This window comes from Marmota monax, unplaced genomic scaffold (assembly GCF_021218885.2).
Source record: "Marmota monax isolate L192 unplaced genomic scaffold, Marmota_monax_Labrador192_F-V1.1 WCK01_AAM20220418_F8-fsc00024, whole genome shotgun sequence".
NCBI lineage: Eukaryota > Metazoa > Chordata > Mammalia > Rodentia > Sciuridae > Marmota > Marmota monax.
This window is the reverse complement of record NW_026695224.1, coordinates 31,318,377-31,462,555: the sequence shown is the minus strand read 5'-3', so window position 1 is coordinate 31,462,555 and position 144,179 is coordinate 31,318,377. Positions and strand designations below refer to the sequence as shown.

Genomic DNA, 144,179 nt, shown 5'->3' with positions numbered 1-144,179 from the left:
TCTCAGGGAGTGATGTCTCCTCGACAGGGCGAGTGTTTCCCATTCTCTGGGCTCAGAGCAATCCCAGAGGCAGAAGCAGCTAGTGCATGGGTGTGGTCACCAGTGCTCCCAGAGCACGCACCCTGCAAACAGCCTCACAAACACACACAGACTCCGTGAGCCTATGTTTCACTCAAAACTGATTTTACTTCGAACTAAGGCTGAGCCCCATTATCATTACTTAATGTCAGCGTAACGGCAGTGTGATACCCGGGCTTTCACACGATATATCATCTCTGCAGACTTGGATGCTAGCAGGACACAGCAGAAATACAGCCTCCCAACTTCGCAGTGTGCTCTCAGCCATCAATATTGATGGTGTGCCATCAATCAAATTCAGCAGGCTTTTCCGTGCTCTCATTTTTAACCAAGCCTCACCATGCATTACAATGGAATATTTAAAGCCATGTACACATTTTATCAAGCCTTCATGACCACTAAATGCTTTCTGGTTTGCAGCTCCAAATATTATTCATTATATTTAGAAAGGTGGCATGCAGAAGAAGGAAACCACACAGGAACTGAGTGTGATTTGGGACAGGGAGGGATAAAGCCCATCAACATCCACAGCCCAGACCAGGAGTGTCGAGTACAAACCCACCCCCTCCAGCTTCCTTCTCAGCTGCTGGTCTTGGAGTCAGGTGCCCGTTCTACTCAGATGTGAGCTTGGGCAGGCTCTTCCCCTCCACCAGCCTCACTGTCCCTGTCTGCAAAGTGGAGATGGTTCTGCTCACCTTGGGAGTTTCTGAGGACTTCAATCGAGTCTTGCACATCTCTAGGTTCTTGCTCAAGAATCACCTTTTCAGGGAAGGCTTCTCTGACCGTCCCCTTTTAATGTTTATTTGCTGCCTCACCCCACCCTAGGCAAGGCCCATCCTCCTTCACAGGCACATTTTGCACAGCACTCAGCACCTGCTCTCAGACTCTAAAGTATAAGTTCGACAAAGGCAGGTGCGCCTGTGATGTTCCCTGACTTACCCCCAGGACCCAGGATAGTACCTGGCACCTGGCTCCACAGATAGCTGGCTCTTGAGTAAAGGACAATGTGCACAACAGGACTTCACAATGTTTCCCCCTGGATGGCTAGGGACAGTCTCTGAGAAAGCACAGATGAGCACTCTGTGTTCAGCTTGTCTCGTTGGTAGGTACCGTCCCCCACGTCATATACAAGGACCCCGTGTTCTTGCTGTGAGAGCACTATCGTCACATGTGCCTGAAACAGGACCCCACACCCAGGCCGCCTTCTCCTCTATGGTTCCTTCCCATGCCTCCCACAGGACTCCGTCCTTGTCCCAATATGAAAGACCACACTCCACCACAAATATTCTGAACCACTTGATCTCCATGCAGATGGAGACCATGACTTACCCAGCTCTGTCTCCATCACCTCATGAATGTGGGATGAATAAATTAATAAAGGTAAAATAAAGAACTGAGCCACAGAGGCCCATTCACAAGCACTAAATAATGACTCTCTATTTGGCACTGTGCACTCTGAGGTAGTGTCATAGATGCTAGCTTTATCTTACCTAATTCACTTGGGCTACTTATCTTATTTTTTCAAAATCTCTCTTGTAGCTCCAGATTCCTAAAATTCATAAACTTTTTATTTGTCATGTAAGTGGCCAATAGGCACTTTCTAATAGCTTAATGAGGCATGCGCACTTGGGGCTGTATTGATATATTATAGGCTACTATGTGCTCAGCAAGCACAACTTTTAGCTCTGGGAAATACTTAAAGAATTGCAAGATGCAATTTCTATTTTCAAACACAGGTCATCTTCTTGGGAAAATAAGACATGAGCATGGAAATTGTCAGGCAGGCCAAAGTACTGTGGAGAAATGAAGCAAGAAATGACATGATCAATAGGAAGTAAGAAAACTACAGCATTACCCATGCGCCTCAGGCAAATTACCTCACCTTCCACCTAAACCCTGGAGCTCCGTTTCCTCTTCCAGGACACTCACTCAACCATTGTACCACCTCATTGGCCTAAGTGTGCTTGAAGCAAATACAAGAACGTATGGCAGTCAGTGGCCCAAAGTAAGTGTTCAATAATGTCATTTCCCATTTTTGACAGAAAGATAGGTAGGTTAGCTCTGGGCTAGCACGCAGAGCTCAGTGTGGCTAAGAGAGGGTGTGCTGGAGGAAGGGTCAGAGCAGGAAGGCATGTGTTTCGTCCAGGGGATCAGCAAGGACATGAGTCTGGACATGTGACAGAGATCTCAAAGAAAGGGACGATGTTTTAACTAGGACAAGATCTGAAGGTCCCTAAATTCTAGAATGAGAAATGAGAACTTTAACCTCTGTTTTAGAAAAGTGCATGATAAAGGAGAGAGAGTTAGGTGGATAAATAGATAGAGGAAGGAAAGGAAGTGAAAGGAGGGCAGGGAGGGACGTGGCAGTGGGATAGAAAGAACCCGTGTTTTAGAAAAGGAAAGACCTGGTAGAAATTCCAGCTCTGCTTCCAGTTATTATAATGCAATTTTGAATTAATTGTCTTTTCTCAGTAAGCCTCAGTTTCCTACTATCAAATGAAGGTCACAATCCCCATATCACAGCTGCTTAATGAGAATTAAATGAGGTAAACTCTGTGGAGCCTGGCCCAGCGTCTAACCGCAGGGTAAGCCCTGTCAACCAGCCAGTCATTGGCTCAAGATCATGTGGCACTCCAGGGGCCCTGCCATCGGGATGAAGTTCTGTTCAGCAAATATTAGCCTTGCCCTCCTCATGCCATTTAGTTAGTAAAAGCCATGCTGGTCGCTACAACAGCAGTGAAAGGTGCTTCCCAGCCTAAGTCTGGCTAGGACCCAAACTGGCAGTCAGGAAGATCAAGGATAAAAGCCCAGAAAATGCCACCCTTCCACACTCCTGAGCAATGCTTCCAGCCTCCTTACATCTGTATTGGGCTGGAGGTCTGGAAGGCAGGTGGGTACAGCGAGGGTTCCCCTCTCTCTGCCCAGCAGAAACCACCGGTCTCAGAACGTTCCACTCCAGATTCGCCTTCCTACTCATGGCTCCCCACCTGTCTTCCCAGTAAGAGCAACCTACTTCTCACAGAATCCCAGTCACATTGAAATTTCTGCCCTGCGCTCTCTGCCTTTAAAGGCATGGGGAGGGAAGAGCCTGCCTAGCGGAGTGTGGAGTGACATTACAGATCCTCCCAGATCCTCCCCCGAGAACCCCTGTGGGCTGTTTGTGGTGTTTTCATCAAACAATTGGCTTGGCTGCCCACAAAGGAGGAGGCTTCTGAGACAAAGAGCTGTTTGGGCCACTTCCTCAAACACAGCAGAAAACATGTCCTGGTGGGTCCCAGCAGCCCCAGCTGGCGAGCTGCAGTGGTGACTGACTCACAGCATGTGCCCGAGGCCACCAGTGGTAGCTTCTTGATGGATTTGTTTATATCCCTGAAATGCCAGAAGTGTGAGAAAAACAACAGTGGGAGAGGAGAGGGCAGAAGGGGAAGAGCAGAGTGCTTTTTAGAATCACCAGAAAAACAGTAACTGGGTGGGAAAGAAAAACGTGAAGAAGCCCTTCATGCCACCGAAGTGAAGCTAGAGACACGTCACAGCCCAGCAGAGGATCCGAGAGGTGGCACCCTGGGAGGACTTGTGGGGTCCTGCCCAGCATCTGTCTTTTCAGGGTCACCCACACAGCATGCAGGACCCAGTGCACACAAAATGAAAGATGGGGCTACTGATTCCAAACACAGAAAAACATGCTGTCGAAGATAAAATGTAGTGCTTTTTCCTTTCTCCCATGGTCTTCCTTTCAGTCTGTCATAATGCTTTTTATTTGCTATTTAGTACCATTCTAAGCAATGAAAAATCAACATTTTAAATGAACATGATTTTACCACTTATCTTTGTATTGTGCAGAGCCAGTTTTAAAGGCAAATACAGAAGCATGAAGCTAATATGCAGAATCCCAGAAACCACAGGATTCGTGTTCAGTAGCTGGCACATGCCCATGTACTTCATCCTCGTCAGAACAGAGGCAAAGCCATGCCACACGAGCTCCCTGCTCTGCACCACAACTCTCCACCAACACGTCCCTGACATAGGGAAAATGTCCCCTTCATTCTCCGCCCCCTCCTTCAGCCTCAGCACGGCCTAATGGGAGACAAGCAAGGTCCACAGGGCTCCTCCTGGTCACCGTGTTTCTTAGAGCACCATCTTCTTCCTTCTGGGCTTGTTTTGTTACCAGCTCTGGTCTGAAGGAACCGTGGCTCTCGGGCCTCTCGGGCCTCAGCTTACTCATCTTGGACATAACACGCTTACCTTGTACCTGCTTTGAGTCTCACCAGCCTCCCATGTGGTGGGGGCCCACTGGAAACATGTTCCTGGGGCACTGGAAATGCCATAAGCCAGCTAGGTGGCAAGGACCTGTGACACGCACACTTTGAGCAAGTCCTCTGCTCACATGCATTTCCATGGTCTCTTACAAAACACACACTCAGGGACAGAATGACCAAGCATGTCAAGACAGTGGCCAAAGAGCTCTAACACAAGTGTGGGGTCCTCCTGGGTGCAGCCCAATGTGACTGCTTACCTCTGGGTTTAAGAGCTTTCCAGGCTGTCTGTCAACCCAACAAAACTAGTTCCTCCTGATGACAAATCTAGCAGCCCACAGGCTCCCAGCCTTTCTTACTTGACTCAGTGCCTCCCAAAAGATAGATCGGAGTACTACCCTAATACCTGTGAATGTGACCTTATTTGGAAAAAGGATCTTTTCAAATTGGTTGAGAATCATTCTAGATTTAGGGGAGATCCTAAATTCAATGACTAGTGTCCATAAAAGAAAGGAGGGGGAAATTTGAGACAGAGGAGAGACACAGGGAAAAGGCTATGTAAAGACAAAGGCAGAGTTTAGAGTGAGGCAGCCACCATCCAAAGACTGTCACAATTCACCTAAAGCTAGAAGGGGCACGGAGGCTTCTCTCCAGGGTCTGGGAGGAAGCAGAGCCCTGCTGACCCCTGTTTTTAGACTTCTGAAATCCAGTACTATGAGAAAATAAATTTCTATATTTTAAGTCACTAAAATTGTGGTAGTTTATTATAGTAGCCCTAGGAAATTAATATGCTGTGACTATCCTTCTGCTGGGGTTGCCTTCCACACCCCACCCAACCCATCCATTCCTCACACTATTATACTAAAGCACTTAGACAGTATGGCCCAGTTTTTATTCAAAGGTAGCAAAAACATTAGCTCCCAAAGCAAGGACCTTGTCTGCCATGACCTGTCTATGTACTTAATCCTAATGTGTACAAGGAGCTTAATAAGCAGCTTTCAAATAAGCAAATGCATGAATGAGTGGTGTTTCCTTGAAGAGTCAACATAGGTTTGGCCTTCACCCAGCAAGTTCTCCCAACACTGGAAGACCTCAACAAATTTCTATATATCTCAAACCATGCTGTTGGAGTCTATTCAGTCCTCCATTCAAGAGCTATTCGAGGGCTCCCAAACCCTGGCCCCCACCATGGTTTTGTAGCTGCAGTGCAAACAAGTCAGGTAAAGCCTCTGCTCTTGTGGAGCTTACACTCAAGTGGAAAGACACAATACACAAGGAAACGAAGAATCCTCGAGTAATAAGGTTTCAAGTACCAGTGATGACCATGGGGAATGATGGGGTGACACAGCGAGCATGCTGGGAAGGCAGGGGCGCTTTTGGATACGTGGTCAGGAAAAGGGCCTCTGAAGACATGATGCTTTAGCTGAGACCTGAGTGAAGTGTGGGGATGTGCTATATACTACAGGCAGAGGGAGGCAGAAGCCCAGAGTGCAGCAACGGAAAGGCCCTGAGGCCCAGAGGTTGGAAGATGAACAAGAGTGTCTTGAGGTAACAGTACAGGGATGAAGGGACCCTAACCAAATAGGGTCAAAAGAGAAAGCAGGACCCTGCACAGATAGGGTCTCATAGGAAAAAAAATACAAACTTCTTGCTCATGCCAAAGACAAGACCCTGCAAGCGTTGAACAGGCAGCGACTTATCTAGGTTCCTCTAGCCCAGCATCAAGAACAGACTGAAGGGAGTATGGGGCAAGAGTAGAATCAGGAGACCTAAGTAGCTTTGCAACCCCCAGTCAAGAGGGTAGGACAGCATGACAGGTCTTGGTGAATGAATTTTAAGGAGCAGTTCTGCACACAGGCATTTTCCACATGAATAAAACCGTGCTTATTTAACCTGCTGGGTGCTGTGGTTTGGATCTAGGAATGTTCCCCCAAAAGCTCATGCATTAGGCGATGTAGCAATGTTTAGAGGTAAAACAATTGGATGATGACAGCTCTAAACCTCATCAGTGAATTGATTATTTGAAGGACTAATAATTTGAATGGACTACAGTGTGGAAAAATGGTGAGATCGTGATAGGACATAACTACATATAGTAGGTCACTGGGAGTGTGCCCTGGCCCCTTTCTCTCCCTCTGCTTCCCAGCAGTCATGACTGAGCAGCTTTCCTCTGTCACACACTCTCACCATGATGTTCTGCTCACCTCAGGACCACAGCAATGGAGTCAGTTGACCATAGACTGAGGCCAAAATAAGCCATTCTTCAAGTTGTCTTCATCCTGTATTTTGGTCACAGTGATGAAAAGCTAACACAGAGACTGGGTCTTATTATTAATCAGGAGTATTCAATAAATGCTTGTAGAAGGACAGTCCCAATACCCAACTCACCAGCAGCCAGGCTGACTCAAGGTTTGCCAAAGCCTGGTTCTGCCAGATGCATCAAACCCCATAGCAAGGTGAAGGGCCATCACGTAAGTCAGTGATTTCTTCATTTGCCACCTGATATGTAGTGAGATAAAGGTGGCACCTGAGCTCCCAGCAGTGCCTGTCGATCATTCACCCGTATTCAAGCCAAGTTATTCCAGCTGGCTATCACTAACCACAGCTGTCAGAAAGACGGGTGCCATAAAAGCTCCTTGTATACAGTATACTGAAGATGTTGGATTCTCCCTTCTCAATTGTGATCCCACCTGCTGGAAAACAGCCAGCAGCAAGGTTATCCTTTCAAAGTGCTGTCACTCATGAGGCACGCGACCTGCCACCTGTGTCCCCTGGACTGGTTCAGAAGACATATTTTGTAATGGACTTGAGAGTTGTATAGCTTAGCAAGCAGACTGGACTCTGCTCAAAAGTTTCTTCTCTAACAGGTTGAGTGAAACAATGCTCATGGAAGCCTCTTTCTGTAGGATGTGGTAAGCCATGACTTGTGCCTCACCCTCTTGCCTCTTGTGTTTTTAAGTTGTTTTTTTCCAAAGTTTGTTCCACAATCTTCAGGCCAATGAAGGACCCACCCAGGACTAAGCAACACTTCATTCTGACACCTTATCGAGATGAGAGAGTCATTCTATAATAGCAGGACACAATTTAACATCACCAGGAAGAAATATATTTCTCACAACAACCCAGCAGCCTCCCCCTGGCTGACAATAATAGAAATTAACAAGGAATGTGTGAATGAATGAGGGAATGAGGGAGTGAGTGAATGAATGAGTGAATGAGCTTGAATAAATGAGAATGAGTGAATGAATGAAAAAATGAGTGAGTGAATGAATGGTTGAGTGAGTGCGTGAACAACTGTGTGAATGAGTGAGTGTTGCTAGTTCACAGCTTCTGAGACCAAAGGGAAGCCTGAGGTCCTCTCTGCTGCTTATGTTCCCAGCATCTGAACATACACGCTATGGGCAGGTAAGTGATCATGGGATTAACAGGAGCTCGTCTATGACTTGGATTCCCATGTAGTCTCAAGAAGTCAAAAACTGGAATTAAATGAAGCTGTTTGTGGGAATGATAGTCATGTGTAATAGTGTACTCTCATTCCCTGCTCCTGAGTTAATTGACCATGTTTATAGCACATGGTTCTATCCCGCTTTGCCATGCTAAAGGGGTTGAAGATGCCACCTGATTCAAAGATAGTCCCATACAGACCAAGTTGAGCCAACAAGTTCCTCTCTTGGAAATCTGATTAAAAGGCACAGTCTGTTATTAGTTGGCAGCAGATGCTTGAGGTCATGATGTGGAGCAGAGGTTGGAAAAGTTGGCCCATTGACCAAATCTGGCCTATCTCCTGTTTCTATTAATAAAATTTCACTGGAATATCGTCAATGGCCTTGTTTACATAGTGTCTCTGGCGGCTTTCACACTATGATGACAAAGCCTAGTTGTTACAACATAGACTATATGGTCCACAAAGTAAAAAACAAAAAAAAAAAATACTACCTGCCCCTTTGCCCCTTTAGAGTAAAATCTTGCTGTCCTCTAATGTAGATGTGTGTCTGGATGCTATATTAGGACATATAAGATTTAAGAGAGCAGAGAGATAATAAGTCTGTGGAGCCCTGGGTGATGGAGAAAGACCCTATTTATAAGATATAACTGTATTTTTGTTCTTTTGAGTATGACACATATTCTTAATAGCAGGGCTTTTTTTTTTTTTTCTCTGAGCTACCTCAAGTGAGTTTCTCTTAGCCAAAGACCTGGACTGATAGGTCACTGCAGATCCATCTGCATGTGCTAGAAATTTAAGGAAGCCCATCAGGTCATATCTTGCCCCCTGAGCTGGGATGCCAGCCCACTGGCCACCCCAAAGACGAATAAGTGACTTTGGAATATAAGTCACAAACAGCTTCCAGGGTGTCCTAGAGTGAAGGCTGTAGGAAGGTGTTTATACTTGTCCTTGGGAAAACCTAAGGAACTATGAGTCATTTCTCTTAGCCTTTCAAGCACCTGGATCAGAGGATGACAGGGAGGAAGAGACCACAGGTGAACCTCTGGAGATGCTAACCCTGTTCATGATTATTGGAGGGACCGCAGCTGAGCCACTCTTTCTTTCTTCCAGGGCTCATGGGGAAAACCTCAAGAAGACCATGACTTATGCACTCAATCACCTTTTATTGGGCACCAATTTTTTTACCAACTGCTACAATTTGGGGATTCTCAAGATTCCCCTTAAGATCAACAATTTACTAGGAGAACCTACAAAACTCAGGAATGGCTTTGTACTCAACAGTTTTAATTTACTGTAGCAAAAGAATAATAAATTAAAACCAGGAGGTGGGGGCGGAGACAACAAAACAGAAAACTAGACCAATTCCAGTAGCGATTAACCTATTACCCATTAAAATAGCCTAATGTGAGAGAAAATGCTACAGAACTACGTCTTTGAAGAGGTAAAATATAGCTGGGGAAAGTGAACAATTAGAAGGAATGAGCCCTCCTAGCAGTAAGAACAAGTATTAAGAGCAAAAGCCTGAGACAAGGATAAGACAGGGCTTCAGTGAGAACAGAGCAGGAGATGCGATGGCTGAGGAGCTGGAGCTAGACTGACTACTGTGAAGCTTAATCCCAGGTCCCGACTCCTTCCCATTTCTCTAATCACCATGATGTACAGAGCATTGGGGCATTTATCACACAGTGCAGAAATGACACAATCATCTGTGTCTCAGACTGTGAGCTCTGTCACTGAGGACTGTGCTACTCATCTCTGCATCTACCTGGCACAGGTAGGTGCTCTAAAACACTGAAAAAGGTGGATGAATTTAGTTTACTTGTAAGCAGCCCTACTGTACACCAGCTGACATAGGGTCTCTGTCACTTAGCTGGAGAAAACCCTCAGTCTTGAGTCACATCAGAAATGCCTGCCTTCCCCTGACTCAGCATGTCCAGGAAATCTTCACAGGCCTTTGGAGACACTCAATCTGGGTAGAAAAAAAGGATGTGGCATTTGAATTTGAAACTGAAGACCCTGGGGAATAAGCAGTGGTGAGGACAACCTCAGCTGCTCTCTCACCTGACACTTTAAGAAAGTGAGCCAACAAGTTTCTCATCTTAAGAGATTGACAACTCTTAATCAACAGAGTTAACTTACTGTCCTCAACCTGGAGAATGACCTGGCAAAAAAGCCATGAGCCCACCCTTTCTGAGCCCTTCAGGGAGGTTTTGTTTAAGCATACAGGAGGATTTGCCACTGGCTCACTGTGTATGCTTCTGGGTTCCAAAGGGTGCTCAATGTCACAGAAGTAAAACTGCCCAAAATCATCATCTAGGAGCCTGGTCCCTTGGCTGCAGTACTGGTGATGCTCAAGGGGAACAACAGGTCCCCTCCTAGTTCTACTTTTTCCATGTCTCTAGCCTTTGAATGTAAGATCCTTAGATCAGACATCATCTGTGTTCACAAATATATCCAGAGTCTGACACTGGTGAGCATTCAAACATTTGTCTACTATGTAATGCTAACATGCCTGAAGAACGGCTACCAAATGTAGAACAGTATTGGTTGGTCGTTGCTGTGTGACCAACCATTCTAAAATCTAGTATTTAAATTTCTAAGCATCTGTCATTGTTCATGATTCTCTAGATCAGCTTGGTGGTTCTGATGATCCAGGATAGGCTTGATTAAGCTCAGCAGACATGGCTCATGCATTTGCTAGAAGCTGGCAGGTTGATCAGTGACTGGCTGGTCTAGGATGGCCTCACTCACAAATCTGGTGGTTGGCCATTTGTCACCGGAATTGCAGAAGTAACTGGGTCAGAGGTCTCTTATCATCCATCTGGCCACCATGGCAGTAACAAAGTTCCAAGAGTCCAAAGCCCAGACTCAGAATTGATCCACCATGACTTCCACAATATTGGATAGGCCAAAGTATGTTAGAGATCATCCCAGATTCCCAGATTTCCTAGCCAGGGAAAAGCAGATTCCATATCCTATTAGGAAAAATTGCAAATCTTGCAAAGTGCACTGTGGCCATTTTTGTAACCTACCTCATATTTCAAAATTCACAGCTAAAAGCCCAGGTTGTGTGGCAAATAGGCAATGCATTGTTGGAAATCCTTTGGGGAACACTTCAAGGAGATGGGCGGTTAACTGCCAGAGTTGATACAAAATTTCATTTCTCATCATTTGGGTGATCAGATTCTAAGAGTACCAGGAGCAAAGATTCAATTATTCTCCCTCTTCTTGTGGGGGTAAGAACTAGAAATAATTAGAATTACAGTGATCATAATTTTTAAATAATACCAAATGAAAGGAAAAGAGCAATGTCCATCATACAAGTACCAACCACAAGCAGGCCAAACATGGGATTGGATCTTTTGTATACACACATCCTCCCAAATTCCAAAGAGGTCTTTTTAAACCATTTCCCTGATGTGGAAATGAGTCTCCTGCCAGAGCAGCAGTGGCACAATGCAGGCTTGGGCCTGCTGGTTTCCAAGAGAGTGCTTGTTTCATTATGCCAAGCTCATGTCTGACTATTCCAGGAAGAGAACACAGAGTGGGGAAGTAATTCACTTTACATGGCTTGACCTCCTGGTACTTAAGAACACTCCCAGCCCTGAGCACCATCTTGCCTCTGCTAGAAATGCCTTCTGGTCAATGCAGGGTCAGAGTTTTAGTAGCCATGAGGGCAGCTGTGTTATTGAGGCTTCTATTGTCTGTTACTTAGGGAAACAGGATAGCTTAATTTTATTAATTCCTATTGATTTATATAGCTTGGCTCATTCCATAAAGGATTTGAGGAAACTTAACACAAAAAAACAATACAACTGAATATAAAATCCTGGAAATCAAATGCTGGTAGAAAGATATTCCCAGAACCACTTTTTCCATACCATCTTTTACTATATTGTGTGGACAAAATTCCTCAAACTGTCGTGTGAGAAATCAGCATCACATAATCTCAGCCTTGGAAGAGGTCACAGCAAGTTTCCTACTAGAGAATGTAAAAATCACTGGGGAATGTATTTAAAATGCAGATTACTAGATCCACTCCCAGATTCATTCAAGTGGTCTACAAGAGGCTTTGAAACATGTTTTAAGTTCCCCCAGGCAATTCTGTTGGAAGTGGCATGTAGATCATACTTTGAGGAAACCTGATAAAATCCAAACTACTTAACAATGAGGGAATTGCCTTACCAGCATTCATTCAAATTAACAGAGTCCCCTGTGTACTGAGCGAAGTGGTTGGCCCTAGCACTTGATGGTAAGTAGAAGAACCCCTGCCTTTAAAAACTCCAAGTCTGACCACAGTGACCTTGAATTACACCACCAAAGGTGACACAGCCCATAGCCACAACTTAAAAGTATTCCCCTTTGAGGATTGTGGGTAAGTTTCATCTATGGGCTGCTTCATCTGGCACAATGGTTGAGAGCTTGGGCTCTGCAGGTGAACTGTCTGCAGTGGAAAGATCCTGGCTCTGAACTTGCTAACAGAGAAGAGTCAGCTTCTATGGGACTGGTTTTGTCATCTTTGGTTGTGACAAGGGTGGACATCCTCCTACCCTTGTTAGGTGGTAGAAATTCAACGAGGAAATAAACTGGCAGCAAGTCATATCTCTGGGTTGTAAGGTTTGAGTCGTCTATGTGTTCTCCTGTTCCAGGTACTGCCAAAGATGTTTTGGTAGCATGGTGGTAGCGGCAAAAGAAATGGTGGTGGTGATGGTAAAGATGGTGGCAGGGTTGGTAGAGAGGGTGAAGGTGGTGGTAGTAAAAGCGGTGGTAGTGGAGAGAGAGCAGGTGGTGGAGAGGGTCTGGGTGGTAGAGGAAGTGGTGGTGGTGGTGAGGGCATATAGTGGAGGTGGGAGGGCTGATGATAGCAGCGGTGGTGTTTAACCTCTCCCCAGTCTGTTGGGAAACAAAAAGACTAGAGGAAGCTGCAGCCCACAGGCAAGAAAAGAAAGATCCTAATGCCCATTTGAAGAGTGAACTCTTCCTTTCCCAGTTCCCAAAAATAGCTAAGACTGTGATCTGGGTGAGGAGTAGGAGACACAGCAAGCTCTGCTTTGGTCAGTGAGTTGGCAATAAATACAACTTTCAGCTAGAAAAGTGGCTTTGTAGCTAGAGAGAAAGAATAAAGCAGGAAGTGTGGGTTTGAGAAGTATCACACATGGAGCAATAGGGAAGAAATGTGTAGGGAAAAATCTACAGAGAAAAAAGAGGAGAGGGAAGGCACAGGGAAAAAAATTAGAAGTGAGAACAAGGCTAAGACACTTTCCTGTAAAGTGGGATACTCCTTAGGTATAGCATTTTAATCATTTCTATCCTGTCTAAAAATTATACCATAGGAAATATTACCTAATGCCTTACTGAAACCAAAGTATGGCATGTGTAATTTTGAACATGAATTTCCCATCTAATAACTTTATTGGAAGATGAAATAATATTAGTTCTACATGTTTGGTTCTCAGCAAACTTATGCTACGTCCAAGGCTCTAGAGATTCTTCTTCTTCTTTTTTTTTTCTTTGTATCAGTGTAATTCCATTTCATTACTGGTTTGCAAAAGAAATTAAACCTTAAGAGCAAAACATAAAAATGTAGGTTTTACTCTATGGGAAGGTTTTGTTGTTGTTTTTGTTCTCTTACTTTTAACTGGTAAATAATAATTCAATATATTTATGAATGCAATGTGAAATTTTGATATAGGTTTGCAGTATGGGATGATTTTTTTTCCATATAATCACAACTACCTCTTCACAAAGCCTTGTATCATTTTTCCAGGTGAGGAAGTGTTTTACTTCAATGTTAAACTTGCAGATTCAGGAAGATAGTCCCACTCATTTTTGAGGCCTATAGCCCCAAACCACATTTATTCTAATATTCCAGTTTGAAGACCAGTTTCCCCTCTCAAGAGAGGAGAAGCATACTATTTTGAATCTGAATATTAATTTACCAAACACAATTCATGGACAGTTCATAGAAGACCGTGTCTTTATACCCAGAACATTCCCTCTATGGTACCTGCTTTGCTTCAATATCTGCCCCATAGACCATGCCCACTACTCCTCCAGGCCCACCTACCTCTATGCTACACCTCACACCTCTGAGCCTACTCTTGTTCACCAAAGAGGCCAGGCTAGGATTCTCATGACCAACAAGAAGGCAAAGCCCTTGGACAGAGAAAATTCAAAATCTATCTTATAGTCCTGATATTAAATAGAAATATTTGGCCACCCAAAGACCCTGGGAGGTCTCCAAAGTTACTTGTTTATTTTACCATTATTTGTTGATTTCCTATTAGGCACTGGTAACAACAGCAGCACTGGAATGCCTATGGCAAGCAAAATGATGTGTAACCACTGCCCTCATGCAACTTAGAGTCCACTGAGGAGGAAAGAAATTAATCCAGTCCCCACCCAGTAGAGGTAATGTTGAGTAGTGTAAGGAATGGTGGAAGATCCTCTAATCCTATAAAGGAGAAACAGTCCATCCTAGCCAGGGATATCAGAGAAAGCTTCCCTAAAGAAGGGGTGACTGAACTGAACTCTGAAGACAGCTAGGAATTACCAGTATAGGGTTAGAGGTAAGTTAGAATCCCCTGTGCAACCCCAAGGTACTGCTCTCCAGGCCTCTCTCCACCAGTCTAACTCAAATCTTTGGAGGTGAGCCAAGCACTGGTATTGGGGGGATCCCCCCACCTCCATTTATCCTACAGTTCATGGGCAGTTCATAGAAGGCAGTGTCTGAACTCAAGAGAAGAGACTGGGGATGTAGGGAAGGAAGGACCACTGAAGGAAAAGGACAGGCCACTGGTGGAGCCTACAGAAGGCCAGTGAGGCTTGAGCATGAAGAGAGAAACACGGTGCTTGATCTGACTGAGGCAGATAGGAAGGGAGGCGGGGCCCAGCAGGGCTGGCAAGACTCTGCATGCTGTATTCAGAATTTTGTTTTTTATTTTAAGATCAAAAGGAATCTGTTGGAGAAATTTTTATTTTAATTTTTATTATTGTTTATGTGGTCACAATCAGCTTTGCGTTCTAAAATGATCACTCTGATTCCCTGATGAAGAACAGATTGGAAGGAGCAGGAGGGTCTGGCATTGGCTGTGTGTGCAGAGTGGGAGGGTGCCCTCAAGCCCTGCAGGTGAGAATGGAAAGACAAGCATGGGGTGAGGGTAGAAGGAGATTTGTCCATCAGGGTGGCCTCCCCCAGAGAGGCCACAGGCTGGCAGACCGTTTTGGCCTCACTGAGCACACTAATCAACAAGTCCTCAGAAGGACCTGGCATGGCAGCTTCTAAAGCTGCTTGGCACCAGGTTGGGCAAGGCCACCATGATACAGGCAGCCTGCCTGAAGCCATATGCCCTGCTTAATTCTTCCACAAACCTACTGCTTGCAGCCATGCAGACATATGCAGCCTTAATATGGTTACAGCTTCTTAAACTCCCAAGGAGAGAGGGTGGAGGGATGTTCCTGCCCAAGCACAGTGATGGAGAGGAAAATTGTCAGAAGTGATTCTTGGCTGAGATTGGCACCATACACTGTCACTTGAACCTATCAATAGACTGGGCTGATGATGTTTTTCACTTAACACCTAGCGACAAGACTGTCAGAAACTGGCAGGAGATCCCTGCATGCCCTGCCAAGAAAGAGGAACATGAAAATCTGTCGAAATCCATGCTTGTTAGTAAGTACACCCCTGGATTTCTTTTTAAGGAATCAGAGTTTTCAGATGTCTAGGCAGGCTTTGCCAGGGATTCAGAAGCCCCATCAAGCCAGGGGGCTTCTCTCCTGCACCAGAGTTCCCATGTCTTGAGCTTGTGGCAAAAGGAAATAAGTGGGGAGGCAGAGGCAGAGTGAAGGACAGACCCCAAAGATACTAATCTCTGTAAAGTCTAGTGTGCGGTGGGTATAGGGCAAAGGGAGCAGGCACTTGACATTGCCCGTAGGCTCCAATGGTATGCTCTAGGTCACTGGGTCAGGACCCCATGGCACCTGAATCAGGACAGTGTCTGTGGTTCTTTGGAGTGTTGGGATAGAAGATGCAACAAGCTGAAGCCAAGCCTGTCTGGCCACTGCGCAGACTTTGATGCTGCTCTTCAATGAATATTCCCAGTAGGACTGCTCTTCCAGCCCCACTGGAGCTCAACAAGGCCCTGTGACTTGTTTGGGCCAATGGAAGCTATGCATATCACATCAGAGAATAAAGGGGAAGAGCCAAGTATGGTTTGACTCTGGCACTTTTCTCCCCTCTAAAGATGAACACTAGATGCTCTAGTAGCTGGGTCACAGAGCTAGCACAGGGAGCACTCCACATAATCTGCTTAAGTGAAAAGTAACCAGTTGTTACCAATCTTCAGTGCTGTGGGGATTGATACAGTGTAGCTCCGCCTACATGCTGCCTGTCAGAGTGACTTTGAAGAATTCCTTCTCTCTTGAAAGTTTTAATTGCATAGTAGTTATAGCCTAGCAAGTCTGAATTCAAATCTACCAGTGATGATCTTGGGTGAGTGACGTCTTAAACTCGCTGATCCTCAGTTCCTTCATACCTACATTGTGAATAATAATACTATCCGCCCTGTAAGGTTCTTAACGTAATTTCTAGAAATGATTAACATTTACTGCACTCTCTATGGAAAGGACTTAACATAGCCAGCCTGACACTGCCACCCTAAGAAGGCCTGCTTGCAGGGTCGGGCCTCGGGTATGTCCGGGAACTTGAACATTAGGAAGTTTCTTTCTTTCTTGACTATGAGGTGGCTACACATATCATTTGGGTTCACAATCTAGTTTATGTTGAACATTGCTTTCCCCATGGGAGTCTGGAATTTGGGTACATGTCAGGTCTCAGCTGCCTACATGACTAGCCCCCAACACAAACTTTGGGCCCTGGGTCTCTAGCAAGCATTCCTATTGGCAACATTTCACATGTGTTGTCACAATTTACTTCTGGGGAACTTAAGTGAGCCCCATGTGACTCTACCAGAAGAGGACTCTGGAAGCCTGTGCCTGGTTCCCTCCAGAATTCGATCCAGTGGCTGTTCCCTCTATTAATATTGCTTGGTGTCCTTCCATTGTGACAAATATTAGCCTTGAGTCTCAAGTATATCCTAAGTACTATGAGACCTCTAAGTGTATCACCAAATCTGAGAGTGACCTGAGGTAATCAAAAGTATGGCTAACTCTAAGTCAACAAAAGGTATAAATGTATAAATTAACAGCAAGTATCAGGATCATTAACATTAAAAATAAAATAGGGGAGACTGGGGAAATAGCTCAGTTGGTAGAGTGTTTGTCTTGCATGCACAAGGCCCTGGGTTTAATCCCCAGCACCACAAAAACAAAAAACAAAAAAATTTAAAAGGGAGATACACAGAACAAAGTGAAAGTACCTAACTCACAGGTAACCACAAAACAAAACCACCAATAGACTGACTCATGTTTCCATGGTACTTACTCTTGCTACCAATTCTCCAGAATGATGACTATTCTAGCCTAAGATTCCAGGACACGTATGATCTTTTCTGAGCAAAACCTGCACATAGTAGCTGTTCCTAAAGCCATTCAACAATCCCAGGTACAGTAAGAGCTAACAATTGGTGAGCTTTCTTCTCCATCTTCTATGAAAATTATCTCATTTAATCCACTCTGGGGAGGCATAGAGCTAGTCCCATGTACAGGTGCAGAAACAAGTAACGAGATACAGCTCTGTGCCCACCAGAGTGTGTTACAGTTAAAGGTGGTGCAGACTTGAGATGCACATCATCCAGAATCCCATGATAGCACTATTTAAGTGTCATGTGTCTGCTGGAACAAATTGCCACACACCAAGGGGCTTGAAATGATGGAACTTTGTTCTCTCACAATTCTATAGGCCAGGAATCTGACATGGAGGTGTCACGCTCCCTCCAAAGTCCCTAGGGGAGGATTCTTCCTTACCCCTTTCACCCCTTTCACCAGTCTCTGCCTCTGTCCTTATATCGGCTTCTCCTCTCTGTTTCTCTTTCCTCTTCTATCTCTCTTAAGGACACTTGTCAGGGTGGGATTGACGGCCCATCCCAAGATTTGGGGCTGATCTCATTTTAAGACAGTTAACTTACACATGTGAAGTCTCTTGTTCTACCCAAGACCACATTCATAGGTTCTGGGGATAAGAACTTGAATATAGTTTCAGGGACCAACATCTAGCCCACTATAAACACCAATACTTAGTTCCAAGTCATCTCGAACCAGTTATTCAACTTTTAGCACGTCACAGGATCGTTCTGAAGGCTAAGTAAGACCATGCATCGAAAACATCTGGCCTCTGATCTGGAAGATCTTAAGAGCCCAATATATATTCATTATTGTTCTTGTGTATCATCACACAATTGTTCAGAAGAGGAAATGGGATTTGAACTGGTCCATATCACCCTATGTAGTCTATCTTCAATGGGAGAAATCTTGTAGACTTAATGGTCAACCACCCATCAATTGCAGTCATTCTGACCAGACCCTTCTAAACACTCTTTGGTCCCAAAATTTGTGAAGGAGCTGAGCCCCACACCCCATCCCAGAACCCCTTCTGCGGCCCTCAAAGAATAATTCTGGAGAATCTCGTCTCCTCTGTTTCAGGATCTCAAAAACCCGACAGTAATTACAGCTGCCACACTAGAGTGCTTTGAGGGTTATCCAGTTAATGACTATAAAGTCTGTGGCGCTCTTCAGAGGAAAGAAGCCATAAAAATCAGATAAATAAAACAGTCAATCAGCACGTGTTTATTGCGTCCACAGGGTGCATAGCACTGCACTCGGAAATAAAGATTAAAAGGGAAAAAAGAGGAAAAGTTAGTTTAACCAAAGTCTTTACAAGCCAGAATGCAGGGACAACTTTAAAAATGGAAGGAGGGAACAACACATCAGTAAGAAAAAGAAAGAACTTGATGGGGGGAGGAAGAGAAGAGTCAAGTAGGCAGCTCAGAGAACAATAAATACAACTAGACAATAAGCACAGAAAAAGCACCTGGCTGTCCTCTCAATGAACCAAAACAATAAGGAAACACCACTTCTCACATAGGAACTTTTGTCTTTTGGTTTTTCTGGTATATGGTGTGTGAAGGGTCAGAAGAAACAGGTTCCCTGCATCCAGTAGGGGGACAATATTAATTGCAGGAACCACTTCAGAGAAGCATTAGTCATGAGCATCACAATTAAAAAATATATGTACGCCCCATCTCCTAAGTCCCACTGTGACACACCCCACCAACTAATATGGCCCCAAGGGGAAAAGAAGAAAGGAAGGAAAAGGTGCCTTTTACGGATTCAATGGGCCACTCTACACGATGAAGTAATCTTGAAAAGGATAATTAGGCCTCCAATTGGTTTTCATTTTATTTCATTTTCTTGCCTGCAGTTGGCAAGCAGGGAGATTGTGTTACTTCCACAGCCGCCAACAGCAAAGCTACCCAGTGTCCCCTATTTCTATAGCAAACTCGTGAAAGAGAGAAGCCTGCTGGTGCAAACTGCTTTGATAGGAGGAAGCATCTAAAATGCATTTTAATTTCAATTTGTGTGAAGCTTTTGTATCAAATTACGGATCTGGGGCAGGATGCGGCTCAGTGAAGAATCCTATTTTCCATCAGTTTGGATGTATTCCTTGTGCTGTCAAGGGGTGAAATAATTAAGGCTGAAATCCTGTCTCCATTGGTGACTGCCTGATGATGTCCCACTTCCCATGTTGATCAGGTCAGGCATCCAAAGATTAATATTCAGAGACCAGCACTTCCCATTTGGAGGCCCAGACCAGACAAAAATCTCCAAGCAAGTGGGTAAGTCCAAGGGACTTCTTGCTTGAATGTGATCATATTTGTGGTCTGATGCTAACTGATCAGCTATTCAGCCAAGGTTGCTTGATCTAACTAAACCTAAGATGAAAAAAATCAGTCATCAGCTGAGTTATGCAAACCATCAAGTATTCAGGCAGGTGAATCCACCCAGTTGTCTTTGCACAAGTGAGACCTCACAGGAGGCCAATGAAATCATGTTTAAAAAGCCACCAGTGCTTAAACATTTATTGGTCTGGTCTGGCACACTGGGGTGGACTCCTTAGAGTATATGGGTTCTATCCTGCACAAGGGTGACTGGCACTGGCACCCTTTTTCCTGCACTGTGAATGGTGGCTGCTAACAGCTCACAGAGAGCTGCTCTGTGCTGACAGAAACTGCATCATCCAGAAAAGACCTTCCTTCCTCCCCCAACCCAGGGTCTGCCAGTGAAGGCCTCAAACTGGAATCAAAGCATAACTGCAGTGTGATTTATGTCTGGAACACCAACCTAAATGATCACAACAAGGCCAGGTAACTTGAGCCTTAATGGGGACTTGGCCCTTCCCTTTCATCCTCTGTTCCTCACTCTCTTGCAGGATTCTCTTGAGGACATGCCTAAGTGAATCACATGGACCCAAATAGTTATCACAGGCTCTACTTCCAGAAACCCAACTGCCGTCCTTTTCTTTCACTGATGGAACAAATAACCACAAATTTAGTAGCTTAAACAATGCAAATGCGTTTCTTCTGGCTCTGGAGGTCAGAAGTGCAACCCTGGGCTAAATCTGAGTATCAGCAGAGCAGCAGTCATTCTAGAAGCACCAGGAAACAATCCACTTCTTCCCTTTTCAACTCTAGAAACTTCCTCCATTCCTAGACTCAGGGCCTACCTCACTGACCTCTGCTTCCACCAGCACAGAGCCTTCTCTGACTTCGATCTTCCTGCATCCCTCATCAAACATTGCTGTGATCACACTGAATGATCTGGATGATGCAGGATAATCTCTCTGGGTCAAGGTAATAAACCCACTGGTTCCAGGAATTGAGATGTGGATGACCATTTTTCTGCCTGTCAAGCTAACCTAAGGGAGTTGGTACAGGAGTGGTCCTAAGAACCCAACTCACAGGAAGGGACACTCCAGCTGGATCACCAATTGGCTGCCTGGCAATGAAGATCCCATCACTAGTGGGACATGAAGCATCTACCCCTGGCATTAGAAAACAGTGTGATTGCTAACACCTCCACCTGTGCAAAATTGGAACCAGCTGTTCTGATAGGCTTATGCCACATCTCTGTGTTGGAGAGGAGAGACACAATGATTATAAAGACTGTGAAATTGGGCAGCTTTGCTGAACACCACGAATGCCTCCAAGAGAAAAAATGAGAGCCTCAGGCAATCACTCAACAATTTAGAGCAAATTATGTCAGAGAGCCTTCTGGGTAGTATTTAGAGAAACCCTGATCTTCCTCAGCACAAAAGCAGAGCTGAAGAACAGACTCAGGACTTAACTGTAAGAGGGCAGAAACTCTGAGCCTCAACACACCTCCTCCGCCAAGGTCAAGGTCCTTAGGGAAAGAAGGAACTGAGACTTGGGAGGGAGATACCTTGAAATACTCTCTTGAGCTCATTCAACCTAACATCCCCCTGAGCCCTCTGGGCCTGAAAAGTGCCCCCTTCTCTTATTGGAGCACAGGTTTCCATCCCTTGTTTGAAAAATAAGCAAAGTCTTCAATGAATAGGAGCCTAACCAGGCACTGCCCCACACATGCCTAGTCAGGTTAGGCTGAGGACATGCCTAAGTGAGTCACATGACTGAGGTGGGTCTTGAGGACTATCACGATATTCCATGAAAAAGAGATAAACATGGTCTTCTTTATGCATCTTTATGTGTGCTCCTGAGGGTGAGAATCTTTGATCATGAAGGAAATGCCCAGAGTTCAAAAGGTAAGCAGTTTCTTTCCTACCCTATAGGTACTTGGTCCCATGTGTACCCAACCATTAAAGTATTTTATCTTCTTTAAAATGTAAGGAATTTGGCTTCATACCTAGAGATTTGTGTTTTTATCTCAAAAACTAGAATTTTCCAGAATTTCTTGCAGGGACCCTTTTCCACTCTTGAAGCATCATTACTCTTTTATTTCACTACCCCAACAGATCTCTGAAGTGTTTGAAGTTTTAATGTTCACTCCCCAACCACATTTTCTAAACTAACATCTTGCACTGATAAGAGACCAATCCTACTGGAGAGAGTTCATGTTCTGGCACTGGAAAAACGGAGAAACTGGGAGCCCAGAGGGCATTTCCATTAGGGGATACATAAGGTTCCTGAGCCTCTCAGTTGATTTTAAAGGAAGACTAAGAATATTGGTGAATGAGTTAGAAAAAGTGACCAAAACATGAGAAGGGACAGAAGTAAGAAGTGGTTGAGGCCACTCTAGCAACCTGCAAGGAGTCAAATCCTGGAGTGAATGGTAGGGAGATGGCATACCTAGAAGGTACCCCACTGAAGGACCTAAGGAAAGGGGAGGGATACTCTAGTCATAAAGGCATCTATGAACATGAACTTTGTGTGCATGGCCAACCCCACAAATCATCTTGCCCATTGCCCTTCAAAATGCTATGGAGTAATAACTTGATCAGAATGTTATCCTCTCCCCTCTCTTTGGGGTGTCCAGTCCCTGCAACTTCCCTCACCATTTCCTCTGGTTCCATTTCCTGGCCGAATGTCTCTGCCTTCAGTTTCCCTATTCTCTGGTCCTGTTGCATTAGACACAAGATGCTGATGCCACGATTTATGCTTAGTCACCCTGTGATCAGCACTAACCCTGGGATTTGCCCCGCTCAGCCCTCTCATAGCTCAATGCCAAGGGACAGGAGGTGCCTCGTGGCTCTGCTAGTCAGGGTCACAACAGGAAACAGAAGGAGGTCAAGAATTGATAAGGTCTGTTGACAAAGATGTGGGAAAAATGGGGGGAACCAAAAGGAGATGAGGCCCCCACCCAGGGCTATCAAAAGTGGGAAGCTGTCACTGCCCACAAGATTGAAGGGACATACAGGGGGCTGTTCCCAGAACTCAACAAGTTCTATAGCAAGAGCCACCCAAATGGAGCTATGACCATCACAGAAAACACACCTCTACCAACCTGAGTCCCAGGAAGGGAAGCAGGGATTCAAATGTGCTCAACTCCATTTCTTCTTTCTTCCAGTCTCCTGCTAGTGCCTCCCATTGACCAAAACACAGTGAGAAACCACAGATCCAGAGAGCTCACTGATGAGCCCAGAGGTGCACATGAAAGATGTTGGCTTAATGGATGAGTACACAAATCAAGACACACAAACAGAAATAGAACTCAAGGTACATCCCAGAAGGCTTTATTTCTATGAAATAGACAACAGACACCAGGGTAATTTAAAAACTTATTTGGAAATGCAATTTTGCACTTCAATAGCACATACCTTGGTAGACAGCCAGCTATTAACATACTCAGGTGTCTGGAGAGGCCCTCTCTCTAGATGGCTGATAAAAGATGCCACTTTAGAATAGGATGGGAGCATTTGGGGACAGAGCTGGCTCTTCAATACCTCTCTGGGGCAGCAGGTACAATAGAGATTGTGTTGCCTGTCCACCCCCACAGCACTTTCCAGCAATCCTGTCTCATATGATCAATTTCACTTTTCTGCAGTTACCACATCTCAGTTACCAGTTACCCAGCAGACACCTTGCTCCCTGCCTCACTCGTCCACCTCAGGGTCTTATTTCAAAAAGTGCTATCTGTGATCAATTTCACATTTCCACCGTCAACAGGTATTAATCCTAATGAAAGCCACTTACTGTGGGTTCTTTCTGACAAGTGGTAGGAAATCCGTGCAAGAAATGAAGACTCAGGTGTTTGTGCAGCTTCCTGCTTGGATATGCTGCCTAGGAGTTTCTCTGTCTTTGAAACCACCAGTCCCCCAGGGCCAGGGGCTCAGAGGTGGTAGGAGACTGAAGGGGTGGCCACAAGAGCAGGAAACGGGGAAGGCTGGGAGAGTAAATGTCCTATGCCTTTCTCATGCCAGTGATGTCTGCTGGACAGGTGAACAGCAAGTACCCCCAGAGGCTGTGCCCACTTCCCTTTTGTGGAGCATGCCCATTTAGCTCAACAGATGATAGGTAGCTTGGTGGCTTTGCCATGGGGTCGCATTCTTGCAGCAAGACAGTTTTCTTCCCATTAACTATCAGCTGAGGTAGGAAACTGAAGGACTCATTCCTTGCTACATGGGGAGGTACCGTCCCCCTTGGGGCAGTAGAGAGGCAGGGAAGGCCTCAGGCTCAGGAATCAGTCAGTCCTGGGATTAAAACTCAACTCTACCGCTTCTTAGCTGTTTGAACGTGGGAAAGCCACTTAACTTTGCAGGCCTCAGTTTTCTTACCTGTAATTTCTTATCTGAGAGAGGTAATTAGAGCTATTCCTCACTGAACTAGTAAGAAGATTAGAGAACTCAGATAGAGCTCAGCAAAGCCTCAAAAATTAAACATACATCACTATATGAGCCAGAAATTTTACTCCTAAGCATATGCCCCAAGGAATTAAAAGCAAGCATTCAAATACTTGAACATGAGTGTTCAGAGCAACAATATTCTGAAAACCCAAGGGTAGAAAAAGCCCAAATATCCACCAGCTGAAGAATAAACAAATAAATCATGTCTGTCCATACAACAATAGATCATTTGGCCATTATAAAGGAATGGTACATGCCACCACATAAATAAACCTTGAAAACATTATGTTAAGTGAAAGAAACCTGACACAAACAGCCACATAATATATGATTCCATTAATGTGAAATATCTAGAATTGACAAATCAGTAGAGGGAGAAGCAAACTAGTGAGGCAGGGGAGAGAAGAGGATGAGGAAAGACAGTTTAATGGGCATGGGGTTTCCTTTTGGGGTGCTTAAAACATTTGGAATTCAATAAACACGGTGGCCGTGCGACATTATGAATATACTGAAGGCCACAGTTTGAAATGGTTAATTTTCTGTTACATGAATTTCATCTTAAACTTTTGAAAGTTCAGCACAGTATGAGGAACATACATGGTAGCAATAACAATATCCCATGTGTAGCTTAAATCACCCCCTGGGTTGCATGCAAAAACTCCCCATCACCTATAAGACCAAGAATCTTTAGCTGGGAGGCCAAGGCCCTCTACAGCTGATCCTCAAATTGCTACTCTAAAATTATCTCCCAAATCTCTTATACCAGTCATTCTCACACTGATGAGGAGGAATAGTATTCATGACAATTGGGGGCTCATGAACTCTTTTAAGACTCCACCAGAAGCATAGAACCCTATCTGTGGCGGCTAGTATGGAACCAAACACATTTTTCGCTCAACTTTGCAAATTTCTCAGCATTTGTGAGCAGGATTCTACCTAGTCTTTGTGAATCTGGGGTCAGGGAAATACACACTCTACAGTGCCCTCCTTAGGGTCACCTGAGTCTCCACCCATATACTACCTCTGGCCCTTCTCCATTCTCCCCACCCCCTTGCCCAGCAACACTTGCCACCCTTGAAGGCCCAGCTAGTTTGCAACATGACAATTGGGTGGCCCCAGACTTCAAGACCCTTTCCTTCCTCAGAACTCTACTGGAAGTCCACAGGATATCACCCACTTTGTATATCACACATTGCTTTGTGCTGCAGTCTGGCTGGGCACAATACAGGAGCCACTTGTCAAAAGAAACGAACTTTATTTTTAGAACCACACACGCCAAACAAAACAGCTCCTCAGGAAAAACCCTCAGAGCCCAACTGCCACCACCGGCTTCCCACAAGCCTCTCAACCTCCCCCACTCCTCCTGCTCTTGAGGCTGATTGGCTGGGTCGTGTGGGCGGAGCCAAAAAAGTCCCCCAATGAGTAGCTCCTTGGTCTGAAAGGTCAGGGAAACAGCCCAATGAGCATCACCTCAGAGGAGCCAATCAGCTAGAAGTTGCTGGGGCCGCTGTGAGCCAATCATCAGCTGGCAGTCTGAAAGTTTGTTGGGGCCCCTTCGGCTGTGGCTCTCAACAGCTTTGTATTTTGGGCTACCTTTTTTTTTTCTTTTTAAATAGATTCACTTTTATTTCCAATCATATTGTCAACTAGGGGATGCAAATTGAAACATCTCTAGGAACAAAAGAGTCAGCAATTATGGTGAGCTGGCAAGAGCCTGCCTCTTCTAGAAAGCCCAGAATCACTGGGTCATCCATCTGTCAAGGGAAGTCAAAAATCTGGATACCTCCCAATAGAAGCACATAGGAAAGGGACACATTTTGTTGAATTTATGAATGCCCTGGTCAGACAAAAGGCGGGGTCAGAATAGACACCCTGTAGGGCCATCTTAGCCCTACACTGCTAGGACACAACTTGGATGAATTCTAGGGCATTCGGAGGTCTCTGACCTCACATTTCTAGGAGAACCACCTGTTAGAAAAAGTGACTGGGGTCTGTCTTCTTCTATAAAAGACTTAAAATTCTGTGTGAAAGTTCAGTTCTGGGACAGAGATTTCAGACTGTGTCTTGATTGGTGCATAAAGCTAGGGCAGAGCCATACTTAGGTAAAAGGTTTTGAAGACTTGTCAGTCATTTCACAAGTGTTTGCCCAGTTATTTCATGGCACACACTGTGAGGGGCACGAGAGATATGGCTGAGAATGTTCTCTCTGATATGCAGACACTAACAAACAATGGCAGGCAGAATAGAAGTTCATTAGATTAGAAAACATACCTTTCCTGTGTTCATGTATGAATACATGACCAATATAGCTCCACATCATGTACAACCACAAGATTGGGATCCTAATTAGAATAAGTTATATTCCATGTATGTATGACATGTCAAAATATACTCTACTGTCAAATATATCTGAAAAGAACAAATAAAATAATAATAAAAGTAAAATTGAAAAAACAGAGCTACGTCTGAAGACAAGAGAGACCCTCCCTATTCTAGGATTATAGAAATGAAATACACAAGGATACTGATGAGGAAGAATAGGAACAGGGTACACATAAAAGAAGAACACAGATAGCCAGGCAATGCAGAGAAAGGTGACCATCACCACCGGTGTTCAGTGACATGCAAATTTAAAGCCCTTTGCCTAGGAAAAATTAAGAGGTATGCTAATATTGATGTGGGGAAATGGTTACTCTCAAAACCACAGGCAAGAGTATCATTTGGTACAGGCACTTTTGAGGGTAATTTGCCAGTACCATTAATGTGTAAATGTGCACCCCCAATGACTCAGCAATTCACTTCTTCACAGCCATCCTAAAGAAACACTCAGAGCATGCAGAGACACAGCTGAAGATACTCATTGGAACCTTTTTTTGCAAAGGCAAAAACAGTCTAGGTGTATCAGCAGGAGACGGTCAGAACACTCTGTTGGAGATGGTCATCTAATAACATGCTAAGAAGTCCATAAACCAGTGACATAGGCCAGTACATCCCAATCCTGGAAGTGTGTCTAAGACATGGTACTGAAGGAAACACACACACTAAATAACACTACACATTTTCTATGACACAAATATATGAGTAAAAAAGTTTTTTTAGTTCAAAAGAATCTGCACCAAGCTCTTAAGAGTAGCTGCTTCTTACCTGGAGCAATACCCCAGGTATAGCTGAACATAGTCAAGACAACTTGAGACCTATTTGTAATATTCAACTTTCAGGAAAAAACACATTTATATGTTACCTGCATGGTCAAAAAGTAAAAGCATTTGGACGATTGCTTGGTGGATCTATGTTCCTCAAGGATATCCTATGATGTTCTACTTCCGCACAAGCCAAACCCCTCATGGTTTTTACCACAACGTTATTGAGCCTTTTTGTTCTGTTTTTTGGTTTTGGGTTGATTTACATCAGATCAGGTACGTGTGTTCTGAGGCAACGTGGGTCCAGTCAGGATCAACAAGAACCCTGAAATCACTCTGAGCTCAATGCCTGGCTGCCTGCTGAGTTTCCTCCAGGAGCCTTCAGAAAGAGAATGTAAAAGAGGTTTCATGGCTAAACCAACCCGGCACCACACCCAGGTTCCAGCTGCCCAATATGGGATCCTCAGTGCATCTGTCATTCATTCCTATGGCAGCCAGCGAGGCATATGTTGGAATCCCTTCTCAGCTTCCCTTTGCATGAAGGTGTAGACACTTGACTGAGTCTCCCCCAATCAGGGTCCCACTCACGCTTAGAGAGGGGCACACATGGGCCAAAGCAGGGAGCCTCCAGCAGCTGATCTGACAGAGGCCGTGGCGCCTGGTCTCCTGTCTTCTCCGGGCTGCAGTGACTTAGGCTCACTGTCTGGTTTGTTTTGAGCCATTCGTGCCACAGTATTTGGACCTATGGTGACAGCAGTGGGGTCTTGGGTGCTATTAGTTATTCCCAACTGTACAACCCCAAGACCCCTATCTCCAGCCCTCCCCAAGATCCTGTGAACTGCCCAATACTACTTTAATAAATCAACAGTCTGCTTAAATTAATCAGGGTTGGTTTCTATTACTTGTATTTGAGAACCCTGACTGACCCGGTGATCTTAGGAAAATTACCCAATTTCTTCTGTTTCTGCATCTATAAAAATAAGGATGATAATATCTATCTAGCAAAGTTGCAAGAAGATGAGTGCCATATATTAAAAATACATATTGCATACATGAAATATATTTTTAAATGCATATATATATATAGTAATATATCCACTGAATAGATTTTGTGCACATACATGAATTTATGAATATTATATATCTATATATAAAAAGTTAAAATACATTAAGCCACCTGACCCCATACTTTTCTCCCCAGGGTTGGGGCAATGGGCTAGGATGGGTTCTCAGGATTTATGGTAGATTGCAGCTGATTTCAACCCCTAATATTTCATAGATAAATGGGAAGGCAAATGATGTACAGCTTTTCAAGGAGGCAGGAAAAATAAATAAAAAGATGGCATTTGTGGACCTAAGCCTGAGTACAAATAATCACTCCAAACCTCTGGTGGCTCACTTATTTTGTGTCTAATCTGCAGTGACCTTTTCATTGAAGGCCAATTTTCCGATACCAAATAACTTCCAACCATAGGCCAGCTGGCTTGACAGCACGCACAGAACTCACACATTCTAATATCAGTCACAGGAAACATCATTAGGATTGAAAATTTTCTGCAAAATAATGTTCAGCCCTAGAGTGAAGTTCACAGCCAAGCAGGTGACGCTAAGATTAACCACTTAGTTGGGTGCCCACACCGGCTTCCCTTGTCAGCACAGGTAATCGAGAGGCTTGGGGATCCAGTGTGCAAATTAATCTGAGCATCAGATTCTCTAGAGCTAGGAATTCGTCCTCCCTCTCTTCCCAAGGGGTATATGACCCCCATGAGAGAAGTGAGGCTGAAGGTTCCTGTTTCACAGCTCTGAGGGAACCTCCAAAATGACCAGCCCCGACCAGTGGAGACAGAAATAGAGCTGAGCCTGAAATGAGCAGGTCGCTTTTGGGCACTGCCTGGAGCAGAGCAGATGCTTCCTCCCAGGCTGTGGGGCATGAGCACTGCATTTCTCATTTCGCTCATCCATCTAAGGACCTCGGGACTTCCCCAAGACATCCCTTGGACACTGAAGAGAGGTGGAAAGCACAAACCCCACAATCAAACAGGGGAAAAAGGCAGAAGCAAATCTCAGCCTGAAACCAAAGCAGTCCTCTGCGTCAGTCCTAAAACAATTATTGACCGAAGGAATCACAGCCAGTCTTCCTCCCTTCACTGCAGAGCTGATTAATGCAGGAGAGAAAGGGGCTCCCTCCATCTTCTTTCCTGTCTTTCTTCCTACCCATAATCCAGCTGTTTTCCCAGGAAAAGTGTAGTTTATAAATATCTCTTTTTTGTCTCCCAGGCCTACTTCCCCCACTTCTCTCATTATAGAACCTTGTTCTTTCCTGTGGAAACTCATGCACTACTACCACCACAGCAGTGGACACTACCAGCCCAACATGCCAGGTCAAGAGTGACCATATGACCTAAGTCTCATGAATACCAGGATAAAGTCTGTCTCCAAAACCTCAGGTCATAAGGACAACACAATCTTGAGCAGCTTCTGGTCACTTCCCACAGAAATATGGAAGCAGCTTTCTGCATAGGAGAGAATGGCGCTGATACCCAAAGAGCTAAAGAATAGGAGTAGATGTGGAGCCCTGAAACTATCAAATGGGCTTTAAAAGAGAGCCGAACAAAATAAGAAAATCAAAACAAGTCCACTTACTTGTAGCAGAGGTTTGGGGTTTCCCCCTCAGGCTGTCAACTAGGGTGTGGGCCTCCTATGATCCTAGCATTTATCTAGCACCTGGTGCATGTCCACCACTTGGCCAGTGCCTGTCGAATACCTTCTGTGCAGCACCAGGAGTGAGGGAGGAATTCCTTGTAATGCACACCAATTTATTTAACAAGTGTCTGGCTAAGACTTTGATACAGAGAGCTACTTAATAAATGTTTTATTGAATGGTTGTGGTCTGATAAATTCAGGAGACAGGGGGACTATAATCTCCCTTGATCTTAACACTGCGCTTCTATTAATTCAGCATAGGCATGTAGTTTTTTATCCACATGTCACAGAGTTGGCTCTAATTGACTGTGTGCTGTTAACTGGGACCTGCATTGCCATTCCCCAGTCAGTCTGCAAGTAACTCTTCAATGTCTGCTCTCAGCTATGCATTTATTTCTATTCAAATTCATCCTTTAGTTTCAGCCCATCACCTTGATCTTTTGACATGATATGGAATCCTTACTCCCTTCATTCAACGTGTAAACTGGTTTTTTTTTCTTTCCAGCTTCCAGTCATTTAGAAGTGTAACAGGTTTGCCTAATATAACTGTATCTTGGCCATCAATAAATACATACAAGATAAAATAGAGGAGAGTCCCCTGACATACTTGTGGAAAAACCTCCCCTCAAAACTGACATTAGCAGAAGATTCTTCATGTAATCAAACATCCGATTATAAATCAACCTGCTAACTCATGCAACCCATGCTTCCGCCTTGGATGGTGGGAGTTGTATAAAATATCTTGTCAGATGCCTTGCTGGGAGTCACGCACATCTTGCCTCCAGGCTGTTTCAACAGTACAACCACCCAATCATGAAAGGAATCAGAGCTGGTTCAACACAACTGGTTCTTGGTGAAGCCCTTCTGGCTCCCAGTGATCCCAGCTTCCTTTCCACTACTTCATAGGCCATCTGTTTGGTAACCAGTCTGGAATTGCACCATTAGCTAGTGTCAAATTCACTGGCTGGTAGTTTCTAAAACAACCTTCTTCCTTTTTTGAAAATCCCTTCAAAGTCTGTTTGCAGTCTGTCTTCAATCGCCTCTCCTTTTTCTTTCAACAGATCCTTAAAGAATGTCTAGCATGTGGCTCTATGTAGGGAATTTGGCATGTAGAGAGAAGTCAGCAGATGGGATTGTTCTTGTGGCTTTGAAGTGAGAATTGCTGACAATTGTGTTTCAACCAAGCAAACATACCACAGGAAATTCAGTAGTGCTACTCCACAGGTTCACCCAAGGGGAACAGAAGAGTTGAGTTAGTATCTCTGGCCAGATCAGCCTGGTGTTCTCCCTGTCTACCTCCTGCCTCCTGCTAGCTCACACACTCTGAGATCTCTGTCTTCTCTTACAGTCCTAACAAAAGAAAAGAGAAAATGGACAGCAACTCCTGAGCAGTAATGCTCACTGGGACCAATGTGCTCTCCACATTAGAAATCATTTCCTACAATCAACCATAGAGATATAAATGTGCAGCCCATGGTAAAATGCACAGGTGCAGTGTGGATCAAGAGCCCACCAGAAATTCATACATGAAGCAAATTTCATGTTCAAGTTCAGAAAGTGACCATTATCAATGATACTGTCCTTCCTGTGCTAGAAAACTCCCAAATGCAGGCACATGATTATTGACCCTCATAATCCCAAACAGTGCTGGGCCCACAGCAGATACTTGTGGGAGATCAACAGCATTCATGTTCTGTTTGCCATATGACACTTCTGTTTCCTGTCCATGTCCCCACTTCTTGAGTCTGGCCTTAACTTGTGACTTGTGGAGGTGCCTCCTGCTGGTTCTAAGTGCAGACCTTGCAGCCTGGGCATCTCTACTGTGATCCTGCAACTTGGTCACTGCCATAAAAACAATGGCAGGGCCAAGGTGCTAGGATGAGAAGCCAATTAAGAGGTGTGTCATCTGGTGTTCCCCTGCTTAATCCAGACTACATCTTTCAATACCCATGTGACCTCACATGCTGAGAAAGCCTGTCCGGGATCAGCAGAGCCACCCAGCCTGCCACACCTGACTTGGACACATGAGCATCGAAGCTTTTTTGCAATTGCTTGATGCATGGCCTTGTTTTTACTATGCACTTTTTTTTTTGATGGCCTCACTCAAATACAAGAGAAGAAGGGAAAGAGGACATTTCTTGTTAGGAAATTTCCCATAGATGTGGTATACACACTTCATGTTTGAAAAGGTTTCCAGTGCCAAATGCTTCTCATGGAATAGATATGGGCAAGAAAAAACCCTGCCTGAGTGTCATAAATATCTTCAGGAGAAACAGACACAGGGGAAGAGGAGGTTCAAAAGTAGCATGCCTGTATCCTGTGGAGCAACAAGTACCATAGGTTTGAAAATTTCAGTAGATTCATAGGATGCATTCCCTCTAAGCTTGGAGGCCACAGTGCACGTCTGTGAACCAGTGCTGGCTTCCTGCCTTCGCACCTACACCAATCCTGATTTCCTTCCCTTTATTCTTGTTTTCCCCATAGTAAGATTATTCCCCCTGGACGACAAGGCAGATTTCAAATGGCAATTGAGTAGTTCTGTTTTCTCTCTCATCTGTTAAAATCTCCCCCCAAGCAGTCTTTTTCTTATTCATCTATTTTTTTTTCCCAAAAATGGAAGTGAAGAGCTCTTTTTAGTTGCCTTCAGTATCTTTCACACAGTGTAGATGCCTGTGTTCTGGATGGAATGAGATGATTAAGAGCACACGCTCTGGAGCCAGGCCCCATGGGTTTGTGTCCCAGATCTGCCACACAGGAATTACATGACCTTGGGTAAATTTCCTAATCCCTCAGAACTTTAGTTTCCCTTACTGTGAATGGTAGAAATTATCATATCCATGTCAGAAGGTTGATGAGAAAACAAAAGCAGATTGCTTGGCTGTTATTGATACATACTTGGTGTCCAATGTCCAGTAGTCAGCATGATTCTTTGAACTTGGGACCATTCTTTTGAGTTGAGGGATAAATGAGACTTTTTTTTTTTTAGTCCTTTGTCATTTTGTCTGCTGCTGAAATACCCTTTTGATACCTGAGCTTTTCAGAGAATTCCACGTGAGACTATGAAACTACCTGTTAACCTTCCCCTTTCTGTCTTTATTAGAATCACTCTACCAATCCCTAAGGTAGGATGTGATGGAGATTGGACTCTGCATCTCTGGACAATAGGAAGCAACACTAACAATAATCCAGCCTCAGGACTGAATGACAGGAGGATTCTGAGCCCACTGTTGCCAACACCTATCTCCTTCTGGCTCTTTTGCCCTCGGGATTCAGATTACATCCAGGGCACCTCAAGACTTGGTCCCAGGTCCAGCTCCTGCTGGGATACTCCTGTTTCCCTAGGATGCCTCTCCCAGGAATTAGAGGTACACACCAAACACCCATTTCCTCAAGGCCTGCTCTGCCCACTAATCCAGTGAACTCTCACAACCCATAATCTATTCGCTGGGCTGCAGCCACTAACAGGAGCTCCACTTGGTTCTGGAGTATCAGGGTCTGCTCAGGCTCTGCCCCAGCCACTTCACTCACTCAGCTGCTTTCCTCCTGGCTCACCCTCTCTCAAAGTCCTTAAGAACAAAATCCGAGGTTTTCTAAGGGAAGAAGAAATCCCACTTACAGGCTGCGGCATCAGCTCCTGCCTGAGATCACACAGCCTGATGGCCTGCCCTGTAGCTTCCAGGCTGGCCAGCTCACATAGCACCCACATCTGCATTATCCTCCTCCCCAATGGCTTCTGTTCTGCATTAGCACAATGGCTGACCCACCTCTCTTGCCTGGCACCTCTCCCAACACCACAGACTATGCAGCTAGCAGACCAGACCCACATGTGAGTGCTCCTCCAATTCACAGAAAAACCAATCATCCCCCAGTCACGCGGTGAACTTACCAGGTAGACGGCCCTGTTGATACTGTGAACACCAAAAACTGATAGTATTTTACTGAGTTATTCCCCAGGTCAGGGATGATGCTAAGTACCCCTTATGTCTGATTCCACTTAACCTTCTCGGCATCCTTTATGTAAAAACTATTATTATTTCCACTTCTCCAAAGAGGCAATCGAGACAAAGCCTCAGGGAGCCTGACGGAGGTCACTTGACAATTAAGTGAAAGAACTGGAATCCACACCTTTTCTAGCAACCCCTAGTCCCAGCTTCCATGACTTTTGTTTGAGATGCTTCCTTGCTCCTGGTCTTCCCCCAATACTGTTTTTACATAGGAGCTGCCATGCACCAAATGGTGGTCTCCCCAACTATGTGTGCACCTAATACCTGTGAGTATGACCTATTTGGAAAAAGTGTCTTTGCAGACATAATTAAGGACCTTGAGATGCTATTCTTGATTCAGGTGGGTCCAAAATCAAATAAGTGTGCTTGTATGAGAATGGAGAAGACTCATAGAGAAGGTCAGATGAAGATGGAGGTAGAAATCAAACAGATGCAGCTGCAAGCCAAGGAATGCCATAGAATTCCAGTTCATGCCAGAAACTGAAAAAGAAGCATCCATTTCTTCCTCGAGCCTCCAGAAGCCACCAACCCTGCTGATGTTTGGATGTGAACTTCTGACCTCCAAAACTAACAAAATAAATGCTTATTGTTTTAAGTCACCCAGTCAATGTCTGGTTTATTTATCTTCTAAAGCAACCCTAGAAAATTAATATAGAAGTCAAAGTGACACTGTAAACACATAAATAAGATTGTGCCATTTTTCTGAGGAAAATGCTCCAGAGGCATCCTATCACAGTCAGGTGAACTCCAAGCCTTTTACTTGCGCCCACCAGGACCTTACAATCTGCTTGTCTCCCACTGTACTCACTCCCTCTTGGCTCACCTAAGCCATGTCTCCACTCTTGCCATTCCTCAAACACAGCAAGCCCATGCCCACCCGGGTACTTTCTGGATGTGCTTCTCTGAACTTCCTGGAGCTTTCTCCTTCACAACCTCAGGGCTCTTCTTCTAGCCGCACAAAGAGGGCCCTAATTGCCCTGCCCCAACAACTCCAGCCTTGTTGGCCTGATAGGCTTATGAGCACGGCCTGTCCAGTGTCCTCACTTGCTCACTGATGAGGTTCTACCCTAAGAACAGAGCTAGGCACATGATGGATGCTCAGTAAGTACTTTTCAGTGAATAAGGATATTTTATTTTACTAATCTAACTCCAGAGAAAACGAAAGCCATCAGATGCAAAGGGAGAAAGGATTGGAGACTCCTCGATCTCCAGTCTAGTTCTAAATCTGTTCAGGTGACACCTGGTCTGAGCCCAAAGCACATTCAGTCTCTTCAGCAAAGTGAACCCTCTTTGGATCCTCCCCACTGATATGGCAACCCTGGAGATCAGTCGTTAATCCCCCAAACAAAGAGGGGATCGCCACTCATAGCACCTCAAATGTTGCCAAAGTCTGTCCACCCCTCCCCCCAAGCTCTGCCCCTTCTCTGCTGGCCCCACACTATTCCCACTTCAGAGGGCACTTCTTGGACCAGCGGGCATTTGCCACTTACTTCCTCATAGCCATTCAGTAGCTCTCCACCTGCCTTATGAACAGGGTTCCCAGCTGCTAAAAGGCTCCCCCCAGCTTGGGGCTGCCAAGGAACTCCAACAGCACTGGCAGCTGCGACCTCTTAGCCGCAAGAGTCTCATGGACTCCAGACTGCCCATCAAAGCCTGGGCCCAGGTTGCCTAATGGACTCATTTAGCAAAAGAACGCTAGCTGCAGGAAGAGGATGAGAGGACTTAAAGGCACAGGCCTTCCCTAAACAAAGCCCATGGTGCCCAGGGAGTTTGCTGCGCTTCTGTGCCAAGACAAGGACACAGTCCTCTTCTCCAAGAAGCAGGCCTGCCAATGGCTCTATAGCTATTTATGGGTCCCAACAGAAGGAGTGATCAAGCAATGACACTGCTGGCTTTAGATGAAGCCCTCAGCTCCAAGCCCTATTCTCCTGAAGTTTCCTTCCTCATCCCTGCACCCCACAATACTGTGCCTGTCTTCTCTGAAGCCCCCAAACCCAGCCATCCAAGGTGGCCTTGGTCCTTCCTGGCACCACAAGGTGACTGGATGCCCAGGCTTACAGGCCCCCTAGAGCTGTGCATGACATCCAACAGGGAGATTTGATTAAATATTTATAAGAGTTCCCCACTCCCCCACACAGCAATAGTTCTGAGATGGTGAGGCCAGCAGGCATTTAAAAATATATATTTTATGCTTTTGTTGGGTTTGTTTTTGTTTTAAGTACAGCTGCTGCCTTACAGCTTAATTCAAGATTCATGAACAAACTCCAACTCATTTGAAATCCAGGAACTTCCTAGTTCCCCAGATCTTCCCTATGCAATGCCAGGGCCGTCCTTCCCCCTTGAAGGTGAAACTGGGAATCTGGAGCAAACCAACTCGCAGGCACCTCTAGAGCATGTCTGTCTCAAGAGCTCCCTCGTCCTTGCTTCCCAGGAACTCAGTGTGAGAAGTTCTCTCCCTTGTCCCCAACAAGGCCACACAGTAACTGTCCTTGACTAGGCTGGTTCATCTGAGCCTTAACAGACACAGCCTTCTGGGCTTAGGGCACTCTGCAACTCCTCACTTCCCAGGTTCACTGGGCTAGCACTGGGTGGCCCCAGAAAGGAATGTGCATGGCAGCAAGGAATCCTACTACTGCAGTGTTTTTCCTAGGTCTACCTTTGAAACTGGTCAGACATATCATATTCCACCTAGAAACCAGCAGAAACTTCTCAGCCTAGGAAAAGTCAAGTTAAAACCCCAACAGAACCGATTGCCACCTTTGTGGGGAACTACTCCCAGGAGCATGCCCTGATGACAATCTGATTCCTGGAGCAGGACCAAAGGTGCCCCACGAGCCTCTAAGGCAAAGGTTATAAGAATCACTTGGGGGGGCTTGCTGAAGATACAGGGCCACCAATATTGTACTCACTGTTCTTAGGATCCAGTTTGAAACTCTTAGCCCATAGGATCATCACTACCGTGCTCACCTCTATCTCATCAGTACACCCAGTCTTCGTCTCTGTACTGGGCTCAGCGTCCTTCCCCCTGTTCTCAAAAGGGCTGGGCTCTTTCTCTCTTTGGGGCCTTTGCAGAGCCTCTTCCTTGCCTGAAGGGCCCCCCTTCTCTGGCTAATTCTAGCCCATACCTTTGGAGCTCAGCTTAACTGTCCTGACCACTCTCCCTCCCTGAAACTAGCTCAGGCCTCATTAGCCTCCCTCATCGGTCCCTTGGTAGCATTTATCAAATGTGTAGTGAACTCATTATCTGCATAATTATGTGCTTATTATCTGTCTTCACCAACAGGCTATGAGCACCCCAAGGACAATGACCACGTCTGTCTTATTCATGGGGCCTGGCACGTAAGTGTTCAGTAGGTATTGGTCGAACAAGTGAGCAAACAAAAAATAACAATTAGTTAATAAAAAGTTATAATAAGACTGTGTTTCCTACCTCAAGTACTTATCAGAGACTGCTGGGCATCTAAACTTCTAGACTGACATATACTGGTTCAAGCAAACTTCTTGATCTGCCTTTGAACAGTCCCTGAGTTCAAAAGGGCAGTTTGCTAAATGTATGTGATTTTTTTTTGCATGACAAAGGGATTCTTCACTTTACCAAAAAAAAAAAAAAAAAAATTCCCTGAAAGGCGTTTTTTAAATAGCGTGTTCCCTCTGGTGCCCATAAGCCATATTAAGAGCTCATTAATTATCTGCCAGGGAGGCTAGGACTAAGAGGCGAGCCGTAAGGATGGTTGCCAAGGGGAGAGATGATGGTAAATCAGCACTTAAAGCAAAGTGTAAATCATGAGGGAAGTAGGACTCCATTTACAGAAGTGTGATCTGTACACAGCTTATCAGGAACTTTATTATCAAGAAGTGTGCTTGCCGGGGTAGAAGCACTGTTGGCTTGAAACTAGATTTCCACCTCTGAAAGGCATCCTGTCCTCTCCTTGGTCTCTACACAGCTTTGTGAGGTGTCTTTGAGCTATTGGGTTAGGACTGCAACATGGTCCTTCCCTGCTCAGCTATTCACCTGCTATCCCATCGAACTCTCCAGGACACACAGAGCTACAGATGCCCTTGCCTGGCATGAATTTAACAGATTTCATAAAGGTCTAGTCTTTCTTAAGCTAGATGGTCAGTAAACTTGGAATAGAGGAGAGTACTTCCCAGGCATGCAGCTGGGACTGCAGGAGTCTCCTATCAGGGAAGAACAACATTTATAGGTGGCTAGTGGATGTCAGCACTTGTCACACTTGTCAACAGGCTTTAATATGTCTTTTAATAAAACAGTGGGAATAAATGATAAGCAACTCATTGAGAGAGCAGAGGCTATTTGTGCAGCCTTGCTGTGGCAAGAGAGCCAGACATCATTACTTGTATTTAGCAGAGACTCTGTAGCAGGCAGAGGGTAGGGAAAGCTTCTTGGTGGAAAAGGGGACAGCTTCAGATACCCTGAGATTGGAGGAAGTATAGTTAGGCTGACTGGAAGTGGGGAATGGGGCATCCTACTCAAAACTGGGGAGAGGAACAGATTTGATTTTGGCGGTCCCAAATTGAAACCAGAGGCAAAATTAGGGAAGCTGGCAGAGACTGATCAAGGCCTGGGTGTTTGGTGCCATTTGCTACAGAGTGTGTGGATCAGTGTTCTATTTTTGTGGGTGGTCTGGCCATTGTCATTGTCTGTTGGTCCATGCAGTCTCTCACTAGGTTGGCACTACTTCTTAAAAATCACATGACCCCACCAGGGCTTTCTGCAAGGAAATATACCGGTTCTTTAACGCGCAGCAACACATCCTGTTTCCACCCTGGGAACACTGCCAAGTGTCCTCAGGAGCTGGTTGCCTCTGCCTTTCCTCCAGTTGTTCACTCCCCGGGCTATGGGCTGCATTCACCAGGGTTGTTGTATAAAACATAGTCCCCCATCCCTTTTTTATTTTGTCTGCTCCTCTGTGTGTTCTCCTTGGTGCTTCCCTCTGATGAGGGAAAAGCAAGGCTTTTTCCTGTGGCTGCATTCATCTTCCCTCTCAATTCTGACCCCAGAACTGAACCTTGAAGACAGGTCATATCTGTGATGTCTTCATGGCCTCAGAACCAGCACACTACCTGGCCCTTAGAAAGTATGGTACAAATGTCACATGAATAACTGAATGGACATATTGCTGTTACTGCCAGCCCTCATGAGAGGGGAAAAGAAAATAATGAAAACAACAAGCATGAGGCAAGTCCAAGACTGCAAGAAATCTTCAGCATAATCACCAGTAGTGTCTCGAATCTTTTTATTTTTTGACATTGTATGGTTTTCCACATTTTTATTGGTGAATCATAATTATACATAATGGTGGAATACATTGCATATCTATGCATGTACGCAATATAATTTGGCTAATATCATTCCCCAGGATTTCCTCCTCCCTCCCTTGGTCCCTTTACTCAACTTCTCTAATTTCTTTGATTTTTAGGAGATCCCCGCCACCTTTTCTTTTCTCTTTTCCTCTCTACTTTCTGCATATAAGAGAAAAAAATATTATTTCACTCAACAATATTCTCAAGTTCCATCCATTTTCCTGCAAATGACATAATTTCATTCTTCTTTGTGGCTGGATAAAGCTCCATTATTTATATATACCACGTTTTCTTTATCCATTCATCCATTGATGGACACCTAGGCTAGTTCCAGAGTTTGGCTATTGTGAATTGTGCATGGGTATGAATGTATCACTTAGTATTATGACTTTAATTGTTTAGAATAAATACCAAAAAGGGGTATACCTGGGTCATACGATGATTCCATGCCTAGTCTTCTGGGAAAACTCAAGACTGATTTCCATAGTGGTTGTGCTAATTAAAAACCCCATCAATAGTAAAAAGTGTTCCTTTTTCTCTACATCCTCTCTAGCATGTATTACCAGTTGTATTCTTGATGGCCACCATTCTAACTGGAGTAATATGAAATGGTATAGTTTATTTGTATTTCCCTAATTGCTAATGATGTTGAATATTTTTATATATTTGTCACCATTTGTATTTCTTCTTTTGAGAAGTGTCTGCTTAGTTCACTTTCCCATTTATTAATTGGGTAGTTTGTTTGAGTGTTAAGTTTTTTTGAGTTTTCTTTATATGTTTTGGATATTAATCCTCTGTCAGAAGAGTAGCTGGCAAAGGTTTCTCCCATCCTGTAGGTTCACTCTTCACATTCTTAATTGTTTCCTTTGCTGTGCAGAAGCTTTTTAATTAGATGCCATCCCATTTGTTTATTCTTGGAATTCTTTCCTGAGCTTTGGGGGTCCTATTAAGAAAGTCATTGCCTGTGCCTATATGTTCTGACCCTACATTTTCTTCCAGGAATTGCATAGTTTCTGGTCTAAGTCCTAGGTATTTGGCCCATTTCAAGTTGACTTTTGTGCAGAGTGAAAGATAAGGATCTAGTCTTAGTTTTCTACATACAAATAACCAGTTTTCCCAACACCGTTTGTTTAAAAAACTGTCCTTTCTCTAATATGTTTTTGGCACCTTTGTCAAGGATCAGATGACTATAGATATGTGGGTTTGTCTCTATGTCTTCTATTCTGTTCCGTTAGGTCTATATATCTGTTTTTATGACAGTACCATGCAATTTTTGTTACTATAGCTCTGTAGTATAATTTGAAATAAGGTAAATGATGCTTCCAGCATTGCTTTTTTTGGCTTAGAATTATTTTGGCTATTCTGGGTCCTTTGTTCTTCTATGTGAATTTCAGGACTGTTTTTTGTAGTTTTGTGAAGAATGTCATAAGTATTTTGATGGGGATTTCAAAGGACCTGGATATTGCTTTTGATAGTATGGCCATTTTAACAATATTAATTCTGCCTATCCAAGAATATGAGAGGTCTTTCTACCTTCTTCAGTGTCCTATAATTTTCATTGTATGCCTAAGTTTCTTTTTTGTGGGGGGGGGGCGGTATTATGAATGGAATTGTTTTCCTTATTTCTTTCTCGGCATATTCATTATTGGTTTATAGGAAAGCTATTGATTTTTATAAGTTAATTTTATAATCTGATACTTTACTGAATTTGTTTATTAGCTAGCAGTATTCAGAATTTTTTAATAATTAGAAGATTTTGGATCTTCTAATTATAGGATCATATCAACTTCCAACAGTGATAATTAGATTTCTTCCTTTCCTATGTTCGTTCCTTTCATTTCCTTCTTTTGCCTAATTGCTCTGGCTAAAATTTCTAGTACTATATTGAATAGGAGGAGTGAAAGTGAATATTCTTGTCTTGTTCCAGATTCACTATAATGTTGGCTTTGGGTTTGTATTATAGTCTTTATGATGTTGAGGTAGGTTTCGTCTATCCCCAGTTTCTTCAGTGTTTTTATTATGAATGGGTGCTGAATTATGTCAAAGACATTCTCTACATCTATTGAGATGACTAGGTGATTTTTGCCTTTAATTCTATTTATGTGATGAATTACATATATTGATTTGCATATTTTAAAGTATCCTTGCATCCCTGGAATAAAAATCTTCTTGCTCATGATGTATAATCTTCTTAATATGTTGTTGGATGTGATTTGCTGATATTTTATTTAAAAAATTTGCATCTAAATTCATCATGGATAATGGTCTACAGTTTTCTTTCCTTGATGTACCCTTATCTGATTTGGGTATGAACGTGAAACTGGCTTCATAAAATGAATTTGAAAGTGTTCCATTCCACCCCTTTCATTTTTAAAATTTTTTAAAATTTTTTATTTGTTCTCTTTAGTTATACATGGCAGTAGAATGTAATTTGATATATCATACATACATGGAGTATAACTTTCCATTTTTGTGGTTAAACATGATGTGTTGTGGAGTTACACTGGTCATATGTTCATACATGAACATAGAAATGTTGTTCCCTTCTATTTCATGGGATAATTTGAGGAGCATTGGCATTAGTTCTTCCTTTAAAGGTCTGGTAAAATTCAGATGAGAATTAATCTGGCTCTGGGCTTTTCTTTATTGGAAGATTTTTCATTACTGCTTCTATCAAGATCATTTCAAGTTTTTGGTCTGTTTAGGTTTTCTATGTCTTCTTAATTCAATTTTGGCAGGTCATATGTGTCTAGAAATGCATCCATTTCTTCTGGGCTTTCCAATTTATTGGAGATAAGATTTATTTAAAATAGTTGCTAATTATGCTCTGAATGTCTATGAGATTAATGGTGATTCCTCCTTTTTCATCTCTAATTTTATAAGTTTAGACCTTTTCTCTCTTTCTTTTGGTTAATTTGACTAAAGTTTTTTCAATCTTGTTTTCCTTTTCAAAAAAAAATCAATTCTTCATTTTGTTGATCCTTTGTATTGTGTTTTTATTCTCTGTTTCATTGATTTCAACTGGGATTTTAATTACTTCCTTCCTTCTACTGGTTTTGAAATTTGTTTGTTCTTGCTTCTCAACAGCCTTAATGTACACCGTTAGGTTGGTTTGGGGGATCTTTTGAATTTTCTTATGAAGCACTGATAGTTATAATTGCTCCTTTTTGAACCACATTCATAGTATTCCAAAGGTTCTGATATGTTGTATCACTATACTTGTTTGGGGTCTATGAATTTTTTAATCTCTCCCTTGATATTTTCTATGACCCATTCATCATTCTAAAAAGCTTCTTCTCTGAAAAAGAAATAGTCAGTGAGGTGAACACAGAGCCTACAATTTGGGAACATATTTTTACCTCATGCACATCAGATAGAGAGCACTAATCTCTAGGATATATAAAGAACTCAAAAACCTTAACACCAAAAAAATACAAATAACCCAATCAATAAATGGGCCAAGGAACTGAACAGACACTTCTCACATGAGGATATACAATCAATCAACAAATATATGAAAAAATGTTCAACATCTCTAGCAATTACAGAAATGCAAATCAAAACTACTCTAAGATTTCATCTCACTCCAGTCAGAATGGCAGCTATTAAGAATATAAACAACAAGTTTTGGCAAGGACATGGGGAAAAGGCACACTCATACATTGCTAGTGGGACTACAAACTGGGGCAGCCAATATGGAAAGCAGTATGGAGAATCCTCAGAACACTGGAAATGGAACCATCATTTTACCCAGCTATCCACTCCTTGGTCTATATCCAAAGGACTTAAGAACAGCATACTACAGGGACACAGCCACATTGATGTTTATAGCAGCACAATTCACAATAGCTAAACTCTGGAACCAATCTAGATGCCCTTCAGTAGATGAATGGATAAATAAACTGTGGTGTGTGTGTGTGTATGTGTGTATACACACATACACACACACACACAATGTAATATTATTCAGCATTAAAAGAGAATAAAATCATGGCATTTGCAGGTAAATGGATGGAGTTGAAGATTATAATGCTAAGTGAAGTTAGTCAATCCCAGAAAACCAAATGCCAAATGTTTTCTCTGATTTAAGGCTGATGATGCATAATGGTTGAGGGTGGGGGACGGGAGGGCATGGGAAGATACAGTGAACTCTAGATAGGGCAAAGGGGAAAAGGGGAGGGCAGAGAAGGGAGGGGGCATGGAAGTAGGAAAGACAGGGGAATGAGATGGACATCATTACCCTAAGTACATGTATGAAGACATGAATGGTGTGACTCTACTTTGTGTACAATCAGAGATATGAAAAATTGTGCTCTATATGTTTAATATGAATTGTAATGCATTCTTCTGTCATATATAACAAATTTAAATTTAAAAAATGAAAAAAAGAATGTATTGCTCAATCTTCATGTGTTTATATAATGTCTATAAGGTTTGGGTGATTTCTAATTTCATTCCATTATGATCAGATAAGATGCAAGGAACTAAACTAATTTTTTCATATTTTCCAAGTGTTACTTCATGGCCTAAAATATGGTCTATTTTGAAGATTTTGTGAGCAGGTAAGAAGAAAGTAAATTCATCTGTTGTTGGAAGAAATATTCTGTAGATTTCTGTTAAATCCATTTGATTTAAAATATTTTTTAGGCTTGAAAAAACTTTACTAAGTTTATGTCTGGATGACCTGTCTATGGGTGAGAGAGCACAGCCTTCTCTTGCCAAAGTGTTCTGGGATATCAGGTTGTTGTGAATTTTTCAACCTATTTTCAAGAGGGGTTTGTAATTTAGGTCCCCTTATAGTTTTTTTGGTGGTGATTAGTGTATTTTGATACAGTGTATACTGTGTCAGAGTTGTACTAAAATCACCAAGTACTGTGGTACTGTGCTGTATCTGAATCAAGTTGAGTAGTGTATGTAATTAGGTACACAATGTTTGGGGCATAAATATTTATTATCCTATATCTTCTTGTTGATTGTTCCTTTTAGCAGTATGAAGTGTCATTATTCAGCTCATCTGATTAATTTTTGCTTGAAGTCTGCTTTGTCAGATATGAGAGTAGCTATTCCTACCTCTTTTCATATGCATAGTATATCAATTTCCATTCTTTTGCTTTCAGCCTGTGACAATCTTTGCCTGTAACGTGAGTCTCTTTGCAACATGTACTTGGGCCTTGTTTTTAAACCATTCTGTCAGCCTATGTCTTTAATGGAGAGCTGAGATCATTTACATTCATACAATGTTTATTAATTCATACAATTTTGATTTATTTCTAATGCTTAGTTTGGTCCTGTTTCTCATTTGCTTAGCTACTCTTTAAATTAAATTTGTCCATTTGCAAGTTCTGGGGTTGGTTTTTGATTCTTCTATGTGTAGTATTTCTTTAAGAATTTTCTGTAGTGCTAGCTTTGTAGTCATGAATTCTTTTAGTTTCTGCTTATCTTGGAAGTTCTTTTCATATCTGATTTGATTCTTAAGAATAGCTTTCCTGGATATAGCAATCTTAGTTTACAGTTCCATTCTTTCAGTATTTGGAACTCATCATTCCAAACCCTCCTGGATTTTAGAGTTTGTACTGAGAGATCAAAAGCAATTCTGATTGACTCCACATTTTTCTCTTAAGGCTTTTAAAATTCTATCCTTGTTCTGTATGTTAGCTATTTTAATAATAATGCATAACAAAGATGTTCTTTTTCACCTTGTCTATTTGGAGTTCTGAATACCTCCTGTATCTAGATGTCTACCTCATTTTTAAGGTTTGGAAATTATTATTTTATTATTTCAGCTCCCTGGCTGACACTTCATATCCATACTATTAGCCTGTATTTCACAATGCTCTATGATTCCAATGATTCTTAAATTTGTCTCTTAATGTTGTCCCAGAGTTCTTATATATTCTGGTCATGGTTACTTATTTTCTTTCTTTTAATATTGTCTGAATGTTCAAGGCTGGCTAATTTGCTTTCAGCTTAGAAATTCTGTCTTCAGTATGCATACTGAAGACAGTATGGTCTACTCAGTTACAAACTTTCAACTGAACATTTTATTTGATTTAGTGTATCTTTCATTTTCGAGCTTTCTGATTGGTTCTTTTTCTATCTTCTTACTAAATTTCTCATTCATATCCTGTACTGACTTCCTTAATTCATTTGGTTGTTTTTTTTGTGTTCTCTTGGAAATCATTGATCCTTTTTATACTCATTCTTTTGAATTCTTTAGCTGTTATTTCTTTCACTTTAATGTCTTTGGAATCAGTTGCTGGTGAATTGTGAAATTTAGGAAGCATTGTGTTACCTTGTTTTTTCATATTTCTTGTATTCCTGTGTTGGGTTTTATGCATCTGGTGGGAGGGATTTCTCATCCACTCTTATGTTGGGTTTTATTAGGACATAGCCTTCTCTTTCCAAAGTGTTCTAGGATATCAGGTGGTTGTGAATTTTTCAACATATTTTCAAGAGGGGTTTGTAATTTAGGTTCCCTTATAGTTTTTTGGTGGTGATTAGTGTATTTTTATACATTGTATATTGTGTCAGAGTTTGAAGATCTGACTTTTTTTGGGGGGGTCTCCAAAAAATGGGGTCCTTATAGATCTAACAATTGTGTTGTATATAGTTGGTTATATCAGTATACCCTTTGTGATTGCTCTTCTTCTGTTAACAACTTTGTATATTCTAAAGGGGTATGGGAGTGATCCAAATTGAGATCTCTTATTGATGTGGTGTCCCCAGACTTTGCATTATTTTTGCTGGAGAAGTAGATGTCTATGAGTTGGACCTGAGGGGCTCCCCAGCTGATCCTACTTGGAGTCTGGTTGTTAGTATGGGATTTTGTCTCTTCTATACTTTGGATTAAAGTGCCATTGAGGTTTACTCATGGTTAATTTCTGTATGGAACAAGGTATGCTGTCTCTTGGCTGGGTTGGGCTCAGCCGCAGAGTCTCCACCCTCTGAACTTGTAGTGTCAGTAGATTGCCAGCACCTCACAGGAAATTGAACAATAGCAACAACAGAAGCAAACAATATGCAACATTAAAAATAAATATGTGTTGCTATTATATCTGCAACAGTACCATAAAAACAGTAGTGGCGGGGTCTGCAATTGTGAATACCACAAAAGCAAAAAATAACCATTATCTAGACCGGGCATTATAATAAACAGCAAGTGTCAACTATGCCATCCACAGCAATAATAACTGCATCATGAATGGTGGAGCAGGAGTTATATAAACCAAAAAGAAAAGAAAATATGATAGAAAAGTAAAAGAATGTTTAGAATGTTCAAAATGTGAACAAGAGAGAATGCAAGAGATGTAGCAAGTGATGAATATAAAGAAGGAGGAGAAAAAAATAAAAGAAACGAAATAGGAGAGAATTTGAGAATTTGGCTATTAGAAGAAGAAGAAAGGATTGAAATAGAAGCAATCAAACAAAAACAAAAATAAACAAAAATCCTAACTCCCAAAAGACAAGACAAAGAAAAATAGCAACAATTTAAAAAATGCTAAAAATTATGAACCAATCAGCACAGCATGAATGCCAAAAAAATAATAATAGTAAGGGCGGAAAAGATTCTTATTGAAAAAGGAAAGAATGGTCTCCACCAGGGTAGTCCAAACTGTCAACAAGAATGGATAATCACTGCCTATGCCTGACTGTCCTTCATTCTGTTTCTTCCTTGGCTATGTACCCCTTAGAGAGAGCAAGGACTAGAGATTGTAAACTTCTTCCTCTTCTTGTATTGCTCACCAAGCTATCAGCTAGAGCAACCAAAAACGGAAATTTGTTGAAATAGCTTTCATCTCCCTTCTTGCCAGTATAAGATAGGACAAAATGAGAAGTACTGTTGGTTGGCATCTTATCCAGACAGATCAGATCAATGCACTCCCAGGGTGGGGCTGCTGCAGTGATCTAAGTGGAAAGTTTCTTCAGCTGGGGCTTAGCTCTAATCAGAACTTTGGGACTTAGTTGGGTTGTATCTGCTCTGGAGAGATTAGATCAAGGGCCATGCAGATGCCAATCTCCTCTGGGAGTCTAGATCTCAGGAGCCTCCCAAGATGTCTACTCATAGAGACCCCCTGCAGGTCTCACACATTCTGCTGCTATGAATACAGCCTTCCCAGGCTCAGTCCCAAGTGTAATCATACCTGCCTGTTCAGTTTCCCAACCCCCTTCAACTGGTCATGTGAGCCACCAGATTCAAAGGAAAAGAAAGTTGTACTCCCTAAAACTCAAAAGACAAGGAAAAAATAGCTATTGTGGAAAGAATGCTTAAAATGAGAAAAAAGAAACATATATATATATATATATATATATATATATATATATATATATATATCTCCAACCAACCAGCACAGCAAGAACACACACACACACACACACACACAAAGATTCCTCATGAATAACCAAAGAATTGTCTACACTGAGGTGGTCAAACTGTTGATGAGGATGGATGGTCACTGCCTATGACCAACTGTTCTTTCTGTTTCTTCTTGTTGAAAAAGCTCTCAGCTTCCCCTTCTTACCAGTATAAGGTAGGAGTGAGTGAGATATACCATGGATGGGAGTTTGTTTAGACAGACCAGGGTTGGCTTCAGAGTTCTAAGAGAGTAGACCCAGTGGCTTGAACTTAGTCTAATTAGGCCTTGGGGAGTTTGTTAGGTGGTATCTTCTCTGAAAAGATCAGATCAACACATCTTTGGGCCAGGCAGATGCTGATCTCTGCTGGGAATCTGGATCTCAGGAGCTTCCCAAGAATTCTCCTCACAGGGCAGTGGAGCCAATCCTCCACAGGTCTCTCACATCCCACTGCCATGGACAGGCTTTAGTCCCTGAGTGTTCATGCCCACATGTTCAGTTTCCTAGCCCTCTTCAGCTGGTTACATAAGCTGCCAGACTCAAAGGGAAAGTAAATTGCACTCCTACTGTATCTCTGACTTGGAAAACCTGGATAAAATCTTCTTTGTACTGTTTCACTCACATTCTGCTAAGTACACAGTAGGCCCTTTCCAGGGCAGAATGGCAATGTTTACTGTGATCTCCTGGGTTCCCACAGCAGCAAGCTACAGGGTGGCCTCCTCAAGATGGCACCCACCTCAGCTCTCCATCTGTCAGTTGAAAAACCCAGGTCAAACACCAGTTGGCTGTGCAGCCTCTGAGTCAGCTAAATTCAGGCTGCTTTTCTGTTCTACAGATTTTTTTGTGCCAACTCTGTCTATTATCTTTCTTGGCTTATGTTACCCCTCCCCTCTGCAGTGAACCAGCTCCACTGCTGCTACAACAACTAGCTTGGCTTGAAATACTCTTTCCTGTCCTCTAAGATCTGAACTTCTGAGTCTTTAAGAGGCTCTAATTGTCCAATATTGAATTTCAGTGAAATCCCTCTTCCATCCACCTTACTGAGGAGCAATGCTCCTGTTACTTGAATCACAATCCATGGAGAAACTGGAAAAGCAGCCTTTCTGATCCACCATCTTGAATCTGCTGGTGTCCAAGTCTTTAATGAAATGTAAATGGACCTAGGTTGGTTTTCCCTCTCCTTGACACTTCCCTGCTTGACTCTTATGAAATGGTTCCAGACGCAATTTCTTCTCTTTATGTTTTCCCTGGCTTTAGGGCTTTTATATCTTTCTTGTACCTCTATACATACTTATTTCATGGCAATATCTCAAAATGCATCAATAGTGACAGGATCTCAAAATACACCAATAGTGTGATCTTGAAGCCAGTGGTAGTAGGAGGGAGAAGGTATTTTGAAGAACAATGATCACGGGTGTCAATGGATAAGTTCACAGGAGAGACCTTGCCTTGGCAACCCTAGTCCAAGGAAAATGCATAGCCCCCTGCATGATGTAAAATGACAGCTAAAATGGCAATTCAAACATAATCACTATGTGATGCAGGAGGCAGTGTGTGAGCGAGGGTATGTCTACCCCCAGGCTTTTGTTTGGGACACTGTGAAACTGCCAAGAAAATTCTATTTAACCATGTCACAGGGTCTATATTTATAGTCAAAATTATCTAATTAAGTCAGGTAAGACTTCCCATCTTGGTCTGTCTCCAGAAATAATTAAAGGAAAATCAAAGCTTTAAGTCTGAAAAACTGTCAAAGCTCCAGTGTTTAGCCATTTGTATACACAGCAATGGCCAGCACCTCTCCCATAACAAAAGAGAGAGACATTACCATCTTCCCCACTCCCCTAAGCCAGCCTTTTAACTGCAGTTCTGCATGTCGTGAGCAATGATAATCATGACCCTGAGGCCCTACAAGATTGGGAAATGCCTTCTGAAGCATCAAACAGAGATTAAATTGTCTTGCCTGTAGTTGCAGCATTAATTTAAACTACAATTCTTTGAAAACTGGTATTGGATTACCAGTTCTCAAAGGACATGAAATTTTATCTAAGGGTGACTTTTTATGAACCAGAATGTGTGATTAGCATGAACATTCTTCTTCTGGGCCTTTCTAGATGCACAAGACTCTTTTTAAAACAATTTATTGAATATAAAAACCACCATTTATTTTGAAATGGGTTGGAATGGAACATTACAGTTTTCAAGCATATCACCAAATTTTCTGATCTGATAACCAACAATTCCTCAGAATGTGACTGAAGTAGGATGTCAGGAAAAAATGTCAGTGCCCCTCCTAATTTATTTTTTTCCTCTTACACCCAGATTTTTGTGTGCTTCCATTTCTAAATTGCAGCTCTGTTTTGAAGGACTTCCCTCAGTATCAGAGATCATTTGACCAAAATGGAAGAGCTCAAAGCATCTGAGAACTTACATTCCTTTAACCTACCCCAAATCCTAACCAGCAGAAATGCTAGAGCATAAAAGGCCCAGAAATGAGGCACATCTCACCTCCAGAGCTCCCCTTGGGATCAGGCTGGAGCTGGACCCTGGGATTTTTGCCTCTGATCACACCCTCGCTCTACCTGGCTCCCTTCTTTACTGCTATGCCCTGGGAGAACTTCTTTAATAAACCTTTGAAATCTGCAGCCACAAGTCAGGAGCAACTCTTAGAAAGTGCCACCTAAGATTTAGGGGTAATTACCTACCTCTTATGAAAGAAAAAGGGGATTCAGAGAGGTCAAGTGACTTCCCCAAGACCACACTGAGTCTAAAACCCAGGTCTTTTCATTAATCAGCCATTTAGTGAATATTTATTAAGCACCTACCACTCTGCTCAGAATGGGGAAGAGGTGAGTGCACTAGGATCCTTAACTACATGCAAAGGCACAGGCTGTTGAGAAGGATGGCCACCATGTTTTAGCTGGCAGTAATCCCAACTGAAAGGATCTTAGAATAAAAGGGTATTCATTATGTCTTTCAAGGTTGATTTTTGTCACAGTTACATTTGAGGGCAATCAGACAGAGCAAGTGCTTTTATTGAGCATAATACAATACTCCAAGAGGTCTCAAGTCTAACCAATTAATTTCCCACACCAACAAGGTTCCACATCCGGGGAGGTTGTGGAGAGAATAGGGGTGAAGAGGGTATGGGTAATCAGAAAGAAAGGAATGGCTGATCCCTAGAACACCCCTAATCAGGGAAGGAGCAATTTCTGCACTTGGCCATCATAACTTCCAAAGCACCTCAAAATCAACTGCCTCCCAAACCTTCAGATGCCAGTTTCCTGAGGAGGATCTGAATCTACCCTGTATGTGTCTCTGCCACAAAGCCCAGCAGTGACTCTGTGATATCTCCAAGACCTAAGGGCCTAGTGATCTGAGTCTCCGTGCCCTCTCTGGCTGAGACTCAGGTGAAGTTACCCACCAAAGTTCATACAACCCAGTAATAACCAAAGCTGAGATCTGAATCCAGGAGTGCCCAACGCCAAAGTCCATGCTTGAAAAGTAATGAGGACAAGGAAAGAAGAAAAGTGTTCTTGGGAACACTCAAGATCTCCCAGCAAAGTAAGCCACACTGTTCTCTAGGCTAAACTCTAGAGAATATAGTAAAGAGGAGTAGTCAACCCTATATATATCTGAAAAATGATACCATGAAAGCCATGGCTGACACTTAGGAATGTTGTTTGCCATACAAGACTTGACTCAGGATCCCACTACTTCCCAAGCATGGTGGGTAGGCTATCTCTCCAGGGACACCATGTGAGAATCACAGGAGTCCCTTCTTCTACTGCTCTACTCCCAGAAGTCTGCTCTCAGATCCAGTCAGAGGAATCTGAAATTCTTACTTGGCTTCCCTCTTGGGGCTTGATGGTTCATTTAAAATTCAGAGAGTCAAGGAGGAAAGTAAAGCCCCATTAACTTGAAGTAGGGCCATTGAAATCTTTCCCATGTGCACATGTCCTCTCTAATGTGACCTTGGAAATTTCCTGGCCTGTAAAAAAAGTGATGATGCTCAAACTCTCTTCTTTAAGGTTTTCTATGAGAACTGCAAGAATGTGTGGAAGTACCTGTCACATAGGAGATGCTCAGTAACATTGAGTTCTCTCTCATATAGTGGAAAAGTAAGAGATAGAACAAGCTTAAGAAAGCTCAGAGAGTAGAGGAGGGGAAGGGAGTCTAGGGCACAGCTGTTCCTGACTAAGATGAAGCCCCCAGGGAGCATCCTAACTGACCTAAGCATCCCAGTGGCTGGATGTTGGAGGCCCAGAAAAGGGGAACCTTCAAGACAATCCTCTTTCAACTAGACTTGGACATATTCAGAAGGGAGACACTTTTTGCCAGGCCATGTGTAGATGAGGTCAAGCTCCAATGAGAAGCAGTAGATTTGCCATACTCTTCAGAGTCCAGAGCCAGAAAGATGTTGGTTGCACAAGGAAGCAGGAGCAAAAGCCCTCCTGTGCCTATTATCAGTAAATCTTTTACTTCTGTCAAATCAGAATCCTCAGGAGGACTTATTAAAGCACAGGTTTGCTAAGCCCCAATCCAGCATTTCTGACTCAGTAGGTCTGGGTTAGAGGCCAAGAATTTGCTTTTCTAACAAGTTCCCAGGAGATTCTAATGCTGCTGGTCCGGGGACCACACTTTGAGAACACACCTGTTGTATGGCTTCATTAATAACCTGATGAGAGATTCCCAGCCTAAAGCTAACTACAATCTTGAATGACTCTCTCCCTCCTGACAGGCCTGCACTCAACTTGAGGCATTGTGCTCCATGGCCCACATTACTCCTTCCAGTTCTGTTCTGCAATTTTGCAAGTGCCCAACCAGTTCAAGTGCCTGCCTATCTCTGGAGTGAAAATGAGGGAAGACCAGGTATGCAAGAGTGATTGACTGACAAGGAGAAGCTCCAGAACACAGAACGAGCAAATACGGCATTTTTTGCCTACTGCTCTAATTCTCTTCCATACTCAAAAGTACTCTCTTGACTTCAATTAAGCTTGCCCTGGGATCTTGAGCTTGGCAGATATTTAAAATAAAGAATGAGCTGTTTGGCCAGGTAAAGTTTTCCTTAATGTCCTCCCCTGGAAAGATTCTCAGCCCCTCCGGCTGTGCTTCTGTGACTCAACAGTGACATCTGGTGGTCATCAAGGTGAGTCCCAGGCCCCCATAATGCCCACTCATGCTTCTGAAGACTTAGGACACATAAAGGGACACCAAGTTCCCATAAATAAGTCCATTTATCAATCATCTATAGCATAGCCATACTATCTGTGAGGAAAATATTATTTTAGTTGAATGCCCAAACACTAAAGCCTCTGACTCCTATTTGAAATCTCCATTCACTGATCTGTTTGAAAGGATACTGTCCTTAGGAGGCTGATAGACCCACTGTGGTTGATGCATCTTAACTAATATTCAGATTTAAACTGTTTGGTTAAAGGAACACATCAAAGCATTTGGCAGGGAAAAAATGCAGTCTAACTTTGCTTCCAACGATTTGATCTAAGCAAATAAATAAGTCATTTTCATTTCTAGTTTAACATAACAAGAATATTTTTACATGATAATTTGCTTTTAAAAATTCTAGCTGTGAAGTTTAATAACAGCACATGAATCTGCCTGTCATTTAATATTTATGTTCCAGTCCCAGTTTTGACAGATCCCATGGGCTCTAGACTGCTTGGCTAGAGATATTCTAGGCCGTGTTTTCATAACAACAGGTAGAAAACTCAGCCCCAGAGCCAGGAAAGAATAAAAGACTTTTAATAAAGATTGGGATGCAGGACTGGCTCACCTTCTCACCTTGCTACCAGGCAAGTTCACAGATCACAGAAATGGTCAACCAAGTTCTCCCTTCCAGTCAAGATATGGTCCTAGGAGCCTTTCAAAGTCAACAGTTTTAGAAAGACCTTCTCTTACAAGGAATGGCTAATGGAATGACAGCTGATACTGACTGACATCCTTCTCCACGTGGGGCACAATGACCAGGCATCATACGCAGCTGGTAGAATCTCTAGGGCATCTCCAGGAAGGCAGAACTAAGTGTATTCCATCTCACAGATATGGAAACTGAGGCGGAGCTGGTGAAGGCCTTCAGGCCAACTCTCATAACTAACAATGGGTCTGAACCTGGATACCTGATTCCAGACCAAGGGCTTGCCTGGGTGGGGTGGGCCAGGGTGAAGGTGACCCAACTCCACCAGTCAAATCCTTCAATGTTCAGTTTCAACATCCTCTCCCTCTACATCACTCTCCCCAGTGCTGTCAAGTCCCCTGCCCAGCCCTTTTCAGTGACAACAAGGCCTCTCTCTCCAACGAAATCTTACTTGTTCTCATCACCTCTCCCATGATGGCTTCCTTTGAGTGGTTAACTGAACATAAGCATCTTCAAGGCAAGACTTGGATCTCATTTGTGTTTTTATTAATTCCACTAGCTGGCACAGGATATTATAAGGAGTCAGAGGCTAGGATATGTTTGCAGAATGAAAAACACAAATAAATAGACCTTGAGAAATATACTTGCACTCTAAGAGATCCCAGGACAGGTGTGTGTGTGCATGTGGTGGGCGGGGGGGTGAGGATGGTGGATTCCACACAGAAGGACTCAAGGACATCAGACATCACTAAACCCAGTGTGTTCTGCCTTGGAACCAGACAAGTGGAGTCAAGAGTCAGGTACTGCAGCACAAAGCAGAGACCTCCACAGCTCTCCCTTTGGCCCCCGCTATGGGCATTAGGATGATGTGGAACACCCCACTCTCTCCTAGCACAGAACTGATCACGATCCCCTTGGTCTTAACATTGTCTATTGTCTGTGCCTCTCAAGACTGTGGGCTCTCTGAAGGCACAGGCTGTCTGATTCTCTGCTCAATTCCAGGTATCCTTGAAACCTAGAAGGGGATCAATAAACGTTTAAGTCATTGGAGACTTAATTTCAGCAACAAATACAAAGCAATGATAAGGGAGAAGTTTGTGTCATACCCAGAAAAGTAGCCAGTGTTCCTCAGTCTTTCACTGAAAGGCTGATGTATGCTTGTTCATATTTTGTAGATGCTAATTGTTGACAACATGATTCGGTGGCTCAACAAATTGGAACTGACACCATCAACCTGCTCAATCCATTTACAATCTTTCATCATCAATGCAAGGGACTTTGTCAACTGAGCAGGGCCAGCTTCCCTTGTGAGGCCAGAATCTTGTTTTCTATTAGTGATGAGCATTACAAGTAAATAGATGGGCTTAGCATGTTAAATTGCATTCAACAGCCCAGCAAAAAATCATAAGCTAATGCAGGAAAACAAAATCTGTGAAGTAAGGAGAGGGCAGACTCAAGTCAATGCACAGTTACTGATAAGAGTTTTGCTAACTAGCATCTCCACCATCAGCTTTACTGCTTCTGACCCTCCACAGAGTGACCAAAATAAAATTCCTGAAACACCAATTGGCTTACATGGCCTTGCTGTTTACAATTCTCTAGTAGTTTCTTCATTCTGTCCTTATTATCTCATTCCAGACCCTGTGAGGTCTGGGTCTTGCCTAATTCTCTAGCCCAAACCATTCCCTCTCCTCCCTCCACACAGCGCGCGTGCACACACGCTTCTCCAAGAGTCTAACTGCACAAGAAAGATGGCAGAGTCACTTCCAATAGTACATTGGTACATGCCAACCTCTCTTTCTGGAACAATTTTGCTATCCTTTCACCTGACTAATTCCTTCAGAATTTAACTCAGCTGTTTTACTGCATCTCAGAAGCCTACCCTAATGTAGTAGGCTAAGTGATAGGCCCCAAAAAGATGTATCTACATCCTAACCCCCTAGAGCCTGTGAATGTCACTTTATTTGGAAAAAAATGTGGATGTAATAGAGTTAAAGATCTCCAGATGAACCCATCCTGGATTATCTGTGTGGCTCTCAGTCAAAACACACGTGCCTTATAAGAGGCGCAGAGAAGAGACCCAGGGAGGAAGAGGAAAGAGGCCGGGAGGTTGGAGTGATTAAGCCACAAGCCAGTGAGTGCCGGGCCCCAGCAAGCTGGAGGAGGACGGGCCTCCCCTAGAGTTTGTGCAGAAGAGCACCCTGCTGGTACCCTATGTCAGAACTCTGGCTTCTAGGACCATAAGAAGGGAAGTTTTCACTGTTTCGAGTCACCAGATGAGTGGTGATTTGGTTCAGCAGCCCTGGGAGACAAACACACTTGACTTTGCCTTCGGAAGCTCCCTGCTCTGTGCTACCCAACCCCATGAGCACTCCTGTCTGTGCCCTGTTTTATGTGTCTTTATTATTCCTCTTGACTTTGTTGTCTTCCCCACTAGACCTACTCTGGGTTCCAGCACCTCCTTGAGTCAGTAGTTAAGGGAAAAATAAGCATCAATCTTGCTCTTGAAAATCCCAAACTCACCCACAAATATCTTCAGAGGACAAGACTATTGTTTCTTCTCACCTCTCCTCAATCAAAGCTTCACTTGGTCCTCCATCCTCCATTTCTTTGTCAAGGAGCTATCACCATCCACTCAGCTGGCCACCTGAATCATGCATCTTCTTTTTTTGTCAAAGAATGACAAGCCCTTCAAACTATTCATCAATAACGTCCACGGGTCTCAAGCTTGCAATCGCTGCTTCTGGCTTGAGCATATCACATCCTTTGCTGGCAAGTCCTCCTTCATTGAGTAAAATGATGGGCCCACTGTGCCATTCAAATTAGTCTTCTCTTTTTTTAAATTGCACACTGTTAAATAGGCATATGCCATAATCCCATATGAAGTGTCCAGAGAACAAGTGGCTGAATTAAGTGAATTTTCATCCCCAGCCTCTTGCTAAGCCCCATGAGGAGAGCCCAGGTAAAGCTTGACTTAAACCCCTTGGCTACCTGGGGTTTGTAGTCTGGGCAAGTCTCAATAACAATCTGCTGACATTTGCTACTTCTCGACCAAAGTGTTTTTGTTTTTATAAGGCATAATTATCTCAATATGTGCACCTGATTTTTCAAAGCAAATTTTTCATAGGTTTTACTTTCCTTTTTTAATAAATATATTTCAATAAGCTCCATTTTCCTGTGTATGAGTAAGCTGGATGATAGAAGTAATGAAAAATCAAAGAAACAACAGAGCATTGCTGGTGGGAATGTAAAATGGTACAGCTACTGTGGAAAACAATCTGGTGGTTCCTCAAAATGTTAAACATAGACTTGCCATATGACCTAGTAATTCCACTCCTGGGTATACAGCCAAAGGAATTAGAAACAGGTGTTCAAACAAATACTTTTACATGAATATTCATAGAAGTATTATTCTAATTGACAAAAGGTCCATCAACAATACAAATGCTCATCACCTGATGAATGGATAAACAAAATAAGACCTATCCATACAATAGAATATTATTTGGCCATAAAAAGGAATGAAGTATTGATACATGTTACAACATGTATGACAATTAAAAACATTTTACAAAGTAAAAAAAAAGCCAGTTGCAAAGTTTACATATTGTGTGATTCCGTTTATATGAACTATCCAGAATAGGCAGATTCATAAAGATAGAAAGCACATATAATTGCCAAGGGTTGGGGAAAATAAAGGTAGAGGGTTTGGGGGGAAATGAGGTTCCTTAGTTGGTTTAGGTTGCTATAACAAAAATATCACAGACTGAGTGGCTTAAAATACAGACATTTATTTCTCACAGTTGTAGAAGCTAAAGTCTGAGATCAGGGTGCCATCTTGGTAAGAGCCTTACTTGATACACATGTGCAGCTAGAGAGAAGCTACAGTTCTTCTCCTCTTATAAGGACATTAATCCCATTATGATCATATGGAAACCTAATTGTCACCCCAAGACCTGCTTCCTAATACCATCCCATTTGTGGCTAGAGTTTCAACATGTGAAATTGAGGGGGTCACAGGCATGTAATCCACAACACAAGGAAAAATTGCTAATGGGTGAGGGGCTTCTTTTTTCCAGGTGGCAAAAATATTCTGAAATTGATTGTGGTGATAGATACATAACCTTGTGAATATCAAAAGCCACTGTGCTGTACATGATTTAGAGAAGTGAATTGTATGGTCAGTGACTTACATCTCGATAGAAGTACTACCAAAAAGAAAAACTGAGGAGGAGGAGAAAAGAGGAAGGAAGGGAGGGAGGGAGGGAGGGGAGAAGGAATCACAACCTCAAAGGGCCCATACCCTTCTAAGGAACTCTGCTCTCCCATAGTCCTTCTGCCCACGGGGCTGTGTTCATGCAATAGGACTCTGCCCCTGGCCCTAGTCACAACTGGTGTGGAGAGCCTAACCCCACCCAAGGCGGCTAATCCATAGGTTGTAGAAAAATGATCTGGACCAATCAGATTCTTTCCTCCTGTTTCAGGAATTGACACAAGACAGAAGTTGCCAATGCTAGGTAGATAATGCTCTGTTTTACATCTAAAGGTGCACTGATCAATATAGTAACCATTAGCTATTTAAATTTAAATGAATTAAAATTAAAACCTCACAGCCACACTAGCCACATTTTAAGTGCTCAATAGTTACATGTGGCTGATGGCTACCATACTGGACTGGGTAGGTGGAAACATTTTCATCATTGCAGAACATTCCATTAGACAGCACTGCTCTGTCTTTCCCGTAAAGCCTACTGGCCTTGAGCGATATAAGCACAACCTGAGAGTCTGTTTCTTATAAACAGAGCAATCCTACCAGAACACCCATTACATAATTCAGCTTTCATTCACTTAACATCAAATTTGTTTTGATGTACAATATCTTTTGTGTGCTAGGTATGCATTAGTGAAATGCTACCAATGGTGAAGCTGGGCAAGGAGCCCCTGGTTGGAGCCTTAAGTATCTCTCAGAGTGATGGCCTTTGTGCACTGGCCCCCTGCTAACTGAGCTTTCATCTGTGAGTGCTGCTGATCCTGCATCCCTCTAAGCTCTAAGCTCTAAGCTCCTCCCATCCATAGAGGCCTCCTGCCCCCATCCTGGCCTTCAACCTGCTTCTGCCACTCCTGTGGCTGGCCTGGTTCCTGCTTTGCTCTTTTGTAGCTCCCAGTCCTGTCCCTCCAGTCCCCTGGCCTCCCTAGCACAGACCTTGCCTCAGCCTCCATTCCCTTTCCATTCTTCCACTGTACTCAGGGCTGTGCCCTCTAATATGAGATGACCTCCCTCACTCCTTGCTAGGCACCCAGGTCCAGTTTTTTCAGCTTATTTTCCCATCCACAGAGCACATTTCCATAGGGTTTTAAGCAAAAGCAAGTCAAAATAATCATCACCCTAAGTTACAAGGGAACTAACAATATGCTAAGGTCTGACTAGGCATTGTTCTCTTCCAATCCTCACAGCCATCTGACACAGGTGAGGAAAGATGCTCAGAGGATCAAATAACTGGACCCAGATCATGCAGCTGGAAATAACCGAATTGGGACTTGAATCAAGATCTTTTACTCCAAGGTGAAATTTCTTTCTCCTAAACCTCAACTACAGTCCTCTTTCCTGGAACTCCTACCCCTCAGGACTCTAGGGGCCTCAAAGATTCCTCACACTTAAGGTATCTCCTTATTCCTGCCTTCTATCAAAATATGTGTGCCTTTTTCACAAGGAGATGTCACTGACAGAGCATGTTGAAAGCCTGATTCCACTTGGAGCAATTCATATTTCATCTAAGTCAGAGTCAGGAGTAGGCAAACTATGGCTGGTGGGCCAAATCTGGCCCGCCACCTGTTTTCGTACAACCTGTAAGCTAAGAATGATTTTTACATTTTTTAATGGTTGGGGAAAAAAATCAAAGGGAGAATAATGTTTTATGACTTGTGAAAATTATGTGCAATTCAAATTTCAGTGTCCATAAATAAAATTTTAGTGGCACAGAGCCATGCCCTTTCATTTTTGTGTCTATGGCTGCTTCTGTGCTACTAAGCAGACTTGAGTGATTGTAGGGACACTGTTGCATGCCTGCAAAGCCAAAAACATTACTATGAGGCCTCAAGAGAGAATGTTCACAGACCCTGAGTTGAGCGGACGTTCTGTGGTAAAATCCCAGGCGTTCCTCATGCTGGGAAAAGGGTCAACAGATGACACCATGATCCTGGAGCTTCCAGAAGCAATGGTATGATTCTCCCGGTGGCTGGTTTGGTGCCAGGAAGGGCCCAGAAGAGCTTCTGGTAATATCATCAGGTGGGGTGAGGAAGGTGCTCTGTGAGTCTCAATGACACAGACTGCCTGGTCTGATCATTCCAGATGGGGCTTCAAATCTAAGAAGCACTTGAGAGAAGAGGCCTGGCATGCTTGAATTTACCCCAGACATTATTAATCCAGTCAAGGGGACCAAGAAACTTTCAATCAGCTCTGGGTCTCATCCAGTGCAGTGTGATCTCACACATATACCATTTCATCAGCCTCATAACTTCTTCACCTGGGTGTTACTTTTAGTGTTCTAGGTGTTATGACAACTACAAAGAGATCTTTTATTCTTATTCCTAATTCTTTAATATACATAAATTTCAGTGTCATATAACAAATGATTTTGAAGAAAGCACTGTAAACAGAGTAAAAAGATTACATACCTATATACACATATATAATGTAGACGTATATAAAATTGTATGTGATAAAGAGTAGCATGCTTAACAAAAATCCATTTACCATGCTTTACATAAGCCATGCCCTGGGAGCTTTGCACTCATCACCTCATTCAATCCCTTCACAACCCTGCTCCTTATCAGTAGATGAGGATATCTCAGTGAGAGAGCCTAATTGCAAGTCTGAATCAGAGTTCCCAAAGTCAGACCCTGACTTTAGGCAGAATGGTTGCAGCAAGAGACAGTCCAGAGGACGTGTCAGGTCACCACATTCTCAGAACAGTGCAGTTATCAGAGGAGGTGAGATCTGGGTAGCAAGCTGGAGACAGTACACGGCCAAGGAGCATCGACAGGAATAAACCATCCACTCAGCAAATGTTTACTGATCACGGCCAAACTCAAGGGGGCTAATTTTTTATTATAACTCTCTACTACATAACATAGAAGGGAATGCTACAGGAAAACTGTGATGGAAATTCAGTATTCCTTCAGCTTCGGGGGAAATAATAGGTGGGGAATCTAGGAATTTAACCACCGATTTAAGTGCCCAATCTTTGATAGGTCCTCTCCTTGTCAATGGCATATAAAGATGAATTGGGGGGTGCTGGGGACACAGCCCAGTTGGTAGAGTGCTTGTTTCACATGCACAAGGCCCTGGGTTCAATCTCCAGCACTACAAAAAAAAAAAAAAAAAGATGAATTGGACACTGCCCTACCATGGCTCACTATCTGACAAGGAAATAATAAGCATTGGAGGAGATTACCTGGAAGAAAAGACATCATAAGAGAGACTTATATAGCCATGCCGAAGCAGCATTATGTGCAATAGGCAAAAAATGAAAGCAAATGAAACATCCCATGACAGATGTATAGATAAACAAAATGTTGTAAACACATACAAAGGGATATTATTCTGTCATTAGAAAGGAAAGTCTGATGCATGCCACAACATTGATAAACCATGAGGACATTAAGCCAGATGAAATAAGCCAGTCTTAACCATCAATACTGTATCATTCCACTTGCATAAGGCACCTACAAGAGTCAGATCAAGGAGACAACATAGAATGGTGGTTACTAGAGCCTGGGGGAAGCCAAGAATGATTTTTATATTTTTTAATGGTTAGGAAAAAAATCAAAGGGAAAATAATGCTTCATGACATGTGAAAATTATATAAAACCCAAATTTCTGGGTCAAGATCTCAAGAACTCACAGATCCCAAGAAAATTCTTCCATAAGAACAGGATTACATAATTGTATCTCAACTTAGCCACCCTAAGAAAGTGACATGATATTCCAGGACAAAGTCATGGACAGTACTGCTAGATGAGAAGGTCAGGTAGGTGGGAACTATGGGAATGCTGCCCTCATCCTCTGGCCACAGGAAACGTAACTGAGGACAGGCTCAGCTGCCACATGCTGAAACCCCTGGATACCTTTGTGCTGAAGCCACACTTCCACGGGCTGCTCCCCACTGACTACTGGGTATGGAAGAAATCCTAAGGCAAGCCCATTCCTAAGAGCCACAGGACTCTGTGACACCCAACTGTGATTGAGAATTTCCCTGCTGCCCTGCAGAGCCTGCTATGGCTGCATAAACATTAGGCTCCACCCAGCCCTCGCTCCCTCTCCTTCACTTGGGGTCATGCTTGCAGTCTGGTATCTCTCAGCCTTCCCCAGCTCCTTCCACAATTTTGTTCACAGAATTTTCATCTGAGAAAATCCTTGCACATTAATCCAATCTTAACATCTGCTTCTCAGAGGACCAGGACTAACATCGCTGCCACCAAAAATGCCGAGTACCTATATCTTCTTGCAAAGCCTGTGTTTATTGTGCCCCTCTTCCCATAAACACTTAGAATACGAGTTTTTCTCATTGTTTTTATACCAAGCCTCACCCCTATGTCCAGATGAGTATGCATTTATACAGATTCTACATACAATGGAATTATATTCTTAAATATTCCACAATAGGGAAGAGCAGATTATCTCCAGCAAGGACCTTGGTATTTAATAGGTGAGGAAATACTGATGGAGAGGTATATCATATTGCTTTACCTGGAATAATTAAGCCAATTCTGACCAAGCCACATAAACAAGATGTGGTGGCCATGAAGGTACACTGCCCATATCTCAAGGAAACCTGCCAAGAGAAGCCCAGGCAGTTCCTGCTTCCTGTGGCAGAACCTCAGGGATGCACCCTGTGGTCCAGCTAAGGCCAGGCTCTCCCTGTGTAGCTCCCCAGACAGAAGCTATTCCTACTGAAACCTCGTTTCTTCCCCACCACCTACCACAGGTACCAGATCTTCACTGTGGTCTGAAGGCCCCAGTGAGACTGAGACCCAGAAACAGAGTACACCCTACCCAATCTTTCTCAGCAAACCCATGTTAGAGGTGGGGAGAGAAGGCATCTTCAAGCTCTGGGTATAGTAACCCCTTCACATCATGGTTGCACACCCAGCTGAACTAGTTTGTGGCTCATGTGGCCAGTCAAACATGAACATGTAGAGTCCCAGATTGTTCACTGGGTGTTAAGATAGCCAATTACATATCCTAAACTCCATCTGCCACACTTTAAAATTGAGACAACACTTGCCTCATATCAGAAATAAAACACTTCTTGAATGTGGAAGAAAAGTCACAAATAATACAGAACAGTGCATTCAGCTTTCACTTATCAGGGCAAATGGATGGGCGCACTGGTGCAAATACATGGCCTAGGGCTTCTGTGTCTGCCAGAACAACACCAAGACACAGAGATCAGAGAGAGACAGGGGACAGGAGAGCTGGGAAAGAGGCCTGACAAGCCAACTGGGAAGCAAAGCCAATCCTGGCCAGCCCTCTTAATGCGCACTCTTCTAAATGGAAAAAGAGCAAATGAGCCACAGATACATGACTTTAAAGTATATGAAGAGATAGATATTCAAGTTCACTCAAAATTACAGCAACACAAATCTAAACTAAAGATAAAATAACATTATAAATTGAAATTAGTAGAGACCAATATGCAGTACTGGTATTGTAAGGGACCGGCGAACGACGGAGGAAGAGACCACCAAGAGACCGACTCATGCAACCGCAAAAGGGGGTTTATTGAGGATCCAGCATGCTGGGGCTCCGTGCTCACTCAAGAAGGGAGAGCGGCCAAGAGCCCCGAGCAGGGGTTAAGCAGTGCTTAAGTACACTTTTTGGGGAGGGCGGGGGCTTTGCATACATCAGAGCAAATCATCATGAGGCGCGGGAAAATCGAACAACAACTCTCGAACATGATTAGTACAATCATTGGCGGGAACAGGTCGGGCGGGGGTGATAGGTTAGTCCTAAAGCGGGGTACACATTTAAACTGATTGGTTTGGGCCCTGAATGCCTACGTGCCAAACTGCACAGGGCCCAGGTTATTTAACAACTAAATGGTCAGAGGGAATATCTACTGGGCAGTCCCGTGAATTGTCCTAACAGCTACAGGAATTTCAGGTTTTGAGTGTAGCATAGGAACTTAACAATACCTGGTCTTTTACATTTTAACTCAGGCTTTGCATCTTAGAAGCTTTACAATGCCTGGTCTTTAACTTCAGTTTCTTTTATCCTTTCAGTATGGATGTACAGAAACACTGGATTAGTGAAATTGTACTGTTGCCTTTTTTCTAGAGTACCATTTCTACTAAAATGTAAAGCACTCATACACTTGCACCTAACTATCCCACTTCCTGATACAAATCTATCTGCCACAGAATGGTCATTGCAGTAGAATTAGAAATAGCCAATCACTGGAAATGAACTCAGTGTCTATTATTAAAAGAAAGGTTAGGGGATAGAGCTGTAGATCAGTGGCAGAGCGCTTGCCTCACATGTGTGAGGCACTGGGTTCAATCCTTGGCACTACATAAAAATAAACAAGTAAAAAACAAAGGCATTCTGTCCATCTACAACTAAAAAAAAAATTTAAAGAAAGGTTAAAAAGAGGAGAAGATGGCCGCTGCGTACGGGGGTTGCTGAAGTGCTGAGCGTGGTGCTCAAAGCAGCGGCTTTAATAGAGATTTCGCACAGTCTGTTAGAACTCCTTTTACCGTTAATCTGTAGCGGACCACTTTGCCAAGGAGCAGGAAGAACAAAGAAATCGAAAAAGAGACGCTTGGCTGCTCAGAGCCGCGGGCGCTTTGCTCCCATCTGCTTCCTCTTTCGCTTCGCTCCGGGCGGAGAAGCTGAGTGTGTAATCAGCAGTGGATTGTAAGTACCCGAGGCAAAGAAAGCTCAGTGCGCCCCGCCTTTTTTTTTTCTTTCTTTCTTTTCTTTTTTTCTTTCTTCTTTTTTTTGAATATTTTTTATACAGGGAGAGTTTGTGGATTGGGATTGTTGGCCGGGCTGTGGTTTCTGTGCCGAAAATCCACTCCGCGGGAGCCGCCATTTGCTTTCTGCTTGCTGTCTTGATGGCTCTGTATACACTGTCCGGCAGCCACACCTAGAGGTTGGAGCTGGGCTGCGTGCCGAGCCCTGTCCTCCGAAGGCTGGACTGCAGCCTCAAGCGTCTCGGTGGCCTGTTCGCCGCTGCACCTTCGGGCAGAGCCTGCTCTGGGGTCGTTCTGCACCCCCCTGCCAGGGGACCCGTGCTCCAGAGGAGGGGGACGGAAAGCCGCGGCAGCAGCCACTTGGGCCCCTGGGGCCGGGCACCGGGCTGAAGAGCTGCGGAGGCCAGGGCAGCTCTGATACGGTCGCAGACAAGCGCGGCGCTCGTGAGCGCAGCCCAGAGACGGAGGCGACGGCGGAAGGATTTCATTTCTAGAAATCTGGACTGGAAACAGAAGCAGCAGTTTGTATAATCCCAAGAACTTGCTTATACCAGGAAGCTGTAAGGGCAACATGAATATCACTGAGGAGATGTAACATGGTGGCAGGCGCAGAGAGATCAAGTCTCTGACATCTTCAACTGCGCGGGCATAGGGAGCCGTAAACTGTCTAAATGTTGTTTGCTCAGGATCACTAGGCAATGCTGAGCTGACGTGGAACTGGGGTGTACAGGCTGGGCCCCTCAGAACACACACACAGAGCCCGAATCGGAGGCAATTAAGCTCCGGTTCGCCTGCTTCGTGTGACTCAGCACTAACGATCCCGCTGAAATAATTGGCCGGCCCTTAGGAACTTACAGAGGTAAAAGCCAACCGAGCCTTCATAGGCAGTGGCCACAGGACTGAAACTGGGATTGGGAGAGACAGTCAGGACCAACCCGTTGCATTGGTCGCCCCGCAAAGGGAACAAACGGTCACCATTTGCAAGGGATACCACCATGGTAGAGAAATGGCGTCACGGGCGGAGGAGATAACTGCATTGAAACCAGCGCGACAGGTGTGTAATCCCCTAGTCATCTCTCTCCACACAGCAGGGAAAACTTAAGGGCCACTCCCAGCTCTCCTGTGAACGCAATAACCAGACCGAGGGAATCAGGAGTGGCGCGGGACTCGCGGTGCGGAACTCCCGGCTACCGCTCCCACCAGTGCTGACAACTGAGGTCTCTTGCACCAGCTACCGGGGGCGTGGCTACAGGAGGGCAAGCAAATTCGCTGGGGGATCTCAGCCCCAAGCTCTACAAACTTAGGGTCTGAGGGAGGCAAACAGGGAGAGTGAGCCCAGGTGTTCATGAAAACAGGGCTCCCAGGAGCAGCAGACCTGGCGTGTAGCCAGTATTGTGGTGAGCGCCACAGGTGAGCACGGCCTGGCTTGAGGAAACACAAGACAAGGCCCTAGACACTCAGGATTGGAGACCCGCCCAGTCTAGGAGAAAGAGCTGCTGCACAGTGAATGGTTCCCACCTATTGAGAGGAGAAGCTTGGCCCAGTGGGCACAGCTCCACCTACTGGAAGAGAAGTTAATAGAACTCTAGGACTGCATTTATTATTATTATTATCATTTTTTTTCTTTTCTTTTTCTTTTTTTTTCTTCTTTTTCTTTCATTTTCAATTTTTATTTGTTGTTGTTCTTTAACTTTTTTCAATGTTTCTATTTTTTTTAATTTTTTTATTTTATTATTATTATTTTTTTTTAAATTTTAATTTTCATTTTTTTATTATCGCTATTATTTTTGTTAAAAATTTTTTTTTCGTCTTTTCTTTCTTTCTTATCTAATCTTTGTTATTCTTGTTTCTTTTGTCTTTTCATTTCTTTTCAATTTTCTTATTCCCCCTTCCTTGAATTCTACCTGCCTACTCTCATTCTCTTTAGTGACTTCTTCCCTTCCCTTCTAATATCTTTCCTCTCAAGCATCAAATAAATCTATAAGAGTAAACAGTAACTCAGCAGTCAAACAGAACAAGAAGTAACATGAGCAGCATAAAAAAGCAAGGAAGAAAAGGAGTACAAACAATGAAGGACAGCCTAAATATTCAGGAGGACCTAGAGTCAGCAGAAAAATGGTCATATAAAGAACTCAAGGAATACCTTAGACAGATGGAATGGAACCTTAAAGAAGATACGAGACAGCAAATCCAAACAGTGAAAGAACACTTTGAAAATGAATTACATAGACAGATAAAAGAAGAAGTTAAGCATCTTTATCAGGAGATTGAGATTATAAAAAAAAACCAAACAATAATTCTAGAAATGAAGGAAACGATAAACCAAATTAAAAATTCAATTGAGAGTATCACTAACAGAGTGGAGCAAGTAGAAGCCAGAACATCAGATAATGAAGACAAAATATATCATCTTGAAAAGAGCCTAGCCAACTCAGAAAGGCTGGTTAAAAACCACGAGAAAAACATCCAAGAGATATGGGATAACATAAAGAAACCAAACCTACGAGTCATCGGGATAGAAGAAGGTACAGAGATTCAAACCAAGGGAATGAGTAACCTGCTGAAAGAAATAATTACAGAAAACTTTCCAGAAATAAAAAAGGAAACGGATATACAAATTGTAGATGCATACAGGACACCGAGCACACAAAATCACAGTAGACCAACGCCAAGACACATTGTTATGAAGATATCCAATATACAAAACAAAGAGAAAATACTAAAAGCTACAAGAGAAAGGAGGCAGATTACATTCAGGGGTAAACCAATAAGGTTAACAACGGATTTTTCATCACAGACGCTGAAAGCGAGAAGATCCTGGAACAACGTATTTCAAACACTGAAAGACAATGGATGCCAACCAAGAATTCTGTATCCAGCAAAATTAAGCTTCAGGTACAATAACGAAATAAAAATCTTTCATGATAAACAAAAGCTAAAAGAATTTGCAGCCAGAAAACCAGCATTGCAAAGCATCTTGAGCAAAACACTACACGAGGAAGAAATGAAAAACAATAACCAAAACCATCAGTGGGAAGTGCCTCTATAAAGACAGAGGGCGGGGGGAAAGCTAACCATGGAGAAACAAACTAAATTAAAAAAAAAAAAAAAAGAAGAAGATAAATAATCAAACATGGCTGGAAGTACAAACCATATATCAATAGTAACTCTAAACATTAATGGCTTAAACTCTCCAATAAAGCGACATAGGCTGGTAACATGGATTAAAAAAACAAATCCAACAATATGCTGCCTCCAGGAGACACATCTGATTGGAAAAGACATACACAGGCTGAAGGTGAAAGGTTGGGAAAAAATATACCACGCACACGGTCCTCATAAGCAAGCAGGGGTGGCCATCCTCTTATCGAATAAAATTGACTTCAAGACTAAATTAATCAAAAGGGATAAGGAAGGACATTATATACTGTTAAAAGGAACCATTCACCAACAAGACATAACAATTATCAATATTTATGCACCAAATAATGGTGCTGCGACGTTCATAAAACAAATTCTCCTCAAGTTCAAGAATCAAATAGACCACAACACAATAATTATGGGTGACTTCAACACACCTCTCTCACAATTGGACAGATCCTCCAAACAAAAGCTGAATAAACAAACTGTAGAACTCAATATCACAATCAACAACCTAGACTTAACTGACATATATAGAATATATCAACCATCATCAAGTGGATATACTTTTTTCTCAGCAGCACATGGATCCTCCTCAAAAATAGACCATATATTATGCCATAGGGCAACCCTCAGTAAATATACAGGGGTGGAGATAATACCATGCATTTTATCTGATCATAATGGAATGAAACTGGAAATCAATGATAAAAGAAGGAAGGAAAAATCCTACATCACATGGAAAATGAACAATATGTTACTGAATGATCAATGGGTTACACAAGACATAAAGGAGGAAATCAAAAAATTCTTAGAGATAAATGAAAATACAGACACAACATATTGGAATCTATGGGACACAATGAAAGCAGTTTTAAGAGAGAAATTCATTGCTTGGAGGTCATTCCTCAAAAAAAGGAAAAACCAACAAATAAATGAGCTCACACTTCATGTCAAAGCCCTAGAAAAGGAAGAGCAAAACAACAGCAAATGTAGCAGAAGGCAAGAAATAATTAAAATCAGAGCGGAAATCAACGAAATTGAAACAAAAGAAACTATTGAAAAAATTAACAAAACTAAAAGTTGGTTCTTTGAAAAAATAAATAAGATCGACAGACCCTTAGCCATGCTAACGAAGAGAAGAAGAGAGAGAACTCAAATCACTAACATACGGGATGAAAAAGGCAATATCACAACAGACACTACAGAAATACAGAAGACAATTAGAAATTATTTTGAAAACCTATATTCCAATAAAATAGAAGATAGTGAAGACATCGATAAATTCCTTAAGTCATATGATTTGCCCAGACTGAGTCAGGAGGATACTCACAACTTAAACAGACCAATAACAATAGATGAAATAGAAGAAGCAATCAAAAGACTTCCAACCAAGAAAAGCCCAGGACCGGATGGGTATACAGCGGAGTTTTACAAAACCTTTAAGGAAGAATTAATACCAATACTTTTCAAGTTATTTCAGGAAATAGAAAAAGAAGGAGCTCTGCCAAATTCATTCTATGAGGCCAACATCACCCTGATTCCGAAACCAGACAAAGACACCTCAAATAAAGAAAACTACAGACCAATATCTCTGATGAACCTAGATGCAAAAATCCTCAATAAAATTCTGGCGAATCGGATACAAAGGCACATCAAAAAAATTGTGCACCATGATCAAGTAGGATTCATCCCTGGGATGCAAGGATGGTTCAATATACGGAAATCAATAAATGTTATTCACCACACCAATAGACTTAAAAATAAGAACCATATGATCATCTCAATAGACGCAGAAAAAGCATTCGACAAAGTACAGCATCCCTTTATGTTCAAAACATTAGAAAAACTAGGGATAACAGGAACTTACCTCGACATTGTAAAAGCTATCTATGCTAAGCCCCAGGCTAGCATCATTCTCAATGGAGAAAAATTGAAGACATTCCCCCTAAAATCTGGAACAAGACAGGGATGCCCTCTAACACCACTTCTATTCAATATAGTTCTCGAAACACTGGCCAGAGCAATTAGACAGACGAAAGAAATTAAAGGCATAAAAATAGGAAAGGAAGAACTTAAATTATCACTATTTGCAGATGACATGATTCTATACCTAGAAGACCCAAAAGGGTCTACAAAAAAACTACTAGAACTAATAAATGAATTCAGCAAAGTGGCAGGATATAAAATCAACACGCATAAATCAAAGGCATTTCTGTATATCAGCAACAAAACTTCTGAAACGAAATGAGGAAAAACACTCCATTCACAATATCCTCAAAAAAAATAAAATACTTGGGAATCAACCTAACAAAAGAGGTGAAAGATTTATATAATGAAAACTACAAAACCCTAAAAAGAGAAGTAGAAGAAGATCTTAGAAGATGGAAAAATATACCCTGTTCATGGATAGGCAGAACTAACATCATCAAAATGGCGATATTACCAAAAGTTCTCTATAGGTTTAATGCAATGCCAATCAAAATCCCAACAGCATTTCTTGTACAAATGGATAAAGCAATCATGAAATTCATATGGAAAAATAAAAGACCCAGAATAGCAAAAGCAATTCTAAGCAGGAAGTGCGAATCAGGCGGTATAGCGATACCAGACTTAAAACTATATTACAGAGCAATAATAACAAAAACAGCATGGTACTGGTACCAAAACAGGAGGGTGGACCAATGGTACAGAATAGAGGACACAGAGACTAATCCACAAAGCTACAACTATCTTATATTTGATAAAGGAGCTAAAAGCATGCAATGGAGGGAGGATAGCATCTTCAACAAATGGTGCTGGGAAAACTGGAAATCCATATGCAACAAAATGAAACTGAATCCCCTCCTCTCGCCATGCACAAAAGTTAACTCAAAGTGGATCAAGGAGCTAGATATCAAATCAGAGACTCTGCGTCTGATAGAAGAAAAAGTTGGCTTCGATCTACATATTGTAGGGTCGGGCTCCAAATTCCTTAATAGGACACCCATAGCACAAAAGTTGATAACAAAAATCAACAAATGGGACTTACTTAAACTGAAAAGTTTTCTCTCAGCAAGAGAAACAATAAAAGAGGTAAATAGGGAGCCTACATCTTGGGAACAAATTTTTATTCCTCACACTTCAGATAGAGCCCTAATATCCAGAGTATACAAAGAACTCAAAAAATTAAACAATAAGAAAACAAATAACCCAATCAACAAATGGGCCAAGGACCTGAACAGACACTTCTCAGAGGAGGACATACAATCAATCAACAAGTACATGAAAAAATGCTCACCATCTCTAGCAGTCAGAGAAATGCAAATCAAAACCACCCTAAGATACCATCTCACTCCAGTAAGATTGGCAGCCATTATGAAGTCAAACAACAACAAGTGCTGGAGAGGATGTGGGGAAAAGGGTACTCTTGTACATTGCTGGTGGGACTGCAAACTGGTGTGGCCAATCTGGAAAGCAGTATGGAGATTCCTGGGAAAGCTGGGAATGGAACCACCATTTGACCCAGCTATTGCCCTTCTTGGACTTTTCCCTGAAGACCTTAAAAGAGCGTACTACAGGGATACTGCTACAACGATGTTCATAGCAGCACAATTCACAATTGCTAGACTGTGGAACCAACCCAGATGCCCTTCAATAGATGAATGGATAAAAAAAAATGTGGCATTTATACACCATGGAGTATTACGCAGCACTAAAAAATGACAAAATCATAGAATTTGCAGGGAAATGGATGGCACTAGAGCAGATTATGCTTAGTGAAGCTAGCCAATCCCTAAAAAACAAATACCAAATGTCTTCTTTGATATAATGAGAGCAACTAAGAACAGAGCAGGGAGGAAGAGCAGGAAGAAAAGATTAACATTAAACAGATACATGAGGTGGGATGGAAAGGGAGAGAAAAGGGAAATTGCATGGTAATGGAGGGAGACCCTCATTGTTATACAAAATTACATATAAGAGGTTGTGAGGGGAATGGGAAAATAAACAAGGAGAGATATGAATTACAGTGGATGGGGTAGAGAGAGAAGATGGGAGGGGAGGGAGGGGGGATGGTAGAGGATAGGAAAGGTAGCAGAATACAACAGTTACTAATAGGGCATTATGTAAAAATGTGGATGTGTAACCAATGTGATTCTGCAATCTGTATTTGGGGTAAAATTGGGAGTTCATAACCAACTTGAATCTAATGTATGAAATATGATGTCAAGAGCTTTATAATGTTTTGAACAACCAATAAAAAAAAGAAAAAAAGAAAAAAAAAGAAAGGTTAAAGAGATTACAGTTAATATTCTATGATAATATGCAATAAAATGTGCTAAAATGGAATAATCACTATCTGGCCACAACAAAAAGAAAGATGCAAAAGGGGATTATTATTTTCTAAATAAGTATATGCATAAGCTTAAAGATGCAGAAAGTAGGGCTGGGGTTGTGGCTCAGAGGTAGAGCGCTCACCTAGCATGCGTGAGGCACTGAATTTGATCCTTAGCACCACATAAAAATAAAAATAAAATAAAATTTTAAAAAGTTACTGTGTCCACCTATAACTAAAAAATACATATTAAAAAAAACACTAAAAAAATGCAGAAGATATTTTTGGAAGTAAACAAAGAAACTGATTGAAAGTGGCTACTATCCTAAGAATGATCTGAGAATGGGAGTTTTCACTTCATAAAGTTTAGATCCTATTTTGTTATTTTGTCTTCCTTCCTTGAAAAAAAAAAGTTGCTAAAATGGTTTTCTCCCTATAATACTACTCATGGCAGCTAAAGTGTAAAACAATATAAATAATAACAAACGTGATCAGCAATTTACACTCCATACAATGCCACCCATCTATTCATCCATTTCTTTGATGTGGACAGGAAGGAATAATTTCTACCCTCATTTCTCAAGTCAGGAAGCTTGAGCCAAAGGGAGTTGGTGCCCAAGATCGTTAGAGAGCTCATCTGGAGGAACCTCTCTTTGCTTTAACCATGGTTCATGTCCACATCCCCCTCTGCCTCATAAAGAAGAAAAACTATAAGGCTTCAACTTAGAAAGTAATAATGAAGTTTTAAATAAAGGTAAGAAATAAATGTTTGGCAAATATGGGAGTGGGGGTCACAGAGGTCTTAGGTTGAAGAAGATGGCCTGGGATGTCAGCAATGCATGCTCCTCAGAGGAGTGTCCACAATTTAACAACCTATTAAAAAGCAAATTGTACCCATGGAGGTGGCACAAGCCTGTAATCTCAACAACTTGGGAGGCTGAGACAGGAGAATCTCAAGTTCCAAGCCAGCCTCAGCAACTGCAAGGTGCTAAGCAACTCAGTGAGACACTGTCCTCTAAATAAAATACAAAATAGGGTTGGAGATGTGCTCAGTGGTCAAGTACCCCTGAGTTCAATCCTCAGTACCAAAAAAAAAGAATATTTAAAAAAAGTAAATTGCAAAAGAGCATGACGTGAGACAGATGCGCACACTTACGTGGTATGCTCACTTGGCACATGAGTGTATATATCATATATGTGACGCATATCAGTGGTCTTCACAGAGTGTTCAGATGGCTTTTTAAGTTCTTTGTAAGTTTTAGTCTTTTCCAAATTTTACAGTTACCTGATATGCTGTGGTTTGGATTTTGTTTCAGGGCATCCTCCAAGGTTTCAGTGTTGGAATTTCATCCCCACTGTGAGGTGTTCAGAGGGCTGAAATTTAATCCAGCGATGTGTTTAAAGGTGGGGCCTTTGAGAGGTGATTAAGACTAGAAAAGGTTCTAAGGGTGGAGCCGCTAATGGCCATATAAGAAGAGGGAGAAAGAATACAAGAGAGATCTAGATTCATTCCCCTCCTTCCCTCTCTCTCTCCCTCTCTCCCTCCCTCCCCCACTCCCTCCCTACCTTCCCCCCCCCCTCCCCCCTCTCTCCCTCTCTCTCCTCCCTCTCCCTCTCTTTCCCTGTCTCTTGGCACTTGGTGCACCACACAGCCTCAGGGCTCCACCAGCATGAAGGCCATCACTGGACACAGCCCATGGACCTTGCACCTCCCACACTGTGAGCTGTGATAGACCTCTTCATAACTCAGCCAGTCTGTGGTGCTTCGTTATTAGCAACAGAAAGCAGACGAATACACGTAATAGGCATATGTTATTTTTATGACTTAGGAAGACATTTTTTAAATAATGGTAATACATTGACACAGGATTAAAGGAGACCTCCATTGAATTAGTATGTGAGAGAAAGATGTGACCACTGGCTGGAAGTTGAAGGTCCAGAATTATACCCACTTTGACCAGCATTTTTAACCCTTTGGCTCTCCAAGACTGGAGTAATTTTGGGGGATGGAGGTGCAGGGGATTGAACCCAGGGGTGCTCTAGCACTGAGCCACATCCCCATCACAGTTTTATATTTATTTTGTAACAGGGTCTCCCAATTCTCCTGCCTCAGATTGTTGAGTCACTGGGATCACAGGCTGCACCATGGCACCCAGCAGGATTAGAGTCTTTCAACAGGCCTCCAACATCCTGAATCGCCATTTCCATTACACAAGGTCACTAGATGGTGACCCAACAGCTTTTCATGTGAGAACCTGTGGTCAGCTTTCTCCTGGTTAACAGGCAGAGTCGGCATCAGCATGTTACAGCACTGGCCCTGCTCTCTAGGGGTAAGGGGTCTTCATCCCAAGCAAATGAAGCCACAAAGAGCTTTAAGAATAACGTCTCTGCCCCATTAGTTCCCTTCTGTTGGAAAGGGTGCCCTCCTCAACCAAACTTCAGCCAGGCTCCTCAGCATTCTCTTCTTGACTAACCTTCTCCTCGCTCTCCTGAGGCTATTTTTAGCAAGAATCCTTTAAATCCAATTTAGCAAGAATTCCCACCCTTGAAATTTTCCTTTTCCTTAACACCAATACCTAACCACATTCCTCTTAGTAACTTTCCATCCTCACCTTGCCTTTTGGTTATGAATCCTATGGTTATGAATCCCTGTCTGTTCTTTCTGTATTAGAAGACAAGTTCAATCTCTCTCCATTCTTGCAATGGCCTTAACTCCTATTACAACAGTGTTTTGGTTTTTTCCTCTGGGTTTATTGCTGTTATTGTTGTTGTTTGTGGTACTGAGGGTTAAAACCAGGGGTGCTCTACCACTGAGCTACATCCCTAGCCCTTTTTATTTTTATTTTGATACAGGATCTCACTAAGTCAGTCGCTGAGGCTGGCCTTGAACTTGCTATCCTCCTCCCTCAGCCTACTGAGTCACTGAGATTACAGGTGTGTCTACTGTGCCCAGCTGCAAGGTCTTGAATAAAGTTGTCCTTTCAACAAGTGTCCTGTGCAATTTCTTTTTAACACTATTCAAAATGAGGGCTATACTCCAGCAGCAGCAGCAGCAGCAGCAGCACTTGGGAGTGTGTTATAATGCAGAATCTTAGACCCCAACCCAGACCAGCTGAATCAGAATCTCCACTTTAACAAACACCTAGGTCATCTATCTGTCCAACATTAGAGTCTAAAAATCACTGCTTTCCTCAACATGACCCAATGCCTTCAATTTACAGGGCACTTAATTTTATATTTTGGGAGCATCCCCCATGGAACCTACCATTCACATCAGCTGGGGAGACTGCTGTCCTTGGGTCCTGTCTTTTAGCTCTCACCCTTTCAGCCTCTCCCCCCTGGATTCCACTTTCTGCGGGTTTGACTCCAGCATGAGTTGTCAGCCATTCCTATCTCTTCAGCTGCACAATCTAGGATGAGGGGGATCTATCCTGAGGGTGGTGTTGGGGAGCATGATAAGAAGCCCTCACCAAGGTCTGTCCCTAGGATAGTTTCAAAAGGTGATCAGACCTTAATCACACCCAAGATTAACTTCTCATTGGTATATCCTAAACCACTGTCTTTCCCTTACTCTGTCCTGAGTGTAACAAAGACCCTCTTCTGTTATACCCTGGGGACCTAGAATAGGGGCAATGAGACTTGTTTGGCCGGCATGTGCCATGGATAATTTTTTTTTTTTTATCTAATGAAGCTAGATATGCGGGAAAACCCAAGCCATCCATTTAGTGCCAAGATGCCAAGCAAGCCTGGACTAGGGTTGTCAGAACGTGCTTACACTAAAATAAATTTTCTGAAATTCAGATTTATCTTGTGTCCTCTCTTTCCCTGGCAACTTCTCTCTGGCTCTCTGGAGAAACTTCCATGCTCACAAGTGGGATAAGACCTCTCTTTCCTCTCTCCTGATTGGGATAGAGATTTTTCTGGGTAGGTTTATTCTTCTACCACTCCTCCCAAATCTTAAGTGGATAGGCCTCTTATAGGGAAGGAGGAGGGAAGTCTAAACTTGAATATTAATGGGAAATACTCTGACAAAAGAAAAGGTGATTTCATCAATACACAGCTCTTTCAAAACACACCCCTTTAAGCCAATCTTGAAATGTTTCATTTCCTGATCAAGAAATATCATGAAATCACTTAAGTATTCGAAGATCTAGCCAAACTAACTCTTTCCTGATGCTTCTTATGTTTCTTTTTGAACTCCAAGAAGCTCAGATACACCCAGTGACAAAACAGTGGTCCTTCACCTTTTCCACACCTCACTCTACCACCTGCCCCTCATTCTTACCTAGTTAAAGAAAATGTCTGTCTCCTTCAAACCAAGTGGCTGGCTTTCACCTCCCTGAGAGCTCTTATCCCATCTACTTTTCTGCTATGGTTGTGTGTGGTTTATGAGTTTCTGTGGTGCAGACTGTGGGCTCACTGAGAGCAGGGACCTGCCGCCCAGCAAACCCTGACCCCATGCCCTGTGTATGAAAAGGCTCCACAAATGAATTCTGAATAAGCCCTGTGTAGCTTCCACTGAGCCTAAAAAAGAGCTCCTAGCTGGACTCCAGTCTGACTGCTAGACTGTGATTGAAACTAAAAATGAAATGCCATCAGTTTGGTCCAGAATCCCCACCAGGGCTGTAGCTACAAAAACCACAGACAACACTCTCGTTACAGTACACTCTCAAAAGACTTTCCTTGGCCTCTGAATGTACTGGTGCTTTTGAAATAGATACAAGCCCTTCCATGCCTGCTGGGTTCCATTTTGTAATCCACTGCAACCATTAATAAGAAGAAAAAAGAGATTCTCATAAGCTACCACTTTAGCCACTTTCTTATTCAGAACCAGAAATGGCCCCAGGAGGTGGGACCTCCAACCTCTCAGGCAGGAGAGAAATACAAACCTTTCATGCTCCTTTTTCAGACTCATGGACCCCATGGTGGGAGCACTACCAATCACAGCCGACTGTGAGATTCTAGACAGTTTAGGACGAGCAGCCTGTAGAATGGAGACTTCAGTGCACACTGGCCACTGCACTGAAGATGCCACACTCATCCCTGCTGCAGTCTCGGGTTCAGCTGAGGCCCTGTAGCCCAAAGAGACTGTGATGATCCTTGAAGGCATTCCCACAGCCAGCTTAAAGAGCTCATGCTCCCCAAATTGTACATTCCACCCTGCTTCAATGGGCTGCCTTCTCTTCCTGAGAAAGGGGCCCAGGGAGGTGGTCCTGAGGAGAGAAAGTTTCCATCGATCAGGTCCACCAACTTCACTCTTCTCACAGTGTCTTCCTAGGAATTTACTTACACCCATTATCCCACCATGAAAACGCAGTAGTATACTTTCAGGAGTGAATGTTAATTGACCTGTCTGCCTTAAATCCACCCCTTGTCATTCTGATGCTATCATAGTCCCCTAATCCACTCCCCTCAAGGATGGCCAGGGTCTCAGACCAAGCCAACCATGATCCCCATGGCCCCAGCCACAGTGGCTGGTACAAGGAGAGTATGTGACTCCACTGGGGCCACCCAGAGTTCTTTCCTGGAACTGGTGTGTAGCCATTACATGAAGGTAAACATTGTGTTCTGGGGATGCCGAGCTAGGAGGATGGGAATCTCAGGCTGACCACAGGGACCTACCCACAGAAAGAAGCCAAGTAAATGGGAGGATGAAAGGTCAGGGTGAGAAACAGGAAGACATGCACAAATCTCTTTGCCAAGGCTCTGGTTCCTTTAGTTGTTCCCTTGATCTTGTGAGCTACTCCACTGTTCTTTTCCTCTTTTGCTTAAGCTAAAGTCGAGTTTTTATAGTTTACAAGAAAAGGAGTCATGACTAACATATTCCTTGATTTTTCTTCCAACTAGCTTAGACACTTGAAGAAAAATATCCTCCTCATCATCATTTAGGCATAAGGAGGAGTGAGAATTGAGGGAAGAAGAATGCATAAAACTGAAGATTTCCACAACCTCTATAGAGTGTGGCCATGTCTACCACAGTGGCTTCCTGAATGACACAGTAAGTGATAACTTCACTAACAATGACAACAACTAACATTTTGGGACTCTCCCAGCTATACCTATGGCAAAGTTGGCCCAATCCTGGTCAAAACTCAATTGAAGAGAGGTAAACATAGATTTTATCAACTGAGTCAAATAGCAAGGAAGAACTGATCTGGAACATCAGGCAGGATTGATGTATAAGGCTGCCAATTTGGGGGTGCAGAAATGGACCAAATAAAAGCAGTTGAGTTGTCCAAAAATCTCCAGGAAAAAAAAAATAATAAAGCAGACACTTCCCTATGGAAAAATACAGGAAGCGACTTATAGTCCCCTCTTCCCAGTGCCCAACTATGACCACCCCTCCTATGTCCTTCTATCCAGCTGCTATATCTAATATTCTCACACACATGCTTGACAGCCTTCTTGTTTACTTGAATCACTGCGTTTGTTTTCCTACATGGCATAAGAGAAAAAAGAAATCAACTATTTCAAGAGTTGGCACCTGAGGGTTTTTGTTTTTTGTTTTTTTCTTTTAGGAAAAGCAATTTTTTTTTTTAGAAAAACCCATCTATATTAAGAGACATACTTAGCTAGACTGATTTGCATGAAGAATGTGAGACCTTAAACCTGCCTTATAAGGAGAGCAATAAATAAACACAGAGGTAAACTTTGCTACTAAAGAGATGACCCAGAATGTTGGAGGTAGGCAAAGGAATGTGAGAAGGAGACGACGCCACTGCAGGACGCTGGAGCCTGCACGTTCCCGGGGTGAAATGGCCACAGGTGTTCTAAGCACAGGTGTCAAATCTATACTTGTTCATTTTTATATTTAAGACATGTGAACATCTTCCACATCTTTAATCTTTCATAAAAGTCTGATAGCACATGTGCACGGGAGTAAAGGGGGGAAATAAGATGAGCACCCCTTGGGCTGGACAGACAGAACAGTGGTGGGGACGAGAGGCACAGGACCACAAGTAAGAGAGAACCCCCACCAGGTTTTTCATAGAGATTTTCAGGAGAACATTGACTTTTTCACAAGAAGTGGGACAGAAGTATTCAAAGTTTCTTCTAAAAACCCTACATTTCCAAAGCCCTCTGCCCATGACTGACTTGAATACTAAACCAGATTTTTCACATTCCTTATCCACTCACAAACTTGAACTCTTTGAGGATAGGGTCATGTCTTACCCATCCCAGAGCCTGGCACAATGCTTAGTATGCATTTTGTAAATTGAAAATAAACTTTATTTTTTAAAACAGCTCTAGATTTACAGAATATTGCAAAGCTAGTACAGAGAGTTCCCATAAACCTCACACCCAATTTCCCCTGTTATTAAAATCTTCCATTAGCATGGTACATTTGTCAAAATTAATGAACCAATATTCACACATTATTATTAACTTAAGTCCATAGTTCATTCAGACTGCCTTGGTTTTTACCTAACAGCTTCCTATTGTCCCAGGATCCTATCCAGGACACTGTATTACATTTGGTCATCATGTCTCTTTAGGCTCCTCTTGGCTATGACAGTTTCTTATAGTCTCCTTGTTTTTTACGACTTTAGCAATTTTTAAGTACTGGTTAGGTGTTTGTAGAATGTCCCACAGTTGGAATTCAGCTGGCATTTTTCTCCTGATTAGACCTGGGTTAGGAGAGGAATGCCCTTCTCATCATAATCATCAAGGTCACCTGCCATCAAGAATGACTTAGCACTGTTGATTTTGACCTTAATCACTTGACTGAGATAATGTTCACTAGTTATCTCCCTGCAGTCACTTTCCCCAACCCTTTTCCATGCTTAACTCTTTTGAAGAAGTCATAATGCTTAGCCCACACCCAAGGGAGAGCAAGTTATGCTCTGTCTCCTTGGAACCAGAGTGTCTGCACGAGCTATTTATATTTGTTCTGCATAGACTATGCATTAATCAGTTTTGCATCACTGTGACCAATATACCTGATAAGACCTCAGAGGAGGAAAAGTTTGTTCACAGTTTCAGAGGTTTAGTCCATGGTTGGCCCACTCCATTGCTCTGAGCTCAAGATAAGGCAGAGCATCATGGCAGAAGGGCATGGTGGAGGAAAATTGCTCAGCTCATGGCAGACAAGAAACAGAGAGAATTTGAATACAAGGATCCATGGATAATATAATTCCCAAGGGCACGCCCCCAGTCATGCTCTACCTGCTTATAGTTACCACTCATTCATCCATTCAAATTATGAATCTATCAAATGGATTAATCCATTCATTAGGTTGCAACTCTCATAATCTAATTATTTCTTGTCTGAATGTTTCTACATTGTATCACACATGAGCTTTTGGGGGATACCTTATATCCAAACCATAATGGAATATTTGTGTATTATTCTCCCCTATTTATTTACTTATTCGATCATCTATTTACATTAGTATGAATACATGGTTAGTAGTTTTATGCCTTTGGTTAAAATCTAAAACTAACTTATTTTATTGATTTAATTGTTCCAGGTTTGTCCACTGAGAGTTCTTTCATTTGGCTCCTATATCCCTTTGATATATTTTCCATCATTTGGGCTTTTGGAGGTGTTGTTTTGTTTTGTTGGAGGTTGGGATGGTTTTCATTGTTGCTTTGCTTTTTGCTTGTGTGCAAAAAGCTGACCAAGCAGAAATGAAGGAAGATTCCTATCAGGTTCACATCCTTGCAAGCCATTGTTTCTTGATTATTGTTGTTTTTAAATTCTAGACAATCTAATAAGTGTGTAGTGGAATGTCATTGTTTTATTTGGAATGCCCTAATAACAGAAGATGTTTGGCATCTTTTCATATAGTTACCTATCATCTACATGTGTATCTTCTTTAGAGAGGTGACTGTTCAGATCTTTCACCCATTTTTAAATCAGATTATTTATTTTCTTATTCCTGAGTTCTAACAATTCTCTGAAATCAGATGTGTGTTTTGCAAATATTTTCTCCCAATAGCTTATCTTTTCATTCTCTCAATGGTGCCTCTTAAAAGTCTGGCTTTTCAGCCTTCAGTCATTTTATCAATTTTTTCTGTCATGGATTTTGCTTTTGGTATTGTTCCTAAATTTCATTGCTAAGTCAACATCACCTAGATTTTTTTTCCTATATTGTTTTTGAGAAGTTTTACAGTTCTGTGGTTTACATTTAGATATGTGAGCCACTGTGAGTTATTTTTGGAAAGGTGTAAGGTCTGGATATAGATTGGCTTTCTTATTTGACTTTCATTTTGCATGTAGTTATCAAATAGTTCTGTCACCATTTGTTGGAAAGACTAACCTTTTCCCATTAAACTGCCTTTACTCCTTTGTCAAATGTCGACTCCCTGTATTTGTGTCAGTCTATTTCTGGACTCTCAGAGTTGTCCCACTGACCCACTTGTCTAGTCTTTCACCAGTACCCCACTGTCTTGATACCATAACTTTGCAGCAGGTCTTGAAGATGCTTAGTGTCAGTCCTTTGACTTTATTCTTTTCCCTCAATCTTGCATTATCTAATTTGAGTCTTTTGTCTTTACATATAAACTTCAGAATCAGTTTATTAGTATCTATAAAACAGGCTGCTGTGATTTTATAGGAATTGCATTGAATCTATACATCAAGTAGGGAATAATTAATGCTTTAACAATATTGAATCTTTTAATCCATAAACATGGAATAACTATTCATTTATTTAAAGCTTTGATTTCTTATTTTGGAGTTTTACAGTTTTCTATGTATAGATTCTACACATTTTTGTTAAATATATCCCCAATCTCATTTGTGGATTATTATCCTAAATTTTTTTAAATTCCAAATTCCCATTATTCATTGCTGGTATATAGGAGAGCACTGACTTCTTTAATATTATTTTGTACCCTATAACCTTTCTATAATCACTTCTCAGTTAAGGAGTATTTTGTAGATTACTTGTGATTTTTCAATCATGTCATCTGACACCAAAGAGGGCTTTATTTCTTCCTTTAGAGTGTATACTTTTTGCTTCTTTTTCTTGTCTTATTGCATTACCAAGGACTTGCAGCACAATGTTGAAGAGGGATGATAAGAAAAAACATCCTTGCCTCATTCCCAAACTTAAGAATGGAGCACCCACTTTTTCACTTTCTATTATCTTGTACCCTATAACCTTTCTATAATCACTTCTCAGTTAAGGAGTATTTTATAGATTGCACAATATTCCTTGGGGAATTCACTTTCAGTGACTGATTGAGGTGCAATCTAAAAACCCAGCTGTTTCAGTCTACTGGGGTCAACTTAAATGAACAACATGCGCAGAGCTCCCATGAAGTCAGCCAAAGCTTTGCTAAACCTACATCACAGTTCAACTTTTCCCCTCCCCAGGTCTGTTTCTCCCTTCTCTGTCAACAGGTACTATTTCTCATAAACATCCAACACACAAAACTCTGCCTTGGCGCCTACTGCCAAGAACCCAATCTGTGACTCCCCTTACAGAGCAAACTCATTCTCCATGCCATTCCATGAATGTCAGGGCAGATTTTTTTTTTCATACCAGTCCATTGTATACTGCACTGGAGAGAGGAAGAATAGCAAAAACTTTCCTTCACTCCTCAGTTATCCTTTGAGAGTGCCAAATTCCAATGCTTAGATTCAGGGTCTGTGTGTATTTGCTAGTAGCACTCTATGGAGATTCTTCCATGACTCCTCATCCACATTATAGGGCAATTCAGCCATTAACAGAAAGGCTTCCCTGACCTGGCTCCCACTCTCAGACAAGGGAGGAATTCAAGTGGGCAGATGTTACAACCCACTGCAGAAACCCCCAAACACAAAGAGCTAATTGGAGGTGTCAGAAAAATGAAATTCAAGTCAAAATCAGAGGTTGTCCCTTGAGGCTCCAGCTTAGGATCAGATGATGCCAAGAGAAGTACCTTTCATCAAAAAGTAGATGCTCAATAAATATTTGCTGAATGAATTAATGGATACTTATTTGGAGTTGTGAGTGCTGGCTCTTGTTCCCATTCTTTGGACACATACTCTATGACTGTAGGCTAACTGTACAACTGTGGTGCGAGCTGTTTAATTTCCACACAATTTCTAAGCAATCCACATGTTGATACTTTATATATTGAACTTCATAGGTATAAGATTTTTATACCTATAGATGGTCGGATTTTTCATAGTAGCATTGCTAGCCAACCAATATTTCTGCTTGGATAGCATCTCCATCTTTGAAGGTAAAGCAATGTTTGTATAATTATATGAATACTTCATTGCATTTTGTTCTTATTGGGTTACAAAATTGAGTAAGAAAACTGAGGAAGAAAAATGTGCTGATATCCATGATAAGAAGCACAGATCTCATTAACTTAATACAGTTGAAACGAAGATAGAAATCATTAGGCCTGTGGAAAGTGATAAGTCATTAGCCTCAATCAGATGCTCATTGACTTCAAGCTGGTCAACCCTGTGCTCTATTATTAAGAGACAGAACAAAATGAAAGAACATGTATGAAATGTATAAATCATCGAGGACTATGCCTAAAAGGCAAGGTATAATTAGGATACTAGAATGTTTTTTATCTCTCTGGTAACAGAACCCACATGTAATCTTATTGAAGTTTTCTGTTTGACTCTTGCATAAATTTTATGCACAAAACCAGGGGAATGCTTCAGTTAATGAATGACCTTCCACTCTTACTGAGTTGCTTGCTGCATAGCCCATTTTAGACAATAAAATCTGTGATTTAGCAATACCAGTTTTTAGTCTGTCATATTTGGAAAAACTTTATTTTTGTAAGTACAAATATACTGTTAATTTTGTTATCCTAAAACCAATAGATTAAAAACAGGCAGGAACAGGTGTAACTATAGGCATGGATGCAGGTACTGGTGTGGGTACAGATATAGATATTTGTGCCTAGGCATCTTAGCCTTTTACTGGAAATCAGTCCATAAAGATGGGTGTCTTAAAAACACAAAAGAGGAAAGTATGGATAGGGCAATGGGGGAGTAAAGAGAAAGGGGGAGAGGAGGTTCCCAAACCCGATTCTAGTCCTTCCTCCAAGCTGACCACCTCCCTTTCTTCAGAACTAGACCAAATTGTCTTACTCTGCTTCTCTTTTGTCCCTTATCTACCATTCCTTCTATTGATGCCTGAGCCCAGCTCGCCCTGGAAGACAGAGGCCACCCTCCAACCTGGGTCTCCTCAAGTGGAACAATAAGAGAAGAGGGTGGTGGCTTCTCACTCAATTTTAATAGACTAAAAATAATAAAGCTGTTTCAATATTTTCTTCAACATTGAAACCTCTATTGTCATTGTGCTCCAGAATTTTGTTGATAACAAGAAAGCATTTCAAAGAACACACAGTGGGCATTTTTCCATTTCAAATTTTACATTCATGATTTTGACAATTTGTGAAAGGTCCTGAAGGCCTGTGACATGAGGTGATTTGCAATTCTGCTAAGGCCCTAATTTGAGTTACCTCCACTGTGAGCTGGTATGTGAAGAACTAGCCATTTGGTGGTGAATAAGCCAGTACCTGCATCCTGAAATGAGTTTGTTGCTTACTGCAGAACTGGGGATAAACCGGGGGTCTCTTGAAAGTCTTGAGACAAATGTTAGGAATCCACCATACAGCTCAGTACTACTAGGTGTTAAGAATATAATACATAAAAATGCAGAAAGTCCCACAGGGCCAACTCTACCTGGCTATCAGAGCCAACTGCAGCTTTCCAGAGTGGTCAAAACCAGACAATCCACCTTTGCTTTAAATTCTGCCAGAGCATTGGGCATAATCATTAACAGAGTAATTTAGCACTTTCTTGTTTTCTTATATGAACACTTGGATGCTATGAAAATATTTTGCCCACCAGTGTCAAGTATTTATATGCTTGGACATCTGTGGTGGACATTGTATTGCCTGCCACTGTTTGCCCCTATGTCTTGTTAATAGCCCTCAATGTTGTCCATGGAAGCAACAGATCCAGTCCCCACTACATCTGCTCCCCTATGTCTAAGAGGTGGCCATATGAATCCAGGCCCGGCTAGAGATGTGTAAGAGGAAGCCATATGGGGAACTTCTGGAAAATTCTGCTTTCACACAAAAGGGACAGATGTAGTTTAACCATTGCTCCTACCCTCCTCCCTTGAACATGCCCATGAGATTCAAACCTCTGGCAGCCTTCATGCAACCAAGAGGCAATAAGCAATAGATAACAGTTGGGTTAGGTCTTAGGAGAAGGAATAGTAACCTGTAGATAAAAGCAACAAGCAACGGGGAAGGAATTGCCACAACAACAATGAGCTCTGGCATTCTTATTGCACCAGCACTTCTTTATGTAATAGAGAGGAAAAAAAAACTGTTCTTTGTAACCCATCATAAGTAAGTACATCTGTTTCTTATGGTTGAACAAATACAAATACATCATTCACAAAAAAAAAAAAAAAAAACACACAATTTTGAACACATGATTCCTAAATACCTTCTGCCCCACATTCTATGACTAAGAGGCTCTCTGAGTGGCAAACTCCTTCCCTCACACATATTTCTTACTCTGCTAATTGGGGCATAGAGCTTACATGGGAATCCTGCATTAGATTTTTCTGTATTTGATTTTCATCACATTTTCTTTAGTGTGGTTTTTACCCCAGGAGAAAGAAACTTTCATTCTTTGGTCTGTCCTGATACCTCTTCCTGTCTGCTTCATCTTCAATGTCTCAGGAAAGAGGTGGATCTCAAGGAAGGACTGGCAAAGGCTGGTACTGGTTTTCTGGGTTGTAGTCAAATGGCTGTCAAGAACCCAGGGCAGCCTGCAGACTCTGGGAAGGGTGAAAAACGAGTGAATGAAAAAAAGACAAGTCCCTCAGACATTTCCATGACTGCACGTGTGTCAGGAGATACTCGGCTAAGCAGATCTTCTAGGGTCCCAGTAGCTAGCAACACATAAAGCTCATACTTCCATCCAAGGGCAGTAAAACCAGCTGCATGAAGCCAACATTTGTGGAAGCATCTACAACAGTTCAGCTTGTATGAGAGGAGCCAGGACCATGAGGATGGATAAGACAGTGCTCTGGCCCTAAGGAGATTATGCTCTCTGAGGAGACCTATGCTCCTTTGATGATAAGCTGATAATTCTCCATCTTAAACTTGCATCTAGGTAGGAGTGTAATAACTCCATCTTCCCCAGAATCACAGGGCTTCTCTGTATTACTAAGCCAGATGCTGTTTACTGCACCTCATGCTGGGGGTGGGGGATGGACAGGCTCGTTAACTTACCATTCATCCTCAGCCTATGCCACTCTACAGGCAGGATGCCCAGCCTAGATGTCAACATTTTACAAATAACAATTGAAGCTGTCAGTTATCTTGATGAGCAGCGCTCCAGTGAACGAACAGCATAATTGGGGGGTGAAGTGTTAGTGAGCTAATTTTTTTTGCCAGCAAAAAGAACAAAGCATCTTTCCAGGGATAATGTATTTACTGTTATTATTTGGTATGTAGCACATAAATTCCAAATAATACCAGAGTGAAAATATAAAATTCCTCAGCTTTTCAGAGAGGCAAAGCATATAATCTCTCAGCTTTCAAACTACAGAGATTCACAGAACCCTATTTCTTTTTTTGTTTTTTGTTTTTCATTTTTCTTTTTCTTTCTTTCTGTTTTTTTTTTTTTTGCTTGATCATAAGCAGAAAAATCTCAGTGCTTATTTTCCTTGAGTATTTGTATGCTAAAATACAAGGCAGCAAGACTATAAAAAGACCCCAGTGTTTAAGCCTCATGGCAAAGATGATATGAATTTAAATGATCTACGACATTGTCCTCTCACACACTGGACAGCTCATTATTAAGTCAACCAAAATGTAACTCTGGTATCCTTTCCATCCCTCCTAGTCTATAAATCCAAGACTCCAACAATTTGCCCACTCCTGACCATCCTTTAAAGCCCAACTCAAATGTCAAAACCCCAGTGAGGCCTTTCTCCCTGCTGCCAGCAATGCTAGCATTTCTTTTCTCCCAAGGACCATTCATCTTCTGCCCCTCTCATCTGGCCCCTCCGAACTGTGTTCTAATGGTTGCTTGCTTTTCTGCAGTTCCCTTTAGTCAGTACGGACTTGGGAATTGAGGACTTGGTTTATTCACCTTTGTGCCCAGGGGTCCTGTACAATTCCTTGCACATAAAACATCAACAAGTGTTTTGCCAACTAGAAAAAGGGAAGAAGACCTTGGGGAAGGGGAGCCTCTTGGTAAGTGCTGGTTACTTAAGATGCACCACAGAGTAGGGCCAAGGGCTCAGGCTCCAGGGGGCCAGCAGAGGGCAGCAGAGAGTCTAGGAGCAGAAGCTCCTCCTCAGGAAGGACAATCCCAGGAAGAGGGTTTTCCTGGAATTATGGATGGAAGAAGCCATGTAGCAGGGTGGGGCAGACAAGCCTGACAAAAACCAGGACACGTGGTTGTCAGATGCCATGGGATGCAGAGGTAGGACACAGAACCTGATGGAAATGTGGGAGGACACTAAGAAATAAAAGGGGCTCCTATAGTAGATCCAGAACAACTGGGGTGGCTTGTAGTTTGTAGGTCAAGCCTCATCTGAAGATTCACAGTCCTGCCCCAGCAGGAAGTGTCTTTCAACTGGTCTCAAGTTCTTGGTTGCTGAAAGACAAATTACTGATGGAGAGAAAACCCAAACATCCACATGGTCTGGGTCCCTAACAAGAAGCTTGAACTTTGCAGAGACCTAAAGATTAGATGCCACTGAAGCAGAAGATAAGCAGGAAGGAGACCTGGACAAAAGGCAGCAATAAGCAGAAAGCTCTGCTGGTCAGCTCAGAAGGGCCGAGAGTACAGGGCCTGAGAAGGGGTATGGAAGAACTGATTCTGAGGTACCCATGCCTCTTGTGCATCCTTCTTGAAGCCCAATCCCGCCATACCTGGCCAGGTTCTGCCTCTCAACACTAAACTACATGGCTCTCCTTTTAAATTACAGCCACTGCAAAAAGCCTTTCAAGTGTCCCAGTTGCCACCTAATCTAATCAATGGCTCCTTACTGAACAAAGTCCCAGTGAAATCAAAGTTCAAAGAACCAAGACAGAAAATTAGTAACAAACCCAACCCACCTGTCACATACCCACAGAGCCATGATCTGGAATTGCACCTTATGATTGCAAAGCCCTTCCCTGGAGCTGCTGAAGGTGGTATCTATAAACCAGGAAACGGTTAAAATCTCAATTCCCACCCCAGACCTACTGAATTAGAATCAGTATTTTAACAAAATATGCCACAGTCTCAGCTTGGGGTCTCTATCCTCTCTGTTCCTTCTATCAGGAGCCATGAAACAGTGTCCTGACATTCAGATTTTGATTTAAGGTCAGTTCTTAGAGAGGTCTTCCCTCTATACCCCAGCCAAATGAAATACTGGAGCACTCTCAACTACAGGAGGCAGTTTTACTTCCATGTATGGCACATGGTTCTCACCTTCAATAGACACCAGAACCCCTGCAAAACTCATTAAGACAGATCCCTGTGCCCAGTCCCAGAGTTTCAGACTCATTAGGTCTAGGGTGGAGACTAATTTGCATTTCTAGGAAGCTCCCTGGTGATGCCAATGCTGTTAATCTAGGACCACTCTATGAGATCCCAGACATATTTGATGATGTTTTCCTTGACCACTCTTTTCTGTAATGGCCATTCTTTTCTGTAATATCGTCTCTACCCCACATCTGTTGAATGAGGGCAGGCAGTTTGTAAGCTCTGTTCATCCCATATCTGCAGTACATGATTCACAACAGGTACTTTGTTAAAGAATGAATAAATTTGCAATCAATTCTTCTCATTATGAATTTTGTATCATTTGTGTTTTACTTAATCTAATTTAGCAGCAACTTTACATTCCGTCCTATGCATATATATAATCAGCCATGAAAGCATTGTATTTATTAGCCTTATTACAACATAACAAAATATGTAAACCACACTCGGAGTTAACTGTATTTTATCTTTTGTTATTGACAGTATATTTTAGGTTGACTTCATTAGTTGGTCTTCTTATTTTTTAATATTTATTTTTTAGTTGTAGTTGGACACAATACTTTTATTTTATTTATTTATTTTTATATGGTGCCAAGGATCGAACCCAGGGCCTCACATGTTCCAGGCAGCGCTCTATCACTGAGCCACAACCCCAGCCTTTGTTGGTCTTCTTCTTGAGGTCAGAGATTCCACCCAATACATTACTAAGGAAATAGCCAGTTCTTTGAAAAACATTAATTCATGGTACTCTTTAAAATGTATGACATCCTTACACACAAAATCAGAAAGAAAAAAGAAAAAAACAATGTTATATATTCATATAGTCATTTTTTCATAGCCTTCAAAGTATCATTTCTCATACATCAGAATTAAATACATCATCATAAAGTTTAACTGGTTATTATGAATGTTTCAGAACAACCAGGTTCCTGAAGTGCTCATAAAATGATATTTCATCTATCGATTGATTGGATCTTGCCTCCAAGAAGTCCTATCAAGAAACTTGTACCTCAAATTACTGATGTAACCAGCAAACTGTCCAGTGCCTCAGTCACTCCTCCACTTGCAGATCACAAATCCTATAGTTGGAACAGACACATTTATGAATCTATAGACAATTGTGTTTATCTGCCTCTCTTGTCGTATGCATCCTCTCTTCGTAACCATTGCCACCCCCACTTTCCTATCTAGTTCCCTGGACAGGCTGTCACCTGGCTCTCTGTCCCCACCAGGGTCTCATCCTGAGAGTTAGTTCTGTCTTCATGTCTTTAACACTGAGGCAAAGCTCCTTCCTGCACAGAAGACCACAACTACAAGCCAGATTTGCAACTTATGAATCTAGCACAAACTTCACTCCAAAACTGTGGGGAGCAGCAGGGGAAGACAGAGGCCCAGAAGAAGTGGCCTTTCTAATTAAACCAGATTCAAGGTAACTAGGGTTTAGTGTCTGCTGCTGAAGCTAAATGTCAAAGCCAAGGAGCCAACTTGTAGAATGACAAATTCTCCCTGTCAGAGTGCTGGCAGGGGAGGACAGCAGTGGCTGGGAAGAGGCTCTCTCTGTATCTCCACTGTATCACAGCTGTCCTTCCTAGGCTCTACTGACCATCCCCTGCACCGAAGAGAGCAGGTCCTCAGAGATGGACTCCCATTGCCCCAGCTGCACTTGTGAAAAGATTACTAAAAGCACTGACAGAGATGACAATGGGTGTCTGCAAAGGAGGCTTCACCACAAGCCACAGGCTGAGACCTGAGTCAAGTATTGCATCAATTCAGTAAGGTTGACTTGATGACTCTGAAGATCCAGCTTTGCTTCGAATCCATATCAATTATAAAATATATTGACTCAATACTGACTTGAAGGGACTTACAATGAATATTATTTTTAAAACACTTTGCTTCCGTTTTTAGTATAGAAAAACATATTTTGGTGCATAACCTACAAATGAGCATTAATTCTAGCTTTTGGACCATAACTCCTTTTTGATATGGGACCTGTTGGCTCACTTAAGAAAAGTACTCTACCGACTTATTGAGCCATTTCTTTTTGTCTTTTTTTATACTGACAACAATCCCATAAAGTAGGGAGAGCAGATACTAATTTTTATTACCCCATCCTATGGTTAAAAAACTCAGATTCAGAGAGACCAAGAGACTTGCCTGAAAGCCCAACGTGAAGTGAGGGAGTCAGGACCCCATTTGTGCTGACATGGTGGGTCAGGGAAGAAAAATTTCACCAGGGAGTCCAGCTACTGACCATGCTAACCATCAGCACCTCCTCGGAATGGCCTCCCTGGGGGGTCTCTTCAGTCAGGCAGTGCTCCCTACAGTTTCACTCCTCTTTAGGAAGCCTGAAGCTCTGTCTGCTGCCACACACTTCACTGAGTTCCTATGACTCATTCTCTTTATTGACAGCTGCCAGAAAAGGTCTTCTTCCAACCTCAATGTGCCGGTAACTTTAACTTCCACTGAAAATGATATTTCCACTAAAAATCTTTGGTGGTTTTTGTAGCCAGAAAAAAAAATAGATCTTAATTGAGTATTCTCTGTGATGTGTGTTCATCCATGTACAATGGAAAGGTCTTTTTTCTTCTCCCACCCCCATCCCAGCCTTATCTTTCTTCTGGGGCATTACTTATAGGAAGGTTGATCACCAGAAGGGGAAATCAGTAATACAACTCACTGTGGAGGAGAAGGAGACAGGGACTCTACTAGAATTATGAGAAACAGTGGCTGTACCATGAAGCAATAGACACAGCAAAATAAGATTAAGATCAAAACCCAGCAGCAGCAGCAGAAGCAGCAGGAATCATTTATAGAGTGGAGCCAAATAGAACTAGATGGTTGATAAGCTGCAACAGAAGCCAAGGAAAAGAAGGGGGTCCCTAGGAAGGGGAGAAATGGGATGGGCACAGAGAGCCTATGGATGGGAGGAAAAAGAGAGGGTACAAAGAAGATGCTTGAGGGGTGGTCATGCCGTTGGTCCCTAAAGCTAGTTTTGAAGAATCTAAAGAAACTTGAATGTCTGAGAGTTTTTAGAAGACATAAGAGGACCTATTACCAAATCTTCTACCTATGACTTCAGTTCAATCTGAAAATAAAGATCATTTTGAATATTCTTTTGGACTTTACTTTATTCCCAAGTACTAGTTGCTTAATGATGGACTGGACTACCATCATCTTCCAAAAATGGGGTCATGGTTCCAGTCATGCTTTTACTAACCATCAACCAAGACCAGGCCCTGTGATGGGAATGTGAAGAGGATTAATAAACATGACCTTCCCTAGGAAACTCACAGTTCCAGGGCCGCCTCAAGGATAATGACTACATAGGCAATTTTATGTATCAACTTGACTGAGCTAAGGGATGCCAAGAGAGCTAGTAAAACATAATTACTGGGAATGCCTGTGAGGGAGTCCTGGAGGAGATCAGCATTTGAATCAGTAAACAGTAAAGAAGATCCACTCTCACCCAACAGACAACATCAAATCACCTGAGAAGAACAAATGGCTGGAGAAGGGGTAAATTCTCTTTCTCTTTCTGAGCTAAGACAGCCATTTCTACTGGCATTGATAATCATAGGTCCTTGGACTTTTGGACTACAGGACTTATACTAGCAGCCCACCACCCTGGTTCTTGGGCCTCCAGATTCAAACCAGCTCTCCTGCTTCTCCAACTTCCAAAAGGTTCATCATGGGACTTCCCAGCCTCCATAATCACATAAGCCAATAATAAATCACCTCTGATATATATATATATATATATATATATATATATATATATATATATATATATATATCTCCATCCTACTGATTCATTTTTCTGGAGAACCCTGACCACTACAATGACCGTTCTGTCATAAATTTTTCAATAAACACATCAAGGTTTTACCAAGACAATAGATAGAGATAGTTATTACAATCAAACCATGAATTAGAAACAAACATGAAACTTGGAGCAAAACCTTTGAGAAAAACAACTTCTGTCCCTTCTAAGTACCAAATAGTATTCAGATAGCATTTTTCACATGCATCATTTCTTTTGCATCTTTATTCCTATGAATAAGTATGAGTGCATGTGAGATAAGTGCTACTACTATTGTTTTCACAGAATACTGGAGGTCAGGAAATTTAATAAACTTGAGCTCACTTTGCTTTTGCTTTGTCCTGAACTAACACTACATAGGGAATAATATCCTGGGCTAACACAATGCACCAGGACATGACCTTCTTGGAAAGAATAGCAGCAAACACTAGGACATAACACCATCTTTGATTTGATTAGTTTGCAGAGTCCTGTGGTGTTCTGGCTTGATATCTGTATGTTCACTCTTTGGCAATGGTCATTCTGGTTACCAATTCAAATTCTTTCATATAAAATGTTTTTTATTATTTTAAAATAACAAAAATTGCTAATAAAGCACTCAAGTAAATTGTAGAATTCAATGTCACAACTGAATTCAGGATTCTTGAAGAAAACATTAATTGAGAAGATGGAATATGAGACTATTAAATGTTACAGTTTCTTATAATGTTTTAATTTATTTATGTTCAAGTAAATGAAGATAATTCTAGTGCCATGTTTTTTAGAATTAGAATTATTATTTTATTTTTTAAAAACCTAATAATGTTTATTCCTCACAATGTTTCCTGAGGACATACCTTTACTAACTGTTCAATGGCATTCCTTGTGGGAGCTTTCTGGGATAGATTCCTGGAATTGTTATGGTTTGAAGCACTGTGGAATGTTACAGGAGTTTCTCTTCTGCTAAAGATGCTTTCTAAAAGCATGACTGAGAAAAACATGAACACAAAAGAGATGACAAGATAGTGGAAATGGAGAGGCGGAAAGAGAAGGCAGAAGTAGTCAGGAAAAGAGGAAAGAAGGAAAAAAGAGAGCTCTCTTTGGATTTCACTCTAATCCTGGCCTTTCCCATCCCCACTCCATGTATTCACACCTGACATATCACACACACACACACACACACCAAACACACACACCTTCTTTGACTATTGTCTCAGCCCCACATATCTTGCAAGGGATATAGAAATTGGCAACATTTTAATGATCCAAAACATTCAAGAACACAAAATTACAGCCATATGATACATTAATTTGCAATTTTTAAGAAAAAAATTTTAAAGAATGGAATCATTTACAAAAGAAGTTTCATGAAAGATTAATATGTAAGTTTCTTTCTGTATTTGGTAATCTGCTATACTTCCTCCTGGCTTTTTTTCCTATGTTTTTATTGGTGCTTTATACTTGTACATAATGGTAGGATTTGTTATTATATATTCACAGATTCACACACTATAGCAACATAATTTGTCCAGTGTCCCGCGCCCCCCCCAACCCTCCTTCTCTCTTCCCCGGGGTCACTTTCTTCTGCTCTCCCCTTTATTTTCATGAGATACTCCCACACACACCTTTGTTTTCTTTTTCCTCTCTAGCTTCCACATATGGGAGAAAACATACGACCCTTGACTTTCTGAGTTTGGCTTATTTGGCTTAACATAATGGTCTCAAGTTTCACCCATTTTCCTGCAAATGACATAGTTTCAGTCTTCTTTATGTTGACAAAACTCCATTGTGTATGTATACCACATTTTCTTTATCCATTCATCCAGTGATGGACACCTTGGCTGGTTCCATAGTTTGGCTACTGTGAATTGTGCTACCATAAACATGGGTATGCATACGTTGCTATAGTATGATGGCTTTAATTCTTCAGGATAAATACTGAGAAGTGGTACAGTTGGGTTATATGGTGTTTCAATGCCTGGTCTTTTGAGCAGCTTTCATACTTATTTCCATAGTAGTTGTTCTAATTTACAATCTCACCAACAGTGAAAAGTGTTCCTTTTCATTCTCATCCTCTCCAGCATTTATTATCATTTGTATTCTTGATGGCTGCCATTCTAACCAGAGTGAGATAAACTCTCAAAGTAGTTTTGTTTTGGTATGGGGGATTGAACCCAGGGGCACTTGACCATTGGGCCACATCTCCAGCCCTTTTTTGTATTTTATTTAGAGACAGGGTCTTGTTGAGTTGCTAAGTGCCTTGCTAAGTTGCTGAGACTGGCTTTGAACTCACAATCCTCTACCTCAGCCTCCCGAGTCACTGGGATTACAGGCAAACATCACTGCACCTAGCTCAGTATAGTTTTGAATTACATTTCCTTAATTGCTAAAGATGTTTAACTTTTTATATATTTTTGGCCATTTGTATTTCATCTTTTGAGAATGTCTGTTTAGTTCATTTTCCCATTTATTAATTGAGTTATTTCATTTTTGATGTTGAGTTTTTTAAGTTATTTATCTGTTCTGGATATTAATCCTCTGTCAGAGGAGTAGCTAGCATGGTTCTGGTATAAAAACAGATGCACAGACCAATGGTACACAATAGAAGACACAGAGATACACCCACAAATATATAGTCTAAAAGCATGACTATATAGTCATCTGATCCTTCATAAAGGTGCCAAAAACACATTGGAGAAAACAAGAGTCTTTTGAACAAATTATGCTTGGGAAACTGGTTATCCATACGTAGGAGAATGAGACTAGATCCCTCTCACTCTGAACAAAGTCAACTCAAAATAGATCAAAGACCTGGGAATTAGACCAGAAAATATGCAACTTCTAGAAGAAAGCTTAGGGTCAACCCTACAGCATATAGACATAGGCAAAGACTTTCTCAATAGGACCCCTAAAACTCAGAAAATAATTCCAAGAGTTAATAAATGGAATGGCATCAATTTTTTATTGGTTATTCAAAACATTACAAAGCTCATGACATATCATCTTTCATATATTTGACTCAAGTGGGTTATGAACTCCCATTTTTACCCCAAATACAAATTGCAGAATCACATCAGTTACACATTCACATTTTTACAAAATGGCATATTAGTGACTGTTGTTTTCTGCTACCTTTCCTATCCCCTACTATCCCCCCACCCCTCCCCTCCCATCTTCCCTCTCTACCTCATCTGCTGTTGTTCAATTTTCTCCCTTGTTTTCCACCCCCCTTTCCCCTCACAACCTCTTATATGTAATTTTGTGTAACATTGAGGGTCTCCTACCATTTCCATACGATTTCCCTTCTCTCTCCCTTTCTCTCCCCCCACTCGTCTCTGTTTAATGTTAATCTTTTCCTCATGTTCTTCCTCCCTGTTCTGTTCTTAGTTGCTCTCTTTATATCAAGGAAGACATTTGGCATTTGTTTTTAAGGAGTGGCTAGCTTTGCTTAGCATAATCTGCTCTAATGCCATCCATTTCCCGGCAAATTCCATGATTTTGTCATTTTTTAGTGCTGTGTAATACTCCCTTGTGTATAAATGCCACATTTTTTTTTATCCATTCATCTATTGAAGGGCATCTAGGTTGGTTCCACAGTCTAGCTATTGTGAATTGTGCTGCTATGAACATTGATGTGGCAGTATCCCTATAGTACGCTCTTTTAAGATCCTCAGGGAATAGTCCGAGAAGGGCAATAGCTGGGTCAAATGGTGGATCCATTCCCAGCTTTCCCAGGAATCTCCATACTGCTTTCCAAATTGGCCTCACCAATTTGCAGTCCCACCAGCAATGTACAAGTGTACCCTTTTCCCCACATCCTTGCCAGCACTTATTGTTGTTTGACTTCATAATGGCTGCCAATCTTACTGGAGTAAGATGGTATCTTAGGGTGGTTTTGATTTGCATTTCTCTGACTGCTAGAGATGGTGAGCATTTTTCATGTACTTGTTGATTGATTGTATGTCCTCCTCTGAGAAGTGTCTGTTCAGGTCTTTGGCCCATTTGTTGATTGGGTTATTTGTTATCTTATTGTTTAATTTTTTGAGTTCTTTGTATATTCTGGATATTAGGGCTTTATCTGAAGTGTGAGGGGTAAAAATTTGTTCCCAGGATGTAGGCTCTCTATTTACCTCTCTTATTGTTTCTCTTGCTAAGAAAAAACTTTTTAGTTTAAGTAAGTCCCATTTGTTTATTCTTGTTATTAACTCTTGGGCTATGGGCGTCCTATTAAGGAATTTGGAGCCCGACCCCACAATATGTAGATTAGAGCCAACTTTTTCTTCTATCAGGCACAGAGTCTCTGATTTGATATCAAGCTCTTTGATCCATTTTAGTTAATTTTTGTGCACGGCGAGAGAAAGGGGTTCAGCTTCATTTTGTTGCATATGGATTTCCAGTTTTCCCAGCACCATTTGTGGAAGATGCTATCCTTCCTCCATTGCATGCTTTTAGCCCCTTTATCAAATATAAGAAAATTGTAATTTTGTGGATTGGTCTCTGTATCCTCTATTCTGTACCATTGGTCTACCTGCCTGTTTTGGTACCAGTACCATGCTGTTTTTGTTACTATTGCTCTGTAGTACAGTTTGAAATCTGGTATCTCTATACCTCCAGATTCACACTTCCTGCTTAGAATTGCTTTTGCTATTCTGGGTCTTTTGTTTTTCCATATGAATTTCATGATTGCTTTCTCTATTTCTACAAGAAATGCCATTGGGATTTTGATTGGCATCGCATTAAACCTGTAGAGAACTTTGGGTAATATCGCCATTTTGATGATGTTAGTTCTGCCTATCCATGAACAGGGTACATTTTTCCATCTTCTAAGATCTTCTTCTATCTCTCTCTTTAGGGTTAAATCTTTCACCACTTTTGTTAGGTTGATTCCCAAGTATCTTATTTTCTTTGAGGATATTGTGAATGGAGTGGTTTTCCTTATTTCCATTTCAGAAGTTTTGCTGCTGATATACAGGAATGCCTTTGATTTATGCGTGTTGATTTTATATCCTGCCACTTTGCTGAATTCATTTATTAACTCTAGCAGTTTCTTTGTAGACCCTTTTGGGTCTGTAAAAGCTCTGCACACAAAGGAAATAATTAAGAATGTGAAGAGAGAACCTACAAAATGATTTTTTAAGTAATCAAGACATACTTGTTGAGGGAATGGATAGATAAATGGATGATACACAGAATTGAAAGTCTTACTCATTGAACAGCATGACCCCAACCAGAATTTGCTTTCTGTATGATCATCCTGAACACCCACCAAATCCTTAGTTCCTTGGATATGTGACTGGGATGCCAAAATTTTCTCTGAGGAATATTTTTATGCTTGCCAAGGAAAGTAGCATAGAAAATTTTAAACTGAGGCTGCCACATACACATCCATGAGCAGGTAAACATGTGAACTTGTGCACACATCCAGCAACCCACATACCTGGAAGCCACACCTACAACTCCCTCATCTACTGGTGCACAAGAAGAAATTTGAAGTTCAGATTATGGCTCCTACATTCTTGATAGATCCATATTGTATTCCTGGATGAGCTGTCAAGCAGCCTGATAACACTGCTTAAAACTTACAATTGGGCATATGTTTCAATTTAATCTAAGAAACAGCAAGGCTCATTCTGGCCAGCAATATGCTATTTATCTGCTTTCCTTCTTGGTTGTCAGTGTTTCTGAGAAGACTGTGCTACAGGCAAAGCACTCTGATTAGGACATCAACCTGCCTTTGAGCAAGAGCTGCCAACTGCCAGCCTGTGCTAAAGGCTAAATGCCCTTCACCCTGGTGCAGGTGTGGAAGCCAGTATCATCAGAAGTGAGGGCCAGTATTCAGCAATACCCTCTGTGGCAGACAAATTCAGTCACCCTCTAAATCCTCATTTTCACTCCAAAAGATTAGCTTTGGTTATATTCTTAACAGTAAAAAGAAAGAAAGAAAGAAAGAAAAATTCTGTTATTACTTTTCTTGTTTCGAGGTGTATTACATTAAGTATGTGGATATATATAATCATGTTGTGAAAGATTCAGACACCTAAAATTACATCATTTAAAGCATGAATGCTCCCTTTCCCTACTCCTCGGTGGGTAAACTTTATGTCATTTTCCCTAGATTTATTCACAGATATAAACACTTTTTTTAATATAAAGGGATCCAGCTCTACAATCAGTTCTGTAGCTTACACCACTTCAACAATATCCCAGAGATCATCCCATGTCTGACACACAGCTTTGCTCCATTCTTTGTAATCACTGTAAGTTATTGCATGGAAATGTCTATGATAATTCACCAATGAGGCTCTTAACTACTGACAGGCATGTTGCCTCCAATTTCTTATCCCTGTAAGCAATGCTGAAATCAGCTTCCTTGTACATAGATCTTCAGAAAACATGTGCTTGAGAGTTTGGGTGACATCGCCTATAAATGGATTGCTGGATCAAAAGTTTGTGAATTTTAGAATTTGATTAATACCAACAAACTGCCTTCCCAGTAGGCTGAAATGATTCATGCTTCATCAAGAGTATGTGAGAATGTCTTTCATGCCTTGTTGCAAAGTCTTGATAGTATCAGGATTTTACATTCTTTATATTCTAATGGCATGATTCCATTCTCTATATTCTAATAAATGAGCATTGTTATCTTATTTTAATTGTTATCTTCCTAACTACAACTGTGCATGAGTCTATTTTCACAAATGTTTTGGACATCATTTTTTTCTCCATTTGTGAATTGCCTGATCTTTTTGTTTCCTGTATATTTTTGAGTTGTTTGTCATTTATAACTGATTTGTAGGAACTCATTATTCTATAATAATGTATGTTTGCTTAAAATATCCCAGCCTGTCTGCTCATAATGACCCTTAATTTCAATGTAAACTTTGTTAATTTGCCTTGAATATACTTATTTTTTTTATTTTTTTACTTGATGACTTCTGTCTTTGTTGTTCAGTAGCATATTAACATTAGGGAGTCTGGGAGAAGGGTATACAGGAACTCTTTCCTATCTCTGAAACTTCTGTGTAAATTGAAAATCATTTAGAAAGTTTGTACATCTATCTATCTGTATGTGTGAACACACACACACACACACACACACACACACACCCCACACACATATTTTTCCTTCTCCCTCCATGACATTTACATTCCATGCCTTCACTATTAACAATGATAAAATGCCAGTTTGTATCTTCTTCAAATGACTTTACATCTATTTTAGTGATGCTGGTACTTTTTTGCATTTAGTTCGTTAATATACCTGGAATTTAATTTCTGTGTATAAATGAATAAAAAGTGAAATAATCTAGAATTTCATCTTGATATTTTCCATGTGAGGAGCCCTTGGTGCCAACATCACTTTTAAAATGCTCTGTTATTTTCCTACTGGTTGAAGAACTTCCTTCATCATAAGCCACACTGCTGTCTTTGACTTAGTCAGTTCCCAGACCCTGTCCCATGTCATTTTTCAGCTTATCTGTGGTACTTCAATACCACACTTGGAACACTGCTAGAGATTCACAGTTTCTTTCTGACTTCTTTTTTGCTTATGTATTGTCCCTTTTATACTAATTTTTGGCCCTTTGCTTCATTGGTCTTGTTCCAAACTTATTTTTTTAAGGAAAGCAAGTATTGTTGCAAACTGCTATCTTACCACTCAGAAGTGGTAATAAATAATAAATCTTTCCATTTATTCTTTTATGTCTTTCCATACTGATTACAATTTTAACATTCCTCACTCAGGTATTCACTCATTTCTTACTGTGTTTATTCCTAAGTTGCTGATGGATTTCATTTCGAATAGAAATGAGATTCTTCTTTTCATTATGTTTCCTAGGTGATTATTACTGGTATTATTGATTTTGAATCTGAATCTTTTTTTAATTGACGTGTAATATTTGTACACATTGATGGAATTATAATTTATACATGTATATAATATGTAATGGTCAATAGCAAAACTAGAATTTCCATTTCCCCAAATGCTGTTTTTTCTATGTGTTGGGAATCCTTAAAGCATGAATTTTTTGTCCAGTCACTTTATGGAACACTCTTTTTAGAGTCAATGTTTCCATTAATTCTTCTCAAGTTTTCTCTGCCGTGTTCAAGATATACACAAAGGAATGGTGATTGACGGTTTTCCTTGGATACTTTTATATGAGAAAGAGGCTGGCTGGGGCTGGCCAACAGGCAGGATTTGCTTTAAGATGGACAGGCACCATCACTACCCTAACCATCAAATGCTAAAACAGAGGACTTCAGGCTACTATGCCCACACTGCTTCTTGCTCTACTTCACCATTAATTTCAAATTGCAGACTCCCTTCATGACCACAAGATAGCTGCTGGGTCTCTTGGTTTTACTTTTACATGGACAGCAAGGGCTTTTCTCCCCAAAAGTTAAACAAAGGTCCTGGACTTGGCTCTCAGTGGCCAGCACTGGACTGTGCACCAATTCTTAAACTAATCCCTGTGGTTAGGGGGTTGAATAGATAGGTTGGTTTAAATCAGTAGGAGATGAAACCTGTCAGTCTTATTTCCTATAGCCTACCACACTTCAGAGTAGCAAAAAGAGTGTGGCTACAGAGAAGCCCTCTTTTGTGGGTACCTATCAGAGCTCTTCAGCCCTTATAAATGAGTACTTCCCTGGGCTACTGCCTCATCTCCTGGTTTCGGTATTCACATTCATTGGAAAATTCCATTGCTACATAAAGACTGAGGAATCAACTGGCCCCCAAATATATATCCCTTTGATATTCCTTTGTTCCCTTGGATAAGCTGCATCTGGGGTTACGGGATCTCCAGAGGGGACCCCTCACTGCTGCGGTCCTAACCTGTGTATATTTTGGCTCTATTTTCCTCCACCAATAAAGCATATCTGCATTTTTTCAAGTATCCCTGATTGCAGTCATTCATGTTGCCAGTGTGGTTATAAATTTAACTTATTTTCTCATATCATTTCTTACATTTCATGAGGTGTGGGATGGGAAAGAAGATATCTGAATATGCTCCTTTCCTAACATTTTGATCCAATCTCTAGGAATTTGTAAAACAAACCGAATTACCCATGTTCTCTCCACCTTTTAAGCAATTATTTTTATTTCTGTTCAACTCCTTCTGGTCTTTGTTCACGTATGTAGATACATATTGTTCTAATCAAGATGTACTTAAATTTTTTCATTCTTCTTTTCCGTTTAATACATCTTAAACATTTTCCATGTAGTCTTCATAATTACCATTCTGATGGCTGCATAATTGTAAATTTAATTGATCTAGTATCATCTACTTAACTACTCCCCAATTTTTCACTATTACATACAAATGTAAATTAGCATTTTGAAGCATTTACCTTCTCTTCTAATGGATTATGTCCTTAGGATACATATACTCAGGAACAGAGTTACATGTGGAAAAAAACATGAATAATTTTCAAGTTCTAGTGCCATAATGTCATATTACATTTTAAAAAGATTTTATCATTGTGCTTTTCTTTTACCACAATCTTATCAGTATCATCATTTTCATTTTGACTTCATTAATAAGTATATAAAGCTACCTTGTTTTAATGATGGTTCCATTTTTAATTTCTTTAAAGAATAGAAAGAGTGAACATTTTCTTAGTTGTTTGCTTTCACTCTTTATAAATTGTTAAATATCTTACAAATCAAATGAGGTATGAATTTTATTCCTTATATTCAAATTAGTTTTTTAATATAGGGTAAGTATTCATTAAAACCTTCAAAGCAAGAGCAAATATCTCCCCCAATCTGTTGAGCACAACTTTTAATGATAATTTTGACTTTATCATTATCCAAAAATGTTACATTTTATAGTGGTAAATCTACCAATCTTTTCCTTTGTTTTTTATTTTTCTCTTCAAAATTAAGAGAAATATTCACCATACTAAATTCGTATGGTAAATATTTTAACTTTTTAGATATACAGAGTTGATTTTGGATAGGTCATTGGGTATGGACAGATGCCCCTGCGCTGCTACAGACACTTTTGGAAAAACAGAGTTGAATTTAAGGAGTGTTACAGGGGAAGAAAATCATGGGGTGTCCGATACAGTAGCCACCAGCTGCATGTGGCTATACAACTCTTGAAATGTAAAGAGTCCAAATTGAGATGTGCTAAAAATATAAGACTTACATCAAATTTCAAAGACTAGGTATGAAAAAGGATGTAAAATATCTCATCAATAACCTTATGTTGATTACATATATTGAGTTAAACAAGGCATACTTTTTTTTTTTTTTAGTTTTTTAATATGGCTACTAGAAAAGTTAGAGTTGCATACATGGCTTGTGTTTGTGATTCATGTTTCATTTCTATTCAACAGTGCTTCTCTCACAGACACCTAATCTGTCATAGCTCTAGGTAAGAAGGAGAGCTGAGCCCAAAGAACAATGGCAAGTATTACATCTCTCCTCCTGGAGAGAGTACTTGCTTCCTAGTTTTGTGAGAAAAGACTTCCATGGCCCACTGCTGGAGCCCTCTATGTCAAGACTGCAGGTGTGCTAAGCTTTGAGTGAGATCCCAAGTCCATTCACTGTTGAAAACTCCTTGGATCCCCCAAGGGCGAGGGTACAATGATAGGGCCAGTCCTGCTCTCAGAACCTATTTCCAGCCCCTATCCTCAAGGAATTTCTTGGAAAACAAACAGGACTAGCGCCACCTTCCTGTTTCCACCATCTAAACTTCCTCCCATCCTTATATGTCTTCGCACAGTGCTCTCTAACTGTTGTCCTGCTCACCCACAGTCCTGCTCCCTGCCTTCTGGGGTACTGCAGCTCTTGGTTTCTGAAACATGAGCTGGCAATTACACTTTTTTTGTTATTAATTATTTCAGGTGACACCAGATTCCAAATGGGACTTTTCGACACCTGTTCCATCTCTGTAACTGCTTTTTCTAATAATAGATATTCTTAGCATATGTGGCTAATAGTGCCCATTCTCTTCTTTGGCCTAAATTATCTAAATTTTAAATTAAAGTAATAATAACTGTGTATTCTACCAGTGTTTTCCCCAAAGTATTTTCATTCTAATGAGCTCATCTAAGCCCAAACAGTGTCCAAGTCTAACCTGCATTTTTGATGCATCCTTGTTCCATAATGTGCAATAATATAGGGACAAAGTAAAGGATTCCAATCGCTGCTCCTCTACAGTGCTCACACCATAAGGCATATTGGCTCAATCACTGAACTATCTGGAGCAAAGCTCTCCCTTTATAGCCTTTGCCAGGCTGTCATTACACAATTGCCTTTTATGCCATTACTAACTTTTCATCACTTTGCATAGGAATATGTATTTGTGTGACAGTAAAAGTGATTAAATAACTAAGTGGACCTTGTAGTAAATGAGTTATTTCTTTGCAGCCATTATGTCTAATTTGCCATAGATTATTCAGTCTGGAGGCTTTTTAGAATCATAAGTAGCCAAGATCATTTTTCACCTCATCATCCCATTATCCATAATGAGAAAATACTTCTAAATGTGAAGATTACTCTTTCCAAAGATCCCTGGTGAACACTCCTATAGACATTAGTGAAATTTATTAACTACATTTTTTTGTAGCGGCAGCAGCATCAGAAATAAGATTCTAAAGGACACCCACATGGTCCTGCAGGTGACTCTCAAGAGTCAGGTTCCCTTCAGGATGTTCATGGGCCCTTAGGATGATCTTACTCTGACCATCTCAACACCCTTTACTGAACAAGATGTCAATGGGTTTTGGATTCACACACAAAGCTTTGGGGGTGCGGGGGAGAAAAACCTGATCTAGTATAAAAATTCTTAGGAAATGTCAGTGGATCTACCCAGACTCAGTTCAGTTCCATAGTTCCAATCACTTCTGAATGTGCTTTACAGTTCAGAGAGGGCTTCACACACATTATCACACTGAACCTCATTTATTTTCAGGTGGGGAAAGGAAGGTTTGATAATAATCAGTGATTTTCCCAATGTCATAGGTACAGTTAATATAAGAGCCAGAACCCATGCCCATACCCAGGTCTGAATTCAGAAACCAGGGGAAGGGAAATTCAAGGAATAGCTCAAAATAATAAAATTCTAGCATATATTTGACCATTAACAATTTTGCAGTTTTGTGTAATCCACTTTGCCAAAATGAGTAGAACCAGATAATAACTAAGATTCCATATTAACTTAATATTCTAAAGACCCTGGAGCTCTAAAGAAAATTCTTAAGCTATGTCTGTTCACTCCAGTTCTTGTGCTGGACCCTTGATACTGTTCGTAAAATGTATTAGGTTCTTCCTATTTCTGCTCCATTTTCTCCTAGTATCTAACAAGACCACAGGACCTCCAATTGCCCCAACTCAAAGCAAAAGGTTCTGTTCACACTTAAGAGTTTGCATGAGAAAAAGTGAGAAAGCAGAGCTTTTCCTCTGCTTAGGAATCCCCAGAACCTGTAATTAAAGAGTGAAGCCAGGTTCATCCTCCCTTATTGCATAAGTTGTATTTGAAATAGATTGAAAGTTATTTTGTTGATAATCTTTATGTTATAGCTTTAATAAAGTACAGAGCTTTCTAGAAATATTAGCAGAGTGGAAAGTTTATGTTCCATTTTGGAAATAAGCTCAGGAATGTCAGTCCTGCATCAGATGATGCAGCATATAACCTGAGTACATCATGTGTGTTGAAAAATGAATGTTCAGGTCAAGATAGATGTCTGTCCTTGGTTGATTCAAACATGATAAATTTATCTTTATAGAGTTAAAAATGTCTTTTTCTTAAGTTATCTCCACTGAATTCTAGCCAATAATTCATGAAATTGCTTGCCCACACCACCCCCAGGAAAGATTCTATATCACCTTCGGTAAAACTCATGAAAAAATTTAGGTGGTAGATAAAAAAACAGTTACAATATTCCTCTCCTCTCCTCTCCTCTCCTCTCCTTCTCTCTCTCTCTCTCTCTCTCTCACACACACACACACACACATACACACCCCTTAGCTAATGGAAAATTTTAGCAATGTGTCTTGAATGTAATATAAAAGTGAAACAAATGGCTTTGCAGTAATTATTCTGCATTTGTTTGTTTTGTGTCCTTTCTTTAGTAGAACCAGAGGGGCAAGCAGAAACTGAAATGTGCTCTGGATTCTGAGCTGAATTTAGATACCATTCCAGACTTAAATTAGCATGAATAATTTTTTAATTAGATCCATAAAAATGAATGTAATCCAGAACTTGAAGGAAATTTTTTGAGTAATCATTTGATATGGTCCTATGCCTCCAAGCAGTACTAAATTCAAAGAGATTCATCTCTCTAAAAGAAAGAAGTATGTCTTCTGTCCTTAGGGACAGGACATGGCTGTTCTTATTGCTAATAACGTAATGTGTGGAGAGTCAATATACTTCATAATGCATACTGGACTTGCATTTATAAGATACAGGTTCTGCCCCAGATTATTTTTGCTAACTGGCTATAATGTCTTAGCAAAATCATTTAACCTTTATGAGCCTCATTTTCTTCATTTTTATAAAAGAAAGGCAAAAAAAAATCTCCTAATGAATTAATAGAGCTAGAACTTCAGTGGCTGATAACATCACACACACATACACACACACACAGAGAGAGAGAGAGAGAGAGAGAGAGAGAGAGAGAGAGAGAAATATCTAGATTATGAATAATCAAGGGAAAAATGAACTTGATTCCAATAAAAACCTCAAGATTTAACTACCAATTTACAGGACAGAGGACCAAATTAAACCACATCACAGGAATGCAATTAGCAAAGCTCAGACTGTGGGAAACAATAAGATAGACACCCTGTGTCCTTGACAACAATAACAGAATAAACAGGAGATTAAAAAAAGAAGGGAGAAGGGTTGGGCTTGTGACTCAGTGGTAGAGCACTCACCTACTACGTGCTGGGTTCAATCCTCAGCACCATATAAACATAAATAAATAAAATAAAGGTCTTGTGTCCAACTATGACTAAAAAGAAAAACTGTTTAAAAAAAAGAAGAGGGAAACTGGATCAAAAGACACTTAAGGGATATACTGACATTAGGTGGTATACATCTTATTGGGATCCTATTTCATATAAACAATTATGGAGAAAACAATTGAGGGGCCTTGGGTTTTCACTCAAGAATATGTAGAGCTGGACAGAACACTGCTTTCACCCTTATACCAACAACAAGACAAAAAGGCCAAGCATCTGCCAAATCACGTTTTTTAAAACCCATTGGAGAACTGAGACCTGAGATCAATCAATTGGTCTAATACACAAAGAGAGACAGATATCTTTGCGGAGAGAAGAGGTGTGATTGCTAGCCTACCTGGGGTAGATGCAACTAGATAGATGGTCACCAGTAACAATGGTTCTGCTAGACTAGTTCGAATAATAATAGCAAATCAATTAAGACTGATATAAAAAAGGATAATACCTCACCGTGAAGTGGGACTATCGCAGGAATGCTGGTTCAACATTTGAAAGTCAGTCAGTATAATTTACAATGTGAATAGAAAAATAAAGAAGAAAGATCATATGTAATGATAGAAAACTGAAGGTTTTCTCATTGAGCTCATTTCTATCCAATATTACGCTGTATGGATCATATTGAATGCATCCAAGCCAATGCAATAAAACAAGAAACAAAGATAGAAAACTGATGATTTGGAGAAAAAGAAAAAACAGTTGATATTTTGGGATCTATAGCAACAAAAAATAGCTTACAGAACTAGTATGTGTTTTTAGCAAATGTATAGCCTAAAAATCAAAATATGACTAGAAATGAAAAGTTAGAATTCAAATTTTTTAAAAAACTATCATTTCCAGTAGCATTTCTAAAATGAAATGCTTAGGTATACATCTAAAGGAATGTATTCAGAATCTATACAGTGAAACTTACAAAGAAAGAAACCAAAGAAGACCCAAAAATCATGGTTCATGGATTAGAAGTCTGAGTACTGTTAGGATATTGATTCTTCCCCTGTGATCTATAGATTTAACACAACATCAGGGCTATGCAGTAATACTCCACACTGATTTTGTAATTCCTCTGTAAGTCTAAAATTATCTCAAATAAAAAATTGCCTTAAATTGTAAGATAATTGGGACAATGTAATATTTTATCATCTTAAGGAATTGTTAATTTGTTTTTAGGGGAGATGAAGGTGATGGGATTATTGTGTCTTAAAATCCTTATCTCTTACAGTCATACATTTATGACTAGATTGCAGTTGACCATAGCATTACTTGTATAGGCAAGAATCATGGATGCTAAATTACTTAGTGAAAGTATGAGAAACAAGGTACTTGTCACAAAACATCTCCCCTCAAGCTACTTACTAAATATAAAGAGAATGACAATAACTTCATAGTGAAGGAGCATAGCAAACATTACCTGACCAAGTACTTCCTGATATGATTCACTGAGAAGGTCACAGTACAGATTCTGTATATTCTTGCCAAAAATGCATACCCTGAATCTTCATCATGCAGAAGCACTACACAAAGCCACCCAAGGGACACAGTACAATGGCTATACTCTTCAACAAATGTGGAGATTATGAAAGATAAAGACAGACTTAATTATTTAAAGAGACTAATAATTGAAGTTCTAAATATGACATGTGATCTTGGATCAGAAAAAAAACTCTTCACTGTAAAAGACATTAATGGGACAACTGGCAACACTTAAATAGATTTCTAGATTGAATAATAGTGTTGTGACATTTTTAATTTCCTGATTTTTACCACTGTACTATAAAAATGACCTTGTTTTTAAGGCTCATACAAGAAAAGTATTTGGGTATAAAGGGATATTTGCAATTTACACTCAAATAGTTCAGAGAGAAAAATTATGTGTATATATATATATACACACACACACATATATGAGCTATATATACATATGTATGTGCCATATATACATATATGGAGAAATTATATTAAGATACAACATTCATGTATATTTTATATGTTTATAACATACATTATATTTACATATCTGTTTAGAGAGAGAAAATGATAAAGCAAATGTGTTAAAATGCTAACACAGGAAACTTATGTAAGAGGTGCACAGGAATTTTTGCAGAAATTTTATTCACATCTTTTCTAAAAGTCTAAAATTAACTCAAAATATAGAATTTTTTAAAAGTAAGAAAAAAAAGAGGTAATGATAATATTTTGAGTTCACAGCCTCCCCGATTTCCACCCAGTTTCTGCCTATACCAAAAACCAACCCATCCCATGAGTCAATCATTCATTAGGTCCTCCGAGCCCCTGTTCAGTTTCTTTTTGCTGCTGCAAAAGGAATATCACCCCATGCTTGGTAACTTGAAGCACCATAAACATACCATCCTGAGGCTCTGAAGGTCAGGAGTCCAAAATGGATCTTCCCAGGCTCAGGTCAAGGCTTGGGCAGGGCTGCCGCTGTGCAGGTTCTGGGCCAGTCTGCCCTACCTTTTCCAGCTTCTGAAGACTGCCTGCACTGCTAGGCTCATGGCCTGATCCTCCATCCTCAAAGCCAATGGCATAGCATCTGACTTCCTCTTCTGCCTCCCTTTAAAGGGCACTCATTATTAAATTAGGCCCACGGGGGTACTACAGGATAGGCACCCATAAGGTCAGCTGATAAGCAACCTGAATTCCTTCTTCAACCTAAACTCTTCCTTGCCATGTAACCTAACATTCTTAGCCTCTAAGGATCAGGATGTGGACACTCTAGGGGTTGGCAGGAATGCCTGGAAAGAATGCTCTGTACCCAAGCCCTTATAGTTAATCAGGTCTCTGGACTACAATTTCCAGAAACATATCCCTACTAGTTGGAAATAGTGATCACCCCATGTGTAACTTCCCTAACTCAGCCATCCCCAGTAAGCTCACTGATTTCATGTCAGTTCTGTTTGCATGTTTGGTCTTTAGCCCTTCTGTCTTTGTTATTATCATTATCTAACTGAACCTAAAAACTGGAAGGCTGATGCAGACAAATAAAACAAATGTTGCTGATAAGAAAACTCTTCCTAATGTTTGACTTCAATTGCTTTTGTTGAGATGTAATCATATTTTTTTCTGTCTTCACCATGATAGTAACAGAAAACAACTAGTAAATACCCACCTTATAAAAAAACCTTTTGAATTTAGAGTCTGTCTTACCATTCCCCCCAAATGCTAGATAACACATCAACCAATCAGCCAAACCGCAATAAAAACCCATCAAGTTGGTTTTGAAGTGATGGAGTGACACAGTCAAGCCCTGAGATAAAGAACCATCCACAAATGTGACCTGTGTGGTGCCTCCAGCTTTTCTCCCTCGGCCGACTCTCCCTTTTCCAGTCCTTGTTTATTTCCCAGAGTTCTCACAGTTGAGGTTACCCTCCCTTGGGTCTGGCCCAAATCCTTCCTAAATGTCCCATGGAAGTTCATCTTGGACCTGCAGCTTTTCCTTTAACAACTGGGAAAATCATGTGCTTCTTTAAAAACCCCTCACAGATCCTCTTCTCTCCCCCAAGAACAACTAGTTATTCTCTTCTGGGCTGGAACTAGGTGTACTCTGAGCTCCAGCCTCTAACACAGGGCTTGACTTGCTGATTGAAATTGCCTACATTGCATCAGTTTTTAGTTCAAGTCTGGTTATGGACTATGAATTCCAAGAAAGCAGCTGTTGTGTTTCATATTTTATTTCCTATTAAATGAGTCTTCATGGACTCATTCCTACATCTCTGACTACTCCATCTTATTATCAGGTAGAGAATTCTGACTCAGTATTGGAATTCCTTCTCACCTCTCCTTGGTCCTCTTTCTTAGTGTATATCCCTCTCCCTAGGTAATTTCATCCACACCATCCATTTCAATGTCTACCTTAATGCAAATTACTCCCAAAGTGTATTCCTCACCCAGAACTCTCCTTTGAGATTAGACTTAAGGATTTACCATAGGTTAGACCCAAGGATCTATGCCTCTTGAATGTCTTAAAAGTACACTAACACATCATGTTCAAAATAAACCTCAGGAACTCTCTCTCTCTGGTAAGAGAACTTTGGGGTACTTTCCTAGCACCCATTTCTGTGTTTCTACCAGCAGCAGTGCCTACTTTCCTTTAAGGACTTCATCTCTCCCATTCTTGGCCAAATCTGGTCTCAATCAGGTTTACCTCATCCTCATCCACAACTCCAACCTGTGAACATCATCCAGTCAGAACAAATGAGTCACAGTAATGTGCTGGCTGGGGCTCCTAGGAAGAGAAGCCTTCTGTTTCCTCTAAACATGGTGGTTTGAGAATGTGATCATCTTGCTTACATAAGTGGATGAAATTACCCAAAGGAAGCAGAGCTGAGAGACTGACTTTGTCACATCATTTGACCCTTGGACAAATCACAGCTAAAGCCAATTGACTTTTTTTTTCCAGTGTCATTAGTCAACTAATTCTTTCTTTGATTAATGCAGTTTGTGTTGGGTTTTCTATCTTCAAGAGCTTTAGCTGAAGGATGGAGTTGTGGATCAGTGGTAAAGCACTTGCCAAGTATGTATGAGGCACTGGGTTTGAGTCTCAGCACCACATAAAAATATACATAAATAAAATAAAGTCAGTGTGTCCATCTACAACTTAAAAAAAAGTTTTAAAAAAAAACAGAACTTCAGCTGAAACTCCCTGCCCAACATTTGGTCTTCCAGAGTTTTCAACTCAATGAAATACATCATTATCCCTCCAGCTAAAAATTCAGATACTTAGGAGTCATTCCTTCTCCCTTACTCTCCATATCCAATTTATCACCAGATCCTATTAATTAGAAGCCCTAAATATTCCTCAGATATGTATATTTCTCTTATCTTTATTGGTCCCACTCTATCCCAACTGGCTTACTGTTTGCCTGGACTAGTAAAGCCCATTCATTAACTATTCTGCCCTTACCTGCCATTGTCTTCTCCAAACCATTCTCCACACTGAATCCAAAATTGTGCTTGTTAAAAACAATCATTCTGCACTTCTTTTAAGATAAAGGCAAAACTCTTTTACATCGTGTTTCTGCCTGGCTTCCCCTGAAACAGCACAACACAATCTTGCCTATACACAGTGTTAATTTGGTAAGTGACCCTTGGGAGCCAGAGTCATGGGTTAGGGAAAGTGAGAAAAACAGAGAATGAGGGAATGAATAAGCAAGTTGACCACCATCATGAATAACTGTGATCAAACCTGTGAGGAACTTCCAAGGGACCCTGGGGAATGTACCTCCAAATGCCCACCAGGGACATCCATTGACTTTCATGCATCAGCAGTGCAGAGTTGCCCCATGGAAACTAATTCTCTGGCACTTCTGGGTTGCTCACACATGGCTGCCAGTAGTCTCCTACTAGGGCTGCAGGCCTAGGCACCAGAGAAGCCCCAGGTGCACCTGGGTGAGGTCAACAGAGTTGGTGGGAGCCAATATGGCCCTGTTCACCACAGCCTGGCTAGAATTAATGAGAACAATGTACCTGCACCATCTGGCCTCTGCCTACCTCTCCGCATTCCTCTGGCTCCCCAACTTCACTCACTCTAGTCCTACACAGCCTGGATGCCTCACATCCCCACCTACCCCAGGGATTTTTGAGCATGTTGTTACTTCTGCCTGGCATGCTCTTTCCTCCCTTTTCATTCATCAGAACTCAACTTGAGCATCACTTCCTGTGGGAAGTTTTTCTTGTCCAATCACCCCATAACGGGCACTGACAGCAGTATGTACTCCCTCTTTGAAGCACATATGAACTGTGACTATTCAACTGTGTGGTCACATGAGGTCATCTGACTTCTCCTGGACAATCAATAACACAAAATCTCCTGCAGTAGCACAATATTTGGCACATGCCAGGCATTCAGTAAGTCCTTTGGAAGGGTAAGCAAATTTATCTTTCTATTCCTATAAATATTTGGAATATATAGGTGCTTAAATATTTTAACATAGTTAAGAAGCAGAAGTGTTATTTTCTGGAAAAATTTCATTTAGCTTGTGCTGAATTGTATTCTATTCCTTAAATTGCTATAGTGAGGCTTCTCTTATAGGAAGCCCTGGGACAGACACTGTAATTCTTTTCTTTTTTATGTGTAATACCTGTAAACATAAACTGAATTTCTCCAGAAAGAATAGTTGATAAAAAGAAAAAAGAGAAATCACCAGTGTAGACAAGAAAACTTCATTGTATACTAAGACAGGGATGTTATCTAAAACAAATGGGTATAGGTTATTGACCACAGGAAGAGTAAAAATTCATAGGTATGTGAACAAAAACTCCCAGAATCACTCTGAGCTCTCCTTTTCAGCCAGCACCATCAATTATGATTATTAAGTGCCTGCTCAGCTGCTGTACAGTGGAAGAGGCAGGGAGGTTTGGTAGCTAGGCAACAGGCTAAAAACTCAAAGGGTAGGAGTTGTGATTCTGGCTCCTCCATAAAAGTGATAAGTGGCCTTGGGTAAACTCCCCTGCCTTGTTTTCTTCTTCTGAAAAATAGAATCACCAGTCTACCTTTCTGTACTGAGGCAGAAAGAACAGTATACTGCAATTGTAGAAATGTGAGATTATGGGGCCTGGGGAGTAATGAGTGCATCAGGGAACCAGCCTTCCACTCAAAACTCCACATTTTTACCAACAGTTTGAGCCTAGTATTCTGTGCCTCAGTTTATCCATCTACAATGATTGATAGCTAATGGGTCAGGTCCTAACTTAAATTACAAACTTAAAAGATGGTCTTCACCTTTAAAGGATTTGGTGTGTGGGGGAATCCTTGGTAGAGGAGCCTCTGTTCCAAAGTATGCTCAGAATTTCACAGATACCTCCCTTGCTATCTGCCTTGTCCAAGCCTCACCAGTACTTTGTCTGTGCCACTTTTGAAATCTAGATTGTCTTGTGGTTTATTAATTTGAACATCTGCCTGGCCTATGAGGTTCAAAAGAGCCAGACTATATATATATATGGATCTCTAGGATCAGATAGTTTATTATGCAGAATGGTGTTCAACAGATGCTTGTTGGAAGAATTAATTTTTAAAATGAGTGAATGAATGAACAGGAGAGAATGAACCAACTGACTTTCCTGAACATCAACAGGCACTTGCTTATCTTCCCACATGGGTTCCATCTTCCTCAAATGATGACACTTGTGGACTTTGCATGAAGGCAATCACAAGGCACAAAGGAGTCTGGAAAGCCAGGAGGGAGGTAGGGGCTTCAAGTATAGAGGGAGATCAAGAAGCAAAAAATGGAGGAGTGGAATTTCTTACAGAGACCAGGGAAATCCTATTGAGAAAAGACCTGGGATGAAGAGTAGAACAGGAGCAGGCAATAGAGGAGAACTGTGAGAGCCTGAGTAGGGTGGGAAGTGACCCAGAGCCTGTAGACACACCTGGGGCAGGGTGAAAGGGGTACTGCTGCACAGCAGAGTGAGGATAGGAGAACTCACTCTTTTATTTCTTCTCCAGACTATTTTTTCCACATGGAGTAAAAAAAAATAATTTGGGCAAAAATAAACTAGTGGACATGAATTTTCACAGAAGCAATGTTCACAGTAGTAAAAAAGCAGAAGCAGCCGCCTTAATGTCCATCCGTGTATGCATGAACAACACTATGTGGTCTATTTACATAGTGGAGTATTTTCAGCCATAGAGAGGAATGAAATTCTGACACATGTTACAACATGGGTGAATCTCAAAACATCATTCTTAGTGAAAGAAGTCAGTCACCAAAAGTGAGATATGATATGATTCCATGAGAAACATCCAGAATATGTAAATGCATAGACCTAGATGGCAGACAGATATTACCAGGGATTAGGGAGACTAGGTAGGCAGTGAAGGGTAACTGTAGGGGGTTTCCTGTTATGGTAGTGGAATTTCTTTGGAACTAGATAGAGATAGGGTCCCACAGCATTACAAATGCACTACATGCCACTGACCTGCACTCTTTAAAGTGGTTAGTGGTTAATGCTATGTGGATTTTACCCCAACTTTAAACAACAAGCTAGCAGGAAATACATCCATCTTGACAAACCCCATTACTGGAGCCTCCCTCCACTTTAGAGAAGTAGAAGCTGCAGATAAAATGAACAAGGGCCTCAGCCAGCTTGAGGCCAAGAGCAGAGGACACATCCCTCCTGACTCTGAGGAAGAAAGCCATCCCTCATGGCTCCTGCATCTCCCTCAGCTCCCTCCTTCCCTCTCACAGGATACAGACTCCAGGAAGGCAGAGAATGGCTCTATCCTGCTTGTGCCTGTTACCAACACCTAGCATAGTGTCTGATATGGAGGAACTGCTGGATACCCTCCAGCCCATTCTCCACACCATGGCAGACAATCTCTTCAAAGGCAGAACCATTCCCCCTCAAAGAGGGGAGGACCTCTCCTTCTGCTTTAGTTCCCAATGGCTTCACATTGCTCCTAGAGTAAAGGCCAGACTTCTTGTCCAGAATCATAAGGCTGAGCATAACCTGGCTCCTCCCTGACTCACTTTCTGCCAAGGCCCCCACACACTCTTCTGACACATGGCCTCGGCATGTGCCACCCCTTCTCACTTCAGCCTAGTTAGCACTACTCAGTCTTCAGAGACTGCTCCTCACATCTGCTCTGGCCTTGATTTTACAACAGAGCTCTCAGGGCACCTTTCCAGCTACCTGGGTGTGGCCATGACTAAGTTCTGGCCTAGCAACAAAGAGGTGTCCAGCTTCCCGACTGCCTCCTGAGAGCTGCTGTCTCCACTCCTGACTCAAAATGGCTCTCAAAGAAGTAGCCTGGGAGCCAATGCTGAGGAGAGCAGAACTGCCCACTCAACCTGTTCACCTCTGGATTGCCATATGGGAAAGAAAGAACTTATACCTTATTGAAGCCACAGCAATTTAGCATATTTGTTCAAGAAGTTTAGCTTGTATCCCAACTAGTCTATACCCTATCTCAACTGAATCATATCAGAGCCTTTTTTTAATCTAATGTGACTAGTCCAAATCTCCTTATTATATATGTTCTCAAATCACCATACTACTCTTATTGCATGTACATTAACTGTGTATGAGAAAAAGGCAGAGACAGAGAGAAAAGAGAGAAGATTTTTAATTTTGACCTTCTCTCCTAGATTATAAGACCCTCAAAAGCAGAGGTCAATCACATCTGCCTAATTGACCAAACAAGCCCCAGGCCAGTGTCCAGTGTTACTAAATTATGTTACTTAACATATATATTGTTTAAATAATATCACCTCTTTAAATGAGGTCAAGATGGTGTATAACTAGCCTTGAAGAAAAAAACAACAATTCTATTGAATGGCTTTGGAGAAAACGGCATTGATCTGTGCTCTCCTGTGAGGATGAGCCCATGTGAGGTCACCAATAGCCATTAAATGTGATGACACTTTGATCGATTCTCTTTCATTACTTTTACTATTATTTAGAACAGTCCAAAATAATATAGTTATAGCCCAGCAGCATTCCTCCCTCCAAATGTAACTGTCATTCCTGTAGAGTAAGTTTCAGAAATGTTTATATATTATCAAAATTAAGTTTCAAAATGAGCTACAGTATCTGGGAAAGGAGGATAATAATATTTCACAGAAACTAATTGGAAACTTGTTTTGAAATAAAGTAGTTATTATTTCCATCATGGAGAGATGAAAGTACAGAGATTTCCTTTTATCTCACCCAGCCTCGTATCTTACATTATTTATTCAAACTGAAATTAAAACCTGGCCAAATCCTACTGAGGCATTGCATATCAGTGAGAGATTATTCTTCTGGAAATGAACTTTTGTTCACAAATTTCATTATGCAGTTACAAATGACTATTATTAAAATGTAACATATAAAACTAAACTATCTTTTTTTTTTCTGGCCATGCATAAGGTTCACTTTTCAATGCACTATTTATTTCCTCTGGACTTGGCTTTATGTTCTTCCTCTGCTCATTGACAAAGCATCCAGACAATTTCACAAAACCCACTGCACTGTCCTGTTGACCTCCTGGTCATCATGCTCCCAGGCTCGGGGACCCCCTCAGTGCCCTTTTCATTACCCTATTTCTTGCTTTCCAAGGAACAAATAGCAAGGAATGTTCCCAACCTGGTGACCTTGACAACACCAAGACCATTTTCACTTTTTCTAGACTTAAACCTCAGGCAGAGATACTACCTGCGAAAAGTACCTGGAGTATGGTGTTGACCTACTTGCAGGTTTCTGAAGTCCTAACCCTGAAGCTCTTTCTCACCTGTTGCCAGGCCTTCCATATCCTATTTACTTTGCCTGTAATGTTCTTCCTTGTTCCTTGATTGCCTAACTCCAACTTGTCCTTCAGATGTCAGCTTAGACATAACTTCCCCCAGAGAGATTTCCCTGACCTTATGCTCAGTTACTGGGTCAGGCACAGCCTGTGTTCTATGGAATCCCATGCCACTTGATATTTAAAAAAAAAAAAAAAAAAAAAAACTCACACCCTAGTCACCTTCCAATCAGCTCAATTTAGTTTTTGCCTCCGCTTCCTTTTCATCACCATTTTATAGATTTATGTCTTGCCTGGTTGTCTATCTGCCTCTGTCCATTTATTCATGTTGAAAAGTAGGAAAAGAGTAGGTTTTCCCAGGGAAACATCAATCAGATCATTCTTGGCAGGTCGCCTAAAGACTGTCTTGCTTCACATCTTGGCTACATATAAAGAAGAAGCTAATTGCTATTGCCACCTTTGTTTTTACTACTTGCATCATTTGAGGTATGAGAGTATCAATAAGAAATATCTCTCTTCCCTTCTTAAGATCTATTAGGAAGCAAGACACAGAAGACATACAAATATAGATCAAAGCAAAGCTTTATGATTATAACTGATAAGGCTGGTGAAAGAATTCAGCTGCTGAATTGGGCATGAATCAACTTGCTAATACTCTTTCTCAATTAGGCAGATTTACCCATAAGCCCCAGGCATTGCTGTGCTAATGCAGGACTCTCCCCACCCAGACAGTGGCTGCTTCTCTAAGTTTTCAATAGGCAGCATCCTAGAGACAGGACAATTCTAAGGAAAAGAGAAAGATCTGAATTAAGTAAGTTTAGTTCTTTCTCCAAACAGAGAAGGCCAAGAATATGATGCATGTTATACCAAAGGAAATCCATTATGAAAACATAAACACAGAAAATGAGGAGTCTCCACACAGCAACCAGTCTAGTTCTATTTAAGTTTCTACCAACAGCCCTAATATGTCCAAAGGTCTGATAGGCTCAGTGTTCCCTTGGTGATTTGAGTTTGCCTTTTCTTGCTATTGTGAAACAGTATTTTAGGATTCACATGCTATGAATTCATTTGGCCTCATCCAGGATCATATTGTTTCCCTGTAAGTACTCATAATGAGCCAGAGACTAGGAGGTAGGTACACTGTATATTCTTTGATTCTAAGATTAACAAGATGGTCCATTTTTAAAATATTTGTTTCAAACCAGACTCAGCTAAGAGTCTTTGTAAAATGCATTTGTTCACTTTGCTGCTACCATGAGTATACTATATGTAATTTCATCTTTCTTTGATGATTCGTGGTCTTTGAGAGTTACTTTGTAATTATTTATATCCTTTCCCATTGCTGGGGGCTGGATACACAGAGAGAGAAGATACAAAGTAATAGAATTGGATTGAGTGTGTTCTAACTGTAAGAAAAACTGTGGCTCTCTGATGAGGTCAGACTGCGTAAAACACATGTGAAAAATGATAGGAAGACATTACAAATGATGATGCTGGTGGTAGTTAGAATGAGCACCTGCTATGTGATAGATACAATTCTAAGCCTTTCATGTATATTAAATCATCTACTTTGGAATCCTAGAAGCTAAGTGTTATATCTTTATTTTACAGATAAAGCAACTCATGTTCAGAGAGATTAACTAATTTATCTATGATCTCACTGTTGTAGGACCCAGGACAGTCAGGATTTGACCCTGAACAGTGTGATCTCAAAGCTGTCACCCAAAACCACATTCTAAAACAAGGAGAAATGTGCACAGGAGTATGGAACTGAACAAACATAACAAAAGAATTAATCCCTCAAAAAGTTGAAGTGAAATATGCTTAAGCCTTCATCCACAAGCTCAGAAACACGCATCTGGACACACCCATCATCCGCTGCAATCAAAAGAAAAAGACTACCGACAAAACAGACTCACTGCTCGGGGCAGATGATATAACATTAGCAAACAACAAAGAGAAAGTCATATATCTCAACTCTTGTTGTATTTCCATCTTCTTTATCAAGAAGAAAGATCTTTAAACTCAGGAGAGTTGAATAAATGTAGTTTAGAAGGAATTGAAGTATGAGATAGGTAAGGTGATAGCAGGAGATGGTCTCGCTGTTTTAAATGAGTTCAACACTCCAGGCCTAAACAAATTGCATCCCAGAGTATGAGGAGACTGTGCAGATGCAATCTGAGAGTCACTGTCAGTAATCTTTAAGGAATCATGGAGAACATGAAAGGTGCCGGGGATAGTGGAGCTGGAAAAAGAGCATTCTAATTTTTCAACATGAGGAAGAAGATTCATTCCATGATCTACAGATCTGCAAGCTTCAGTCTGAATCCTGGTAATATCTTAAAATGATTAGATAGGTGATGTGCAGGCCCTTAGAAAAGGACACGGTGATCTCTAGAAACCAAATAGAGCCACGGGGGGAAAACAACAGAGATCCTGCATGCCTTTTTGTGGCTTTGATGGCTGGCAAAATTGAAGATGCCATGTGTTCAAGGAGAGAGGTGAGAGCAACCTCAGTGAGGCTCCTGTGACACCATGGGTCACCAGTGTTGATTCAGGTGAAATGGCTGAGCAAGGGGGTCCCTCTCTTTGCTTTAAGCTCTGTGAAGCTGCACACTGCGCAGAGAGAAAGGCCTGTGTATGGATGAGTGCATGCAACTCATGTGTATTCCCAGTTCCCCTGCACAAACTCAGATTCCATCTGAAGTTTATATTAATGAAGGCAAGCATATTAAGAATCCCTTTATATTCTTGGGGATTTGATAAATAAGTAAGTCAGTGATTATAAGAGAACAAATGCCTAGTTGACCATTCATACTAAGAAAGCTTGATTCGTGTATCAGTGTCCTTCTGGTTAGCACACTTTTCCTTCAGAGGGTTGTATAGCTCGTGTCCTCCCTCCATCAGGAATGTACCAGGGTCTTTAACCATACAATATAAACTAGCTCTTGTCCCCTCTCATACTACTAGTACCTTATTTTTATTTTCTATATAGTTCTTATCATTACCTGATATATATTCTGGTTCTTATCACTCTCTGACATTATAGTATATATATATATATATATATATATATATATATATATATATATATATAATACTCACATATATATATAATACTGTATATAATACAATGTCAGATAGTGATACACACACACACACATACACACACACACACACATCTGTCTATTCCTCTTGCAAAGTTAACCATTTTTATGTAACTGATGTCTCTGTTACATGGTAGTCCTGCCATTTGAATGTCAGCCCCATGAAGACAAGGACTTTGCTATATTTTTCAACACTATGTCTCTAGCCACTAGAAAATTACTGAAATATAGTTATTCTCAATAAATAGTTATTGTTTGATAATATTTACCTAATTAAATGATGTCAATGGAGAATGATCTTTAGTGGTTACATAGTTCTGTCCTAGGCTTCATGCAAAATGTTAACTCTGATCCAGATAAAAAGAAAGAAAATAATAAATTTGATTGAGTCCCTGCCCTTCTAAAAAAGAAAGCATTTATTATTGTTACCATCGCCATTACTACTATGTGATTGAAACTATACTAGGCTCTTACATTATTGCAAATACTCACAACAAACCAAAAAGATAGAAATTATTGTCTTCTTCATTTTCAGATAAGCAAATTGGAGTTTAAATAGCTTGGGGAGTTTAAAAAACTTGCCTAATATTAGGCAGTGGGTACACAATGAAGCTGGAATTAAAATCAAAGATATGTCTCACAGCAAAGTACATCCCTATTTTACAATACTATAATAACACAAAAATATGAGAAGCCTACTTAAATTTGCAGCTGACAGAAAAACCAGTACATTAGAATGATTTTTCAAGAATGTGACAGAATTGAATGGAAGGTCAGAATTCAAAAACATAGGTAGAAAAGTAAGATCTGGAGCTGGGGTCATAGCTCAGTGGTAGAGCGCTTGCCTGGAATGTGTGAGGCACTTGGTTCGATTCTCAGCACCACATATAAATAAATAAAGGTCCAAAAACAACTTAAAAAAATTTTAATGAAGAAATTTTAAGAATCAAGGGCACAGGTATGTTGTGGAGGGAAACAATCATTTATCTAAAATAGACTAAAAGCTACCAACAACCTCAGTGTGAACTAATGGTAAGATGTGATCAAGTGAACTAAAACAACTAAACTGCATCATCAGATTTTTAAAGGGGAGGATGTTCCAGTTTCATTCTGCAACTAGTCCAGGAAAACTAAAGGCAGTGATGAAAATCTTGTTGTGAATGAAAGGATTAAAATATTTGTTAGCCTTGGCCTGGGAGAGAAAAGACTCAGAAGAGTAAGATGTTTCCCTGCATCTCTGAAGGGCTGTCACCACAAAACAGGAAGACATTCTCTGCTGCTACTGATGAGGAAGGCTATGGGAAACAGGCTTTGCCAGAGATGTGAAGCTCACTAATAACTAGCTGCCTCCAGAGCCATAAGCTCCCAATCTCTCTGAGAGACAATCCAGCAGAGGCTATGTAACAACCTGGCCCAAATGTTATCTACCCAAAGCAAATCAGGTTGACTATATGTCTTTTTCAGTTCAACTTTCTTCTGTATATGGTGATCTTACTTTCTGAACTCCAAACCAAAACCTGTGATTCTATAAGACTTATGTGTTGCTTCTGGCTTTGAAAGCCAGTCTAGCATTTGTATGAGATGTCAATTATTGAAATAATGGGGAAAATACATGAAATTGGAGCTCTCCTAGAGAAAAGAAAATGTAAAATCATGCTCTAGCGGACATCCATCTCTCTTTGAATACTCATGTTTCAACCCAGTGGGTAAGAAACTCTCAGTAAGAGTTCACCAGTTTTTTTCTGGCATGGCAAGTTTTCTTGAACTTTTCCTCCAAAAGCTGAGTGCCAAAAATATAATTACCTATTTCAGTTCATTTTGATTTAGAAAATAAAGCAGTCCCTGGAAAAGCTTCTTGGAGCATAATCAAGAATTTCAGGTCCTCCTACAGGAGCTATGCCAACCCCTCCCTCCCCATACTGCTTCTGCCTCTGTGCACCCAGTGATGCTCTGTCCATGCAATTGATCAAGATCCCAAACTATCCTGTCCCTCATGCCTGAACCAGAGTTCCTGCCCACCACTTCTCACTTTGAGCCCTTGTACAAAAAGGTAGGTGGGACAAAGACTGATCCGTGGCCAAATCTGGACTCTCTTAATGCCCACAAGGAACCAATCAGACTGATTAAGATATTGTAATTCCAGATATGATGCATTGGGCTGGTATAAGCTGCTCCCTATTAGACACAATGTTCTTTTCAATAGACTACTTTGTTTCACACTGACAGTCATTTTTCACCCTGCATGGCAGAATTTCAAAGCCAAGAATCCTGTATTACATAGTAAACAAACAAAATTAGACCCAAAATTGCCTTTTTTGATTTTGATATATTAATCAACTCTTCAGGAAAGGTTCTAAACATTTTCAATTACATCAAAAACAAGTTGGAAATATTTCCAACTTAAAAAAAAAACCAGTCTTAGTTAAAGGTTTGTTTTCTATTCCACTGATACTCTATATTACATATTTGCAACTATTTCTGTTTTAGGACAGATTGATTAATAGTATCAGTTCTAAAATCTCAACATGTCCAAAGGGGAAAAGAAGTATTTTCATCTGTGATCTTCATTAACCAAGAAAGAACTATCTATTTGGGTGTGCCTGCTTCTTCCTTTAGCTGCTGAAACCTTGGGTCCTTGGAGATCTCTGAGACCAAGAGGCTCATGGCTACTGTTCAGGCTGCCATTTAGTGTTCACTGGGAGTTCTCTAGAGACAAAGGCCTAAGAATGGATCAGATGAGCCAAGGAGAAAGAGAACTCTTGACACCCCAAACCCCAAGCTCCCTTCTATACACATTTCTTGCCTGGGCAGAAAAACTGGCATTTGAACTAAAAAATTAAAATAGGCTAGGAGATAAAACAGGAAGCTGTATATGATCCACAAGGGATGAACAAAAGAAAATATATACTGGACAATTATGTGCTTAATAGATTAGATGATGACCAGCTAAGGAGCTTAAATCATGTCTATTGTTACCTCCTTTGAGCAGTGGAAATCACAGGAAGAATGCTACCAAGACAACTGAAATGTTCACACATCCTGCACTAAACATATTCCTTAAGAAAAGAGCTTAAGACTGTTCCTGCTGCTAATTGCTACAGGTTTTTGTAACCTTGAAAGAACTGTCTTATCTACTAGTTTAAACTAGTGAGTTATCAGGATTTATAGAATCCCTGCAGTTTGCAGGGTTTATCATGTATTAGAATGCAAAAGAATTAAAATATTGGCCTCTTTGCTCAAAAGGGATTACTGTATGTGGTAGAAACTGGACAAAAAAACTTACAAAACATATAATAATACTATGTGAAAACCAATGTGATCTCTCATATAATTAGATGGGGCTATATATGTCACTTCACTGGAATTTCACCCCCCTTATTAAAATGAAACAGAATAAAATGCTTTCAGCTCTTGGAGATCTCCTTCAAGAGATGAAAGCATTTTATTCCTTTGGAAGGACAGAGGGTGCTGGGGTTTGGAAGTGGTTTTAGTGTGTTCTCAAGGGTCCATGTGTTGGGAGCTTGGTCCCCAGTATGGTGCTGAAAGGTGGTGGGACCCTTAAGAGGTGGAGCCTAGTGGGAAGTGCTTAAGTCACAGGGGGCAGTTATCACTTTACAGTTAGTGGGACCCCTGAACTCTCTTCAGAGGGAGATGTCATAAGAGCAAGCCAATCCTTGAATCATGCTGGCTTACTGTTTGTCAATGAGATCTCTCCCACATGTCATCCTTCCATCATGATTCCATCAGCCCTGAGGACCTCACCAGAGCAGAGCTGATGCTGGTGTCCTGCCCTTGAATCAACAGCACCATGAGCTGAATGAACCTCTTGTCTTGAAAAAATTAACCAATGGACTAAAAGGAGTTGGCAGATTATGCCCAGCTCTGCCCTATGATTACACACACACACACACACACACACACACACACACACACACACAATTTTCTTGACTCCTTAACACAAAAAAAATATAGACTAAAATTTTCAAAAAAAAAAAAACTTTAGTATTTCACTTTATGCAAGATGCATAAAAGTGGTTAAGTTTATAGACTCCAACATGGTAGCTACATAAACCTCATGGCCCCCACAAAAATTCACATTCTTATTCCCCAAAGAAACTAGTGAGTCAACACCTATGTGAGGCTGTGGGCTTTCTGAATGCCAATAAAGACAGAATCTTTGAACCTGTTCTAGGATTTCCCAAATGAAGTGCACCTCTCCTCTCTAGCATAAACTGCACTTTAATTCTTTTTTATAATGATGGGAGGAAATTTCACAATGCCAGAGAAAGATTCATAAAAAGACTCACATACTTCTTATTATTTATCAGATGCAAGGCTAAACAATATCTCAGTATTATTTATACTGCTCCCAGTATTCTGTCTAAAGGTAGGGATTTTTAATCATCCAAGGCTGGCAGTATTCAATTAGGGAGTAAAGCAGAGAGTGAATAGGAGTTATGCCCTCCAGGAGAGTTCTGTAGAGACTGAGCTAAAGGAGAGTCCCCCAGCAAGTAGACCAAGAGCCCTGGGAAAGGTTTTACCTTTATATGAGCAGAAAGCCCAAAGTGACATCCAGTCACAGCTTTGTTTTGTCTTAAATGACAGACGTACCTGGGGAAAAGTGCTGGCAAGCAGGTGTTCTAAACCAACAGCTGTAAGCTGGTAAATCTTAGCTTTATGTAGATATTTCCTATTTCCTTCCTCAATGCAGACATACAGAGATATGTCTGCCAGCAAGGACATAGGGGTTTTGTTCTCAGATTGATAAAAATGATCATGGTCTATTAGTCTGTTTATTACCAAGGGAAGTAGTGGCCACATGGTAATATCAAGGGTTGAGTTCCACTGTGGGAACCATCCTAAAGGTCCCTATTAATAGCCCCAACTGTTCAGTTCACCTCATTTGCTTTGTCTGGATGACTGATAGAAATGCCTGACACCTGGTGTTACCCTTAATGAGACCCATCCCCTATACTCACAATTTGATCCTAGTAACACTGGAGATGAACCTCTTGATGAAACTTTTATTCTATAAGTAACTCAGCATTCAATGAGTTTCTCACAGAATAAAAGGGGACACTATCTGTCAGTAACTGTACATGGAAAAGACATGTAAAGGGATGGCAGCCATGGGAAAGTAACTTATTCAGAAGTGAAATTAATTGAGGAAATTTTTCTAAAGGTAATGAGACTTCCCTATAGACTAGATAATAATCCAACTGCACTTATTTTTAAAGACTCCTATAAATTGTAACCCTGGTGATTTGCATCAACCTATTAACATCAATGTCTAGTAATTATCCAGAAGAAAAATTTAATATATGTTAAATATATGTCAAGTTAACTTTTTGTTTCATTTAACACAACAGCAATCTCAATTCACATATGTTCAGTCTTGTTAATCTACAGCTGCTATTACATGATTCTGTGCTCACAACTTTAAAAAGAAGTGGAAAGTTAATTTTAAGACATCTAAATTAAGCATGTCTGTTAGGAAGACATCAACTCAAAAGGAGAAGGTTGTGCTAAGGCACCCAAAGGTCGGCATCATTCCTCGCACTGACCCATGTTATTCCCTATTCAGACTGACCTCTTTGGTTGCACTATGCCCCCAAATGATGATATCCAAAAAGCTTAAGAGATGAACAAGATACTGTAATAAGAAGGAATTCCCTGGGATTAGTGATTCCATAATTTAATTTATGGATTGAACCAACATGCTAACCCAAGAATAAGGAAACAACACTGGTTACATAAGTTTAAATACTTACACATATTGATAGAGTGGTGATTGGCAAGTGAAACTATGAGAGATGAGGCTATGCCTGGTCCTACTGGGCAACTGAGTTCCAACTTCATCTCCTCCTGGCAACTATAATCGAAGAATACAAAGAAAGCTGAATTATGGTTAAACAATTTTACATCATATCAGTTAGCATATTTTCTGTTGAAAATAGGTAAAGACCAGCTAAAATTGGCTTAAATCGTGACTTTTATTATATCACAAAACAAGAAATCCAGAGGTCAAGTGTCCCCAAGACAAGCTCTCTTGCTAATTCACCATCTTTCCATCTTTCCATCTTTCCCCTCTGCCAGCATAAGTGAACTACTTGTCCTCTGAGGCTGGCTCTCTACCAGGTGCCAAGATGGTCTCTGTATTCAAAGAATCACATGAAGGTGACAGTAGTGGCAGAGGTGTTTTCTTCCCAGCATAAATCTTACATGGAAGCCCCCCAAAACCAAAGGCTTGTTGGCCCAAACTGTATCACAAACTTGTGTCTAAATCAACCAGCGGAAAGGTAGTAGTGAAAATGTCTAGTTAGATTATTCAAAATTCACCTCCTCAGGAAAAAAAGCTACAATTGCTGGTGGGGCTGCAAATTTGTTCAACCACTATGGAAGGAAGAATGGAGATTCCTCAGAAACTTGGAATGGAACCACCATTTGATCCAGTTATCCCACTCCTTGGCATACACCCAAAGGATTTGAAAGCAGAATACTATAGTGATGTGGCCACATCAATGTTTACAGCAGCACAATTCAAAATAGCTAAGCTATGGAACCAACCTAGGTGTCCTTAAACAGATGAATTGATCAAGAAATGTGGTTGGTCTGGGGATGTGGCTCAAGCAGTGACGCGCTTGCTTGGCTTGCGCGGGGCACTGGGTTTAATCCTCAGCACCACATAAAAATAAAGATGTTGTATCCACCAAAAACTAAAAAATAAATATTAAAAAATTCTCTCTCTCTCTCTCCCTCTCTCTCTCTCTCTCTCAAAAAAAATGTGGTATATATATTCACAATGGAATATTACTCAGCCATAAAGAAAAATGAAATTATAGCATTTTCCAGTAAATGGATGGAATTGGAAACTATCATGCTAAGTGAAATAAGACAATCCCAAAAGGCCAAATGTTCTCTCTAATATGTGGATGCTAACATACAATAAGGCAGGGAGGAAGAATAGAAGTTCATTGGATTAGACAAAGGGAAATGAAGGGAAGATAGAGAGGATGGGAATAGGAAACACACTGGAATGAATCAGACATACCTTTCCTACATTCACATGTGAATACATGACCAGTGTAACTCCATAGCATGTTCAACTGCAAGAATGGGATGTTAACTAGAATAAGTTATACTCCATGTATGTATGTCAAAATATACTCTACTGTCATGTATATCTAAAAAGAACAAAATTTTAAACTGATACAAATAAAAAGATCCACCTCCTCTCAAGGCTGAGGGAAATCCCACCTTCCCCTAAAGCACATAAGAAAACAGTTCTAGCAAAAAACTCGAGTGGTGAGAATGACAGTGGAGTAGACAGCCTAAAGTGTCTATCACATACACCTAATAAGAATAGAACGAGCTCAGCTCACTACACCATGGCTCATTCATAGAGCTGATGCTGGCAGCTTGTCATGTGCCTAATATTAGCCATTGTTGTTAGAGCAGTGTGTCTATATAGAAACCTGGGAAGCTATGAATCTCTCTTTAAAAGTCACTAAGTGATTATAATACATGCACAAATCATTGCTAAATCCATATAGTCTACACGAACCCAGAATAGATATTTTCTCTTTTATTGAAAAATCAAGGGTTCCTTTACTGGAAATTCAAGTTCCAATGAGCTTCCAGTAACAGTTTCACCTTCCAGATGTGCATTTGTGATAAGTTTATATTAACTGGGCTCGATTTATCTAATGAGATACTAAAGTGGTCAATTGTTTATACAAATTGGAAATTGTGGCTATATTAAAAAGTAGAGTATTATAATATCACCAAAATACATTCAGACATACATTGTTTTATTTTTCTAGATTCTTTATGTATTACATGGCCATCTGATTTGGAAAATAGATAAAATGATGCTTGTTAAATGTGTGTACTTTTCTAATAAGAAATAATGCAATTGACATACTTTACTATGTTTAAAGGATGTCAGGAGAGATAATGTGGTACCCTATAAAAATCAAAACAAGGAAAGAGATATGAATTATAATTCCAAAAGCATGTATACTGAGTACTCATTATATACCAGGCTCTGGGCTGTTTCACGTGTAATCTTTGTGTTTAATCCTTCCAATAACCCTGTAAATTATGCACCCATTTTCAGATATGGAAATTAATGCACAGAGAAAGGATATAACTTACACTAGGCTGTCCAGTTGATAAGTGGAAGGGGCAGGATTCCAACCTATGACTTCATATCCAAAGCATTTAACCAAGATGCAAGTGCTCCAGTTGCTTAAATTTGTTGGGGCCTCAGTTTCCTAGTGAGTTAAATAAAGAATATGAGTAGAGATATTTAAGAATATTTCTAATCCTAACACTTAAAATGAAAGCTATGTCCTTATAGACATCCTCCTCTGCCAAATGGTATATATTACGATGACATTTATCACACAACTAAAATCAATATCTAGACTTTCTGGTAACAACTACAAGGTGATCCAGGAGACAAAAGAACTAATAGCCAACCATGGCATGTAAGTCCCAGGAAAAATACATTTCCTTGGAGGAGTAAAGCTACAGTTCAGGGGCTGGGGTTGTGGCTCAGTGGTAGAGCACTCGCCTAGCACGTGTGAGGGACTGGGTTCGATCCTCAGCACCCCATAAAAAAATAAATGAATAAAATAAAGATATTGTGTCCATCTACAACTAAAAAAAAAAAAAGCCAAATTTCATTAGACCTAAACTCACAAGGTACTCAAGACACTGATTGATGTGAAGCACATTTAGAGGGCAGGCAAGGAACTGACTTTCCTTTAGCATGGCTCCTAAAATAGCTAGAGATCCTTCAGAGCATTCTGCAGTGTTTCTTGACAATAGGCAATGAAAAATTCTTCCCCTTTCTGAGTAGTCTCTTCTCTACCTGGACTTCCTAAAGTTAGAATTGAACTATTTTAAACTAGCTCACCAAAGATACTTATGACTGTTTATGAGATTTCTCAAAATACCATCTTTGTGGTATCCAAACACAGAGGCACAGAGAAGCTATATTCAACTTTAGAAAAATTAATATTAATGTTAAATTTCTCTAAGCACTGTGAATTAACTGCCCACTAATGTAGCCTACCATTCAGTTTATCTAAAGGATGAAATTTTAAATCTAAAGGACCAAACTTTGCCATTTACTTGAAGAATTTAAGCAGGAATGGGCAGTACAGTCTCTCTCTGAGGTCTGTGCAGTAGTTCATACTTGCTGTACTTTTCCACTGTGTGTAAAGAGGGACATCAAGTGGTCTGAGTTCTGGAAACTCTGGCTTGTCACGGGTATTTTCCACATGCAGCTCCAACAACCCCCATGAAATGGCATAGAAGAAACATCTTTAGTAATTGCTAGAATACCGTCAGCAAATTTCTGATCAGGATAAATTTTCAAAAAAAAAAATTGCATATCACAGTATATGTATGTGGGTACATTGTTTTATAGATTCATTTGCTTTCCCAATCACATTTTTCTTATATTAGATAATAAAGATAATTTGTTATTTGAATAAAAAAAAATGACAAAAAGGCCAAAGACTTATGGGTGCTAAGGTCTAGTTGTGAAAAAAAAAAATTGTTACAGTTTGCGAGGCCTCATCCATAACAAAAATTTTTTAAAACAGAGCAGCTTGTTTACATCTATGATTTGGAAAGTATTCAAGTAAAAGCACTGGGTTCTTCTATTCCCATATACTTAAAATCTCTTTGTCCTACATTTATGGATAGATAAATTAAGAAGAGCTTTATCACATTTCCACCAAGGAAAAAAGGTTAGGCAGCTGGAGAATAATACAGAAAGCCACTAATGACAAGAACCATCTGCCTGTCATTTAAATGTTTCCTAAATTAGAAAAAAACATGAAATTATTTTGAGGTTGCTTCTCCCTTTATTCTTTCAGTTAGATTCTATGGCACAGGACAAAAAGGAAGGAATTACTGCTCTGTTTCTCCTGAACCACTGAGTTGATAGTAAAATGAACAGTCGAAGCTAACATGGAAATCCAACAAGAGCCATACAAGTATGAGCTAACAAAACTTGTTCTATACTAGTGAGACCCGCAAAAACCCAGGGAAGCAGAATGATCAATGAGATGAAGAGCACAAGAGTAGGTGGGTCTCCCAGCTCAGGACCCAGTCAAGGTCAGCTTCTTCCAACCTCTGGCAAGTTACTCAGCTGCTCTGGATCATAGTTCTTAATCTGTAAAATGGGAATCATCAGACTGGACATGCCTATCAAAGCGCCTGGCATATAGCAGCACTCTGCACATTAGCTACTTCTCTGACTTACCCAGAAAGATCACCCAGCAGAGGGAAAGACCATCCTGACCTGAGAGTACCTCTCATTTCACATATTAATAAAATTTAGTTAGCTTCTTCCTTCTATGAGTTAAAGTTATCTTTTGAAAACTTAGTTCAAAAAGCAATATATATATTTAAGATAAAAAAATACTGAAGAACAGACTACAAGTAAGAGTCCTTTCCTACACCCAGTGCCAACAACTATAATCATTCTTACTTTGAAAATGACCACTGTTCTCTGTTTGAGGTATATACGTCTAATGTTTTTACATGTTGTTTAAAAGAATTTTTTAAATGGACATTGAAGCATGTTACAAAGTTGCTTTTTTAATTAACCTATCCTTAATATCTTTCAGGATATGGTAATATGTGTAAATTCATGCTGTTGACAAATTTAATATTAAATTTTAAATGGTAAGAAGATAAATAGGTGATAAAAAATAAATTGTTAAATATTTTCTCAACATTGCTTAAGGGTGATCATAGCATTGTGATTGTCTTAAGTTCTAACCTTTTAGAGATATGTACTGAAATGTTTATAAATAAATTATATGCTGCTTATTAATACCTTCAAATTGGAAGAGGGATAGAGAGAAGGAAACTTTGAGGGACATAAATAAAACAAGATTGGCCATGAATTGTTAATTAAGCTGGTTGATGAGTACATAGGGATTAGATTATTCTCCTTTTGTACTTTTGGATATTTTTTAAATTTTCCATAATAAATTTTTTTTGAAACCTTTCTTTCTTGCTTCACAATTTATCTACTAAATGCCAACAGCCATACTTATAAATCACAAAATTAATCCCTGATTAGATGATAATTTAATCAACAAGACTAATCATCCCTAACACCCATCCCCTAAGCAACACAAACAAAAGACAACTTAGCTTTCCTATAGTTTTGATGATGCCATAAAAATTCAAATACAATAATCAGCCCAGAGAAGCAATGTTCGCAAATATTAAGGGAGTTATTTATTGGCAAGTATAAATTATACACTACCATAATTACTGCTTTTTCAAATTACTGAAGAAGTGTTTTCCTTTTTCTCATATGCTGAAATTATTGTAGCTGGATAAAAAAAAGGAAAAAAAAGTTCCTTAGGCTATACACAGTCAAGAAATGCTTATCCAAAGTACATGTATGAAGACTCGAATTGAGGGTTAACATACTTTATGTACAAACAGAGATATGAAAAATTGTGGTATATATGTGTAATAAGAATTGTAATGCAAAAAAAAAGTACATGTAAAAAAAATAAATGCTAAAGACAATGTTGAGTATTCTGTTCATCCATACAGACAAATATAATCTGGAGTGTGAGTACCAAAACTTTGCCATGCTAAAGCAAAGAGAAAGTCTTTTTTACATGACTGGATTAATTTCTTGAGTCTGTAATCTGTGTTTTGCTCTATACATACTTCAACAGTTCCAAGAAGGTGACCTGGCCCTTGATATCTCTTGCCCCTGGAGCAGTGAAGGAGGTCAATAGTGCACAGAGAGGAAATTGTCTGAATTCTACAGTTCTTCCTGATGTTTGTAAAAGCCTATACTCACAGAAGAGCTATGTCTCTGTAACCTGGAGACAGATGGAAGAGACAAGCACTTTCCAGGGAAACAAAAGAGAAAAAGAAGTTTTTTTCAGTATTGGGAAAAGGTCCAAGTTCAGAAGGTCCAGTGAGACCTGGAATCTGGAAAGACCAGGGAATGTCCAGGCAATGCACCCAGAGATAATGGAAGCTAATCCCCCAGGTTCAAAATTCTTGAATACCAAACATGGACTGGAAGCACAGGATGGCAGAATTTGACATGGTCCAGATGGACATTGGGTATCTCTGTACCATCCAGTGAGAGGCAATGATCAGTGAGACCAGAGGGAACTTCACCCATGCTTTCGCATCTCTTGAGATTCTGAACCTTTGTACAATGTTTGGGACAGGAAAGCACTAATAAATGTTTAGATTTAATTTCTGCTAACCCAAAGGTATGAAGAGAACTTACATGTGGGTTTCAGTGGATTTAAGGGAAACAAAGATGTGCAATAGTTTTTACAGATTTGGATTTATGGTAACTAAATCACATAGACTACTCCATTAAAAATCAACCATGCCAATAAAAGTGGCTATAAAAACAACCTGCTGCCATGCTGCAATTACCATCCTTCACATTTGCACAGCCTTGTGCATTTGGTAAGGTGTTTCCACATATGTTATCTTATTTGAAACTCACAGAAAAAGAGGATTCAGTGGCTCTCAAGCTGCTGAGATTAGACAAGCAGGATTGAAATGGCTTAATGGAAGAGGGACATCTGGTCACTAGGCATGTCCTCTCCCTCTCTCTATGCCCCCACCCCCATTCTCTCCCTCCCCTTTTGTTAGAAAGAAGAGGAAATTTTTATTCAACAATTAATTTTAAAACATCTGTGCAAAGTTGTCATTTGTAAGATGGATCTCACAGAACCTACTGCTTAGAATGAGTTCACTTCTTAAGGGGTTCAATTTAGGTTGTCACCCAATTGTGGTAGAAAGCCATACCACTCCTCACTAAACACGAAACACAAGAATCAAACATTTATGGACGTATCTGAAGAGGAAAAGAGTCTTAATACTTTGCAATGTTTTCTTATAAAAAAAAAAAACATAGCTTTCTTAAAACCATCCAACAGAAAAGAAAAAACTTTTAAAATATTATTCTTTTAACAGAAACTTTTAAAACCAAGAGATTTAATGGAAGTTACCTTCAAGGAATGGTAGTTGAGGAATTGAAGCAGGTGAGATTTTCATTTTTCTACTTTGTACATTTTTATTGCACATTTTTTATCTTTTTATTGATTACAATGCAGTTCATTACTTCTGTAACATACTGTAATTTGAAAAACTACTCTTTTTAAATCAAAGGAACCTGATATGTAATCAAGAGTCTTTTTCCCCTTTATCACAAAACATCATTGCCAGCTAACAAAATAGCTACAAACATATAGCTGTCTTCTAATACTTTACAGGGCTTCAAAAAGAGTACTTTGATTTCTTTCTTTGAATTATTCACTTTTGTCATGAAAACCTTAGTTTGTCCATGCCCTATAAGCCAGGAATTCCCAGCTACAGTGTGAATCCCAGTGAGATAAAGTAGACACAGGCAAACTCAGGATGAGCATCAGAATTAGAATTTCTCTCTCAATTATGCCATCCAGTGAGTATGCAGGATTGAATGCTCTTGCCTTTGAATTTTCAAGCATGCTCTCAGCATACAGGTAGTAATCAAGGAGAGCAGTTTTTTGTTTCTATTTTAAAGTTAAACAAAAAAAATTCTCAAAAGTCAAAAGTAGTTTTATGTCTGTAAAACTTACTACAAATAATAAAATAATAAAACAACTACAAACGTAAGTGTCTTTATTTAAAAAAAAAAAAGGACATTGTTTTTGCAAAAGTGAGATTAAATTTCTTAGAGTGGTCAAGAGACGTGATGATAGGTGAAGGCCACCATCCTGGACTGGCTCAGGTCTCAGCAGCCTCCCTTTCAACTACTGAATTTACTTCTATAACCTCCTCTCTCCTTTTCTGGTAGTAATAACTCATCCTAGGTAAGACTGTTCTCCCTAGTCCTCTGATGTAAAACCTGTCTTTTGTTCCTTTTTATGAGAAAACACACATATTTCCCTTCTTCTTAGGGAAGATAAAAATCCATCTTAGATGTGGGTTGATAACTCCCATTGTAGTATGTTTCCCTAACCCCTCAGGCCCACAATCCTTTTCTTTCTGAGATCCTCCTTCATCTTTCCCAAATGTCTTCCAGGTTTAGACCTGATAACTTCATTTGCATGAATTGGAGATATTTTTTAATTTTTTCTCTTCATAATTCCCATAGCAACTGGCTTATTCAGAAACTTCCTCACAATGTCCAAAGATATCATCTCTCTTTTAAGTGAACAGAACATTCTGAATAGAATTAGTACAGGAAAGTAAGCTGGTTTCATTACCGCATCCTTAGACTTTTTTCTTTTATAAAATGAAACTTTAAAAAAAAAAAAAAAACTGTCAACTCAGCTGGATAGAATTTGTTGGGTACTCTGAGGCTTATAAGTAATTAAAGGATGTGTATAATTCTAAAAGATGCTGTCTCACCCATTTTTCAATAAGTATTAAGTATATTAATAACTACATTAGATACTTAATATACTTAACTACTAAACATATTTAAAAAAATCTTCCTGTGAAAGTATAAACGTAAGTATAAACTCAGCATTGCCTCCTGCATTTGCCATCATGTTAGATAACAATAAAAAGTGGGTGTCATGAACACCAAAACCATAAAACAACCCTGTCTTTGTTTTCAGTTGATGTAAGAGGAAGATGAAATTTGAATTGGGCCCTGAGAGGCAGGTAGGATTTGAAAAATTGAAAGAATTGAAAACATTACCCTAGGCATCTTTCTAGAAAGATGTATTTATGTGGAGGGTAACCTGGAATGTTTGGAAGAATGGTGAGAAGATCAGTTCAGCTAGAGGAGGTAAATTGAGACATATAAGATAGTGCTAAAAAGCAGGGAGATAAGGCTAAAAGGCAAGTGAAGTCCTGACCATCAGGTCTCGACCTGGGTTTGGATTTTATCTCACAAGTCTGTTTTCTGCAGACTTGTTGTCTATACTATGGGCAGCATCCAAACTCCTTTCCACATGACTAGTTAGAATAGGAAATTAGTCTAAAAGAAATTTGGAAGTGTAATCTAAAATTAACCTCTGAAATGGCTTGAGAATCAGAATATATTCCTGTTTCAGTCTTATTTTTCTTCCCTCCATTTCCCTACTCCACTTTCAGCCAGAGTAATTTTAAAAATGGCAGTTCTCTTGTGGAATTTTAAAATGGCATCACTCACCCATTCACAGCAATTCAACAGCTTCACAGAGACCTTCAGAAAAGTCCTCCCACCCCAATGCCTGGACTTTAGGTGCTGGCCCTGGCCCGACTCTGCAGACTTGTTGTCTACACTATGGGCAGCATCCAAACTCCTTTCCATATGACTGAAACCTCCTTCACTCCTACCTGTCCCTTTGCCCTCTTTTGTCAGGCAAACTCATAACTCATCTTGAGGTTTTCACTTAGATGTCACTTCCCCAAACAAGGCTCACAAAACTCCTCAAATCCAGATTAAGTTTCCTGCCACTCTTATTTCTCTTGACAGTTCTTAGGAACATATCCTTGGCTGTGACACATCCTCAGGGGATATGTCTGCAGCGCCTACCAAAGGGCCAGGAACAAAAGAGATGCCCAAAAATATCTGTTCCGATGAAAAAGGCAGAAAGCAGAAAGGAGTGTATAGAAGTCAGACAGACATAAAATAGGCACAAACTTGAGGATGATGAGGGGCACAGTAAAGAAAGAAAGGAAATGTTAACAAAACTGAATTCTGACTGAGTTAACACAATTCTCTCTATAAAATAATTAGAAGGTCCATCTAGATGAGCAATTACCAAGTCCTGGTTGATCATTAGAATCATCCAGGGAATCAGGAGTGTTCTTTCTTTTTGATGTGCTTTAATTTTCACTGGTCATTGGGGCATAACAACCAATTGATGTTTAGGAGTTACTTTCCCAAATATCCTGTGAGACCATTCCTAGCACCAGTGTCCTGATTTGACCAAGATACGTATGAACAAGAAATTCACAGATTCTGATAAATCACTTATTGTAAGAGCAGAAGGAACATATTAAACTACTTAGATTTCTAGACTAGTTAGCCTGAAGTCACAATTTGCAAGTGTCAGGCTTGCAAATGCTTTCTAAAGAATGAAATACAGAATCAGGAAGAGGAAGCACATTCTATGAAAAAAAGACAGATTTGACTTTGAATATGAGTTTCCTGACACTCAAATATTTAATTCTTTGTCCTCTGGAGCTGTCTCAACAGAACTCTCCTCCTTCCTACCCTTGGCATTGCTGCATGGCCTATCATAGCAACTATCCCTTCTTTGAGGATTGGCACCCAATCTCTCTTAAAAATTATCCTCCCTATCATGTCCAAATTTGCTGAGATTGCAATTCAGGTCTATCCTAAATTAAAACAAAAGGAGATTCTTTGATTTTAAAAAGTTTAGTCCAGTGTCCTAAGAGCAGAGAAATCAGTGTTTTTCATCCATTCTTACAGAAGTATTAGGTTCATTTCTGCTCCCTACATCCCAGGCTGTCCCAGCTTCCGTCTTTGTTCTCAAGGCTTCTCATCAATTCTATGAACTACCAGTATACTTCTAATAAATCCTTGTTTTGTTGAACAAGTCATTTTGGAATCTGGTACTTGCAAATATATAAATGAACAAAATCTAATAATATAGCAGCTTTGTCTCATTGCATAAGAGTTCCTTCCTCTGCTCACAGCAGACTCTTCTACTCTAGTTTCTGCACTGGGATGGCCCACATGGCCAATGCAGTTCTTAAATCAGTGCTGTCAAAAAAAAAAAAAAAAAAAAAAGAAAGAAAGAAAAGGAAAACAGAAGAAACGCAAGCCACACATATAATTTAAAATTTTCTAGCAGCCATTTTAAAAAGTGAACAGAAACAGATGAAATTAATTTTAACACTGTTTTATTTAAACCAAAATATCCAAACTATTATTTCAATATGTAATCACTATGAAAATACACTGAGAAATTTTACTTTTTTCAGCCTAAGTTTTTGAAATGTGGTAATGTTGTTTACACTCAGTATACATCTCAAGTCAGATGCTAAATTTTCAAAGGTTAAAGTGAAATGTAGTCCTTCCAAAACAATAAAGCTATGAATACAGAAAACCATTTTATATTTTAAACTTAAATTAGCTAAAAATATTCAGTTCCTCAGCTGACTAGCCACATTTCAAGTGCTATGTGGCTATATGTGACCAGGTCTATTCTATTGTGTAGCTACATGGAACCCTCTCTTGACTGGAATTGGAGGCTCTCACACTTCCAACAAATTCCACTATGGAATGACTTAGAACTGTGAGGAGACCTATCCAAAATATTTCTTACTCCAAAACAATGTTTCCTTTGCTGTGTACCTACAACAGGCTAACACATTATTGAGTGTGACAACTATCCTCTGTGTTCTATAATTCAGTAGCATGGGGAGATCAAGGAGTTATCTTCCCTGTCAGGGAGTTTAATTCAAGGTTAAAATTACACTATTACTCTTAAATCACTTTTCGTTTATTACATTTTAAAAGGTAGAAAGAGACTTTGGGGATTCACTTTCAGTATTTTCATAGTGAAATAAAAATATAGAATTCTGAGTGGCAAGTTGAAGAATTTGACCTTTATCTAACTGACAACAGCAGATGTTGTAAATTTTGGAGTCAAGGAGTGACATGATAACATCAGTGTCTCAGGAAAACAAATCAAAATCCAGTATTCAAATAGACTGACAACAGCAAAAGTGCGCAGGGAAGGCGTGGTGCATCCTTAGCTGGCTGTACATGTGCTCTTGTATATGCCAGGAATGCTGTTTTCCTCTTCTTAAGCCAGCAAAACACGTGCTCATCCTTCAAAATCTGGCTCACAGTCACCTCCTGGTTTCCTGGATACAGATGACAAACTGAGCTCCTTCTTCCACCTGTGCTCCCACAGCACTTCCTTCAAAATCCTATCAGGAGCCAAATTAAGATGGCAAAACAGTGGTTGAAAGAGGTTGAAGGGTTACTCTATAATAGGTACAGAGTTTCAGTTTTACAAGATGTAGAGTTCAGTGAATGGATGGTATCATCACAGCACATGAATGGGAACAACTAGATTATTCCAGCCAGCTAACTCCTCTTCTTTCCAATCTCAGCTTAAAGTTCACACCATTTAGGAGACTTCTTTTCCAGGCCAAAATGGTTTAGGTACCTTTGTCATACCATCTCATGAACTTCATGCTTTTCTCCTAACTGTAATCTATAGCTAATTATGTGGTGTATTAGTTTACTAGGATCACCATAACAAAATTCTACAGACTGGGTGCCTTTTATCGATTTTCTCACAGTTAAGACCAAGGTGTTGATAGGTCTGGCTTCTCCTAATCTCTCTCCTTGGCTTGAAGAAGGCCTTTCCTTTATTCACACATTCCTCTGGCATCTGGGTGTTTAAATTTTCTCTTCTTATAAGGACACTGGGGCCGGGGATGTAGCTCATTGGTAGGGCACTTGCCTAGCATGCATAAGGCCCTGGGTTTGAACCTATCAAAGATACCAGTCAATTGGGTTAGGATCCACCATTCGCACCTCATTTAAACTTAATCACTTTTTTAAAGGCCATTATCTCCAAATACAGTCACATTCTGAGGTACTGGGGGCTAGGACTTCACTGTATGAATTTTGGGAGGCCACTCTTCAGCCTACATGATGTTAACCTCTATGGTACTCAACTGGCAAACTCCATGAAAAGAGGGGCTTTATCTAATTCTCATTTCACAGCCTTTACAGTCACCACACCCTCTAGCATACCTAGAGTACACTACCTTCAAGTCTTCATAAAGCAGCAACATCAGCACTAATATCTGACAAGGGCCATTCTGGACCATGTTATCTAAAGTAACCCTAAAAGTCTCTCCTGGGTCATTATTTTCTTTCCACCATGGCACTCACCACTTACTGTCAGCTTCGGCAAAGGGCGGTCATGCCTTTTGACACACTGCTGTGTACTCCAGGGTCTCACTCATATTTATGCATAAATGAGTTTCTGTAACCACTTAGCACATTTTAATGCTTTTATTTACACCCCTGAGAAAATCTGCAGGGCTTTTAAAATCCCCAATGCTTTCTGGATCTCAGCTTTAACACTCATCTGGCAGGTTCCTTACCCTGTCGGGTCCTAACCCAGGACAGCAGTACCTTCCTCAGAGTTGGACAAGGTACGGAAGGCACCCAGCTCAAAAGAGTGGTGTAACGAGGCTGCTATCGGCTGAAATGCCGGTGTCCTCCCAAGCGTGGGACCCGAGTGGGACCCGCGGCTGCTGAGGAAGCCCTGGGGGGGACACAGGGCACTCAGTGGGCGCTAAGATCACCCTCCTCTCCTTGCTCTTCCTACCCCTTGGGGTGGAGCAACCTCGGGCTCTCAGCTCCGGGCGCCTGTCCCTGCCTAAGGCGTTTGGGGGAGGGATGATTTGGGGACAGCATTGGAGCCCAGGGCTGAAGGGCGTTCTGCAGCCAGCTGCCTAGGCTCACGCCGCCCTGCTCCCAGTGGCCAGCGGTGCAGTGACAACCGCCTCATGGGGCCATCGGGGACTCAAACGGAGCTACTGCACCGGGACGGCGGGGATTCGGGGGACTCGCCACAGCGGCCTAGCCAGCGGCTGGGTGGGGAGGCGCGGAGGGAGGAGTCCCCCGGGGCCCGGCCGAAATGGCCCTCCTCTTGGTGGGCGGCCCGCGCCGGCAAGCTGCAGTCTTCCCCACGCTCTTACCCGGCCTCTCAGCGAGCCGAACGCGCGCTGAGGAGGCGCGCGAACAGAAGGGACGCGCCCGGGCGCGAGACGCACAGGAGAGGCCCCGGGCTGGGCAGGGCGACGTGCACTGCGTGTGACGTCACCAGCCACGCCGCGGCACGCACGCGCAGAGGGCTGGTGGGCGAGGCTGGCGGCTGGAGCCAGCATGGCGGCCGAGCGCAAGACCAAGTTGTCCAAGAACCTGCTGCGCATGAAGGTGCGCGGGTCCTGGAAGGGTCTGGGGGACGACAGGGCCCCGACCTCTCGACCAGGCCCAGGACGAGGCGGCGGGCGTGCAGGGGACAGCAGGCGGGCCTCCGGCGGGCGGAGCTCATTCGTTCCCCGCGACCCGGCCGGTGCGGGCGCTTGCTAACGCGTGTGCGGGCTGCCAGGCTCCGGGCGGAGGGAGCGGGAGGGTCCCCGGCTCCGGGAAGGCGAGTTCAAAGGAGAGAAGGGAAACAAGAAGGTTTCCAAGAACCAAAGTGACCACTGTGTCTGGAAGGCAGGCCGTGGTCACGGCGTGCAGGGAGCTTCGGGCGGGATGGAGGGTTGGTTTGGGGTTTTGTTTCCCTTTAATTTATGAGCAGTAGAAGCTGTTGAGCACAGGGAGCAGTCTCTTGAGCTGTGTTGCTCTTCAGGATCACTTTAACTGCCCTGTGGAGAATATGTTGGTGGAAGAAAGGCCCCGACAAGGCACAAAATTGTGGCAGTGGAGTGGAAGTGAATTGTGACCCAACTTAAAACAAAATTGATTTTTTTTAAGATTTGAAATTCATTCATTTTAACCCTATACTTTCAAAGTGAAACAACAATCCAGATAAAGCATGGTAGGTAAAATAAACACAGGAATGAAGACAAAATTAAAACTTAGATAATACAGATAGCAAATATTGATAATCTTTACCATATGCCAGGCCCTGTTCTAAGTGCTTTCCATATAATATTATCATGTGATTCACATAGTTACCCTTTGAGGAGGCTATGGTCATTATGCCTCTTTACAGCTGAGGCAAATGAGAGGAAGTGATATGCCTGAAGTTACACGGCTAGTAAGGACTGGAACTCAGTTTTATCTGTCTCCAGAGTTCTGCCTGGCACTTGCTAGTGATAGTCCTTGACTTACAGTGAGATTATGCCCTGATATACTCATCATAAATCAACAGAGGATAAAAGTGCATGACACACCTAACCCATTGAACACCATAACTTAACCACATAGTACACTGTAGAGTTCCAGTTGTTTACCTTCCACTTGGTGTGGCTAAATGGGAACTGTAGCTCACTGCTGCTCTTTAGTATCACCAGAGAGCATCATACTGCATATGGATAGCCCAAGAAAATATCAAAATTTGAAGTACTATTTCTACTCAGTGTGTGTCACTTTGCCTCCATCATAAAGTCAAAAATTCGTTAAGTTGAACAGTTTTAAGATGGGGAACATCTGTACTTATACAGATTGTTAGATATCATATTTAGAGAGTGATGGAATTTCCAAGAAAAGAAAGTAAAGTGTAATTAAAGATTAAAGAGAAAATGTTACATGGGCAAGATTTGAATGGAGTTAAGTTTGGATGTAACTAGGGATTAGTAGGGTGAGGAAGGGAGGGGACAAATTGTAGCATGACTTATATGGTTTGTAAAGTACTTTTGTGCATATCAGCAAAATTTGAGTCTTTACTTAACAGAATTTTCTTATGGTTTAATGGTTTATGATCTCATTGGTTTTGAGAAGTGGAATAGACTGACCAAGCAAGCACTGAAAAGATTTTAGCAGTAGCATTTGCTCTTGGAATAAGCCAAATAAAGATGTGCTTGGTGATTAGGGATTGGACCGAAGATCTGACTCTGGAGTTAACAAGGAAGAAATTGTCTTAAAACAATCTGCCACCACCCAAGTGAATGGGGAAGTTTGAATTGGATGTTGGAAGCAAAGGAGAGATGAGAATATTAATCAGGTTCTCCATTTGAGTTAGCAGCTTCCATCATTAACAAGAAAGAACTTAGCCAGCAGGATCCCAGGTGACACTGCCTACAGAAAAAGCAGAGTATATGCTGTGAGAAGTCATGGGGCATTATAGCCAGTGTCGCTGTTCACTCGGAGCTGAGTGTAGGCAAATATGATATCACTGAGCATTTAGTCCAACTCACTTGTTTTCTGGGCTCTTAATGTCCACTGACTTTAGCTGTTGGACAGAGGGTGATCCTGGTAGGAAGTACAAAGAAAACGATGTGGATAGAAGGTTTGCCGGTATGATGGATTGCTTATAGAAAAAGGTGCTTGTTTTTGTTTTTAATTCCTTTGGACTCTTAGGATGGGCTTTGGTGAACTTATTCTTTAACGGTTCAGATAGTAAATATTTTAGGCTCATGGTCCAGGTAGTCTTTTGGGTACCTACTCAACTCTGCCATTGCCACTTAGAACTAAATGAGCATTACTTTGTTCCAATAAAACTTTATTTATACTAGCAGACATCCAAAAACTTTATTTATGATAGCAAATATCCAGCCCGAAGACTGTACTTTTCCAAAGCCTACTGTGGGTTCTCAGTTGTGAAGGAGGCTAAATCGCTAACTTTAGAATGTATTCTGAGATGCTGTAGAGTCAGGAGACTAAACTGATGCCTAAAAGTGGAGGTACTAGATTCACAGCCACGGGGTGTTCCATTTTGCCATGTGTACCAAACATAGGTATAAATGAGTATTTGTGTACCAAGAACGTGAGTGTTGAGATGAAGCAACACTCAACATGCATTAGGAATGAGTCTGTAAATGTAAGACTGGTCTGGGTTCATTACATTAGAAGGCCTGTTTGTTTGTAAAGACACACAAGAGTGTTGACACTGATTTTGTTTTGACAGTTCATGCAAAGGGGACTGGACTCGGAAACCAAGAAACAACTAGAGGAAGAAGAAAAGAAGATCATCAGTGAGGAGCACTGGTACTTGGATTTGCCAGAGCTTAAAGAGAAAGAGTAGGTTTATTAGAATTTATATTGATGATGTTTGGGACAGTCAGAAGAAAATCCCTGTAGATTTGACAGGGATTATTTTATGTCCAGTGACGTAAACTATAAAGTTATTTTATGTTCAGTTTCGTGGGTTAGCCTTGCAAATAATTTCCTAAAAACTTAAACCTATAAAAGTTCTACCTGGATTTATATATTTTTACTGGCTTCCTGGCTATCATTTATAAAACACTGTCTTTTTTTTTTTTTCATTGAATAAAGGAATCTAGTGCATACATCTCTGATAATAACAGGGGAAATTTTATTGGAAGTTATAGTATGCTCTGTATCACAGTAAGTTCCAAAATTAGGTGTGTACTTCAGGCCATCCAGTTTTATTTCAGTAACAGAGTTAATTTATTAGACTTAGGCTCTTTCAGGTCAGGAGCTTTGTCTTTCTTTTTTTTAATTGTTACTACTTTAAAGACCATTCATCTAGCACACATTCACTGAATCTAGAGTGTGTTCCAGGTACTTGGCTCAGCACCTTACATCATAGCAAACATAAGAGCTGCCCATTTCCATTCTGTCCGTCTTGCAGCTTAACAGTAGTTTGCCCAGAGCCACCCAGTAGTCCAGTGCTAGAACTGCAAAAGCACACAAAGATAGTGACCCTCAACTTCCAAGCTTGACTGGTGCCTAAGAAGTGATTTTGATTGAAGGAGTGATGGATTCATCTCATTTACTGATCTAGATCCTTCTGGAAGCCCCTTATCATTGTTCCCTAATAATTCTCTTGCCTTGGCAAGCTCTGCATGTGTGATTTTACTTAACCCAACTGAAGATGCTGTGTACATTTTCAAATACATATGTGCTCCTTTCTTCCCCTGATAGTTTTTTTGATTTACCATGTTATATTCCTTCTTCATTTTCTGATCTTTTCTGGGCCTTTTTGGGAGTTTAGATGCCTTTCTGTAAAGACAGAACATCTGCCCCACCAGGAGAAAGAGACATTTTTTTCTCCATTTGCCTCTCAGAGGGAGCAAGGTATTGGTGAGAAGGGAACAAGTGCTGCAGGAGATAGTGTTGATGGGGGAGAGGATCAGTCCTCATGAGGATCCATAATCTGGATTTGTGCTTTGCCTTATGAACTTACTCAGGTCTTCCAGATGTTTACTGAAGGGTGGGACAGGGCTTTTTTTGTTTTGGGGTTTTTTGGTTTTTTTTTTGGCGGGGGATGGGGGACACTTAATCAGAGGTTGAACTCAGGCAATTGACCACTGAGCCACATCCCCAGCCTTATTTTTGTATTTTATTTAGAGACAGGGTCTCACTGAGTTGCTGAGCACCTCACTTTTGCTGAGGCTGGCTTTGAACTCGTGATCCTCATGCCTCAGCCTCCCGAGCTGCTGGGATTGTAGGCGTGCACCACTGTACTCAGATAGGGTGAGACAGTTTTGATCTTGTTTTCAATATTCTTTTTTTGTTTTCCCCCTCTACACAGAAAATGACATTTAGATTACTTTCCTTAGAAGGTAATGAATAACTTTTTGCCCTCACTCAGGAAAAGATGGCACTGTCTAGTTGTACACTGGCAGATTGGGTGATTCAAGGAGCATAAACTGGTACTCTTCCAGTTTCCATTCATAATTCAGGTTCCCTAATTGCTTCTTCGTGTACTCATTTTTTCATGTAAATTCTTGAGGATATTTATAATCACTGTTCTAAGGTTCTTTTCTACTAATTCCATCATCTTTCTTTTGATTTTTGTTTGTTTTTTTGTGTGTGTGTGAGGGTTGCATTTTCCTGCTTCCTTACATGTCTACTCATTTTCCATGTGTGCGTTGCATTATGTGTGTTAACTTCACTAACTACATAGATTTTGTTGTCTCCCTTGATAGAGTGTTGAATTTTGTTCCATTAGGCAGTTAATTTACACTGATCAGCTTATTGTTTTTGTTAGAGTCGGTCGGATAGATTCTGCTTTAAGGTTTAATTAGCCCTACTCCTAAGGTAGGGCCTTTCTGCTCAATATCACAGGGAGTAGGC

The 144,179-nt window shown here is 41.0% G+C and overlaps 1 protein-coding gene and 1 long non-coding RNA gene across 3 annotated transcripts in view; one reads left to right on the top strand and one right to left on the bottom strand.

The window, feature by feature from the left end:
- Positions 1 to 136,319: 136,319 nt before the first annotated feature.
- On the bottom strand, positions 136,320 to 139,277 carry LOC124086664 (uncharacterized). The gene is made up of 2 exons (XR_006849867.2): positions 139,166 to 139,277; positions 136,320 to 137,371 (listed from the first exon to the last, which is right to left on the bottom strand). It is a non-coding gene; the product is annotated as an uncharacterized LOC124086664 (long non-coding RNA).
- Positions 139,267 to 144,179, top strand: part of Mphosph6 (M-phase phosphoprotein 6) — a 10,770-nt gene continuing 5,857 nt past the window's right edge. The window contains exons 1-2 of one of the 2 annotated variants that reach the window (XM_046435089.2): positions 139,267 to 139,403; positions 142,045 to 142,157. In XM_046435089.2, coding sequence (XP_046291045.1) covers positions 139,353 to 139,403; positions 142,045 to 142,157 — 164 coding nt within the window. In that variant the 5' untranslated portion in view covers positions 139,267 to 139,352. Of the gene's footprint in view, positions 139,404 to 139,522; positions 139,543 to 142,044; positions 142,158 to 144,179 lie in introns of those variants that run through there. The other variant, XM_058575896.1, reaches the window with a different exon arrangement.